Genomic DNA, 144,179 nt, shown 5'->3' on the forward strand with positions numbered 1-144,179 from the left:
TTTTCTGCCCACTCAAGCAATGCAAAGCATGAAAGTGCCTCCAAATGCTCCAGAACTTTTCAACCCTTAGGCACAGACTGCAAAATAATGTGTATTTTAGGAGGTAGCAGAACAGTTAGCCAACTGGGCAAGTTGCAGAATCCCCATGGAGCAGTCACTGGTGCTCACAGCCCCTTGCAATGTCTTTATTAAGGTTTGGATCAGAATCCACTATGGTTCAAGCTAACAGCGCATCCTTGCAGTGTGGGCTAGGAGAATGCCTGCACCTGAGCTGAGAGCACAGCATGCTGCCCAATGGCCGAAGCTGCCGCCAATCAGTCAAGTGGAATGGGGTGGAGGTGGGTGGGCTTTCGGACAGCCAATGAGCACACTACACACCGGCCATTCAAGTGGTGGCCAGCACTCTCCTGCATGCATGAAGGGGCCTTCAGACTTAATTAAGAGATGTTCTCAGGACACATATGCTAACATACGTGTCTCTCTCTCTCTCTCTTTGATCCTGCAGGAGGAGAACATCAGGATCATGGAGCCTGGTGATTTAGCGGTATGCATCATGGCTTACAGAGAGCAGAGAAGATGACAGTGGTGGAGGTGCCTGGCTTGGCAAAGGGAGGAGCACCTCCCTCAAGATGAAGGGGCTGCAGGGACTGCTGCGCACCTAGCTGAAGATCCACAGTGAGCTGTCACTTGAAGGTGCCCCGCTAGACGCAGGGTCTATAGATAGCTTTTGTCATTCCTGCAGATTACTGAGGAGCACATATGCCGCCTGCTGCAGGATTTGGCACCAAGGGGACATGGAGGGCATCCACTGCCAGTGACTGTGAAAGTGACCACAGTGCTCAATTTTTACGCCAGTTGTTCCTTCCAGGGCTCCACAGGTGACCAGTGTGAGATCTCGCAAGCCTCCAAACACAAGTGAGGAGGCCATGAGTGCCATCTCCACGAAGGCACAGAACTTTGTGCGTTTTGCCCAGGATCAGGAAAGCCAGGAAGCAAGAGCACTGGGATTTGCTCAGATCTCTGGTTTTCCACAGGTGCAGGGAGCCATCGACTGCACTCAGGTGGTGCTTAGATCTCCGTGCCAACATGCAGTCAACTACGTCAACTGCAAGGGCTTCCACTTGCTGAATGCTCAGCTGGTGTGCGACCACCACAAACGCAACCTTGAGGTCAGTACACAATTCCCAGGCACCGTCCATGACTCTTACATCCTTAGGAGGTCTCAGATCCCTGACGTCTTCCACAGTCCAGAGAGGCTGCAGGGTTGGCTCCTTGGGGACAAGGGCGTGGCTGATGATGCCTGTGCAGCAGCCTCAGAGTGCAGCAGAGCTTATGCCGCAACCCAGACTTTGGTGGAGCAAACGATAGGCATCTTGAAAATAAAGTTCCAGTGCCTCAAGAGGTCTGGTGGAGTACTGCAGTCCCAGGAGGGTGTCGCACCATCATCATCGCTTGCTGTGTACTTCACAACCTGGCGCTGCAACAGGGGGAGGACCTGTTTGAGGAGGAGATGGAGGAGCTGCACATATCCTCTGATGAGGAGGATGTCAAAGGGGATGACGGTGATGAGGTCCTTGCACTGGCCAGGTGAGGCAGGTGCACTCAGGAGGCCCAAATAGCCACAAGATTCATGGAAGATGATGATGAGATGCAGCAAGGACAGCCCTGACATCCTCCCCTTGCATTTGTTAACGTTTGACTCCTCTGTGGTTGATGGCAGTGTACAAACCCTCAGTGCTCAGGCTCATGTCATGGAGACACAGCAGAGGCTCTAATTGTCGCAATATTCCAGGAGGATGATGACAACATGCAGTGAGGATGCTTCATGGTTCTTCACATAGTCTCTGTGAATATCTGACTCCTGCCTGGCCGAGGGTAGCTCACTTGCACTCTGTGATCAGGGTCATATCATGGAGATGCACCCGTGAAACTTTAAATGTCAGTTTTCAGCACCTGACCCATTCAGGAGCACAGTGTCACTGGTCACAGATGCTGAAGAGATGGAGGGCCAGGCCCACCTTAAGGGTGCTGAGGGCACTCAGAGAGAATGACTGTACTCTGTGATGCCTGCCCACCACATTCTGGCAGCAATGATAAGCACCATTGAGGTACAGGCATCACTAATGTGCCCAGTGAGTGTTAAGCCAGACCATCACTTTAGTCTGAAGGTTACACACTGCACAGGGAGGAGGACCTGGACTGAGACACCTGCATTTATCTTGTGCAGAAACCAAGGTTTCACATCTGAGTGACACAAACATTGCTCATCAGAACAAGGAGCCATAGGCAAGGAGACACTGTTGGGAGTTTTACAATAGTGAACATTAAGCACAAATGATTAATTCCCGTGCCCAGGCTGAGCAACTATATCTTCTTAATGTTCCTAATTCTACCACTACGTCTTGGTGTTCCCCTGACATCCACAGTGGAAATGGTGGCAGCCTGCTGACTGCTATGCCCTGTCTGTGATGACCTTGACAGGAATCTTCTGGAGGGCCAAGACCTGGAGGGCCCAGCCTGCTTTTAGGGTCCTGCTATGTGGTAGTGGCTCCCTCCTTGGCCTGTGGAACTGGAGGTGCTGAGTCACAGGGAGAGAGGATTCAGATGGGCTGGACACTCCTGGAGTCACCTGGGTGAATGGCCCTGGGGTGTGCGCCTGCTGACCCTTGCCATCACCATCTTGCCAGTGTTGACCTCAGTGCATTGGCATGCTGGCGCTATTGCCTTGGACTGAAGGTGGATGGAATCCTCCATCATACTTTGCAATCTGAGGAGTGCAGCAGACATCCCTTCCTGATATTCCCTAGCTTGCCTTTGCAGCTCCAGCAACTGAGGTTTGACTGAATCCAGAGGCTCGTCATCTGACTCGGACTCAGCAGATTTTTGTCCTCTAGCAGTACCCTGATGCCGGAAACCTGGGAAGTGCCCGCCGCCGCCTGCTGTGGATCAGACAGTGTGATGTGCTCACCAGGTTGTGACCTTAAGACTACTCTAGAACTAGGTCCCACCACTGTGTGTGTCTCTGTGCTGGTGGAGGGTGTGGGTGAGCGCTGTGATGAGGGTGTCATCAAATTCTTCTTTTGGGGTATCTTCGGGGCTTGAGTCAAGGACCTGCTTCCTCTCGGCTGCTTCCCAGATATTCCTGCCAAAGCAAGAAGACATTATTAGTGCATGGCAGGGGTCTGTGAAACACAGGAACTGGTTCACAGCATGGCTGTTTAATGGATGTTGCACTGCTGAATCCTCACTTGGCTGAGCACAGCCGACCTCACTGTCAGGTCCAGATTGTCGCTGGCCAGCTGGATGACTCTACTTTCAAAGTCTGTGAGGATCTTGATATCAAGCATTCTCCACTGGTCTGTAACCTTTCCTTTTTGTTGTGTGCCATCTTGTCCCGCATGAAGACAGATGGAGAGAATGTTAGCAGGACACCTGCCAGGCCAGATGAGAAGGATGCCTGGCATATGTGGGTGGTGGGTGGTGCCACGGATGGGATGAGGAGACGATCTGCAGAGCAGATTGGGGTGTGTGTGAGAGAGTGAATGGTGATGTCCCTTGAACTGGCAACAAGTGAAATCCCTGTGGATGTTTGATGGGTTTGTGAGTGTGTGAGTTGAGAGTAATGAGAAGAGTGACTTATCCTGGCGGAACGGAGGAGATCATTCATCTTTATTCTGCACTGGGTGGCAGTCCTCTTTTGCAGGGTGTTGGCTCTGACCACTGACACCACCTCCCATGCTGGATTGGTTACCTTGCTTGCTGGCCTTCACCCAGAACGAGGGTAGAGGACTTCACGGTGGGCCCGCACAGTGTCCAGTAGGCACCTGAGGGAGGCGTCACTAAATTTTGGGCAGCATTGTTATGGCACAGCCAATGGTAAATGCTGAGCTGCTCAAATCCCAAAGGGGAACTTGAAACAACAGCCACAACCGTTTTGCAATTTGTATAAATTTTGAGGTGCATGCCTTGAATTCAGTAGAAATAAAACCACTGAGTCTTATAGGTGTCTTACAAAACTAAATTAAACCTTTATTAATAGAAGAAATTATTTTAAGTACACACAAAGATCTACAAATTACTACCATGATAATTTCTAAATCCTCGTATCAATCTAATTCCCAGTTACACTTTCACTAAGGCAACAGTAAGACATATAGATTTTAAAAGACCCAGGCAAAGAAACCCGATACCCTGAACAATCCAATTCAAAGTGAGTTTTCTTAACTTCAGATCTTTATAGACAGCAGATTGAGGCGTTGGTGCTGGAGGCTTTTTCATCCTTGTTTTAGATCTTAGACACAATCTTCACTCCTCTATACATATTTTCCCATTTGAATGCAAATTCCCATTGTTTCACTAAGTCTTTGGACTTTACCTCTCTAATAATAAAATCCATCAAAGTACCAAGTTTACCAGTAATCTTTGGGAAAAATAGACACACATTTTCTCAACTTCTCCTGGCTAGGTGAAATGTTTCACCCTCCTTTGAAATCAATCTAGTTTGGTTTATTTAAAAATGCAAATGTTCCCTTACATCTATGTTTACCAACTTAACATTTCAAACCTAGCTTATCTTCTGTTACATCAAAGCCTTCAGACCAGCTACCTTTATTTCAATTAAGTCACAAACATGCACACATGCATACACACACACACACACACACACACACATAGACACAGACCCCGCTATCACTCTACAATAAATTCCAATAACATTATGAAAATTATTATATCTTCCTGACAGGCATATTTCCTCCCTTTGACAGCCATGACTTTGCAGCAGCTTCTGATCCCTTTGAGAACGCTAGTTTTATGAAGGGGCGCCCTTTAAATATGGCACCCAAATTACAGAATGCCTGAGGTGATGGCAGGGCGGGCCAACTCAGAGGTTGCCCACCAGTCTTCCAGCGTGTTTCCTGAGAATGCATTGTTAATGAGGCCGGGAATTGGACGATATGACGCGAAAAGCTGCCATCATTGTGACTGGCGGGTAAAATGTCCTTTTTCCAGCCCACTACTGCACTTTGTGCAAAGCTGGGATGATTCCGCCCATAGACTGGAATTTTCTGGCCCCATTGGTGTCGGGCATCATGGCAGGTGCGGGGGGGAACAATATGGTGAGAAGGCCAAAAATTGGTTTCACATCAGCGTGAAAGCACAGCGCAATTACCTAATGGTGTCCACCATGGCGGAACGCCAATCCAGCTGGAGGCCAGCGCGAACCCGCATTGCATCCCGCTAAAGTGATGCAAAGTAAGGCCTCACTGGAATCGTACCCTCCCCACACTAGATTTTCTGTTACACTGGTGGGAAAACACATTGGCTCAGAACACATCTGGACAAGTGTGATGTGCAGATACTGGGACTTAAATAGGGCCTTGCTCAGATTGCGGACATCCGAGAAGCAGAAATTGCTGGAGCCCTACAGCTACTGGATCCTGAAGGAACACGTGCATCGAATGCTGGGATAGATTCTCACGGACATGGCTCCTCCACGAAGAAGCTCTCGGAAGGTGGGAGGACTCCATTGATGTCTTGGGTCTGCTTTGGAACATCACGGCCTTGGCGGTGGACTGCTATGGATGATTGGCGAGGGTTCGGGCAGTGGGGGGGGAGGTGAGGTGGCGGTGTTGGGGAGAGGAAGGTGTACATGTACCAGGGGTGGGGGGCGCTGGGGTGGAAAAAGAAGTTCTAAGTTTGACTGGGAGAGAAAGATGTACTAGGGGTGGGGGTGGTAGGGGTGAAATCGGGAAGGGGTCGACAAAGGTGTCAGGGGGCTGAGGTTGGGAGGGAGGGAATGAAGGTGTCAGGAGGGTTGAAGTTGTTAGGGGGGAGTAAGATGTCAGGAGGTGAGGTTGGGAGGGGAGAGGATGGAGTACGGAGGGTAGCAGTGTGTAACAGGTAGAATGAGGCAACTGGGAAGATAGGTGTAAAGGGGGTGGAAGATGTAAGGGAAGGAGTTTGGAAGGGGGGAGGAATTCGGAGGAGGGAAGAACTTTGTGGGGAGGAAGAAGTTCGAGGGGAGGAAGGAGTACGGGGGAAGAAAGAGTTTGGAGGGGGAAGCAGTTCAGAGGGGGGAGGAAGGAGTTCAAAGGGGGGAGGGAGTTCAGGGGGGAGGGAGTTCAGAGGGGGGGAGGAAGGGTTCAGAGGGGGAAAGGAGTTTGGGGAGAGGAAAGAGTTCAGAAGGGAGAAGGAGTTCAGAGGGGGAAGGAGTCCAAAGGGAGGAAGGAGTTCGGATGGGAGAAGGAGTAAGGGTGGAGGAGAGAGTAAGGGTGAAGGCAAGATTGAGGGCGGAGGAGAGAGTAAGTCGGGGGGGAAATGTCCAGGTGAATCTGCAAGGGAGGGGCCTGTGGAGTCAATTGTTGACTCCTGAGGAGCGAACAGAAGGTGGGCATGGTAGAAGGGAATGGTGAGTATGAGAGGGGGCAGAGTGTGCCGGAAGGGTAGTGGGGTAATGGTGCGTTGGCAGCCGGAGATGGAATGGCAAGAGTGGTTGGTGGGGACTTGGAGACAGACACAGACCCTGGGGGCGGGAAGGCGGAGGTTGGGGAGGTAAATGTGGATAAAGGTGGGATTCTCAGGAAGGTAGGGAACGTACACCTGGACATCCTGGAAAGAAAAGGCTTCGCATTGGTAGGTGACATTTGGGAGGTGGAAGGTATTGCCGGGGGCGGGGCGGGCAACACTCATGGGGGAAGGGACATGGGTGATGCGGGGAGGGGATAGGATGGGGGAGTTTACGAGAAACTTGACTACAACCATGTTTTTCAAATCAAAAGTGAGCGGAGCCTCATGTTGGAAGTGCACAAGTGCTCCATGGGAGTGTGATCAGTGGGTGGGCAGAGATGCAGGTCAACTCAGATGGACACCTGAAAAAGAACCCCAGCAGGCAGCATTGAAAACGCTCAGGACATTGAGATGAGTGTGAAGGAGGAGGGCTCCGTATGCGTGGGAGAATGCTTGCATGAGGCTCTAAAAGGCCCTGCCACACACACACACACGCATGCATGCACTTCTCCCTCCAGAATCATTCGTGATCTGGCTGCTTACAGCTGAACTGCAGGTGGGGGAGGATGCAGGAGGAGGACTCCTGAAGCCTGTAAATGAAACTGAAAGATATACACATTATTCAATGAAAGTTAATATATTTTTAGATTATAAAGTGACAAAATGTGTTTACCCGTGCAACTACTGTGATCAGAAATTCTTAACTTTTCTAGGCCCTCCACTTCTTCTTGGTGCTGCCCTGACATCTGCAGCAGGGATGGAGACAGCCTCTGCAATGATTGGCCCTGTTGCCTCTGAAGACTTCGGCATGCATCCTCTGGAGACTGAAGGCTTGAGGGCCCTGGCTTGCTATGGCTGTCCTCCTGTGGCCAGATTCTCCCTCTGTGGTGACAAACAATGAGACTGAGGGGTTCACAGGCAAAGAGGACCCTGCGGGAGAGGACAGCCTCTGAGATTCCCAAGTGGATGACCCAGGGGTGTGTAGCTGCTGCTCCTCCTCCCTTTGGGTTTATGAGGGCTCCAGCCTGACTCCTTGAGGGGAAGAAACATCCGGAGGGATGTTGAAGTGCCCTGTTTCCCTCCTGCGTTGCCACAGGAGGAACTCACCCATGGCTACCGCAATGCGCAGGTCTGTGCGCATTTCCGCTTTCTGCTGGACCAGGGTCGCCATGGCGTCCATCACACTTCCTATGGAGACCTCCGTACATATGTAGACACCACGTCATCAGACGGCGGGTGGACGCACTCCCCCAACTCACATGCCACTCTGTTGAGGGCTTCCAACAGCTCTGTGTGATGTCTCCCCATCTTCTGCTGTCTACCCACGATGAGTTGGAAGGCTGAATCCAGAGGCTTGTCATCTGACTCGGACCTCACAGATGCCTCTTCCCCAGCAGTCCTCCGAGTGCTGAGGAGCTCAGCTGAACTTGCCTCCTCCTGCTACAGACATGTGTCCATTCGGTGACCACCAGATTGTGAACTCGAGCCTGCTCTAGATCTAGGTTCCACTGACGTGTGTGTCTCTATGCTGGTAAAGGGTGTGGATAAGCGCTGTGACAGGCCTTCCAAGCTGCTTATTTCCAGCTATTCAATGGAGGAGGAGTCCTTTTGGCTGGAGGTGAGGACCTGGATGGAGCTGAGGGACTGGCTGACTGAGAGTGTCGGTCGCTTGTCAGAGCTCCCTGTGAACCAAAGTAGAGGTAATTAGTGCATGTCAGCAGAGTCAGGGGACAGAACACTCACAGTTGCGTTGCGAAAGAGATGATGTGGTGCAGGATCCCCATCTGGGTGTTCGCCGGCGACCTCACCATCGCTGCATGCACGGTCCACATCACCCTGCTGGTGTCAGCCAGCTTTTCCTGCATGACAGGAAGGAACTTATCCCCTTGGTGGAGGGATCAATAACCAGGGGGCATAGATTTAAGGTAGGGGGCAGAAGGTTTAGAGGGGATGTGAGGAAGAATTTTTTCACCCAGAGGGTGGTGGGAATCTGGAACTCACTGCCTGAAAGGCAGAAACACTCATAACATTTAAGAAGTATTTGGATGTGCATTTGCAATGCCATGGCATACAAGGCCATGGGACTAATGCTGGAAAATGGGATTAGAATAGCTAGGTACTTGTTTGACCAGCACAGACTCGATGGGCCGAAGGGCCTTTTTCTGTGCTGTAGACCTCTTTGACTCTATGAAAGCAGATGGAGACAGTGTGAGCAGAACACAAGGTACCGTGTGGAATGTTTGTGTGGTGAGCGGAGCCATGGGCAGGATGAGAATGCAGGCTCTGGAGGATATGAGCCTGAGGAAGATGTAAGGGTGTGTGTGAGAGTTAGTGGTGTTGTCCCTTGAGGTGTAAGATCCCTGTGGATGTGTGATGGGTTTGTGAGTGTGTGAGTTAAGGGTGATGAGGTGATTGACTCACTCTGGTGGAACGGATAAGAACATTCATCCTCTTTCTGCACTGAATGGCTGGCTCCTCTGTGCTCAGGTGGTGCTGACTGCCGCTGCCGCTTCCTCCCAGGCCGGATTGGTGGCCCTGGTGGGCCTCCTGCAGCCATATCAGGAGCAGAGGATATCGCGGTGGCCTTACATTGCATCCAGCAGGTGCCCCAGAGAGCCGTTACTAAATTTAAGGGCTGCCATCTTCTTTGCTTTCAGGGCCATCTGTCGCCTGGAGCAGTCCTGGTCTAAAGACATGAAGACATGAAGCTCTAGTGTGCTTTAAATATGGTGCCCGGAGTGAGGAAGCGCTGAGGCCATGGCGTGGCAGGAAAGTCCGAGACGGCCTGTCAGCGATCCAGCGTGTTCCCCATGAATGCATAATTAATGAGGCGGGACACGCTGGGAATGGCGTGAAAAACCGCTATTGCGGTCGGAGGGTAAAATATCCTTTATCCTGCCCACTACCGCGCTTTGTGTAAATCTGGGATGATTCCATTTAAGATAGAAAAGGGGTTGATAGAGAAGATAAAGCTCTTGTTCCAGCATAGTCCTTCATGGTCATGTGGGGTGTGAGGGGCCGAGAACCAGTACTCCAAGCACATTAAAATTTAAGTCTGCTGATAGTCTTATTCATTTCACTGTACTACTGCAATCATGAAAACAAATCTGTCTTGAGTATTATTACATGAGCTGCTCTTCAGAGTCCATGGGAGCAGCGCTGCAACAGCTCACTGGTCTCAGCTGCTAACAGCTGGGCATCACAGGTATAGTCATTTTTCTGCTGAAAAATGCTGTGGTTGAACAATACTTTCTTTGTGATAGGAAGTCTGTCATGGCCAGTAGACGTCTTCAGAGGCTCTTTGCGCAGCTATTGAGCTGAATATATATGCAGACATTGTTCCTCTTCCTTTCTCCTGATTCCTGCCACAGTGAAGTGCTCAAAAAAACTGCTGTAACACCTTTAATTTTGCTGCAGGAAGCACGTTCCATCTCAAATTTGGAGGAATAAACCTGCATATGAACAGACAGAGGAGTAAAGAGCTGCTGACAAGAACATAAGAAATAGGAGCAGGAGTAGACCATTTGGCCCCTCTAACCTGCTCCGCCATTCAATAAGATCATGGCTGATCTTCTTGTGTTTTGATTTCCACATTCCCATCTAGCTCCAATAACCTTTGATTCCCTTGCCTAACAAGAATCTAACTATCTCTGCCTTAAAAGTATTCAATGACCCCACCTCCACCACCTTCTGAGGCAGATGATTCCAAAGTCGCACAACCCTCAGAGAGAAAAAATTTCTCCCCCTCTCTGCCCTAAAAGGGTGACCCATAATTTTAAACCAGTGTACCCTAGTTCTGGACTCACCCACAAGAGGAAACATCCTTTCTATGTCCACAATGTCAAGGCCGTTCGGGATCTTGAATACTTCAATCAAATCACCCCTCAGTCTTCTAAACTCCAGAAACAAGCCCAGTCTGTCCACCTTTCCTCATAAGACAACCCACTCATTCTAGGTATCAATCTAGTAAACCTCCTTTGAACCGCCTCCAATGCATTTACATCCTTCCTTAAGTAAGGAGAAACTTAACTGCACACAGTAGTCAAGGTGTTGTCTCAACAATGCCCTGTATAACTGAAGCATAACATCCTTACTTTTATGTTCAATCCCTCACGTAATAAGGGATAGCATTCCATTAGCCTTCTTAATTACTTGCTGTACTTGCATTCTAACTTTTTGTGACTCATGTACCTCAGAATTATGCAGCTGTTTCTATTTAAGTAATATTATGCTTCTTGTTCTTCCTGCCAAAGTGAACAGCTTCACATTTTCTCACATTAAACTCCATTTGCCAGATCTTTGCCCACTCACCTAACCTATTTATATCCATCTGCAGCCTCATGTCCTCTTCACAACCTACTTTCCTACCTATCTTTGTGTCATCTGCAGACTTAGCTACCATGTCTTCACTCCCCTCATCTAAGTCAATGATGTAAATCGTAAAAAGTTGAGGCCCCAGTACAGATCCCTGTGGGACTCCACTCAGCGCATTCTGCCAATCAGAAAAAGACCCATTTACGCAAACTCTGCTTTCTGCCAGCCAGCCAATCTTGTATCTGACAAAAACAAAAAAACTGCGGATGCTGGAAATCCAAAACAAAAACAGAATTACCTGGAAAAACTCAGCAGGTCTGGCAGCATTGGTCTGAGGGCCCTTAGCTTCTTCCTCGAACAGAGGCCCGAACAATCCCCATCCACCACTACTCTCCTCCGTCTGGCTGAACTTGTTCTCACGCTGAACAATTTCTCCTTCAACTCCTCTCACTTCCTCCAAATAAAAGGTGTGGCTATGGGTACCCGCATGGGCCCCAGCTATGCCTGTCTCTTTATGGGGTATGTGGAACATTCCTTGTTGCAGTCCTACTCCGGCCCCCTTCCACAACTCTTTCTCCGGTACATCGATGATTACTTCGGTGCCGCTTCATGCTCTCGTCAGGACTTGGAAAAATTTATTAATTTTGCTTCCAATCTCCACCCCTCCATCATTTTCACGTGGTCCATCTCTGACACTTCCCTTCCCTTCCTTGACCTCTCTGTCTCAATCTCTGGTGATAGACTGTCCACCAATATCCATTACAAACCCACCGACTCCCACAGCTATCTCGACTACAGCTCCTCACACCCCGCTTCCTGTAAGGACTCCATCCCATTCTCTCAGTTCCTTCGCCTCCGTCGCATCTGTTCCGATGATGCTACATTCAAAAACAGTTCCTCTGACATGTCCTCCTTCTTCCTTAACCGACGTTTTCCACCCACGGTCGTTGACAGGGCCCTCAACCGTGTCCGGCCCATCTCCCGCGCATCCGCCCTCACGCCTTCTCCTCCCTCCCAGAAACATGATAGGGTCCCCCTTGTCCTCACTTATCACCCCACCAGCCTCCGCATTCAAAGGATCATCCTCCGCCATTTCCGCCAACTCCAGCATGATGCCACCACCAAACACATCTTCCCTTCACCCCCCTTATCGGCATTCCGTAGGGATCGCTCCCTCCGGGACACCCTGGTCCACTCCTCCATCACCCCCTGCTCTTCAACACCCTCCTATGGCACAACCCCATGCCCACGCAAAAGATGCAACACCTGCCCCTTCATTTCCTCTCTCCTCACCGGCCAAGGACCCAAACACTCCTTTCAAGTGAAGCAGCATTTCACTTGCATTTCCCCCAACTTAGTCTACTGCATTCGTTGCTCCCAATGTGGTCTCCTCTACATTGGAGAGACCAAACGTAAACACCTGCGGTCTGTCCGCAAGAATGACCCAAACCTCCCTGTCGCTTGCCATTTTAACACTCCACCCTGCTCTCTTGCCCACATGTCTGTCCTTGGTTTGCTGCATTGTTCCAGTGAAGCCCAACGCAAACTGGAGGAACAACACCTCATCTTCCGACTAGGCACTTTACAGCCTTCCGGACTGAATATTGAATTCAACAACTTTAGGTCGTGAGCTCCCTCCCCCATCCCCACCCCCTTTCTGTTTCCCCTTCCTTTTTTTTTTCTCCAATAAATTATAAAGATTTTCCTTTTCCCACCTATTTCCATTATAAAAAAACCCCACTAGAGCTATACCTTGAGTGCCCTACCATCCATTCTTAATTAGCACATTCGTTTAGATAATATCACCAACTTTAACTTTAACACCTATGTGTTCTATTGTACTATTGTCGTTGACATCTTTTGATGATCTGCTTCTATCACTGCTTGTTTGTCCCTACAACCACAGCACCCCCCTCCACCTCTCTGTCTCTCTATCTCTCCGCCCCCCACACACACACCTTAAACCAGCTTATATTTCAGCTCTTTCCTAGACTCGAACTCAAGTTCTGTCGAAGGGTCATGAGGACTCGAAACGTCAACTCTTTTCTTCTCCGCCGATGCTGCCAGACCTGCTGAGTTTTTCCAGGTAATTCTGTTCTTGTATCTGACAAGTCCAGTCATAGTGCAGCAAAATATTATGATTCGCAGTGGTCCAAGCCACGAGTGGTCATGTGACCTCTTGAACGAGGCAAAACATCAACAACTTATATTTTAATAAAATGTTTCCAAGGTGCATCACAGGAGCATTAAAATACGTAATATGACACCAAGCCACAAAAGTAACAGATGCCGTGGATAAAAGGAAGCTGGTGGGTGTGCTATACTTTTCAGAAGGCATTTGATAAGATGCATCATGAAAGATTATGAAAATAAAAGCTCATGGTGTAGGGGGTAACATATTGGCATGGATAGAAGATTGGCCAGCTAAGATGAAACAAAGAGTAAACATAAATGGCTCATTTTCTGTTTGGCAGAATGTGACAAGTAGTGTGCCACAGGGATCAGTGCTGTGGCCTCAGCTGTTTAAAATTTATGTGAATGCTTTGGATGAAGGGACCGATGGTATGGTTGCTAAATTTGCTAATGAGGCAAAGATAGATAGGAAAGTAAATTGTGAAGTGGACCTATGGAGGCTACAAAAGGATGCAGATAGCTTAGGTGAGTGTGCAAAGTTCTAGCAAATGGAGTATAATGTGAGGAAATGTGAAGTTCTTCATTTTGGCAGGACAAATAAAGAAGAGGCATATTATCTAAACAGTGAGATAGTGTAGAGCTCTGAGATGCAGAGGGATCTGGGTGTCCTAGTGCATGATTCGCAAAAGGTTAGTATGCAGGTGCAGCAAATAATTAGCAAAGCTAACAAAATGTTATTGTTTATTGTGAGGGGAATTGAATACAAGAGTAGGAAGATTATGCTTCAGTTATACAGGGCATTAGTGAGACTACATCTGGAGTACTGTATACAGTATTGGTCTCCTTATTTAAGGAAAAATGTAAATGCATTTGTAGCAGTTCAGAGAAGGGTTACTAGATTAATACTGGGAATAGGCAGGTTATCTTATAAGGAAAGACTGGACAGGCTAGGCTTCTTTTCGCTGGAGCTTAGGAGAGTAAGATGCCACTTGATTGAAACATATAAGATCCTGAGGGGTCTTGACAGGGTACTGTGGAGAAGATATTTCCTCTTGTGGGAGAATCTAGAACTCGGGGTCACTGTTTCAAATAAAGTGTTGCTCATTTAGGACAGAGATGAGGAAAACAAATTTCTCCCAGAGGGTTGTGAGACTTTCAAATTCTCTTCCTCAAAAGGTGCTTGAAGCAAAGTCCTTGAATGTCTTTAAGGCACAGGTAGATAGACTCTTAATAAGCAAAGTGAAAGGCTATTGGGGTAGGCAGGAATATGAGGTTAAAATCAGATCAGCCATGATCTTATTGAATGGCAAAGCAGGTTTGAGGGGCCGAGTGGCCTAATCCTGCTCCTAGTTCACATGTTCATATAAGCAGATATTAGGGAGAATTTTACTGATCTGCACAAGGCGGGAATAAGGCAGGGGGTTAGGGAGCAGTAAAATTGCAGTGAGCCATGGGGGACTAGTACTCCAACCATGTCCCACAATCAGGGAACCTTACGGATTCGGACAATTTAAATATGCAAAGTCCTTATTAATGGCCATTTTACCAGATCAAACCCCTGCCAGATGGGTACGTCACCTGCTGAATGGGAGCAGCCTTTCAGTGGCAGTCAGGGGGCATTGTTTTTATAATCAAAGAGGAGGTCACAGGCAGGAAAGGCAGCCCCCATGGCCCCAGTATTTTCCTAGGAGGGATAGTTGAATAAAGACAACTACAGAGGCATGAGGATGGAGCTGGCCAGAATTGACTGGGAGATGAGCCTAGCAGGAATGAAAGTGGAACAGCAATGGCAGGAGTTTCTGTGAGTAATTTGGGAGAAACAGCAAAAATTCATCCCTAGGAAGAAGAAGCATACTAAAGGGAGAACGAGGCAACCATGGCTGACAAGGGAAGTCAGGGACAGCTTAAAAGCTAAAGAGAAAGCATACAATGCAGTGAAGAGCAGTGGGAAACCAGGGGATTGGGAAGCCTACAAAGACCAACAGAGGACAACTAAAAAAGAAATTAGGAGGGAGAAGATTAAATATGAGGGTAAACTAGCCAGTAGTATAAAAGAAGATTGCAAGAGTTTTTTTTAGATATATTACGGGTAAGAGAGAGGCAAAAGTGGACATTGGCCGCTGGAAAATGACGCTGGAGAAGTAGTAGTGGGGAACAAAGAAATGGCGGAGGGACTGAATAGGTACTTTGCGTCAGTCTTCATGGTGGAAGACACGAGTAACATCCCCAAAGTTCAAGAGAGTCGGCGGGCAGAGATGAGTATGGTGGCCACTACCAAGGAGAAGGTGCTAGGAAAACTGAAAGGTCTGAAGGTGGATAAATCACCTGGACCAGATGGATTACACCCCAGAGTTCTGAAGGAGATAGCTGAAGAGATAGTGGAGGCGTTAGTGGTGATCTTTCAGGAATCACTCGAGTCAGGGAGGGTCCCAGAGGACTGGAAAATCGCTAATGTAACTCCCCTGTTTAAGAAGGGAGTGAGGCAAAAGACGTGATTAGCCTGACCTCGGTCATTGGTAAGATTTTAGAGTCCATTATTAAGGATGAGATTTCAGAATACTTGGAAGTGCATGGTAAAATAAGGCAAAGTCAACATGGTTTCATCAAGGGAAGGTCATGCCTGACAAATCTGTTAGAATTCTTTGAGGAGATAACGAGTAGGTTAGACAGAGGAGAACCAATGGATGTTATCTACTTGGAAATCCAGAAGGCCTTTGACAAGGTGGCGCACAGGAGGCTGCTCAGTAAGGTAAGAGCCCATTGTGTTAGAGGCAAGGTACTAGCATGGATAGAAGATTGGCTGCCTGGTAGGAGGCAGAGAGTGGGGATATGGGGGTCCTTCTCAGGATGGTGGCCGGTGACTAGTGGAGTTCCGCAGGGGTCAGTGTTGGGACCACAACTTTTTACTTTATGCATTAATGACCTAGATGAAGGAACTGAGGGCATCCTGGCTAAGCTTGCAGATGATACAATGATAGGTGGAGGGACAGGTAGTATTGAGGAGGTGGGGAGGCTGCAGAAGGATTTGGACAGGTTGGGAGAATGGGCAATAAGAGGCAGATGGAATACAATGTGGGGTAGTGTGAGATCATGCACTTTGGCAGGAAGCATAGAGGCATAGACTATTTTCTAAATGGGGAGAGAATTCAGAAATCTGGAGTGCAAAGGGACTTGGGAGTCCTAGTCCAGGATTCTCTTAAGGTTAACTTGCAGGTTGAGTCGGTAGTTAGGAAGGCAAATGCAATGTTGGCACTTATTTCGAGAGGACTAGAATATAAAAGCAGGGATGTGCTGCTGAGGCTTTATAAGGCTCTGGTCAGACCACATTTAGAATATTGTGAGCAATTTTGGGCCCCGTATCTCAGGAAGGAAGTGCTGGCCCTGGGGAGGGTCCAAAGGAGGTTCACAAGAATGATCCCAGGAATGAAAGGCTTAACATATGAGGAACATTTGAGGACTCTGGGTCTACACTCGATCGAGTTTAGAAGGATGAGGAGGGATCTGATTGAAACGTACAGAATACTGAAAGGCCTGGATAGAGTGGACGTGGGAAAGATGTTTCCATTAGTAGGAGAGACTAGGACCCGAGGGCACAGCCTCAGAGTAAAGGGAAGACCTTTTAGAACAGAGATGAGGAGAAAATTCTTTAGCCAGAGAGAGGTGAATCTATGGAATTCATTGCCACAGAAAGCAGAAAGGCCAGGTCATTGAGTGTATTTAAGACCGAGATAGATAGGTTCTTGATTGGTAAGGGGATCAAAGGTTACGGGGAGAAGGCGGGAGAATGGGGTTGAGAAACTTATCAGCCATGATTGAATGGTGGAGCAGACTCGATGGGCCAAATGGCCTAATTTCTGCTCCTATGTCTTATGGTCTTATGGAGGGGTTTTGGTTGAATTCAACTTTACGGAGGGCAGAATGTAGGAAACCAACCAGGTGTGTATTGGAATAATCAAGTGTCACGGTAACAAAGTCATGAATAAAGGCTTCAGCAGCAGAAGAGCTGAGAGCAGGGGAGAGGGTGGGCAATTTTATAGATGTGGGATTGGCAGTCTTAGAAATGGCATGAATTAATGGTTGAAAGTTCATCTTGGGGTCAAATATGACATCAAGGTTGTGAACAGTCTGGTTTAGTCTCAGACAGTTGAGAGAGTTGGAGTTGGTAGCTGGGGAACAGAATTTAGAGCAGGGTCTGAAAATCATGGCTTCAGTCTTCCCAATATTTAATTGGAGGAAAATTCTCGTCAAGTACAGAATATCAGGTATACAGTCTGATTATTTAGCAGCAGTGGAGGAGTTGAAAGTGGTGGTGGTGAGGTAGACCTGGGTGTCATCAGTCTACATGTGAAAACTAAAGCTGTGTTTTTAGATGATGTTGCCAAGGGGCAGCATGTAGTTGAGAAATAGGAGGGGGCAAGAATAGATCCTTGGGGAGCACCAGAGATAACAATGCAGCAGCAGGAAGAGAAGCCATTGCTAATGATTCTCTGGTCAACCATGGCAAAGGCTACAGAGAAGGTGGAAGAGGACAGGAGGAAAAGTTCAGCTTTGTCACAGTCACATAAGGATATTATCTGTGACTTTGATAAGAGCCATTTTGAATTGGTGGCAGGATCGAAAACCTGATTGGAGGGATTCAAAACATGGGGCTGAATTTCCTCCCCCGTTGGGGTGGAAGTTGATGGGTGGGTGCCCATCGGAAGTGTGGCGCCATTTTATGTGGGCGAGCCAATTAAGGCCCACCCAGCATGACGTCCACAGGGAAGCGCAATGCGCTTCCTGTGCAGGCCGGGGGGGAATTCCTAAAATCGAGAGTGCGCTCTTTCACGCATGCGCGTGAAAGAGCGCACTCATCTCCCTGAGACTAAGTGCTGCCTCAGGGAGATTGGCTCAAAATGTTAAGAAGTTAAAATTGATAATAAAATTTCCCTAACATGTCCCCTCATGTGACAATGTCACATGAGCTGGCACATGTTCATAATTTCCAAAAAAACTTTATTAACATTTTTAAAACCCTACATGAAACCTCATCCCGCCCATCGATGAGGTTTCATGCTTTTTCTAGTTCCCAGCAGGGCTCCTGGCCTGCCCGTCAGCCTTAAGGTTGGATGGGCAGGTCCACTAATTACTTTAATTGCTCTGTCAATGGCCTCAATTGGCCATTGACGGGTCGGCAGGCACACAGCTGATTTTGCTGTGCCCCTGCCTACCTGAAAATTTAAATGGGATGCGGTGACATCAGGAGTTCTGCCTGACATCACCGCATGTCATTTTATGCGTCGGCAAGTGGCCCCCCACCCCCCTCACCGACAGTAAAATCCAGCCCATGGATTTCCAGGAAAGATGGGAACGGATTTGGGAGGTGACAACACTTTCAAGGAATTTGGAGAGGAAAGAGAGGCTGGAGATTGGGTGGTAGTTTGCAAGGACAATGAGGGTCAAGGATGTTTTTTTGAGAAGATGGTGATAATGGCAGGCTTGAAGGAATGAGGGTCAACAGCTGACCATTAGCAAAACCAGATAATCCCAACTCGATTGAAAATCTGGGAAATTCCTCATCAACCCCTAAGCAAATCATTTCCCAATTAGCAGGAGGTCACAATGACAGTGAGGTACAAAATTTAGTCTCACCTACCTTCCATAGACATATTATTGAAATGACTGTAAATACTGCAGCCAGCAGGAAACGGATTTGCAGTGTCTGTTAAGTCTTTAATTGACATTAATGAGCAGTCAGTTTATATCTTCTGCTTCTATAAGCAGGAAAATTTGGAATAACATGAAATGACAGCAAGCACTTCAATCAATGGTTTTCCTATTTTCTGCTGCTTTTAATGCAAACCTCTATTGGAACTGGTATTAGAAACATGCCCACTCATGGCTAAAATACACCACTGCATTGACTCTATTTTTTTACAAGTTAATTTTTTTCATAATATAAGCTGTAGATTTGATAACCTTCCCTCCGTTAGCACTCGCTGTGCAACACCAAATTTTTGTTAAAAGAAAGCAGTATTAAAAACATTTAGATCAATTCAGATTTGGAATCCTGAATTCTGCAACCTCAAGTGAAGAAAAGTACGTGCAGGCAAATGCCTTGTCATTAGCTACGGGGCAATAGGAATCAAGCAGTTACCTGAAGAAAAATGGCCAATTGGAATATAAGGAGTGCTTTGAAGTGCTAAAACTGAATACATGAAAAAAGTTCAGCGCTATAGAGGGGAAGAAGGGAAGAGGTCACACTTAGCTGATGTTTAACTGAGTGCCTGAAACAATGGGAAATTTGGAAGATGGGATATCCTTGAACACATTGATCAGAACATCCTTAAATTCAGAATGGTTTATTCCCGCTGGAGAAAAAAAACAAATGAAATGAACGAATTTATAACCGTGTATGTGGCAGCCTAAACCTAAATGATTAAATTAACTGTAGGAAAACCATTACCTATTAAATGTTTTAAGCAAATAGGAAAGGAACTTAATCGTAAGTGCATAAAGTGATATCTAAAGACACATTTCAGAACATCATTGAGACGATAAGAAAGGATATAAAAGGAAAAGAAACGATTTTGTGCAACATTTTAGGGAAACTTTTTTCACAATAATTATGCTCTCAGCCCAGTAAGTAACGTGGAGGGGAAACAAGGGGCAATAATAAGTGAATGATTGCTAGATGGGAAAACACCAAAGTCCTTCCACCATCCTTATGGTTGCATGACTTAATGATAACTGAGCTGTAATCATAGCGATCAATCTCTATCAATTAGTTTACCAAGATATTATGCAAGGGAAATCCTACACAGACGTGCAATGTGCAACATTAGTACATTGTAGTATTTTATGTAAAACATCAATAATTTAAAAAAACAAACCAGTAAGATAGCAGAATTCAGCAACCCCCTTGTCTTGTGCTATATAGTCAGCCACAGGCTGTAAACTCTATTATTTCTACAATACAATGTGCCTATACCCATCTCAATCATTTATTTCTGCTCAAAACTTAAAAATATAGGACACAAGTATAGATTAATATAGCCAATGTTGAACAGTTTACAAATATTGGCCCAAGTGGGCAATGCCTTTTTGTACTGTACATTTATTTTAGTTATAAATATATTGTCTCTCTTCAAGTAATAGAAAGAATCACACACAGGGGATTGAAGAATTTATTTGGCGATGTGTAGCAACATGAGAAAAATGAAGATTTCCAGTCTAGAGGATTTCTCTCTTGATGGTGTAGACATCATTTCTCTAAGCTCATGTAATCATTTAGCAACATTTTCATTAGTTTTTTCCTATAATTGTACTGATGACAGAGAAAATCTAATCAGACAAAACTTAATTTAACTCAGTCCAAATGAGTTTTCGAGGCTTGGGCTTGCTTGGGTTGATTTAATCCTGATATTTACCTAAACTAATAAAGTTGACCACTGGGTGGTGGTAGTCCACCATTTAAATCAGTAAATGTACGAGCAAGCAAATTGCTTGAATTTCAAAACAGATGCTCTTATTCAATTGCAATATGTTTGAGGATCAGTAAAGCCCAGGGAGTTGATGGCCCTTAATTTGGAGCCATAAGGTTATAAAATATATGGCAACGTTCAAAATCATTGAGAATCAACTACAAAATTTAACAAAATTTGTCCACACAAATGCTACCAGTAATTTCTTAAACATTGAGAATCCGAGATGAAGGAAGGGCCAAAGCACATGGTGGACCTACCATAGTTGTAAAGATTTAAAGGAGACAACAGTCTAATATTTTTTCCAAAAATAAAGTTTAATAATAAAATTTATAAAGGCGCATTACGTAACAGTTCAAATTTTATATTACATAATGTGCAATACAGATTTGATTCTTTCAATACAGTACATGAAATACACTTGCAATTACAGGTTATATTTACAATGAACATTTATATTTCATATCAAATGTTTTCTGATGCTCGCAGACTGAGAAGTTTTACATCATTTCCAGTCCCTCTGTGTACTATAGCGGAAGAGTCTTAGACAGTAGCCTTTCCCCATAGAACCTTTTTGGGGGTTGGCCCAAGCTTTCATGCATCCCCCAGCACATAGCCCTGGGCATTGGAACGTGCCAATCTGCAACAACTCAATCATTGACAGCACTTCACACCTTCTGGAAGACCAGCATGCTTTGGGCAAACCAAAGATTGTCTTTGACCAAGCTGATGGTTCTCCAGCAGCAGTTGATGTTTAACTCAGTATACGTTCCTGGGAACAGCCCATAAAGCGCAAAGTCCTGAGTCATGGAGTTGCTCGAGATGAACCTCGACAAAAACCACTGCAACTTTTTCCAGGCCTTTTTTGAAAGGCACATTCCAGAAGGAGGTGGACAATAGTCTCTTCCCCATCACAGCTGCCTTGAGGGCAACATGTGGAGGTGGTGAGACTCCAGGTGTGTAGGAAGGATCTGATGGGGGAGCCTTTCTCACCACCAACCAAGCTACGCTCTGGTGCTAGTTTCAAAGTTCTGGCAATGAGGCATTCTGCCAATTGACTTTGACAGTCTGCTCAGTGAACCATCCTACAGGATTGAACATCACCTTTTCCCACAGGGCATCAAGGACATTACAATAAGTCAAATCAGGTGATAATTTTTCTTTAACTTTACACAGAGAGAAATATACCTTTAGGTGATGCTAGGCATGGGGTTTAAAAGACAAGTCATTCTAGAGGAAGGGAAAGGATGAGGGCAGTCTGGATGTTCACAATTCAAAGACATAAGAACAAATAATTGAGAATAGGAAATGAATAATGGTTCTTCATTTCGATGCAGTAAAGATTTCTGAAGGAGACAGGGCATGGAGGATAGTTAACAGGAAGAAAGAAGCAGCTAGGTTTTAGCCTTGTGATGTGCTGAAAATGGTGGGGTGTGGGAAGGGGTCCAGTAATGCATGGGAATCCTGGGAGTAAGTACAACACATCTGTCTGTGACATTTCAACCCACCCACTGCATTGTCATATCAATTCTGGGTTTCCCGACCTTAGTGTAAGCAGGTGAGATGACATTCCACATGAACCGATTTCAACTCCAGTATTTAAAGGGACAACACAAGAAATTGGTGGAATGGAGTCCAGACATTCAAAGGCTATGCCTGGTTTTAGTGGGTGCATGTGGTGTTGGGGGCTCTAAGGTACCACAGGGAGATAAACTACTGACAGGAGGAAGAAGCCTGCAGTTAAAATAAAGAAGGCATGAGGTCAGCAGCAGAAATGTGGTGCCACACTCATGATTCAATATTGAAAGGAGTTTAATGACCCAAACTGGACAGAAAAAATTAGAACATTGACATATTCACCTACACCTGATGCATGTTACATGGTAACCCCTCTCCCTTCTGAAGTCTACTCCGACACATCCACATAACTTGAAGATAAACCCATCCTGCTCTCTCTATGCACTTCCTCACATCCTCATTCACAACTGAAACTCACCCTTAGCTTAATGCAATGTTGCACCTCTTCCTCATAGTCACTTTTAACAAGTACACTTCATCCATCCATTTAACATATGCCATTACCCTCACTCATAGGTCTCTTCTTTCTCTTCTTGCAGGAGAAGAGATCACAGAACACCAGGGAGAGACAGAGAACTGGATGTGGTCCTCCGTCCGTCTCACTACCGACAGCTACAGAGGAGGACATCAGTGGAGTCTTGCCTTGCTAAGCCATCAGAGATGAGGAGATGGGGCTTTCCAGCTGCCTGGTGACAGGATCAAATATCAGACAATCACATCGCATAAAACACTCACTCATATTGACTTACTATCATCAACCAGTGAAATATGGTCATGAGCAAAATTGTCATTCAAAACATTATTATCATGACAGTTCTTCCACGGGGTCTTCAAATGTCATGTGGGAGTTTTTTTTTAATTAATTCACAGGATGTGGGCTTCGCGGGCTGGGCCAGCATTTATTGCCCACCCCTAGTTGCCCTTGAGAAGGTGGTGGTGAGCTGCCTCCTTGAACCGATGGAGTCCATGTGGTGTAGGTACACCCACAGTGCTGTTAGGAAGGGAGTTCCAGGATTTTGACCCAGCGGCAGTGAAGGAACGGCAAAATATTTCCAAGGACAATGAGTGACTTGGAGGGGAATTTCTAGGTGGTGGTGTTCCCATCTATCTGTTGCCCTCATCCTTCTAGGTGGTAGTGGCTGTGGGTTTGGAAGGTGCTGTCAAAGGAGCCTTGGTGAATTCCTGCAGTGCATCCTGTAGATGGTACACACTGCTGCTACTGTGCATCGGTGATGGAGAGTGAATGTTTGTGGGAGATGATGCAGGAGTTTGGTGTTTCCTCAGAGGTCACTCACTCTGAGGGTGCATTGTCACAGGACTCATGCAGACGTTGCATCAGCTCAGATACTCCCACTGTGATGAAATAGGGAAGGAAAATATTTGGGTTTTCGCCTGGTGACTCACACATCACAAATGAGTAAGAGCAGGTAGAGGAGACAGGAACATCAGTAGAGGATCTTGTTCAGAGGGTGCAGGATACTGCAAGCTCTAACTGCTTGATGCAGATGCTGAGCCTCAGGAGCCATTCTGGAATGGCAGCAGAGAATGTATAATATGACATTACATGTTCTAGCTGCAGTGTGTACGCTTGCTGAGATTGGAGGAGTTTGTCTCAAGCTGCAGGCCGTTATGATGATGGCTTTGTCCACAGAAAGAGAAACACCTGCATGCAGCATCAGATGAGGGAATCATATGATGGCATGCAGGCGTTCATCAATGGCTCACATACTATGAATGCCACCTTAAATAGGAATGATGAAACCTTAACCTTGACTGTTCATTGCCCGGTGGATCTTCAGCAAAGTTCTCTTCAGCTCATTGCTACCAGGGAACTGTGGGTGAGCCATAAGAGGGATGATGTGAAAGTTGACATGGAAGGGGGGGGGCTCTGTTCAAAGCGATTCCACTTCTAACCCATTGCTCACAGCCCCCCTGCCTCCCCTCACCCACCAGTCAGTACCCCACATGCTGCTTCGAATCTCAATGGCCGCATCTGTTCTTATACAGATGCAGGCGGAGCCTTTGGCCTATCCCGCACAAGCTCCAAAACCCACTGGTCAGGAACACCTCAGCAATCAGAGCAGGGATCTGAGCAGCCTGTGATTACCGCAGTAAAGCCACAGGGATTACACCATGTAGATTTCTAGAAAGAAAAAGAGTGAAGCTTTGTAGCTGCACAAGGATTTGCACTTAGGTGTGTTACACAATGTTAAATTGGTAACTTCCTGTTTTATCTTTTGAGCCAACTATCTGAAAACCGGCAATGACCGACATTTTAAGCCACCGAGTATGAATTTTAATTATTATTAGCTGTGTAAAAAATAACTTACTGGCTTGTTCAGCTAGGTACTGCATTGGTGCATCGACTAGTTATCGGCTTCATGCGCCTATCTTTCTTGCGATCCAAGTGACCCTTTACCCCACCAGACTCAGCTCAACCCGGTCCACCGACACAAAAACCGATAACATCCAAATTGCTGCATGGACTCAGTCCTGAGGTTGCCAGTTTTGAGACACCGTACCATTTCTTTCCACCAGTTTTCTGTGCTGCTCATTTTGGTTGTCGCCCGGCTGTTGAGGGGTGTTGGTTACATCTCAGTAGGTTTGATGATGTCTTCATAGTCTTTAGCAGGCTAACTGTTTATTAACTACTAGAACTATCTACAAAAATACAGTAAAGGTTACAAGCTAGGAGCTGTCTCCATGCTTAGGTCTGCACACAGCTCTGTCTAACACCACAATGACCCCTGGGTGCGGATCATGTGCTTTCTTACATCACAGTGAGAGCGATGCTATACTCGGACTCACATTAACCCTATATGTGCCAGACCCTTCTACTATATCTGATTTTTTTTCAGCTATAGTTAATGGTAATTTTTTTTTAATTCATTCACGGGATGTGGGGATTGCTAACTAGGTCAGCATTTATTGCCCGTGTCTAGTTGTCCTTGAGAAGGTGGTGTTGAGCTGCCTTACATACGAACATACGAAATGGGAGCAGAAGTAGGCCATTCAGTCCCTTGAGCCTGTTCTGTCATTGAATAAGATCATGGTTGATCCTTTTGTATTTCTAATTCCACATTTCCATCTACACCAACAACCTTGGATTCCCTTGCCTAACAATTACCTTCTTGAACTGCTGCAATCCATGTGGTGTAGGCACACCAACAGTGCTGTTAAACAGGGCGTTCCAGGATTTTGACCCAGCAACAGTGAAGGAATGGTAATATATTTCCAAGTCAGGATGGTGAGTGGCTTGGAGAGGAACTTGTGGTGTTCCCATGTGTCTGCTGCCCTTGTCTTTCTAGGTGATAGCAGTTGTGGGTTTGGAAGGTGCTTGGTGAATTCCTGCAGTGCATCTTTTAGACGCTACAGTGTGTAGGTGCGGAGAGAATGAATGTTTGTGGATGGGGTGCCAATCAAGTGGGCTGCTTTGTCCTGGATGTTGTCAAGCTTCTTGAGTGTTGTGGGAGCTGCACTTATCCAGGCAAGCGGGGAGTATGCCATCACACTCCTGACTTGTGTCTTGTAGATGCTGGACAGGCTTTGGGGAGTAAGGAGGTGAGTTATTCACCACAGGTTCCCTAGCGTCTGACCTGCTCTTGTAGCCACAGTATTTATATGGCTAGTCCAGTTCAGTTTTTGGTCAATGGTAACCCCCGGGATGTTGATAGTGGGGGATTCAACGATGATAATGCCACTTATTGCCAAAGAGAGATGGCTAGATTCTCTCTTGTTGGAGATGGCCATTGCCTGGCACTTATATGGCACAACTGTTACTTGTCAGCCCAAGCCTGGATATTATATAGGTTTTGCTGCATTTGGACATGGATTGCTTCAGTATTTGAGTAGTTGTGAATGGTGCTGAAAACTGTGCAATCATCAGCGAACATCCCCACTTCTGACCTTATGATGGAAGGAAGGTTATTGATGAAGCAGCTGAAGATGCTTGGGCCTAGGACATGAATTGACACCAAGTAATGCAAGCATCGTTTTTCTGTCATTGGTGTGTGGCTAGTGGCTTTTGATAGTTTGATGGGTAGCTAGGTGGAACTTAAGTAGGAACCTAAGAAAACCTCAAAATAATGTATGTATCTCGGCAGCAATGAGCACTGCTGCCTGTGCATTGGCTGCATCATGTTCTTCCTCATCATCTTCCCACTCCTCTTCGGAATCTGTTCTCCAAATTGTAAACACCCAAAATTGTAAAAAGTAACCCCTCATCGCAAGTGCTGTGGACAAAGTCTTTCACATAAGCAGGCAAAAAAGCAGCTGTGATGTTTCATTGATATATCTCCCTGTTATGCCTTCAGCTCCCTCAGTTGCTGCTGTGGTTCTTGTCTTGCTTTCACTGGTGAGTTCAGGAAGCCCAGGAAACCTGTGGACCCATAGCGAATTTGCAAAAACCATGTCAATATTGCTGTATATTGAGCAATTAATGTATTGAAAAGGACAACCATCTCGCTCACACACAGACTAACTCATTGGAGTTAAATCTGGAAGTCGGCGGGTTGGAACCAACTTCTCGCATTTCTCCGGGATTTCACCTTGTGCAGCTGCATCAAGCCTACACGTAAAAATTGCCTCCAAACATTCAAAAAAGCACTGTCCATAATTGTACAGATAAAATAGAAACAAAGGTTGCAACATAGGGAGAGGTTGGAGGCTAGTGGTAGGTAGGAATAGAGCCCAGGGCATGTATTTATATTTCAGCTGAACATCAGCATTTTCAGTTCAACGTTTGCATGCTCACAGATGAAGATCAGCATCATTCCAGCTCCCTTCCAACAGGCCTGCTCTTCATTCTTCTTTTCAGTGGTCAGTCTTGGATCTGTCTTTCAAAGCTGCTGCTGGCTATTTCCTCAGTGTCATTCGCAGCTAGTAGCAAGATCAGGAATTCCTAACCTCAGCATACAGCGGCATTCATCCTCAAGAGCAGTAGACAAATTGCAGGTATTGCTCCGAGGATGGTTGGAAGGAAGACAGTTCCTCACAATGACACTCTTTGAATGTCATTATTTCATATTCCTTGATATCCGTGCTCAAGGAAACATCTATCAATCTCAGCCTTGAGAATTTCAATCGACCTTTTTGGTGGAATATGTTCCAGTTTTCCAGATTTGTGTGAAAAATTGCTTCCTGATTTCACTTCCAAATGGCTTAACTCTTACTTTCTGATTAGACCATCTTGTTCTGGAATTCGCCACCAAAGGAGATCGTTTCTTTGTTTCTACCCCATCAAGTCTGGTGTCAGCTCTGGCTCATTTGAAAGAACTCTTGCCTCTAAGCTGGGAAATTGTGGGTCTTGCTCCAGGACATGAGTGCAAAAATCAATGCTGACACTCTAGTGCAGTACTGAGGGAATGCTGCACTGAGAGAGGTGCTGTCATTTGGATGAGACATGAAACCAAGGCCCGTCTGCCCTCTCAGGGGGACGTAAAGGATCCCATAGCTTGTTCATCCTTTGAGGCAAAGAAAAGCATGTCCATCATGTGTGGTGTTTCCTGTGGGCACATAAATCACTAGTAAGGCCAATCTGTGTTAGTCTTTGACAGATTTCGAACATCAGTCTGGGAATGAAGAGGAGTAAGTCTGCCTACCAGACTGAAAGTCTATAAAGTAATAGTCCTGTGCAGTCTGCTTTACGCATGTGAACTTGGACTGTGTACCAGTGTCAAGCCAAGAAACTCAACCGCTTTCACTTGAGCTGCCTTTGAAAGCTTCTGAAGATTAGACAGCAGGACAAAACACCAAACACTGAAGTGCTCACCTGAGCTGGCATGCCTAGATCCACACCAAATTGAGACAGTCACGACTGAGTTGGGCTGTCATGTAACCAGACACTCACTTACCAAAACTCACCTTCTATGGAGAGCTTGAGTTTGGGGTGAGCTCTCATGGTGGTCAAAGGAAGTGCTACAAGGACACTCTGAAGGCTTTACTTAGGAGTTTTGATATGACTTCGAGTCCTGGGAGAAACTCAACCAGGATCGCTGCACCTGGCGCAACCAAATACAAGAGATGTGGCCCCCTTCAAAATTAAGTGCATATCAAAGCAGAAAGAAAATTCAAGGAGAGGAAATCTCGAGCCAGTAGCTGGTCAAAAACTCAGTTATCTGCCGTATCCTGTCTTATTTGTAGCAGAACCTTCCATACACAGTGATCTACATTAAGGCTTTTTTGTTTCAAACATGGACTTGTCAATTAACCTGGATTCAGTGGTCCATCTGAAAATAGTGGCTCATTGAAGCGGCTATCTGCATACCAGGTATTGATGTGAAAGTTGTGTCAGTGCTGATTGGCACAGGTTGAGGCCTCAGTTTGTGTAGGTTGGGATGTTAGAGTGGGAAGTTTAAGGAGCCAACGTAATTTGTGCCAGGTGCCGGTATTAAAGCAAAGCATCACAGTTGCTGGAAATCTGAAATAAAAACAAAATGTCAAAGGCACTGCTATTATTATGGCCTGGTGCTGCTCAGTGGCCCTGTATTTGCTGCGCATACTGAGATAAACGTGGAATCAGGTCCTTCCATTTCTAAATAAAAACAAAAAACTGCGGATGCTGGAAATCCAAAACAAAAACAGAATTACCTGGAAAAACTCAGCAGGTCTGGCAGCATCGGCGGAGAAGAAAAGAGTTGACGTTTCGAGTCCTCATGACCCTTCAACAGAACTGATTTTTCTTTACAAGGAGAGGGAAATATAAGCTGGTTTAAGGTGGGGAGGGGTGGTGGAGAGAAGTGGAGTGGGAGTTATTGTTGTAGGGACAAGCAAGCAGTGATAGGAGCAAATCATCAAAAGATGTCACAGACAAAAGAACAAAAGAACGCAGAGGTGTTGAAGTTGGTAATATTATCTAAACGAATGTGCTAATTAAGAATGGATGGCAGGGCACTCAAGGTATAGCTCTAGTGGGGGTGGGGAGCATAAAAGATTTAAAAATAATGGAAATAGGTGGGAAAAGAAAAATCTATATAAATTATTGGAAAAAAAAGCAAAAGGAAAGGGGAAGAAACAGAAAGGGGGTGGGGATGGAGGAGGGAGCTCAAGACCTAAATTTGTTGAATTCAATATTCAATCCGGAAGGCTGTAAAGTGCCTAGTCGGAAGATGAGGTGCTGTTCCTCCAGTTTGCGTTGGGCTTCATTGGAACAATGCAGCAGGCCAAGGACAGACATGTGGGCAAGAGAGCAGGGTGGAGTGTTAAAATGGCAAGCAACAGGGAGGTTTGGGTCATTCTTGCGGACAGACCGCAGGTGTTCTGCAAAGCGGTCGCCCAGTTTACGTTTGGTCTCTCCAATGTAGAGGAGACCGCATTGGGAGCAACGAATACAGTAGACTAAGTTGGGGAAATGCAAGTAAAATGCTGCTTCACTTGAACGGAGTGTTTGGGCCCTTGGATGGTGAGGAGAGAGGAAGTGAAGGGGCAAGTGTTACATCTTTTGGGACTGCTGTTCCCATCACATTCTGAGATCCACACTCAGTGCCATGCGCCGCCATATGAACACACTCGACCTCTCCCTCCAGCAGCACCGCCGTACCCTTTTTCAAAGCTGCGCGTGCCCCCAGTTTCATTTTATTCTTCGTCTCATTCGACGCCTCAACAAGAAACTTTTTCTCTTTCTCTCAAGTGCTAAGGAGCGCAAGCTCCAGCAGCTCATCAACACCAACACCCATCTAGAACCCTCCAACCCTGCCTGTCCCTCCATCCCCACCCCGTCTTTGAATCCAAGGCCCAGCCATGTATTCATTATACCCCCTGACCTTTCCCTCTCCGATGCTGAACATTCAGTGCTTAGCAAAGGACTTAGTTTCATACCCTTACACCCTCATCTCAATGAATTTCGGGCTCGGCACGATGCTGAATTCTTCTTCTGCCGTCTTTGTCTCCGGGCTCACTTCTTTGGGCAGGAGTCCTCTCCCCGTTCAACGGCTCCTTTTACCCACCTCCAATATTCTCCCTCCACCTGGACCTCTCCTTCTGGATTCTTACCTTCTCTTGATCTTTTCATTGAGAACTGTCGGCGCGACATTAGTCGTCTCAATTTCTCTGCTCCTCTCACCCATTCTAATCTGTCTCTCTCTGAACTTACTGCATTCCGTTCTCTCAGGTTCAACCCCAACATTGTCATCAAACCCGCTGACAAGGGGGTGCTGTTGTTGTCTGGCGCACTGACCTCTATCTCGCGGAGGCTGAGCGTCAACTCGCAGACACTTCCTCCTTCCTCTCCCTGGACCATGACCCTACCACTGAACATCAAGCCATTGTTTCCAGGACTGTCACTGACCTCATCTCCGCTGGGGATCTTCCTCCCACAGCTTCCAACCTGATAGTCGCCCAACCTCGGATGGCCCGCTTCTACCTCCTACCCAAAATCCACAAACAGAACTGTCCTGGTAGACCGATTGTGTCAGCTTGCCCTGTCCAACGGAACTCATTTCTCGTTATCTTGACTCCCTTCTCTCTCCCCTTGTCCAGTCCCTTCCCACCTACATCCGTGATTCCTCTGACACCTTACGTCACATCAACAGTTTCCAGTTCCCTGGCCCCAACCGCTTCCTCTTCACCATGGACGTCCAATCCCTCTACACCTCCATCCCCCACCAGGATGGTCTGAGGGCCCTTAGCTTCTTCCTCGAACAGAGGCCCGAACAATCCCCATCCATCCACCACTACTCTCCTCCGTCTGACTGAACTTGTTCTCACACTGAACAATTTCTCCTTCAACTCCTTTCACTTCCTCCAAATAAAAGGTGTGGCTATGGGTACCCGCATGGGCCCCAGCTATGCCTGTCTCTTTATGGGGTATGTGGAAAATTCCTTGTTCCAGTCCTACTCTGGCCCCCTTCCACAACTCTTTCTCCGGTACATCGATGATTACTTCGGTGCTGCTTCATGCTCTCGTCGGGACTTGGAAAAATTTATTAATTTTGCTTCCAATCTCCACCCCTCCATCATTTTCATGTGGTCCATCTCTGACACTTCCCTTCCCTTCCTTGACCTCTCTGTCTCAATCTCTGGTGATAGACTGTCCACCAATATCCATTACAAGCCTACCGACTCCCACAGCTACCTCAACTACAGCTCCTCACACCCCGCTTTCTGTAAGGACTCCATCCCATTCTCTCAGTTCCTTCGCCTCTGTCGCAACTGTTCCGATGATGCTACCTTCAAAATCCGTTCCTCTGACATGTCCGCCTTCTTCCTTAACCGAGGTTTTCCAACCATGGTCGTTGACAGGGCCCTCAACCGTGTCCGGCCCATCTCCCACGCATCCGCCCTCATGCCTTCTCCTCCCTCCAAGAAACATGATAGGGTCCCCTTCTCCTCACTTATCACCACACCAGCCTCCGCATTGAAAGGATCATCCTCCGCCATTTCCGCCAACTCCAGCATGATGCCACCAGCAAACACATCTTCCCTTCACCCCCCCCCATCGGCATTCCGTAGGGATCATTCCCTCTGGGACACCCTGGTCCACTCCTCCATCACCCCCTACTCCTCAACCCCCACCTATGGCACCTCCCCATGCCCATGCAAAAGATGTAACACCTGCCCCTTCACTTCCTCTCTCCTCACCATCCAAGGGCCCAAACTCTCCTTTCAAGTGAAGCAACATTTTACTTGCATTTCCCCAACTTAGTCTACTGTATTCGTTGCTCCCAATGCGGTCTCCTCTACAATGGAGAGACCAAACGTAAACTGGGCGACCGCTTTGCAGAACACCTGCGGTCTGTCCACAAGAATGACCCAAACCTCCCTGTTGCTTGCCATTTTAACACTCCACTCTGCTCTCTTGCCCACATGTCTGTCCTTGGACTGCTGCATTGTTCCAATGAAGCCCAACGCAAACTGGAGGAACAGCACCTCATCTTCCGACTAGGTACTTTACAGCCTTCCGGGTTGAATACTGAATTCAACAAATTTAGGCCTTGAGCTCCCTCCTCCATCCCCACCCCCTTTCTGTTTCTTCCCCTTTCCTTTTGTTTTTTTTCCCAATAATTTATATAGATTTTTCTTTTCCCACCTATTTCCATTATTTTTAAATCTTTTATGCTCCCCCATTAGAGCTGTACCTTGAGTGCCCTACCATCCATTCTTAATTAGCACATTCGTTTAGATAATATTACCAACTTCAACACCTCTGCGTTCTTTTGTCTGTGACATCTTTTGATGATCTGCTCCTATCACTGCTTGCTTGTCCCTACAACCACACCACCCACTCCACTTCCCCATCCCCCCCCCCCCCTAAACCAGCTTATATTTCCCTCTCCTTGTAAAGAAAAATCAGTTCTGTTGAAGGGTCATGAGGACTCGAAACGTCAACTCTTTTCTTCTCCGCCGATGCTGCCAGACCTGCTGAGTTTTTCCAGGTAATTCTGTTTTTCCTTCCATTTCTATGTTGGAAATATCCTCATATCACTCGGCACACCCACTCTCCTGTGTTACGTTTCTGTTCAGGTGAATGGTAAGGACACCTGCAGGATCGCTGCCAGCTCTCTCCCTCTCGGGTCGCTTGGGGGCAGTGCAATGGTCCGATGGAGAGTGCGAATGTGCTGCCGCTACCTTACCAGGAGAGTGCGATCACACGGTTAGGAGCTCGGAGTCTGCACCGGCCAGATGCAGCTCGTTGACTGCACAATGTCCGAGTGATGGGCTGCGGGACAAGTAAAGTGCTGCCAGAGCCGCCGAGGAACTGCTACGTGGATTTTGTGAAGACGGTGGTGAAATGCAAGCCGAAGGTGTGCGATGAGGGCCCGCTGAAGCCGGGGTCCAAAGGGGCGGCGAACGGGCAAAGCGATGCGAGCTGCCCCGATGGACCAAGAAGAACCAGAGGACCCAAGTATAGAGCCAAGTTTGATCCGAAAGTGACAGCAAGGTAACTACCACAATGGGCAAACAATTCTGAATTCATTCCTAACTTAATTTTTGAGGAAAACTACAGACTTATAACAAGGTTATGACTTTAACTTTCCTCATTTTCTTTTGCTGAGCACCAATTACAATTGTGTCAAAAATAAAACTACACCAGATTTTCAATCGTTTTGCGTCGTTGGAGAGTAAAACGAGAGCCCGTCATTTAGAAGAAATTACCAAATTTGAATGGTATTTTAAAAGCGGTACTCTTATCGCTTTTAAAGGCTCGTTTACATTCACGTACCCCTGCTCAATATGTTCCCACCCTGAGCTCACGTCTGCGCTTTAATAAACGGAGGAGAATAAATCCGTTACGAAATTCAGAATAAACTCGCACAGATCTGTGCTGCACGGCTTTCAGTGAGTCTTTAAATTGGGAAAGGATTGAGATTTTAGTGGTGTAATTCAAGCTTGATTTGAATCTCTGATACGGGGCAGATTTTTCTAAGTCTAAACTGTAAACTCTTCTATAGGCTTAATGTGAAAACATTGCCCCATTCTCCAGATTTCTTAGAGGTTGCGAGTTAAAGCGGTATAGCCCACAGTGCAGGACACCACTAAGGGCGAGCCAATAACAATTAACTGCTTTGTGAGCCGCTGGCTAGGATAGTGACGGAAGGCATTTTGTAGAGAGAGAGAAACTTGGTGGGAGAGTCACTCGGCTTCGCTTTTATACATCTCAAGAGCAGAAGTGGTAGAACGCTGGCAGGAATATTTTTGCCCAATCACTCGACGACAGAATGATCAGTAGGCTAGACATGGGAGGAATTGGAAGAAGGTGACAAAGTAACTGAAAATATAAATGGGAAGTGCAAAGTTGCCATTTAAGTAATAAAATAAACCATAAGCATATGGAATATTTTCCTTTCCATGAAAGGAAGATGGCTGGGATTGTTGGAGACCAATTATCTCAGTCCCAGGACGCCACACCACTGGGTAGTGTCCTAGGCCCAACTATTTACAGCTGCTTCATCAATGATAAGGTCAGAGTTAAGTGGGGATGTTGGCTGATGATTGCATAATGTTCAATATCATTCGTGACTCCTCAGAGACCCTGCATACAGCAAGAACATTCAGGTGTAGCTAATAATAAGCAAGTAACATTCACACCACACACAAGTGCCAGGCAATGATTGTCTCCAACAAGAATCTAATCATCTCCCCTTGACATTCAATGACATTACCATCACTGAAACCTCACTATCAATATCTTTGGTTTAGCTTGGCCTAAATAGCCAAGTGGTTATGGTACTGGGTTTGTAACCCCAAGATCAAGAGTTCAAATCTCACAATGGCAAAACTATGAAACAATGTAACTTCATCTGAAATCAAGAGTTCAAATCTCACAATGGCAAACTATGAAACAATGTAACTTCATCTGAAACAGATGGAAACAGGTTTACTCAAAAAGAGTATCAATATCTTTGGTGGTTGCCATTAATCAGAAACTTTACTGGACCAGCCATATAAATACTATGAATACAAGAGCATGTCAGAAGCTGTCAATTCTGCAACAAATAACTCATCTCCTGATTCCCAAAGTCTGTCCACCATCTACAAGACACAAGTCAGGAGTGTGATGAAATACTCTCCACTTGCCTGGAAGAGTGCACCTCCAACAGAACTCCAGAAGGTCTACACCATTCAGGACAAAACACACACTTGATCGGAACCTCATTCACCATCTCAAACATTCACTCCCTCGATGACTGACAGACCGTGGCAGCAGTGTGTACCACCTGCAAGATTCACAGCACAACTCACCAAGGCTCCTTTGACAGCACCTTCCAAACCGCCAACTTCTACCACCCAGAAGGACAAGAACAACAAACACATGGGAACACCACCACTTGCAAATTCCCCTCCAAGGCACACATCATCCTGACTTGGAACTATTTTGCCGTTCATGGGTTAAAATTCAAGAATTCCCTCCCTAACAGCATAGTGAGTGTACTTACACTGGATGGACTGCAATAGTTCAAGGAAGTGGCTCGCTACCACCATCTCAAGTGCAATTAAGGATGGGCAACAAATTCTATCCGTGTCACCGGATGGTCACGTCCATGGAATGAATTAAAAAAAGGTAGTTAGGACTGCTGTAGATAGACCAGTTTTGCCTGAGTCGAATAATAAACAACTTTTTTGTTGGTCTTATTATTAAACTTATTTGTTCACAATTCTTCTTTATACCTGCCCCAATCACTTCAGAATTTTTAAGATTATATATCACAAATTAGTAGTTAGAGAGAGAAAGCTAGCTGAGTATCGACATTGGAAACAAAGACTCGACATTGTCCTGACAACAATTGAAGGAGAAATTGAGGGTACTAACAAGAGGAAGAAGAAAAATTAGATGGGTGGATAACACTGAGATATGGACTGAGGGGGGCCTGAAGAAAGCCAGAGAAGAAACAGGATGAGAGACAGGCAACAAAATTACATTTTACTTTGAATTTCTCAAGAAGCAAAATCAACACCTGTTTTTCTTTTACAAATGTGAACACGTTTGAGCAGAAATTATAACTCGAATGACCAGACTTCAGAAATATGTTTTGAATAATGAATTTAATTTTATAATTTCTGCATTCATATTTTCACATATGAATGTGCCCAGATCCAAATTCCATCTCATGCATACCTTTTAAAGTTATGAATCAATGGTGGTTTCTGAGAAGGAGAAAGAGGATTTCAGTCATTTCAATCTGAGAAAAACAATGCTGGTATCAAAAGCCAACATCCCAAGAAAAACATAAAGTCCAAAAGAAATGAAGGGAACAGGAGACAGGCAGGGCAGGTACTTCCATAAATTCACCCCTGAAAATGATGCAGGGCTCAATCTGTAAGACATCACTAGCAAAGTGGTCAGGAGTTGGAGCATTAACCCACCTATGCTCACATCAAAAAACAATGCAAGAGGCCAAGGGATATTCTGAAGGCATATATGAATGTGCAGCTTGTACAACACTATCTGAATATTAGAAATTATTTGTTTGCAACAAAGTTGACATCAGTAAACTGAGATCTTTGCCTGAATATTCAGTCTGCTGAGTACATTGGCAGAGGTGCTTTCAGCTGCCATGAGCCCCAAGGACTGGAATTTCCTTCCTAATCTTCTCTACCACTCCACCTCACCTTTTTCCTTTAAGACACATCATGAAAATATTATTTTCATAATATTGTAATTTATTGTAAAGGCAGGTTAATAGTGGGGTTTGGATTAGTTTCTGTGTATAGGTTTGTGTGTGGGGGTTTTAATTGAATTACAGACAGCTGATCTGGGTGCTTTGATGTATTAGAAGGGAAACTAGGTTTGAAATGCTAAATTGTAAACATGGCTATAGTTTTAGAATGTGAAGCGTGGAGAACATTTACATTCTTAGATTTGCCAGAGTTGTGAATTTCAAAGAGATGGTATGGTGTTACATCTAGCCAACAGAGGCTAAACTAAACTGTGTTTATTTATCCCAAAGTTTACTGATAATATGAGTACTATGAAAGATTTACATTGTGGAAAAAGTAAAGTTGCAAAGACATATAGAAACAATGGGAATTACATTAAAAAGGGAGAAGCATGTATAAAGGAGATGAGGTTATGTATAAGGAAGAAGGCATTCTAAGATCTAACATGTGTGAAAAGCCTCCAGCCTCTATGTGCCAAGCTGTTGCCTATTGGAACCAAAGTTAAGATAATTCATTTTAAATGCCATTGCCCAGGGTATTGTGTGATTTACCTGAGTCTTTTGAAATCTATGTTGTTTTACTATTGCTTTAACAGAGGTGCAACTGGGAGCTAGATGAATTGGGGGATTTAGGAGTTATCATTAGCAGTAATTTGTAGACCTATGTATGTGCTTAAAATCATTTATTAATAAATATAAAAACAAAAAAACTGCGGATGCTGGAAATCCAAAACAAAAACAGAATTACCTGGAAAAACTCAGCAGGTCTGGCAGCATCGGCGGAGAAGAAAAGAGTTGACGTTTCGAGTCCTCATGACCCTTCGACAGAACTACAGTTCTGTCGAAGGGTCATGAGGACTCGAAACGTCAACTCTTTTCTTCTCCGCCGATGCTGCCAGACCTGCTGAGTTTTTCCAGGTAATTCTGTTTTTGTTTTTTATTTATTAATAAATGTTTAATTTAGTTTTGGAAAAAAAACCTCTAGATTCTGTGATCTTATTACAACTAAATTCAAGACATGCATCTCAAAATAAAAGTATAATTTGCAAAACCGTTGTGGCAGCTGTTTCAGGGATTTGAGCAGCTCAGCATTTACCACCTGCTGTGCCATTACAACACTCCATAAAGCTCAGCTCTGTGTTCAAGCTTTTGGTCAGCTGTCCTGATATCTCCTTATCTGGCACAGTGTCAAATTTGGTTAATAACATTTGGTTAATAACAATGCAAGTTGCTGTTGTCAATGATACCTTGTTATAAAATGAGTCACACTTCTCAAGGAGTTCATAATGATAAACCCAGTCAGAACTCCTTGGCTGGATCTAATAGCCTGTCTGGCAGGATTCAAGAATCAGCACAGAGTGCCAATGTTGTTGATGTGCACTCCACTTTAAGGCCCACCTCACAATAAGTCATTCCATAGATTAAAAGTCAGGCATTCAGGGATAATTCTACCCATTTACAAGTCCCCAGTATGAGCTTTATTTGCTACATGTTGGGAATTGAAGTGCATGCATTCCACCTGATTTTCATCATCCAGAATTAATGGATGGAAAATTGTGCGGGCACATGCCAAATTCATTCAGTAAAGCTCCATGATGGGAGATTTTTTTGTCGTAATATATGTTTGATAATAAAGTCTGTTATTTACAATGTAATTGATTATAAGAAGTGAGAGCTAAAACTTTAGAGCAATGTCCTTTAATGGAATGAATAATCTTTCATCATCCCTAATCAATTTTATATTCTTATGAAAAATCATTTTCTTAACCTTGGTATAAATTATTTACTTTACATTGAAGATGTATGAAATAAAATGCTCTTCATCACCACTGCACTGCTATGCTTTCATTTTCTTCAATAAATAGTTATTTAAAGTAAAAATAATTCTGTTTGATGCCCCATGCAGGATGAATTTCATGATCCCTTGTCCTACAATTTATATTCAGGATGCTGCTGTGCCTGAGCTCTTTTATTCTCTGAATCAGATTCCTTAATATTTTCCTACTTATATTGCCTGCGGCCATAAAGTTTTCGATCTTACCTATATTGACTTAAAAGAAAAAAAAAATCAGAAATGTTAACAGATATATTGGCCTAGGAATCCAATCATGGCTCACCCATTTTACAGGTGTAAAACAGGAAGCTAGGGGTCCAATATGGCAGGCAGAAAGTGAATGGCTATTCCATGTTAGAAGTGCACCATCTGTCAAATTAGTTTGGATTCCTCTGTAGGCTCCAAGAGTCTCTGCCTGAAACTGGCATTAAGAACTTTGTAAGTGCAGATCAGGGGCCTAATGACTATCTAGTGTCACCTTTATGATGTTGATTTACTGCAATCAATTTCTTGTGGCACCGAGCAACCAAGCCAGTGGTCCTTAATTGAACCATTGTATGCTGCCACAGGGAGGCATGTTATTTATTTGCATTATTGTGGAGTTGGCAAGAGCAAGAGTGCAGCAGATAATTGCACGTTAAATCTGTGGGCTGCTATGAGCAAGCACTTACCCTGATTGACACCGCCCCGTGTCTGAACTGGCCAAACTGGCTTCTTCTCTAAGGCTTTGTGCAATGCAAGATAGGAACTTAAGGGAATAGAGTTGAAGAAATGAGGAACATCGGATGGCAGCTTCACACTGCACAGAGATGAGATAAATGCCACTTTGATCATTCTTGTCTTTCACCTGCAAAGTGTTGTTTGTTATATTAAAAATTAAATATTAATAAATAGGGTTATATCAGGACTTGAGATAATTTACAAAAAGGTTAATTTGCCAACAATACAAAAGTAGGTGGGAAAGCAAGTTTTGAGGAAGACTCAAAGGCCCTAATCTTGTCATCACATTTGCCTCGGAGTCAGAACATCTGGCCATACACAATCATGCAGCAGCCTGCCAATTATCTTTGCAAGAAATGAGGGGCCCGGCCAATCGTGCAGGAAGTCGCCGGCCCCGCCATTGCCTCATGAAGTCGAAGGTCTGGGCACCATATTTAAACAACACCCAGAGAGGCTTCCACTCCTTGCAATCCAGCAGCATCAGCCTGACTGCCATTCTGGAGGTTTCCCTTCCTGCAGATGTTGCTAACCCCCTTCTCAATTGAACCCCCTAAATCCCTGGCACTGCTATTATTCCACCAACCCCTCCTGCCTTGTTCCTGATCACCTGCAGTCACTCCACTCAATTAGTGAAGAATGTCCCAACATAGACAGCATGTGGCCCCAATGTTCAGCAATGCCTTCCTGGAAATTCTCCTCCAGGCTGTCCAGGAACAGTGGGAGGTTCTGTTTCTCTGTGATGGCAGCAGCGAGCCCACCCTCCTGACCAAGGCGGCCTGAACAGAGATCACAGCAGAGGTTAGCAGTTGTGGGGTGCAGAACCTAAACTGGGTGCAATGCCACCAAAGGAGGAACAACCTCCTGCACTCCGCAAGGGTAATTGGCATGGTGTATTCACTGCAAAGTTGTTGAGGGGGAGCAAATAGTTGTGGCACCTGGGAGAGAGTCAAAATGTAAGACTTAACAGAGCTCCCTGGGAAGCAAGCATGCACATGAAAGATTTACTTGTAATGGTCAAAGATCAGCTGCACGTTGAGAAAGTGAAAACCCTTTCAGTTTATGAAGGCTGCTGAATGATCCCAGGGAGCTCTTAGAGCCATGTATATGCAAGCAATTGGCCCTTGTACTCGCGGAAATCCAGCGATGGTTTTGAATCCCATAGCTCTGACTGTCTGGCTCTCCAAATCTCAGGTGAATCATGCAAAATCGTTGGCTCTTCTGAACAGAGCATTGGTAACCCCCTTGATACATTTGCCAGTGGTTGACTGAGAGTTGCCATACATGACCCCTGTGGAGTCCTGGAATGATCCGGTGGTGTGGAAATTCAATGCCACGGTGATTTTTAAAGCTACTGGCATGGATTGCCTCATTACACAGGAACGTAGGTCTTCCTGAAGAAGTTTACATCGGTGAGTGACAGAATCCTGTGACGTCCTTAGCTGTCTCTGACATTGGTAGGTGGTTGCACTGCCTGTGGTATAGTCGGTTACGTACCATTGCTTGGCATCTCACTGGCCTCTGGTTATCATCATCCTGAGCTGCCTCATTCTCTGCTGGCACCCCTTGTTCCAGTTCTGGCCACTGTTGTGCCTGACCCTGAGCCATCCTCTGCTATTTCCTCTCCAGCTGTGCCAGCAACATCACTGGGTATGCTTGACCCATCTGGTCTGCCTGAGGCGAACTATGAACAAAAGGCAGGCAAAGGTCAGGTCAGCACAGTCTTTATGGCCCTCCTTCCTAAACTGAACACTTTTGACCAATGGGGAATACTATACTTTACATTGGCCAGACCCTGGCCCACCCACCTTGCCGTGGACAACTCCAACCTTGACCTATATTCCGGAGACATCATTGTGTTTTTGCAGCTATGTCCCTGGATATTCCCACATTGACCCTTGATATGGAAGCCATCATCCTGCACCCACCCTTCCCTCCATCAGCCCTAATCCTCAGTCCATCACCCTTCCCCTGGCTTCGATGACTCTCAACTCACCCACCATCACCCTTGACCAACTGTCATTCACCCTAGAGCTGTCCCCCTCACTATCGAACAGCCTCTCTGGCACAATGGAAGGTAACCTCTGTTACCCTTGACTCTCAGGACCTCACAACCGGCCTGCCCTCTATAACCCTTTATCTCCCTACAATCATACTTGACTTCTTGTCTGCAGAGATTGACCTTCCATGTGCAGTCCAGCTTCTTCCCTCTGCCCCCCAAAAGCCTCCATAGGGCCACCACTACCACCCTCCCTCCCTCCCTCAGTCAGCCATGCCCCATTTCGTTTTCACAGCCGTCATCCGATCTCCATGCATCAATGCCTCCTCTCCCCTGCTTCAACAATGCTCCCCATATAAGAAAAGCAGCTCCTATTCAGTCCAAATCCACTAGGGAGGCTACCTCACCAGCTGTATGTCACCTTAAACCAGCCATGAATCTGAAGGCACACGTTTCTTATATGCTGCAGAGTTAATTGCAAAAGTACAATTTAATCTAGCAAACCTGTGTTTTAATGAGTATTCATGACATGCTAATACATTAAAAATAGGTTCCTGCCCCTTGTCATCGGGAAGCTTCATCTGCCTTCAATCCATTGCCACTTAAATTATCTATTTTGATCCCGCTGTCGGGGAGCTAACGTTTCGTCTCCCATAAATTTAAGATTCCCCCCGACCACCGCATCTTGTTTCCCGTTCCTGGGAGCTTTACAAGATTCTGGCCAAGATTCTGCAAAGGCATGTAGGTAGGTTAAGTGAGTGGGCAAAAATTTGGCAGATGGAGTAGAATGTGGGAAAATGTAAGGTTCGTCACTTTGGTAGGGCAAATGGAAAATATTATTTAAGCGAAGAGAAACTACAGAATGCTGAGGTACAGAAGGATCCGAGTGTCCTCATACATGAATCAAAACAGAAAATAACCCTGCAGGTAATAAAGCAATTATAAGGCAAATGGAATATTGGCCTTTATTGCAAGAGGGATAAAGTATAAAGGTAGGGAAGTCTTGTTACAGCCGTACAGGGCATTGTGAGAGAAGACCTGGAGTACTGTACACAGTTTTGTTTTCCTTAGCTAAGGATGGATATTTTTGCATTGGAGGCAGTTCAGAGAAAGTTCAATAGAGTGATTACTGAGATGAAGGCTTTGTCTTATGAGGAAAGGTTGAGCTGGTTGAGCCCATACTCATTGAATTTCAGAAAAGTGTGAAGTGATCTTATTGAAACATTCTGAGGGGGTGTTGACAAGGCGGATGCTGAGAGGATTGTTTTCCCTTGTGGGAGAATCTAGAACTAGAGGGCACAGTTTCAGAATAAGATTTAAGATGAAGATAAAGAAGAATTTCTTCTCTCAGAGGGCTGTGAATATTTGGAATTCTCTGCCTCAGAGAGCAGTGGAGGCTGGGTCATTGAATATATTCAAAGCTGAGTTAGACAGATTTTTGATCTACAAGGGAGTCAAGGGTTAAGGATGGGGGGAGGTGCAGGCAGCAACAGAACAGCAATCAGTGGCCTAATCCTGCTCCTATTTCTCATCCTCATATACTTACGCATCTGGTCCTGCTCACCCATCACTCTAGTCCTTCCTGACTTACTTTGACTCCTGGACTCCAATGCTTCTAAATTAAATTGTCATCGCTCTGTATAAATCGCTTTATGGCCTTGCATTTCACTATCTTTGTAATCTTCTGCAGCCCTACCACCACCCCTGAACTCCAAAATCCACCAGTTCCCTGATTCAAGCCTATTATGTATCCTCATCTTCTCTTTGTCACTTAATTGATGGTGATGCCTTCAGCCATGTAGACTCCATGTCCAGAGATTCATTTTGACTTCTCTACCTTCTCTTCCTTTAAAAGCCTCCTTAAAAACTCATCTCTTTGACCAAGATTTTGGTAATTTCTCTGGATATCTTCATTACTGGCCAATGTCTATTTTTGACTCATATCACTTCTGTGAAGCATTTTGGGATATATTGCAAAGTTTAAGGAGCTATGTTAATATAAGATGCTGTTCTTTATCAACACCAAAATCCTGGTGCAGGTAAACTTTGTGGTTTATAAGATGTATCTAAACCATTCTTTTCATAGCTAAGATCTCCCTGGCTTCCTTTGGCCTGTGCTGAATATCCAGGACCAAAACAAGCTGTATTTTTAGGAAAAATCATAAATGGTTGCGGAGAGGGAGGGGTCCAGCCTACTCTAATTTGCCATTGTGTACCCTGGCAGGGGAGTTAGCTTTACAAGTGGGCATAATTGGTAATTAAAACACACCATGTAAGAATCTGGATCAAGCAGCTGGTGGTGAATAAGTTAGAAGGCAATAGACTTGGATATCTTGAACATCAAAATGGCTGGCATATTGCTTGTAGGTTCTTCCACCATGCTGAAGCATCTGTTGTATCATTGAGATATAGTTGTGCAATGGACTTGAAACTTTGGGCTACAATTGCCCTAAGCTACCTGGAATCTAGATATGAGAGCACACTTTCATTTTTCCAAGGTTTGGCACCAACCATAATTGGGTTGCACAGAGGCAAGATGCTGATGGAGCTACCATTTGTTGGTGAAATTATGCTGTGGTTAAGAGGATGATGAAGAGGACAACTGAGGAAAAGAGTATTTCAGAAAGACAGACGAAATGGCAAAGGAGGAGGGGTAGCCCTGATAGTAAAGGATGACATGAAGACTTTAGAGAAAAGGGATCTGACCTCAGATCATGAAGTAGAATCAGTATGGGTAGAAATTAGAAATAGCAAGAATGAGAAAACACTGATGGGCGTAATTTATACACCCACTAACAATAGTTATACCATTGGACAGAGTATTAAACAAGAAATCATTGGAGCTTGTAACAAAGATAATGTAATAATTGTGGGGGATTTTAATCTGAATATAGACTGGGGGAATCAAATTGGCAAGAGTGGTCTAGAATATGAGTTTGTGGTATGTTTTCATGACAGTTCCCTGGACCAGTATGTTTTGGAACCAACCAGAGATGAAGCTATCTTAGATCTAGTATTGTGTAATGAAGGAAGGATAATTTAGTAATGTTGTAGTATAAGATCCACTGGAAAATAGTGATCATAATACCATTGAATTCCAGATTAAATTTGAAAGTGACATAATCCAATCACAAACAAGAATCTTAAACTAAAACACGGCCAATTACTTATGTATGAGGGGAGAACTGGCTAAGGTAAATTCGGTTAAAAGGCTAAAAAGTATGGCTGTAAATGAACAGTGAGAAACATTTAAAGAAGCAGTTCAAAATGTCCAACAAAAATACATTCCATTGAAAAACAAAAACTCAGCAAGAAAGACCCACCTGTGACTCACTCAGGAAATTAGGGATAGTATTAGATTAAAAGAACAGGTTTACAATATTGAAAGAAACACAATAATAAGTCTGAGGATTGGGAACGTTTTAGAAACCAGCAAAGAACAACCAAAAAGTTGGTAAAAAGAAAAAAGTAAAATAAAATATGGGAGTAAACTAGCCAGTAATATAAAAACATATTTTAAAGGCTTTTATAAGTATATAAAAAGGAAGATAGTAGCTAAAGTTAATGTTGGTCTGTTAGAATCAGAAACATGAGAAATTATCTTGGGGAATGAGGAAATGGCAGAGGCTTTGAACAAATACTTTGTGTCTCTCTTCACAAGAGAAGACACAAGTTTAATTCCAGAAATAGACAGTGAAATAAAGGCTAAGAAGAGTGAGGACATTAATATCAACAGAGAAAAAGTATTGGAGAAACTTAAGGAACTGAAAGGTGATAAATCCTCAGGGCCTGAAGGCCTGCACTTTAGGATTCTAAAGGAGATAGCTGCAGAGATAGTGGATGTGCAGGCTGTGATTTTCCAGGATTCATTAGATTTGGGAATGGTCTTATCAGATTGGAAGTTGGCCCATGTTACTCTGCTTTTCAAGAAAGGAGGAAGAGAGAAAACAGGGAAGCACAGGCCAGTTAGCCTAATAGCAGTTGTCGGGAAAATTCTAGAAACTATTATTAACGAAGTGTATTAAGGAAGCATAGTATTAAGGAAGTTGTTATGACCATAGCTGGTGTTAATTGCTGCCCAAACCAAATCCCAGAGGGAACTGGGGGTGGGGGGGGAATACCATTTTTTTATATTCTGAGAATGAGAAGTACCAATGATCTCAGCAGTAAAAGGCCAGTAACACTTTTGGGATTTTAAAAATTAAAAGTAAAAGTTTTATTAACAAGAATAAAAGAAAACTTAAGCACACAAGATTACAATTGCACAATTAAGGTTAGTCTTACAAAACATTTTCCCAAAAGGACACTCTGCTTAGTCAGACCCACAAGTAAACACCTTTCAGACAACACTCCCTTATAGGTGTTTAACTATAAAATCCAGTAACATTATACAAGATAAACTGCTGCAACTTCAATGAAGGCATACCTCTACCCTCTTCCACTCTACTGTGGAATCCAAACTTCAGAAGAAAACTGCTTGTTGTAGCTCAAGACTTTTCTGGCTTGACTGGATGGCTGGTTCAAACAGCACTTTCTCCCAGCCCAAAGCTCTATCCTAATCTCCCCACAGTAACTCTAAAATACGTTTTCTTCCCTTTCATCTCAGGTTCCTTTGTTCTCACACCTCTTTGAAACTTAAATCCTGCCAAATATAAAATCTTTTATGTCTCTATCTTATCTTTGCTTTCAGGTCAATAAAATATCATATCCTACTACTATTTACCCATGGACCTCCTGCAAGATGCAAACGTGTTTCTTGTCGCTTTGATTCCCCTTTGATAGTCAAACAAACTCTCAACTAACCTAAAAATGCAAATGTTAGATCTAACCTGTTCACTGGTACCTCAAAACTAACACCTTGATACTTCTCATGTTTAAACCCCCAGACAACCTGTCACCTATTAATCTCTGCCCAGTTTAGTTAAATCTCACACACACAAGCACACAAAGCCTTTTCCACAGAACAACACAATATTCCCCAAAAATATTTTTTAAAAAAAATCTATTTCTCACACAAGTCAATATGGTTTTACTAAAGAGCAATCCTTTTTTAAAAAAATATTGGTTTTTTTGAGGATGTAACTAGTAAGGTAGATAAAAGGGAACCAGTAGATATAGTATACCTGGATTTCCAAAAGACTTTTGATAAGGTGTCACACAAAAGGTAAATAGATAAGATAAGTGCACATGGAGTTGGAGGTAATATATTAGCATGGATGGAGGGTTGGTTAACAGATAGGAAGCAGAGGTGGGCATAAATGGGACTTTTTCAAGTTGGCAGGTAGTGAATAGTGGAGTACCACAAGGGTCAGTGCTGGGGCCTCCGCTATTTACAATTTATATAATAATTTAGATAAAGAAACAGAGACTAATGCATCTAAGTTTGCTGATGATACAAAGCTAGGTGGAAAGTTGATCTGTGGGGAGGACACAGAGATATAGACAGGTTAAGTGGGCAACAAGAGGGGGTACATTGGGTAGTGCTAATGTCACTGGACTAGTATTCCAGAGGCCCAGGTGAGTTCTTTCGGGACATGGGTTCAAATCCCGCCATGGCAGCTGGTGGAATTTGAATTCATAAATAAATCTGGAATTGAGAAACTATTGTTGTTTTAAAAAAAACCCATCTGGTTCATTAATGTCCTTTAGTGAAGGAAATCTGCTGACCTTACCTGGTCTGAACTACACATGACTCCAGATCCACAACAATATGGTTGGCTCTTAACTGCCCTCTGAAATGATTGAGCAAGCCACTCAGTTCAAGGGTAATTAGGGAAGGGCAACAAATGCTGGCCTTGCCAGTGACGCCCACACCCCATGAAAGAATAAAGGCTGATGGCAGTTGGATTAAAATGTAGGAAAGTGTGAAGTTATTCACTTTGCTCAAACGAATAGAAGAGCTGAATATTTTTTAAATGCAAAAAGTTAACATATGGGTATGGTAAGCAATTAGGAAGGCAAATGGCATGGTCGCATGTTGACCATTATTGCAAGGGGATTGGAGCACAGGAATAAAGAAGTCTTACTAGAGTTGTGAGGTGAGATCACACCTGGAATACGGTGCATATTTGATCTCCACATTTATGAAAAGATATAGTTGATTTGGAGGCAATACAGCGCAGGTTCACTAAATTGGTCCCTGGGATGAGGGGATTGCCTTATGATGAGAGGCTGAGCAAATTGGTTCTATTTTCTTTGGCGTTTAGAAGAATGAAAGGAAATCTCATTGAAACATTCTGATAGGGCTTGATAGGGTACACGTTGAGAGATTGCTTCTGCTGGTCAGAGAATCTAAAACACGGGCACAGTCGCAGAATAAGGGGCCTATCATTTAGCACTGAGATGAGAGGAAATTGCTTCACTCAAAGGGTTGTGAATCTTTGGAATTCTCTGCCCCATAGGGTTGTGGATGCTCCATCACTGAATACATTTAAGGCTGGAATAAACAGATTTTTGGTCTCTCAGGGAACCAAGGGGAACAGACAGGGAAGTGGAGTTGAAGGCCAAGATCAACCATAATTGTATTGAATGGAAGAACAAGCTCAAAGGGCCATATGGTCTACTGCTCCTATTTCTTGTGCTCATGTGTTCTTGTATTTGAGGACCAGGATCTCAAATCCAAGACTAAGGTCATAGTTTACAGGCAGTAGTGATCCCCGTACTCCTATATCCTTCAGAGACTTGGGCAACCTACAGTAGGCTCCTCAAAGTACTGGAGAAGGTAACAAGCAATGCCTTTTCAAGATCCTTCAAATCCAGTGGCATAAAAGATGGTACCATAGCAGCATCCTCTCCCAAGCCAACATGCCTAGCAGCGAGGTGCTAGTCACTCAAGAACCAGCTCCAATGGGCTGGGACATGCTTGACACCAAACTCCTGAAGCAAACTGCTCTACTCGAAACTCAGTTGTGGCATGAGCCAATGAGGAGGACAGAGGAAACATTTCAGGGAAGTCCTCAAAGCATCCCTGAAGAGATCAAACATCCTCACTGACTCATGGGAGCCCTTGGCTCATGACCAACCAAAATGAAGAAGGGTTATTCGGGAAGGCACCGAACACATTGAGAGATTTTGTTAGGAACATGCAGAGATGAAGTCAAAGCATCAGAAAGAGCAAACAAACCTTCAAACAACTCATCTACCCACAAGAACACAAAAAATAGGAGCAGGAGTAGATCATATAATCTGTCGAGTCTGCTCCACCATTCAATATGTTCATGGCTGATCTTGGACTTCAATTCCACTTTCCTGCCCGCTCCCCATATCTTGATTCCTTGAGAGGTCAAAAATCTGTCTGTCCCAGCTTTAAATGTATTTAATAATGGAGCCCTCTGGGATACTGAACTCCAAAAAGTCACAACCCTTTGAAGTAATTTCTCCTCATCTCAGTCCTAAATGATTTGTCCCTTATCCTGAAACTGTGCCTCTGTTTTTTGGATTCCCTGACCAGCGGAAACAATATCTCAGCACCTAACCTATCAAGCCTCTTCAGAATCCTGTATGTTTCAATGAGGTCACCTCTCATTCTTCTAACCTCCAGAGAATATAGGTCAAATTTACTCAGCCTCTCATTTTAGGACAACATCCTCATCCCAGGGAGCAATTTAGTTAACCTTCGCTGTGCGCCTCCAAAGCAAATATATCTTTCCTTATATATGGAGACCAAAATGGCTCACAGTATTCCAGATGTGCCCCATATAATTGTAGCAAGACATAGTTATTCCTATACATGAATCCCCTTGCAATCAAGGCCAACATGGCATTTGCCTTCCTGATTGCTTGCTGTACTTGTATTCTAACTTTGTGATATTTGTACATGCACTCTCTGAACATCAATATTGAAAAGTTTCACACCTTTTTAAAAAAATATTCTTCTTTAAGTACATCCCCAAAGCAGAATACCTGACCCTTCAAGCACCACCTGCCTGACATGTGGCAGAGTCTACAAATTTCTCATTGGCCTTATCAGCCATTTCAGAACCCATCAAACCAGAGTGGAAGCAAGTCATCCTCAATTCTCCTTCATATGCAGTCCCTCAGAAGAAGAGGGTTAAGATGATAATAGCAATTCACTTTTTTCTTTGGTGAATTGTGCTATTGGAGGTGAATTCCTGGCATCTGCAGTTTATCTAATGAGGATTCAGACTCATTTTTCAGTTGTCCAACTATCATTTGGACAAGCAAGAAGTGAATAGAGTCTATTGTGGTCAGGTTGACTCCAAGATGATATACCCGGTGTTTAATATTGGAACCAGATCAAAGTTTCATGGCAGGTTCATTTATTGAATGTCTGAGCTAGACAGATACACAGCACTTCAGGGTTATGTTTACTGTAGATCAGCCAATGAACAATTAAAATGATCATCTATGTTGAGACAGAAAACACCTCAAACTTTACAGAAGTAAATATGTGATCTGGCACTCCCAGTAATGCTGACAGTGAGTATATCTTGGAAAATAAAAAATCTTGTTTAACTCTATGCTGCTATTTATACACATAGCTGTAAATTAGTTTCCATATTTTCTTAGTAATGCAAAATGAGCTGCAGTATATATTGTAGGTTAACAAGCGCTCTCCAGTTGACATTTGAGATGCTTCCTTTAATGATTTATCTGCTGTTCTTTCAGTACTATGGACACTGATTAGATAGGTAAATGTAGTCAGTAGGGATTAAGTTTACGGATTAAAATAGTTACATTTATAATTACACAATCAGATTTCCTAACAAAAACCATCCAAAACATGCACCCTTGACCTCGTTTCTGTCGTTTTAACTATCACATGTAGTGGTCTAATACTATAAACATGGCTCAGCTGTGATGTTTGCATTAAAGTTTAACCTCAACAGTATCTTGCCACTTGGAATTCTAGAACCATTGCATTTTAAAGGCATTCTATCTATATTGGTGAACAATTTTGACAAATCTGTACTGTTCATCTTCATCAGGTATGAAATCAAGGCTCTTATTGGAAGAGGAAGCTTCAGCAGGGTGGTGAGAGTTGAACACAGAGCCACCAAACAGCCATTTGCCATCAAAATGATTGAAACCAAGGCTAAAGAAGGAAAGGAGGTGTGCGAGTCTGAACTTAATGTGCTTAGGAGAGTGAGCCACTGTAATATCATCCAACTGATCGAGGTCTTTGAGACACATGATCGTATCTACATGGTGATGGAACTGGCCACTGGTGGAGAACTTTTTGACCGTGTCATTGCCAAAGGATCATTTACAGAGAGAGATGCTACTAGGGTACTGCAGATGGTTTTAGATGGGGTCAAATACTTACACACCTTGGGGATTACGCACAGAGATTTGAAACCAGAAAACCTTCTTTACTATCACCCAGGATCAGACTCCAAGATCCTGGTCACTGATTTTGGACTTGCCAATTCTGGGAATAAAGGTGGAGACTGGTCCATGAGGACCACTTGTGGCACACCAGAGTACATTGCGCCTGAAATCCTGTTAAGAAAACCTTACACCAGTGCCGTAGATATGTGGGCTTTAGGTGTGATCTCCTATATATTGCTTAGTGGAGCTATGCCATTTGAGGATGAAAATCGGACAAGGCTTTACAGAATGATTCTCAAGTGCAAATACAGTTATGTAGGTGAGGTAGGTGAAAGTTCTGGAATAATTTGTTTAAAGCTGTAATTTTTACTTTTCAAGTTTTTTAATGCTTAAGGTAAAATTTCTCATAATTTATTTTGCAAATCAGTTTCATACTCCATATGCAGTCCTCTCTTGTAACATTCTGATTCATATGAATCTTTCATCAGTTGGTTTATTGTCAGTAGTGTGGTAGGAGGGGACTTCCAGGCTAGAGCTTAATTGCCAATACAACATTGACTCCCAGCATTATCTCCACTGTCCATTGGCAGTCTGACACTATGAGGGGGGAAACACTGGGCTGCCACACATTGCACTCACCACAGCAGCTGAAAGGGACAGACCAGCAACCTCATTAACCAGAAACGATGAGAGCCAAAATCCCTGGTGTGATAAGAAGAACAGAAGAGCTGAGTGTGTTTCTACTGAGATAAAGTGATGTGGTAGTGTGCCCTTGTAGAAATATAGGGCAGAATTTTGCCATCAGCATGCAGGGGCGGGCCCGACACATAAGATGATGTGCGATGACGTCAGGCGTGCGTCCCAACGACATGGTGTGCCATCGCGATATTTCAGAGGGCAGGCGCTATGAGTTCCAAGACATGCCCGCCATTAATTAACGGGCTGGTTAAGGCCCTTGAGGCAGTAATTGACAGCAATTTCTAGCGGCCTTTGCAATTTTCAGTGCGTTGCATGGGTGCAACGGGCAGGCGGGCAGAGCACAGTTTTAAAAACCTCACCCACAGGCAGGATAAGAGGGGTGAGTGGGCTCGTGAATGCAACTTGTTAGTACTTTAGTTTTTAAACTTACTGCTATTTGCTTGTGTGAACAGGACAACTTCAATTCTCTTCAGAGCAGCTTTGACAGAAAAAACAGGCTTCAGTTCAGGACTCTCGAGGAATCATAAAACTTGGAGCCTTGCAGGTTTCAGGCAACTTTCCCTTACCCTGGGAATGGGGATTGTGCTCTCCACTGGAGGTACCTCCTCCTCTGTGGAAGAGAGAACCAGAAGGGGGAGGAGGCCAGGAGTCCATATTCAGCCTTCAGGGGAGCCACTTTTGTGAAGACAGGCTCAGGCACAAGGGACGCAGGGCCAACAGGAAGTGCAAGGCAGAAGGGGCCGCAGAAGATGCCACTATACTGCTGCCAGGGTTTACAGGCGGCGATGCAACTACCTCAATATGCCTGAGGTGCAGTGCAGAAGGAGGCTTCGTCTCTTAAGGGAGACAGTCACCTCCATCTGTCAGATGATAGGGCCTGAGATCAGCTCCAACTGTGTGGGCGGACACCCCATGCCAGCGGCGCTGAAGGTCATAGTTGGCCTCAACTTCTTTCCAGGGGTCGGTGGGTGATCTTTGTGGAGTCTCCCAGTTAGCTGTCCACAGTGGCATCAAGCTGGTGACAGACGCTCCGTTCAGGCGTGCATTGACTTTCATTCACTACTGCTCGGACGAGGCCAGCCAGGCAGATCGAGCCAGAGGCTTTGCAGTGATTGCTGGGTTCCCTCGCGTCCAGAGTGCAATCAATTGCACAAATGTGGCCATCAAGGCGCCAGTGGGTGAGCTGGGAGCTTTCTTCAGTAGGAAAGGATTCCACTCCATGAACGTGCAGATGGTGTGTGATCACAAGTCTGTTCAAGGTACCCAGGCAGCTCCCAGCCTAAATCCTCAGACACTCCCAGGTGCCTTGGCTCTTCAGTGCTCTGGTCCGGCTGGATGGATGACTGCTGGGTGACAAGGGCTATCCCCTCAGAAGGTCGTTCATGACCCCGCTCCATCATCCAAGAACAGAGGCCAAGCAGCGGTACAACTGGAGCCACGCCTCCGCAAGGGTAGTGGTAGAGAGAACCATCAGTCTTCTCAAAATGCACTTCCAGTGCCTGGACCGTTCAGGGGGCGCACTTCAGTACCCCCCAGATCGTGTGTCACTGATAGTGGTTGCATGCTGCACTCTCCACAATTTGTCACTGGAAAGGGGGGATGTAGTGGAGGAAGAAGATGCTGATGCTCTGGCTGCAGACCAGTAGTGAGTCCGAGGATGAGCACGCTCAGGAGAACGCTGAGGGGATAGACGCTGACCCGGGCAGCTTCCAGGGAGGCAAGGACGCCCGGGAGACTTTGATCCAATGCTCCTTCAGCTAGCCTATCATGGATGGACCTCCAACGCATGCAAGGGCTGCAGGCTCCATACTCGATACCTGAGAGCAACATTTGCTTGGTTAGGAACATTAACTATGTGCCTTGTCAATGAAGTCCGATGATAAACAAGTCACTCATAACATCATGGATTCCCATCCATCTGAAGAACTAATGAAGCACCCAAAAACTTGTTAAGAACCAAAACATTTAATGATTGACAAATTGCATACAGAAATGAAAGTCCATTAAAAGGTGTTAAACAGCACACCCATTGAAAAACAACTGAAACAGGGGTGAAAAGAAAACCACCAGTAATAAGCCCGTGGTGTGCCTAGGGTGATTTACATTTCCATTTGCGGGTGCTACGTCTAGGTGCTCCCCCGTCATTTGAACCAGCATTGGAGACAGCCTGCTCATTGTGTTGTGCTGTCCTGATGACCTTGGCAGGCATGCTCTGGCCTGTGGAGGCGTGCTGGGAGGGAGCGACCAGTGGCATGGCTGGCATATCCCCAGTCACCACAGCCTCATCAGATGCCAGGGTCACTGGCAAAGGGGAGGAGGAGCTGCTGCCCTCATCCAGAGCACCCTGAGAGGAGCCCACTGAGACGACAGGCAGCTCATGCGCCAACATGAGGTCGTTTTGGACCTCCCTGCTCACCATTGATGGACGGGCACCTAGCTAGGACACTGGATGCCCAATTCATCTCCCATACTGACACTGACCACCTAAGGTCAATGCCGCTGTGAGGGCTTGCAGGCCCGAGCGCATCCTCAAGAAGCCATGATTGTTCTCCTGGAGGCGCCTCTCCATGAGAGTCGCCACTCTCTCCATGCAGGAGGCATTGCACTCGGCCATGAGGGTCATTGCATTGCTCAAGCTCTGCATGGACTCCTCCATCACGGAGACCATGGCACACATTCCCTCATGTATCTCCGCCAGATCCTCCCGCACACCCTGCTGGACTTCCAGCATCTGCTGCCTCAGGACGACTCTAGAGACACATCATCAGCCACCAACTGAGCATGTTCCTGTACCCCAACAGTCCTCCGACCGCTGGCACCCTAGGCACACTCTCTCTCCTCTTGCACCTCAAGCGAGTGTGAAGCACCCTCACCGCTGTGCACCAAGACACTAGCGGACGATCTTATCCCCACCAAGGTGCTAGTATCTGCGCTGGTGCCTGCCTGGTTGAGAGGGTATGACGCTGGTGCGTTTATATCTTCTGGGCCTCAGGGGTAAGCGGCAGTCCCTCTGCCTCCTGAGTGTGGGTGTGCTCCGGAGAGGCTGAAAGGAAGAACAAGGACATTTGCTTAGTAGAAGTCATTACACTGTTAATGTGCATGCCTAGCGCTTGGATCAATGGGCAACCCATGTTGATGCTGAAATCAATATACAGTCAACAGTAGAATGTTTGCACTGACAGACATTGTGACCTCGGTGCACAGCACTCTTACCTCCCAGTGGCACCCCAACCTCACCGCGGCTGGCTGACCTAGGCGCATGGTGCCTCTCCAGCTCCAGTGCCTCCTGCTCGTATCTGGTGATGATGAGAAGGTGGGGCTGCCCTCTGGCAGTCTGCAGCTGCTCTCCATTATTGTGTGCAGTCTTCTCCTGAAAGGAGAGAGAAACGTTGATTAGTCCACCCGTACCTGCATTGCCATTGCAGCCTTGCCACCCCCACCTGAGGGAAACATTGCAGGGCTCAGCCGATTCGTGACCCTGGAGCCGCGATACACTCACTCCAAGCAGCCAGGGCTGACCCCCTTGCCCAGATGCTGCCTCCATCACATTTGCCACTCACACTCCAAGACCTTCCAAACCCAAGAGCACTACCACCCAGAAGGACAACGGCAGCAGATGGATGGCTACACCACCTGGAAGTTCCCCTCCAAGTCAGTCAGCACCCTGACTTTGAAACATTTCTGCACTCCACCATTGCACCTAGGTCCAAATCTTGGAACTCACCCCCAAACACTATTGTGGGTGTACCTGGACCACAAGCAGTGGATATAGAAGGCAGCTCATCACCACCTTCTCAGGGGCAACTAGGGATGGGCAATAAACACTGGCCCACCCAGCAAAGGCCACATCCCATGAATGAATGAATGCAAAAACAAAATTGAGTTGGGAGGGTGCCGGGGGGGCCGACTTAAACACTATGCTAAGTGACTCATGCCGATGCAGTACTCACCCTCCCCCATCGCAAGAGGTCATTAAACCGCTTGTGGCATTGCACCCAGGTGCGTCTCACCACATTGTGGGACCTGACCCTTTCTGCCAACTCCTCCCAGGCATGTTTTGTCATGAGGGGCGGGGCTCCTCCTGTCCCTTGGCACAAGGATGTCATGGCGTGCTGCCATCTCTGAGGAGGGCAGCAAAGCACTCATCCAAAAATCTCGGGGCATACTGCCCCGCCGACCTGCCCTCCTGCCTGGACTGCTCTCCAAGAGCGCTGTTGGACATCCTCCTGTGCAACATCAGTGGCAGCTTTTGGAAGGCTGCCTGCGACGTCTTTGAATAGGCCGCTGGGTCGCCATTGGACCCGGCGGTCATTGGTCTCCCGCCGACGCCCACCCCTACCCTATGTTCCTGGGAGCCTCAATTCGCGCTGGGCAGGCCTTAATTGGCCCACCCACGTAAAATGGCAGCGCGGAGCCGATTGCAGGTTGTGATCGGCTCCACGCCCACTCCTGGCCAGCCCGCCCGCCAGAAGTAAAATCCTGGCCAAAGGAGCAGGAACAGGCCATTTAACCCCTCGGGTTTGCTTCACCATTCAATGAGATCAAGGCTGACCTGAGATCTAAATCGATATATACACCTTTGTCTTATGTCCCTTAAAACGTTTGGTTCACAAAAGTCTATCAATCTCAGAGTTAAAATGAACATGATCTAGCATCAATTGAAGTTTGCAGAAGAGGATTCCAAACTTCTACCACTCTATGCATAGAAGTGACTCCTAATTTCACTTCTAAAAGTCTGGTTCTAATTTTTGGATTATGTTCCGTCATCCTAGGTCCCCCAGCAGCAGAAACAGTTTCCCTCTCTCCACCCTATGTGTTCCTCTGAATAGCTTGAAAGCTTAGATCAAAGCACTGCTTCCAAATTCAGGGATTACAAATCTAATTTCTGCAATCTCTCCTCATAATTTAGCCCTTGGAGACCAGTATTGTTCTGATAAATTGATGCTGCACTGCTGGCTGCTCTATCTCCAAGTCCAATATATCCTTCCTAAGGTGTTGTGTCCAGAATTGCTCTCACTGCTCCAGGTGTGGTCTAACTGGGGCTTTGTATATCTGTGGCATAACTTCAACTCCTTGTATTTTAATCCTCCAGATACACAAGTCAGCATTCTATTAGCATTTTTGATTATTCCTGTATTGTTCATGAGATTTTAATGAACTATGTACCTAGACCCTCAAGTGTCTTTGAACTTCCAGCTTTTCATCATTTAGAAAGCAATATTCTATACTTTTTAGGTCCAAATTGGATGACCGTGCATTTGCCTACATTGAAATCCATTTGTCACAGTTTTTGCCAATCACTGCATCCATCAAAATCCCTTTGTAATTTTATGTTTCCATCCACTTATTTGTGATAGGAAATTAGTTGATAAGAGAAAGGTCGTGGTAGAAAATTGAAGAACGTGAAGGAGGGGAGGTAATTGTTAGCGGGGAAGGAGTGTTATGAAGCGCTACTGAGAAATGAAAAAGTGAAATTGAGCTTTGTTCTTAGGGAACTTCCAACATTGCAGAGGGTGACTTTGGTGGCAATGGCTCTGTCTACTATCTTTGTTCAGGCCTGGACCACTGTTGCCCTGAGGACACTCCTGCTGATATTGGGAAAAGGAACCACCTCCTTGAGGATTTCCTCAATTATAATTTTGGTCAGCATACCTGAAATACGCTTGACTTCAATGGAAATGAAAATTTGGACAGGTGTACAACAAGCGTGACATTGCTCATTTTACACCATCACACAAAGTCAAAATTACCCCCAAAGCATTCTTCAAAACAACTAGAAGTCAAATAAACTACTTCTCTATTATAAAGCACTCACTAAAGGACTAAATAAGGTGAAGCTTGTCTAGTTATTATATGGTGAATTGACCATATTAATGTTAGACAAGGTCAGGTTAACAAAGCTATTTGAAAAGAAGAGCTCGATTTATTTATAAAACAGCATGAAGTCACACAAAATGCTCCTAAAATGTTAAATTTTCTTGCTCTTTAAAACATGCCACATTTAATAAGCCCCATCTGTGTACAGATTTTATGCTCTTTGGTGTTCAGTACAATGGGAAAAAATTTCACAATAAAGTGCCACTTATTCCCACAAGCTACCTACTGAGGATGCTTGTAGAGAGGCTGTCATGATAAATGAAAAAAAAAAATGAGTTTGGTTAATAGGATCAGAAAAAGCCAACTGCAATGTATTCTTATTAGTTTCCCATAGTACTGTTCTGAAATGTATTAATCAGAGAATGAGCTATGCTTATTCCCTAAGGAGCTAATTGACCTTTTAGGTTCTGAAGAAGAATGACTGCATTTAAACAATGTATTTAAAGTCAGCAATCCTGACTTTGTAATAAGTGTGCAGGGTACTACAGGATTTTATAATTATACGGCATTTACAGACTTCAGAACCACTGAACAGCATTTCCTGAATACACTATTGGTCAGAACTAGTTCTCACTCAATTATCCCAGACTTAAGTAAGTTCTGAAAGGAAAATTGCATTGCTAACTTCAGCGTGTTATCAAGAGTAAGTTCTGACAGTGCATATATAACAAAATTCAAGTCCATTGAAACATAGAGCTATATGATAATTTTAGCCAAAAAACTAAACACGAGGAAAAAGATTATGCCAATGATTATTCGTGCATGTTTTTAAATTCATTCACGGGGTGTGGGCATCACTGGCTAGGCCAGCATTTATTGCCCATCCCTAATTGTCCTTGAGAAGGTGATAGTGAGCCGCCTTCTTGAACCGTTACAGTCCATTTAGTGTAGATGCATCCACAGTGCTATTAGAGAGGGAGTTCCAGGATTTTGACCCAGCGACAGTGAAGGAACGGTGTTATATTTCCAAGTCAGGATGGTAAGTGACTTGGAGGGGAACTTGCAGGTGATGGTGTTCCAATGCATCTGCTGCCCTATGTTGGGAGAATATTGGTTGCAGAACTCTTAAAGAAGTCTTTGTAGTCTTCAGTAAGTTAACAGCATTTCTTTATTAACTACATGTAACTATGTACATATATACAATAAAGGGTACAGACAAGGAGGTATCTCCATGTCTAGGCCTTTACACATCTCTGCTCAACACCACACTAACCCTACGTCTGGGTCATGCGTCTTCTTACATCACTTTGTGGGTGGTACTGTACTCAGTCCCACATTAATCCTTTATGTGCCAGACCTCCATACTACGCCTTCCTCCAAATCTTTATCCAATGCAGCTCACCATCTTCTCAAGGGTAACTAGGGATGTGCAATAACTGCTGGCCCAGCCAGCAAAGCCCACATCCCATGAATGAATTAAAAAAAAATTTCATGAGGAGGATTTTTCCCTTGCTGGGCGGGCTCAGCGGGGGTGGCCAGGAAGCCAACCATCACCCATGATTGGGGCTGCACTGCGATTTCACGCTGGCGGGCCACTTAAGGCCTGCATAGCATGAAACGTAAGCAGCAGCGCTCAATGCTGCCTGTGTGAGGTCGGTGGGGGATGCTGTCAGACCTGATGAGATTTTCCAGGTATTTTTGTTTTTGACCTTATTCCTCGCTTCTTTAATATTCTCCTTATATACAAAAGCACCGGCTGCCAGCCTTACCACTCTGATGGCAACAAATGTTCTATATGAATAAGTTTGTGTTATCTCACCCCATTTCAAACTGAAGCACAAAATAACTCAGGATTTGGAAAATGCTGCTGCTGCTTTATCAGCCTTATGGAAAAGCCACAAGGATACTTGTTGCAGGTAGGTTTTGCGTTCCAGATTATTGTTCTTTGAAAAAACAATTCAAGGGGTTAGAATCTGTTTTCTTCCCCTTTTGTAGTCTTTCCATTGCAATTCACCACCTATAGGCAGAAACTATTGCAGATAATGGGAATTTGAAATAAAAACAAAAATGCTGAAAAATCTCCGGTCTGGCAACATATATGGAGGGAGAAACAGAGTTAATGTTTTGAGTCCATATCACTCTCTTCTTTAGAAGAGTTTTCAGAGGAATCATATATAGGCATCTATAGGCAAGTGTGTAAGGAGGCAACCTCCTCCCAAATTTTATTCTTTGTCATTTTAGGCTGCCTGCCAGATAGTGTGCAAGAATGACCTGAAAATTAATACAATCCTACTTTCTCTCATTTCATCTTTATGGAGAAGCATCTCTGCTTGGTGCCTTTACATGGTAAAATCAAGAGCACAGCATGGAAGTGTACAAACATAAACCCATGCTCCAACATTGCGAACATCATGTGCTGCCATCTCTTTAATAACTTTATCCTCAGTAATAAAAACATTATATTCTTATCATACCATCAATGTAAACAAATTGTCAATTGTCACCATTCACTCCATGCACCACCGACGCACAGTAGCAGCAGTGTGCACAAGATACATCTGCAAGATGCACTGCAGGAATTCACCAAGGCTCCTTAGGCAGCATCTTCCAAATCCACAATCACTACCATCTAGAAAGGCAAGGGCAGCAGATGGATGGGAATACCATCACCTAGAAGTTCCCCTCCAAGTCACTCACCATCCTGACTTGGAAATATATCGCCATTCCTTCACTGTCATTGGATCAAAATCTTGGAACTCCCATCCTAACAGCACTGTGGGTGTACCTACACCACATGATTGCAGCAGTTCAAGAGGGCAGCTCACCACCACCTTCTCAAGGGCAAATAGGAATGGGCAATAAATACTGGCCTTGCCAGTGATGCTCCCATTCCAAGAACAAATATAAAAGAAATTCAAAAACAAAAACTGTTTAAGATTTGACATCAACTTTTTCTATTGTATGCAATTAAAGGTTGTGCATTGCATAAAATATTGCATTGAAGGTTGCACACATGCTAAACTTAGAAAAGCTGGCAAACAACTTCAAAAACTCTGTTAAAGCCCCAATAAAGTTTGACTATGGTCACTATTTCAAGGTGAATTTCTATTTAAGTTAATTTTCATTTATTAAATTTCAAGATTTTATATTATTTTTTATTTTGAGATCACATTAGAGCATCCAGTTATCATACTGTGAAAAGTAAAAATCAGTCGCTATATGGCATGTGAATATAGTTACAGGAGGAGTACAGGGGACATGAACTTAAAAGATAAAAGCAAAATACTGTGGATGCTGGAAATCTGAGACAAAAACAAAAATAGCTGGAAAAACTCAGCAGGTCTGACAGCATCTGTGGAGAGGAACACAGTTGACATTTTGAGTCCGACTGACTCTTCATCAGAACTGAAGAAATATAGAAATGTGGTGAAATATAAGCTGGTTGAGGAGGGTGGGACAGGTAGAGCTGGATAGAGGGCCAGTGATAGGTGGAGGCAAAGAAGAGATTGCCAAAGATGTCATAGACAAAAGGACAAAGGGGTGTTGATGATGGTGATATTATCTAAGTGCTGCACTGTCATAGTTCTGATATTTTAGCTGAGGCATTAAACCGGGGCCCAAACTGCCTTCTGCAGGACCTCTGCTCCCTGGTCCCTGATCCTGGGTAAAGGCCCTCTGGGATGGACAGAAAAGATCCCATGGCACTATTTTGACAAATGGCAGGGGAGTTACTCCTGGTGTCCTGACCAACATTTACCCCTAATCTACATCACTAAAGCAGATTATCTGAACTGTATCACCTTACTGTGTGTGGGAAATTGCTGTATGCAAATTGGTTGCTGAATTTTCTACACTACAACAGTAACTAGGGGCAGAATCTTCTGTTCTCTCTTGTGGGGTGTTTGGAGGAGGACTTCTCACCCTGCTGCCAATTGAGGCACTTAAGCAGACAATAAATGACCACTGAAGAGTCTCATACCACTGCTGCAAGTATTAAACCAGCTGTTGGTGGCTCTGCTGCCACACAGGGAGAGCAACAAGTAAAACTGTTTTGACTGCTAGTCATCTCCCAGGGAAGGGTTCCTCCTTTTTAAAGGTATTCAGTGCCTGAATGAGGGATCCAGCATTGGGAAGGGTGGGCCCACTGACAGCTGTGCCCCTGCCTTTGCTGCTGACACCCACTACCCTGCGACTGGCAAAACCACTCTCTCCATTACTTGCCTCTGGCCTGGATCCCTCCATGACCCTGGGCCTTGCCTGCAGCAGCCACCGCCTTCTCAGTGATTCTGCCAGCTTCTGATTGGTCAGCAGCTCTCAGCAGGTGGGACCCCTGCAGCCAGGGTCATGATCCTTGGGAAAGGCCTACTGGTGGCCTCTCAACTGCCTGATTGGCTCGTGGTTCAGCAGGCCTTCCCAAAGGTGGCAACGTGGGTCTCTCGTCAGCTCTCCAATTAGCAGGCCAGACTCCTGTTACCTCCACAAGATTCCATCCCTCACTTCAAAAGTACTCAATTTGCTGGAAAAGCACTTTAGGACATCCTGAGGTTGTGAAAGGCACTAAATGCAAGTCTCTTTTTTCATAAAGTTGTTGGAAGTGCAAACTGATAATGATATAGCAAGAGAAAAAGTGTGCCTGGGACCTTGGTGAATGACAGAATGAGCAGGTGTATTTTCCTTCACTAATGGGATTAAAGAATTGAAAAATAAACAAAGGACCGAGAAGGAGTGTATATTAAATGTCAAATCATGTACAGAAAGAGAAATAAAGAGAGGGATTGGATTAAGAGAGAAAGAAAAAAGACAATGGAAAAGTAAGGAAATCAATTTTTTAATTTAAAATTCAACATTTTAAAATCACCTAAAGCAGCTCAATGTGAAGGGATGAGACTCCAATTATTCACTTTCTGGAAAAGAGATGTTTTGCTGTAATTAGCAATTACCACATCATTGAATAGATACTTACTTGGTTAATTGCTAAACATAACTTTCTGTGGCATGATTAATGGTAAATTAATGTGCAAATGCAGCAACTTCATGAAAATCACAGGAAGTTAAGTGTGAGATGCCAATTTTGCAAAGCCAACAGTAGAGAGGTACAAATTGGACAGCAACCTGTGACAACCACAATTCACGGAGCATTTCTTCCTCGCCGAAGGCTGGAGACATTGCACCCTTTCACAGATATGCAACCTTTAACAACTCTTCCACTTCATATTGAAACTGCCCTTAGCAGTTCAACCTGTCACTCCTCTTTGCCTTTCCAATCTAGTTTCTACCACTCCCTACCCTGTCCAAGCAGATGATGTCTCCCCTATCAAGATCATGCTGGTACACTCTCTTCCTACATCCTCTCAGTTAATGCAGTCAGTAATCTTCCATTCCCATCCCAACTGCCTTGCCAGCCTCTTTGCTGCTGTCTCTGCCCTCCAAAGAAATACTTGCAGATTCTGATTTCCTCTCTTTTTTCCATCCCTCTCTTTCTATCTCCCTATTTGATGCTCCCCAGCTTAACTCTGTTTTCTCCTTGTACATCTTTCCCCTCTCTTTCTGGACATTTTTAGATCACCCTAGCAGTCCCGTAAGGTTGGACAAGGTGACCAATGGGACAATGTACTGCAGGAGGTTGGAACCCATGGATTTTCAAGGCAAACACAGCATGCCTGAAAAGCAAAATGTTTGCGTGACGTGTAAGAGGTTAGCATTCACTCGCTTCACTTCATTGCTTCAGGAGGCAGAGCAATTATCCAGGATTCTTCTGGAGTTGGCTGCAGTTCATGTCCCCAACTTCATTTTCTTCTTCTTCAGTTTGGGAAGCCAGAAAAATATATGGGCCAGAATTTTACATTCGGTGTACAGGCGCACGCCAGACACAGTGAAACATAAAATGACATCGGGCATGCGTCGTGACATCATTCTGAACTTGTGTGATATTTCATTCGGCAGGCACGCGCCAGAGCCGGCTGCACACCTGCCAATAATTGAAAGGCCTATTAAGGCCATTAACAAGGCAATTAAGTTGAATTTTACGCTGCCCATCCAACCTTAAGTTGGCAGGCAGACAAAAAGGCCAAGCAGCCTTTACATTTTTTAGAAAACCTCATCCACGAGTGGGATGAGGTTTCCTAAAGCTAATGCAAATTAAATAAAACTTTCTTTTGCCGTTAAAAACATGTCGCATCTCATGTGACACAGTTGCATGAAGGGATATGTTTCATTAAATTTTTAATGTCATTATTAACTTTTTTAAAAAGCGCTTCAATCCCCCTGAGGCAGCTCCATGCCTCAGAGAGATTGAAGCACTCTTTCACGCTGGACTGCAACTCTCCCTCCTCCCCCCACCCGCACTGCTGCTCCTGTTTCATGCTAGGCGGGCCTTAATTGGCCTGCCCGCATGAAATCGCGGTGCAGAGCCGCTCATGGGCGGCAGTCGGCTCCCCCCCTGCTCCCACAAGCGCACAGGCCGGATGTAAAATCCTGGCCATGAGGGAGAAGAAAAGATATGTTGGTGGGGTTAGATGAAGAAGAGTAGAAGGAGGCTCATGGAGAATGTCCGCCAAAGTGACCTCTTCAGCCAAATGGTGCATATTGTTGCATATGCTGCATTGTTCAGTTATAACATGCAAAGATGAGGTAAATATCCAAAATTGAGACAAAACCAGTGATCTGAGCTGCTGGGTGGACAGTAGCAATATGATTTAAGGCAAAGACTTGCAATATGCGGCCAGGATTTTCTGGCCTCATAGTAACGGGACATGCCGCAGGAGATTCGGTGGCCCAACCAAAAGTCCATTGACTTTCGGCAGGACTGGACGATCCTGGCGATCGGCGTGCCTGAAAATTCCACCCGAATGTTTGCTGCCAATCAGATGTTTGTGTATATATATTCACAGAAAAAAATTCTTTACATGATATGACAATGCCTGGTGCCAAATCACTCTGTGCTAGGCACACCAAAAATTAAAAGCAAAGTACTGTGGATGCTGGGAATTTTATAATACTCTTCTATTATAAATTAGCAGCAGATTTTTGTTGGACAGTTTATTATTAGATGAATCAGAAGGTGACGTTAAAAACCTGTGACATTCTAGTCAATAAGTGCCCATTTTCTTTAAAGGATAAACAGTTTATAATGCCTAATGAGAAAACAAATGAGGTTCCAGATTCTGTTTATCCATCTGTGCCCCGTGACCTGGTGTCCATATTTAAGCAAATATAAGTGCATTTGTTTTAAAAATTGTACTATTGTGTCACTGAACTCCTTTAACTTAATGTCTCGAGACAGACCAGGCTTTTCGTGGTTGGGGAAAGCATTACAGCTTTCGTCCCTCTCTCCTTTGGACCTGGAAACTGAGCATTCCCTGGCACTATGACAGGACTCTCAGTTTCCAAAGTACCTAAACATGTAATGGCAACATACTGCAAATCTGTATGGATGTATTCAGTTGCATTAGATTCAAAAGAGCTTACATCTTTTCACTGTTTAAGGAGTTTTAAAGAAGGGTTCGGCTTTATTGCTACAACAGATGGAAACACATCATCCTTGATGCAAATATTTTCAATTATTGTTTAATCAGAAAAACTTTAACAACAATATGCCTTTAAGTAGTGAGAATGGTACTACAACTGAGGGTATAAATCAAGACTTTCTATTATCTCAGTGGTTGAGCATTTATTGCTTCAGTTTATAAATGGTAATCTATATGGTTTACATATTACAGCTGCTTCATGAAATCTTCTAGTATTATCAAAATTATTATTCTCCCCAAGGCAACTTCCAGAAACTAGTTTGAGCCTTGTTGGTCGGCCAACTATAATTTACATTGCAAACTGAAATTCAGGTGCACTGATGAGTTCATGCAATGAAGAAATATAAAGGAGTGATGAAAACCAAAACCTTTTTAATTGCCATCTCTTTGCCCATGTCATGCCAGTAAAACTGTTACTGAAACAGGTACTGTAATGACATCATTGGCATGAGGTGCCACATCAAAGATTATTGTGGAATATAAAAGCTCATGGTGTAGGGTGTTACATGTTGGCGCGGATAGAAGATTGGCTGGCTGGCAGAAAACAGAGTGTGCATAAAAGGATATTTTTCAGATTGGCACTGTGACAAGTGAAGTCCTGCAGGGGTCTGTGCTGGGGGCTCAACTTTTTACAATTTATATCAATGACTTAGATGAGGGGAGTGAATACATGGTAGCTAAATTTGTAGATGACACAAAGATAGATAGGAAAGTGTGTTGTAAAGAGGACATGAGATTGCAGATGGATATAGATAGGTTGAGTGAGTGGGCAAAAAATCTGGCAGATGAAGTATAATGTAGGAAAGTATGAAGTTGTTCACATTGACAGGAAGAATAAAAAATCAGAGTATTAATTAAATGGAGAATGGCTGCAGAATTCCAAGGCACAGAGGGATCTCGGTATTCTGGTGCATGAGCAACAAAAAGTTAGTATACGGGTATAGAAAGTAATTAAGAAGGCTAATGGAATGTTATCCTTTATTACGAGAGGAATTGAACCAATAGGTGGGTTTAGCCATGCCTTTTTAACGCAGCCATGGCATTAGTATCCCAGCTCTGGATTGCCTATCTAATTAGGGAGGGCAGGAAGGACTATGCATCTATTCTGTCAAATGGAGGATTTCTAATTCAAGGGACCAAGGCATGGTTACAATGGCTCACCAGCACTTGTAGTTTTGAAGCTGCAGGATTCTGGAGGAGGCCTGGGAAGGCTGACATACCCTCACTGCCCACCCTCCACGCAACTACCCCCTGCGCCCCCACCCCACCTCACCCCGTATATCTTACTCTCTCACTCTTACCTGGAGGTCCAGCTGCAGGATCTGAGGGACTGTAGTGTGATGAGCTCTCCCAAGGATGGGAGAAAATGGACAACCTCTCCAACCAAGCAGGAATATTTGGAAATGGCCAAGGAAGTCAGCAGCAGGGGTGTGCTCCCTCCCACCTAGAGACAGTGCACAAGAACACCACAGCTTGCAAGTTCCCCACCAAACGAAGCACCATCCTGATTTGAAACTATGTTCAATCCATCTCTCTCTCGGGGTCAAAATCCTGGAGCTCCCTTCCTTCAGCATTGTACGTGTGCCTACACTAGATGGATTCCAATGGTTCAAGAAGGTGGTTCATCATCACCTTCTTAAGGGAAATTAGGAATGGGCAACAAATGCTGGCCTTGCTAGTGACCCTCACAACCCATTAAAGAATAAAATTAGATGATCTAGGAGCTCAGGAGGGCACTACAGGTGAATGTCTTTCTGGTGCAAGTCCCACATTCTGATTTGTCCAGCTTTCCCCTGTGTAGCACTTCTCAGAACACACATTACAGTTCCATTCATTGCTGTCTCCTGCCTCTCCAGGCACCTCACATCCTCATCTGAACAACCAACACTAACACTCACCCTCAGCCTATTGCTTTTTCGCACCCATGCCTCACAGTCACCGTCCACAAATGTTGCCCTTTCCTCCTCTGCACACAAGTCATTGCAAACACTCATACTTCTCTGCTTCCCCTCTTTGCACGAGGGAAGAATGCACGACTTGGTCAGAGGCAGAGACCCCTGGGGAGGGGGGGTGCTTGCGCAGGGGAGGAAGAAGCAGGGTGGTGGGGGTGGGGGGGTTGCTTGGGGCCTACAGTGGAAGTCACCTTGACAGCCATTGCCAATGCATGCTTAACTGCTCCATCGGAAAAGAGGCCTTATTCTAGGAGGCTGCACATGTCAGCAATGACCTGCCAGCAAAGATGAGCTTCCTGAGGCACTGGTGCTCAGACATGTTGAAAGAGTTGATCTTCTCCCTGTAGAGCCAGAGGTCTCACCTCCTTTCAGCTGGGTCTCAGAGTCCATTCCATCTGCTTCATGGAAGGACATGCAGCTGAGGAAAAGGCTGCTGGTGTTGGTGCTGGTGTTGCTCCTACTGCTGCTTTTGTTAGGGCTTTGGCTTCTGCTCTTTCTCCTCACCAGGTGCAGCTGCATAACCTGCTCCCATCCTGTAGCGAAGGCTGGCAGCAAGGAAATACAGCTGATGGTGAGTGAAGTGCAGGACAAGTAAAGTGACTTTTAACAAGTTGGCAAGTACCTGTCAAGTACTGAAAGCACTCTCTGCGAGAAGAAGTGCTTTCAACAGCAGTCTTTCAATGGCCATGAGTGGAGTTCTTCAGTGTAATTGATCAAAGCCTTCCCAGCTTGTCAGTTTCACTGAAGAATCTCTTCCCGCTGTTCACTCATTCTGGTCATCCTATTGAGTTGCTAACAGGTCAGGAAACAGGTACTGTGACTGAAAAATCTAGAAATTAACATACAAACATATGAACAAGGAGCAGGAGTAGGCCATTTGGCCTCTTGAGCCTGCCCCACCATTTAATAAGATGATAGCCGATCTGATAGTAACTTCAAATCTGCATCCCACCTTCCCCCAATAACTTGCTTACCAAGAGTCTATCCACCTCTGCCTTAAAAACATTCAAAGACTCTGCTTCCACCACCTTTTCAAAAGAGAGTTCCACGATCCTCAGAGAGAAAAAATTTTGCCTCATCTCTATTTTAAATGGGCGACCCCTTATTTTTAAACAATGACCCCTAGTTCTAGATTCTCCCACAAGAGGAAAAATCCTCTCCTCATCCACCCTGGCAGGACCCCTCAGGATCTTATATGTTTCAATCAAGTCACCTCTTACTCTTCTAAACTCCAGCGGATACAAGCCTAGTCTGTCCAGACTTTCCTGATAAGACAACCCGCCCATTCCAAGTATTAGTCTGGTAAACCTTCTCTGAATTACTTCCAATGCATTTATGTCCTTCCTTAAATAAGTTGACCAATACTGTACACAGTACTCCCGATGTGTTCTCACTAGTGCTCTCTATAACTGAAGCATAACCTCCCTACTTTTGTATTCAATTCCCGTCTCAGTAGATAATGCTCCTAATTACTTGCTGTACCTGCATACTAGCCTTTTGCGATTCATGCACTAAGACATCCAGATCCCTCTGCATTTCAGAGCTCTGAAATCTCTTACCATTTAGATAATATGCTTTTATTCTTCCTGCCAAACTGAATGATTTTATTTTGCCCACATTATACTCCATTTGCAAGATCTTTGCTCTTTCACTCAACCTATCTACATCTTTTTGTAGCCAGCCTCCCTATGTCCTCTTAACAACTTATTTTCCTACCTATGTTTATGTCATCAGCAAACATCCACCCCTTCATCCAAGTCATTTATATAAATTGTAAACATTTGAGGTGCCAGCACTGATCCCTGTGGCACACCACTCGTTACATCTTGCCAACCTGAAAAAGACCCATTTATGCCTACTCTCTGCTTCCCGTTAGCCAGTCAATCCTCTATCCATGCCAATATGTTACCCACTACACCATGAGTTTTTATTTTCCACAATGATCTCTTGATGTAGCACTTCATCAAGTGTCTTCTGGAAATTTAAGTATAGTACATCCACTGGTTCCCCTTTACCCCCAGCACATGTTACTTTCTCAAAGAACTCCAATAAGTTGGTCAAACATGATTTCGCTTTCATAAAACCATGCTGACTCTGCCCAATTACCTTAAACTTATCCAAGTGCCTTGCTATAGCTTCTCTAATAATAGCTTCTAACATTTCCCCTATGACAGATGTTAAGCTAACTGGCCTATAGTTTCCTGTGTTCTGTCTCCCTCCCTTTTTGAATAATGGAGTTACATTTGCTATCTTCCAATCTAATGAATCTACCTGAATCTTACCTGAATCTAGGGAGTTTTGGAAAATTAAAACCAATGCACCAACTCTCTCACTTCTTTTAAGACCCTAAGATGAAATTCATCAGGACCCAGGCATTTGTTAGCCCGCTGCTCCAACAATTTACTCAGTACCACTTCTCTGGTGATAGTAATTTTCCTGAATTCCTCCTTGCCGTTTCTTGATTTATAGCTGCTCCTGGGATGTTATTTATATCCTCTATAGTGAAGACTGATGCAAAATACCTGTTCAATTTATCTGCCATTTCCTTGTTTTCCATTATCAATTCTCCAGACTCACTTTCAATAGGACCAATGCTCACTTTGTTAACTCGTTTCTTTTTAAAATATTTATAGGAACTCTTACCATCTGTTTTTATATTTCTGGCTAGCTTTCTCTCGTACTCTAATTTTTCCCTCTTTATTAATCTTTTAGTCATCCTTTGTTCCTTATATTCTGTCTGATAACTTTACAAAATTATATGCTTTTTCTATAAGTTTGATACTGTCTTTAACCTTTCTAGTTAACCATGGATGGTGTGTCCATCCTTTGGATATTTTCTTACTCGTTGGAATGTATCTATTCTGTATTTTCAGAAATATCCCTTTAAATATTTGCCACTGCATCTCTGTTGACCTATCCCTTAACCTAATTTGCCAATTCACTTTAACTAGCTCTTCTTTCATGCTCTCATATTGCCCTTATTTAAGTTTAAAAACATTGTTGCGGACCCACTCCTCTCTCCCTCAAACTGAATGTAAAATTCAATCATATTATGGTCGTTGCTACCTAGAAATGTCTTCACTATGAGATCATTAATTAATCCCATCTCATTGCAAAATATGAGGTATAGTTATAGCCTGCTTTCTGGTTGGCTCCAGAACATGCTGTTATAAGAAACTATCCCACAAATATTCTATGTACTCCTCGTCTAGGCTACCTTTGCCCATCTGACTTTTCCAGTCTATATGTAGATTAAAATCTACCATGATCATCGCTGTGCATTTCTGGCAAGCTCCCATTATTACTTGCTTTATGCTCCAGTCTACCATGTGGTTACTATTAGAGGGCCTGTACAAGACTCCCACAAGTGATTTCTTGTCTTTATCATTTCTCATTTCTACCCAAACCATTTCCACATCCTGGTTTCCTGAAGTTAGTTCATCCCTGTCTATTGTGCTAATACCATCATTAACTAACAGAGCCACCTCTCCACCTTTTCCTCACTTCCTGTCCTTTCTAAATGTCCGATGCTCTTTAATATTCAGGTCCCAATCCATGTCCTCCTGCAGCCATGTCTCTGTAATGGTTATCAATTCGTACTTATTTATTTCTATGTTCGCTCTCAGTTCATTTGTTTTGCTTCAATGCTTCACGCCTTTAGTTTTATCCTTTTATTCTTTTTATAACTTCTACTTTCATCTGCTGATTTACTGTTAAATTTGTACTCTCAATCCCTTCTGTCATGGTCTGTTTTTCATTTCCCATAATGATACCTTTCTCTGCCTTGTCTCTATTCTTTGATTTACCACATCTTCCCAAATTTGATCCTTATCTCCCACTACTTAGTTTAAAACCCTCTCTACTTCCCTAGTTATATGGCTCGCAAGAACACCGGTCCCAGCACAGTTCAGGTGTAGACCGTCCCAACAGTACAGATCCTGCTTTACCCAATTCTGGTGCCAGTGCCCCGCGAATGAAACCCACTTCTCCCACACCAGACTTTAAGCCACGCATTCATCTCCTTAATCTGATTTGTCCTATGCCAATTTGCACATGGTTCGGGTAATAATCCAGAAATTATGACCTTTGAAGTTCTGCTTCTTAATTTGGTGCCAAGCTCCTCAGACTGACTAAGGAGGACCTCATTCTTTGTCCTGCCTATATCGTTGGTCTCAATGTTGATCATGACAACTGGGTCCTCCCTCTCCCACTGCAAGTTCCTCTCAGTCCAGAGCAAATGTCCCGAACCCTGGCATCGGGCAGGCAACACAGCTGTCCGGACTCCTGCTCTTTGCTGCAGAGAATGGTGTCAATCCCTCTGGCTATACTGTCCCCTGCTACCAATACATTCCTTATAACCCTTCCACTTGAATGGCTTCCTGTGCCATGGTGCAATGGCCATCCAACTCATTTACCCTGCAGCCCTCACTCTCATCCAAACAAGCTGAAAAAACCTCAAACCTATTGGACAATTGCAAGGGTCGAGGCTCCTGCACTCCTGCTGTCTGGGTCCCCTTACCTTACTCACTTGCAGTCTCACCCTCCTGACCACTGACCATATCAGAAGACCTTATCCTCAGGGGTGTGTCCACCTTCTGGAATAAACTTTCCCCCTCTCTGATATGCCGCAATGTCTGCAGCTTAACCTTCAGCTCAATAGCTTGGAGTTGAAGTTCCTGAAGCTGTGAACACTTACTACATATGTTTGCCTCGGATCACACCGGTACCCAGAAACTCCCACATTCTGCAATCGCAGCGCATCACCTGCCCTGACATCGTCAATATGTGTTAATTAATAATTGCTAATTAATTAATTATAATCAATAAAGCCTACACCCTCCAATAGGTTTTGGCACTGCAAATAAACTTTACAATACTGATAAAACTAATAATGGCAGTTACTGGTTTACCTAGTTTAAAAAGTTCTTAATTAGCTTTTAATTACCTCAATAACTTAACTGGCAGATCCAAGGGAGCTCCCCACTTGCTTTAAATCCCACACCACAGGAACCTGGAAGAGGACAGGATGATGTAAGGATCCCAACCGGACACCAATTTTAGGAGATTTAACTTCTTACTCGCACGCAAACCCGATTCCCCTTGCCTGGGGAAATGGTTTTCCAGGTTCTGAATCAGAGGCTTCTAGGTTCAAGTTCCACTCCAGAGACAAAAATCTAGGCTGCTGCTCCATTGCAGCACTGAGAGAATGCTGCACTGTTGGAGGTGATGAACCGTCAAATCATTTCTATATAGCCTGTTGTGGATACAAGAGATCCATGACATTAATTCAGTGAAGAGCAGGGGAATTCTCCAAAGTGTCCTGGCCAATATTTATTTGTCAACAAGCACCGCTCAGGCAGTTTATCTGATCATTATTCAAGGGGCTGAATGGCCTATTCCTGCTCCTAGTTCTTATGTTGGCATTATTACATTGCTGTCTTTGTGATATTGATGTGCACAAATTGGCTGCTGCATTTCTTGCAACAGTGACTATACTTAAAATATACATCATTGGTTTAAAAGTGCTTTGGGATACCCTGAGACTGTGAAAAGCAATGTAGAAATGCAAGGCTTCCAAGTTTTTGAAATCAAGAAGTAGCACTATCACTTCACTTCTGCAAATCATAATTTTTGCATAAAAAGTGATCCTTGAATGCATCTGGCACTGATCTGGATGCAGCCAAGAAAATCAGGTTTATATGCTGTCTAACCAGCAGTCCTTAAATGCCTCGCTACAGGCTGGCACTATAAAGGTAAGTTGGAAAAAAAAATACTCACCTGGAGCTAGGAAGTGCAGGAGAATTAGCCCAGCTCCACATTAAAACCATGGGCCTCTTTTCTGGCCACTTTTTGACCACCAACCTCCCCTCCCCACCCCCAACCACCATCTTCCTGATTGCTGTCTTAACCCTCATTTTGCCCCTTTACCGTCTGATCCCTTCTCCCAAGGCCTACCTGATCTACCATTGATACACCAGCCCCAAATACAAACTTTCTTCCTGAGTGAGCTCCTTGAGGATCATTTTCTGCTCCAGGGTTCACAATAGCTGGCTGTGCTATCCAGTTTCGAAGCCATTCTGTCTTCACTAATCTCTTTGCTTTCTCATTTGAAATGTTTGACTGTTTGTATGACAACATCTTCAAATTCTTTCACAATTACACTATTGCTTTGTTGTAATCCTACACGAAGGAGCTAGGAGTCTGTGTTTGTTCCCTTATGAAAAGGTATGACATCATAGTGCAGAAATGTCAATGAAACATGAGACAACTCAGAGCACTAAAGCACTGCAGAATTTTTTTTAAGTGCAGAGCTTTACTTTCAGCAATTGCTGCAATCTCTGTTTTTCACACAATTCATTGTTCTTATTTAAGAAATAATTCAACTAGTTCATGTCAGTACAGCAGATGTGGTGACCTGTGGAAACCCATTAAGTATCATGTTGCTGGATCAAAATTCTGAGTGATTCATGCTGAAGTAAGCCCAGATCTTCCATTTTCCGGCTGGTCGCACCCAGGAGGTATCCCAAAACATGCGTTGGGGGTCCTTTTGGATGCCCCAATGCAAGAACTCTGTGGAAATTGCCCAGGAAGTTTTAACTTCCGATGAGCAATTCCTCTGTGTCTGGAACCCTCCGGTAAAGTCCATAGCTCTGAACTAGAGTCAGAGACTTCAGAGGGTTCCGACTGAGCTACCCAGGAAATGTTACACAGAAAAACCATGTTTAATTCCTGGGTAACTATACAACTGTCACCTCTGACTCCCCACAGACCACCCCCCACCAACAACTACCTCCCTAGCCCATACTCTTCCCCTCTGACCCTCCAACTCCCCCCCAACCCCCATCCCAACCCTCTGATCACCCAACTCTCCAACTCCCCCAATCCTCTGACTCTCCCTAACCATCCAACTCCCCCTGACCATCCAACTCCCCCTGACCATCCAACTCCCCTCCTGACTGTCTGACTCCCCCTGACCTAACCTGACTTCACCACCCTACCTCCCTGCTACCCTACCCACCCTATCAGAAAAGCCCAACTAGTTCACTAATATATTTCAGGAAAGATAACCTGTTGCCTGACCTCCAAGCCATAAAATTAGAAGTATTCAGCACAGAAACGGGCCATTGAACCCGCAAGAGCTAATTAATCCTACTTCCCTGATCTTTCCCCAAAGCCCTGCAAATATTTCCTTTCTAAGTAGAGATCCAATTCCCTTTTACATGTTATTACTGAATGCCCTTCCACTGACTTTCAGGCAATGTATTACAAATAATAACTCTCCTCATCTCCACCCCAGTTTCTTTTTTGCCAGTTATCTTAAAGCTACAGACGCTTCTCCCACTGGAAACAATGTCTCCCTGTCTGCTTTATCAAAACCCTGCAACATTTTGAACACATTCTATTAAATCTCCCCTTAACCTTTGCTGCTCTAAAGAGAGAATAATCCCAGCTTCAACAGTCTTTCCACATGACTGAAATGCCTCTTCCCTGGTAGAGTCCAGCTCATTCTAGTAAACCTCCTTGAGAGCTTTGACATTCTTTCTAAGGCAAGAATTCAACACAATACTTCAGCTCAGTAGCTGAGAGAACCATTCTGACAAAGGATCTCTCACCTGAAACCTTGGGTAGAATTTTCCCAACTGGGCAGATAGGACCATAAGACGTAGGAGCAGAAGTAGGCCATTCAGCCCATTGAGTCTGCTGCACCAAACAATGAGATCATGGCTGATCTGATAATCTTCAACTCCACCTTCATGCCATTTTCCCCATAATCCTTGATTCTCTTACTGATTAAAAATCTGTCTACCTCCGCCTTGAATATATTCAACGACCCAACCTCTACAGCCCTCTGTGGTAAAGAATTCCGCAGATTGACTACCCTCTGAGAGAAGAAATTCCTCCTCATCTCTGTTTTAAATGAGCGACCCCTTACTCTGAGATTATGCCCACTGGTCCGAGACTCTCCCACAAGGGGAAACAGCCTCTCAGCATCTACCCTGTCAAGCCCCTAAGAATCTTATATGCTTCAATAAGGTCATCTCTCATTCTTCTAAACTCCAATGAGTATAGGCTCAACCAACAGAACCTCTCCTCATAAGAAAATCCCCCCATACCTGGAATCAACCTAGTGAACCTTCTTTAGACTGCCTCCAATATCTTTCCTTAGATAAGGGAATCAAAACTATTCACAGTAGTCTAGGGGTCTGGTCTAACTAGTGTCTTGTATAGTTATAGCAAGACTTCCCTATTTTCAAGCAGAGGTGATGGTGTGGTGCTATTGTCACTGGACTAGTAATCCAGAGACCCAGTGTAATCCTCTGGGGACCCAGGTTCAAATCCCACCATGGCAGATGATAATATTTGAATTCTACAAAAGTCTGATGATGATGACTATGACCATTGGTGCTTGTTGTAAAGACCCATCTGATTCACTAATGTCCTTTAGAGAAGGAAATTTGCTGTCCTTACCTGGTCTGGCCTATATGTGACTCCAGACCCACAGCCATGTGGCTGACTCTTAAATGCCCTCTGAACAAATGCAATTAGGCATGGGTAATAAATGCTGGCCTAGCCAGCGATGCCCACACCCCACAAACAAATTTAAATAAAAAAAACTGCATTCCCTTTGAAATAAAGGACAATATTCCATTTGCCTTCCCTATTACCTGTTGAACTTGTATGTTAGCATTTTGGGATTCATGCACAAGGACTTCCAACTCCTTCTGTACTGCTGCCTTCTGCAGTGTCTCTCCATTTAAATAATATTCAGCTCCTCTTTTCTTCCTGCCAAAGTGCAAAACCTCATTTTCCCACATTATATTCCATCTGCCACTTTTTTGCTCGCTCATTTAACCTGTCTGTATCCCTCTGTAGACTCCTTGTGTCATCCACACCTCTTGCCTTCCCACCTATTTTTGTATCATCCGTAAATTTGGCAATAGTACGTTCACTTCCCTCATCTAAGTCATTAATATACATTGTAAATAATTGAGGCCCCAGCTCTGATCCCTGTGGCACTCCACTAGTTACAGGTTTCCATCCTGAAAATGTCCCCCTTATCACAATTCTCTGGCTTCTATTAGTTAGCCAATCCTTTATCCATACTAATATACTACCCCCAACACTATGTGCTCTTATCTTATTAAGTAGCCTTACGTGCGGTACCTTATCGAACGCCTTTTGGAAATCCAAATATATTACATCTACTGGTTCCCCTTATCTATCCTGCTAGTTACCTCCTCAAAGAATTCTAATAAATTTGTCAGGCACCATTTCCCCTTCATGAAGCCATGCTGACTCTGCTTGATTAGATTATGTAATTCTAAATGCTCTGCTATTACATCCTTTTTATTGACTTTAACATTTTCGCAATGACAGATTTTAAACTAACTGGCCTATAATTGCCTGTTTTTTGTCTCCCTCCCTTTTTGAATAAGCATTGGCAGTTTTCCAATCCTCTGGGAATTTTCCAGAATCTAAGGGCTCTTGGAAGATTACTACCAGTGCATCCACTATCTCTGTAGCTACTTCCTTTAATATCCTAGGATGCAACCCATCAGATCCAGGGCACTTATCAGCCTTTAGCCCCATTAATTTCCCTAGTACTTTTTCTTTAGTGATGGTTATTGTATTATTTCCACCCCCTTTTTCACCCCTTGATTATTTAATATTGGAATGCTATTAGTGTCTTCTACCATGAAGACTGAAGCAAAGTATTCAACTCCTCTGCCATTTCCTGGTTCCCCATTATTATTTCCCCAGCCTCGTTCTGTAAGGGGCCTATATTCATTTTGTGTTCTCTTTTCCTTTTTATGTATTTAAAGAAGCTCTTACTGTCCATTTTTATATTACTTGCTAGTTTACTCTCAAAGTTTATGTTCTCCCTCTTCATCATTTTTTTGGTCATTTTTTGTTGGGTTTTAAAACTTTCCCAATCCTCTGGTTTACCACTAATCTTTGCCACATTGTCTGCCTTTTCTTTTAATTTGACACTATCCTTAACTTCCTTGGTTAACCATGGTTGGTTTATCTCCTTCCTTGAATCCTCCTTCCTCACTGGGATATATCTTTGTTGTAGTCATAAACTATTTTCTTAAATGACTGCCATTGTTCATCAACCATATTTTCTGCTAAAACTCTTTTCCCAGTGCACCCCAGCCAACACTGCCCTCATCCCTTTGTAATTACCCTTATTTAAGTTTAGCCCAGTTGTTTCTGACCCAAGTTTCTCACACTCAAACTGAATGCTAAATTCTACCATATTATGGTCACTGTTTCCTAGGGTATCTTTTACTCAGGTCATTTATTAAACTTCCCCCATTACACATTACCAGATCCAAAATAGCCTGATCCCTGGTTGGATCCACAACATGTTGTTCTAGGAAACAGTGCCCAAAACACTCTATGAATTCTTGCTTGTGACTACCTCTGCCAATTTGATTTTCCCAATCGACATGAAGATTAAAGTCACCCATGATTAATGTACTGCCTTTTTACATGCCCTCATTATCTCCTGGTTCACTCTCTGTCCTGCAGTATAGTCATTGTTTGGGGGCCTATAGTCTACTTCCCCTTGTTATTTCTTACCTCCACCCATATAGATTTTACATCTTCCAATCCAAGATCTTATCTTGCTATCATACTTATTTCATCTCGTATTAACAAAGCTACCCCACCACCCTTTCCATCCTGCTTGTCCTTTCAAAAAGTCACATACCCCTGAATATTTAGTTCCCAGCTTTGATCTCCTTGTAACCATGGCTCCGTATTGGCTGTAAGATCATACCCATTAACCTCTATTTGTGCCATTACTTTTATTTTGTTCTGAATACTATGTGCATTTAAGTAAAGGGCCATTAAATTTTGCCTTTTTACCATTTCTCCCCCTTTGGCCCAATTTGCTGCTTTTTTTTAATGTTTGTACACTCTGTCCCTTCATGTCACACTGTGGTATCATAACCTAAATAGCTGCCCTGAAAGGCTGCCATATCCTTTTGCTTTGTAAGCCTACGCAACCCCTTTCCAGAACCCTCTCCCTCTTAATTTAGTTTAAAGCCCTCTCTACAACCCTAGTTATTCAATTTGCCAAGACACTGGCCCCAGCACAGTTCAGGTGAAGCCCATCCCACTGGAACAGCTCCCTTCTACCCCAGTACTGGTGTCAGTGCGTCATGAACTGAAACCCATTCCTCCCACACCAATCTTTGAGCCACGCATTTAACTCCTTGAATTTAATTACCCTATGCCAGTTTGCCCTTGGAGGTTCTGCTTTATAATTTAACTCCTAACTGTTCAAATTCTTTCAGCAGAACCTCCTTTCTTGTTATTGTTATCAATGTGGACGATGATAACTGGATCCCTCTCCTCCCACTCCAAGTTCCTCTCCAGCCCTGAGGAATGTCCTTAAACCTAGCACTGGGCAGGCAACACAACCTTCAGGGAATCATTCTTACGACTGCAGAGAACAGTATTTATCCCCCAAATTATACTGTCCCCTACCACTACTACATTCCTATTTCTTCCCTCCACCTTGAATGGCTCCCTGAACCATGGTGCCGTGGTCAGTTCACTCATCCTCCCTGCAGTCCCCGCTGCCGTCCACACAGCTTGCAAAAACCTCATAACTGTTAGACAGTTGCAGAGGCCAAGTCTCCTTGAATGCTATCCCCTGGGCCCCCAAACCTGCCTCACCTGCAGTCACACCCTCCTGTCTCTGATCACAGACCAAATTTGAATTAGCTAATCTGAGGGGTGTGACCGCTTCCTGGACCGAAGTGTCCAGGTAACTCTCCCCCTCCCTGATGTGGTGCAATGTCTGCAGCTCGGTCTCCAACTCCTTGACTCAGATCTGAAGTTCCTCGAGCTGAAAACACCTGGTACAGATGTGTTTGGTCTGGATCACCTTGGTGTCCAGCAGATCCCACATGCTGCAGCAGCAACACACCACCCGACCTGCCATTGCTACCGTATTTTATTCAAATTATTGGTTAATTACTCTAGGAACCCCCCTCTTTACACATTTTAATAATTATTTTTTATACACACCAGTATTGATCTTATACTTAGCAAGCTATCTATAAGAAAAGGAGAAAAAAAGACTATAGATCTAAACACAAACTAAAGACTTTGGTTTTACTTTAAAGACTAGAAATACTCACCAATCCTACTCACCAAACAGCTGCTCTCCATGCTCTTTTCACTCTCGCGCTCTTTAATAATCTCTCACTCTTCTCGCGCTCTCTCACTGTTAAAGGTCATCCTCCTCTCGTGCACTCTTACTGTTAAAGGCCATTCTCCTCTCACACTCTCTGTGTTAAAGGCCACATTCCTCTCACACTCTCTCACTGTTAAAGGCCATACTCCTCTCGTATTCTCTCACTTTTAAAGGCCACACATCTCTCGTTTTCTCACTGTTAAAGGCCACACTCCTCTCGCACTCTCTCGCTGTTAAAGGCCACACACCTCTCATTCTCTCACTCTTAAAGGCCACACTCCTCTCACTCTCTCACTGTTAAAGGCCACACTCCTCTCGCACTCTCTCACTGTTAAAGGCCACACACCTCTCGCACTCTCTCATTTTTAAAGATCGCACTCTCTCGCACTCTCTCACTGTTAAAGGCCACACACCTCTCGCACTCTCTCACTGTTAAAGATCGCACTCTCTTGCACTCTCTCACTGTTAAAGGCCACACACCTCTCGCACTCTCTCACTTGTAAAGATCGCACTCTCTCTCACTCTCTCACTGTTAAAGGCCACACACCTCTCGCACTCTCTCACTGTTAAAGATTGCACTCTCTCGCACTCTCTCACTGTTAAAGGCCGCACTCCTCTCGCACTCTCTCACACTCTCTCAATGTTAAAGGCCACACTCCTCTCGCACTCTCTCACTGTTAAAGGCCACTCTCCTCTCTCTCTCTCTCACTGTTAAAAGCTACGTTGACTCTCTCTCACTCTCTCGCAGTAAATGGCCCTGCTACTTTTCACAAGCGCTCTCACTGTAAACGGCCCCACTGCTTTTCACAGGTGGCCCACCATTGAGGGGAAATGTATGTTGCTGGCACGCATGGGAAGTCAGTGGGACCTCCCTCTGAATTTTATGGGAAGCAACCAATTAAGTGACTGCTGCTGGGGTTGCAGTCCTGTTCAGGATGGCAGCCCGCCCCTGAGAGTTTTCGGCCCGACCGGAGAGCTGGCAACTCTGCAGCCTCAGCAGTGCCACCAGGAGCAGTGGCCACTGCTGGAGCAGGCATAGGCCCTGTAGCTCACAGCAAATAGGCAAAAATCTTTGAGAAAATTGAAGGGCCAGGTGCTGAGGGGGAACAACTGTACTTGTAACAGGTATGGAGTGAGTCAACTCAAATAGAACACTTAGAACTTGAATTAACCAATGGGGCACTATTAGCCCAAAATCACAGCTAAGAATCTGATGGGCGGCTTGAGAGGGTAGGCTGGATGAACAAATGGTTTTGTCCTGTCTAAAACATTACAGCTTTGCTGTGTTAATTTAAATGTCAGTTAAAACCCTGCTCTCCTAATTGACAACCCAAAGCTCTAATATTGGGGGAAGGATTGTCCAGTATTTATGTATTGTAACACTGGAAATGCATTTGTGAAGATGTACAATAAGGCTGTAAAAATGTTTTTTAAAAACTAGCTTAAAATTTCACTTGAAGTACTGACTGAAGGAAATTTTCAAAACACATATTTTGTGTGGAATATTCAATTTTGTTGGCAGGGACAGGTATTGGATTGGTTACCCACTTTCGATATAACTTTGTATTGGAAGTTCCAGCAATGGAGTCAATACAGCTAATGGTCAGATAGATTCTCAGCATTGTAACTGTAGATAATGGGTAAAGGAATTCTCACACGTTAGACAGAATTTCATTGTAGCAGACCCAGAAGTGGGCATTACTGTCAATCAGGAGCGAAGCAACCAGCTGAATGTACTCACGTAACTGCCAGCCAATTAGCAAGATGGAGGCACGTGGCCCATCCAATTGTGTGACATGGGCGGGCAAGATGGCAGCGATCTTGATGATCAGTTGGTCAGAAGACAGGTGCTGGGACTATTTTTTTAAGAACAGGATTCATCAACTTTCCCATGTATCCAGAGCAAGGGCGATCATCCTCCCTGTCTCCAGAGCAAGAGCCTTCACCCCACTGTCTCCAGACCTGTATCAAACCATCATCTAAGATAAGATTCAGATGGCATTCCCTAATGTAGAAACAACACTTCGACTATTTTTGAGTCGAATGGTAAAAACTGCACAGGGGAAAAGGTCATTTTCACCACTGCAAAACGTCAAGAATGAACTGTGGGCAATATGCTACAAGGAAAGTTATCTGCCCTAAGTATTATGTGCATCAAAAATGATAAACATCATAGCATCGATGACTTTGCTCTACAAAAATCACAAAATAAAATGTTTAAGATTTTTAACTGCTTGTGATGTGCAAACAGACACACTGAAACTTGTATTACTGCTTCCATTTAGTAAGCTGCTGATTGTGCAACAGCTTTTGTGTTGGTGTTGATAAAAGTTTTCATAATCAAGAAATCGTGAACATATTTTAATTTGAAAGCATTATATAATGCAAATGGTTATTTTGTAAGATGTATTTTAGTTGGATTATAATATTTTTCTTTGTGCTTTCGCCTTTTATTGTATGAGGCCTCTTAAGCTTGACATAGCTTAGGACCTCAGCATGCCGTTATTCAGTCCTGTTTCAGTGCCATTAGCATTGGGTGCTCACAATGGTTCACAACTCATTCTGCAGCATCAGCCATAGGTTGGTCATATCTTCCATTGACAGCTGCAGTGTTTGTGGTCTTGGAACTCTGACATTTGGAGCTAATTAAGACAAGTTCAGAAAATTCTGGGCCATGGTTGGCCTCATCTTAGGACACGTTCCTGCTACTAGTCCACCTGGTGCCCTTCTGTGGCTTGTCCAGCCAGAGGCTGCACCTCTTGCTGCTGCACTAGTGCTTCTGCCATCCAGTCCTCCCTCCCTCTGCACCATTCCTCCTCCACACAGGGCTCCAGGAGGAATGGGTGAATGAATCTCATGGCTGTTGATATGCCCCTTTAATGTGCACTGCCCATGCAGGAAATGTCTGATGGGTCGCTGGCCTTCCCACTCCACCTGCACCCTGTGGCCCTGCACCAATGTTTGCCCCACTTAGAAGCAATGAACACAATTGGTTACCCCTCAGTTCCTCAATATTTGCCCCACAGGCTATTGTGCCTCAGCTCCACAGAGTTGCTCCACAGGGTGACTGAAATAATGACCTTCTCACCCCTTTCCTCAAAAGTTTCCAATTGAAGGCAGCTCTAAAATGTGAACACGAGTCCTCGCCTGGGTGCCACCAGCTTTAATTGGTTGTGAATTTGATAGCCCGTGATTTCTGTGCACTGCTTAATTCCAAAGGCAACATAAAATCGCCGCCAGATGTATGTAGATGAGACTTAAGGCAAACAAGCTCAATTAGCATCTCGCCGCTTCCTAGCAGCATGACCTTCTCACCACCGGCATACTGCAGTCCTGGGATTCTACAACAGCACCTTCTGACACAATGCTCCTACACCCCCACCACTTTACATTTCACTCTCATTAAATGCCACCCATTGTGTGGAATAGTGTAGTTTTCCCCAAGTATATTGATTATAAATGTTTATAATGTAATAATCCTGAAGATCTGCAGGGTGATTTGACAGCCTAGGTATGTAGCATATCAAAATAGAATAACTACTTAATGAATAGAGCTTACAGTTAAACAAGAGAACACTGAAGTTATTGTTACAGTGTATTTTGCCAATACATGAGAACAGCTGGCTGACTTTAATTCGATGCCCCATACCCCCAGCCCTCCTCCAACTACCAACCACCCCCCACCACCACCCCCACAAAGAAAGTTCTTTATTAGCTGTCTTCGCACTGTTTGAGTTTCTCCAGCTTTTAAATCAACAAAGCTCTGTTTCTTATTCAGTGCATTGGAAAATCTAGCTGTGAAATCTGTCAGAGACTGTATCCTTTTGTGTTGTAACAGAGCTGATAAGGGCTATATCCTCCAGACAGGTATTGTTTTACCTGCTTGCTATCGGTATCATCTAGTATTGGTTTATGTCTTTGTTGTATGTCCTCTTTGTTCTGTTTGCATGAAGAAAAGGTGAAACCTGCACTTACCAGTCATTGAAAGCAATATGCCAGCATTTGTCAATTTCATGCCCTGATGGATTTTAATTATAAAATGTGAGACAAAGAGAAATATGATCTAAGCAAGTCCAGTGCAATAGATGACTGAAGTCACAGGGGAAAAGAATAATTTATAAAAGTGAATACAGCAACACTGAAGGCCACATCGTTACTAGTGAAATCCAAAGTAGTTTCCGAACCTTTTGCCTTCATAATAAATTAGTGTATGTTTCAAGCATGGTCAATGTCTTTGTATCTACTTAAAGCTCTTTGTGTTTGTACCTCTTCGTATTGTTTTCAGACTTTAAATCATCATCTTGAAATATTGTGATTTGTATCTTGGGAGTGTAAGAGATACAGAATTTAGGGTGTTAGTTACCCAAGAATTAAACCTGTTCTAAAATACACGCTAATTTCCAGTGGAACTGGGTGCTGTCAAAAGATGCATCCACCTCCAAAGTGGTGCATAAATGCAAATGAAACCAAAAGCTGCTGACCCAGAAATTCTAAACAAAAACAGAATTACCTGGAAAAACTCAGCAGATCTGGCAGCATCGGTGGAGAAGAAAAGAGTTGACGTTTCGAGTCCTCATGATGTTCTGTCGAAGGGTCATGAGGACTCGAAACATCAACTCTTTTCTTCTCCGCCGATGCTGCCAGACCTGCTGAGTTTTTCCAGGTAATTCTGTTTTTGTTTTGGATTTCCAGCATCCGCAGTTTTTTGGTTTTTGTTTTGACCCAGAAATTCTGCTATTTAAGCCAGAATTTCACCTGACTTACCTAAACCTAAAAGAGAGAGAATTTACCTCCATGACTTGTTAAACTAGGAGGTGGCTGGGTTTCCAGACTTTGTCCACAAACCTTGTTAGCAACATTAGCTTTGACTGAAATGAGTAGAATAATCTTTTTCTCAGCTGTGTTGCTAAGAAAGGAATTTGATAGCTGCCATTCAGCAGGTTCAGGTAGGGATTTTTTTTTCTTAGCACCTTTCTGTCATGAAACTGTAATGTAGGAGATAGCACACTGAACACATGAAGATCCCAGTTCAGTGACTCTTTATTCCACTGACACCAACATATTAAGTCAAAAAGTTACCTTAAGGAGACAAAAAAATCAATCAGTTGACAGCCCAGCTCCAAAGTCAAACAGTAGACAGCCTGCACTGTCAGCCCGCACCCACGGCACTAGCTCCGCCCTCTCATGAGCCTGCCAAAATTACTCTCAAAAATCCTGAGAGAAACCTGAGCACAGACAGGCCTACTCACACCAGACCCTCCCCTGCTACTGCCACCAGCCAGCGGTGCTACACCTGTCCCAGCCAACAGCGATCATGGCAACCACAGGGCCCAGCATCCAGGCCAATCTCCCCAATCCTACCCACGCAGCAAGCACACAGCACGACTCCCCTGCTACACACTTCCTTGCTTATGAGTTGCTGTCCCAGCAGCTATGCATATTGTGCACTTACTGTTTACTAAGCAATTGCATAATTAACAAGTTTGATTGAGCTATGATAGCAACATTCAAACTGACATTAGTGACAGCATTTTTGTCATTCACCACAAATCTGAACAAATAGTGAGGATCAGGGTGATGCCTCATTTGTTCGAGATGACCTTCTTAGTCCATCATATGTGCAGGTACTTTCAATAGATGTGGGAACATCCAAGACCCTAAACATTATCAACTTCTTGTCTTCCGACAGAACCTGGGCTAGGTAGTGGGTCAGCCATATTAGGGTCTATGTCATTCATGTCTTCAGGGGGAGGAACACTTGTTGCTTTGGCTGCTGTCTCACTTCGTGACATTTCTGCATCTTTAAGTACTGGAGCAGACCCCCTCACACTGGATGCACCCCTGAATTCATGACACACAGGTCATTCCGCGATTCAACATCACTCTTCAACTCTTCACTCAATCCACTGCCACCTGGCACTTCAGCCTGGCTACACCATTGAGTGCGCTGCTGGTTCCCACATCAATTACAAGGCTTTTGGCATCAAGTAGTTCCCCTCTGTGAACCGTCATCTGAGGTTACTCTCCAGTTACAGGTTCAACAACACAAGTGTGATCACCCATGTCAAAACGTTTGATGACTTTGTGGAGTTCGGGATCCCAGGCATCTTGTATTTTATTTTGACCCTTTATATTCCTATTCCTGAGAGACACTCTTGCACCGATCAAGAGATCAACATGGTCAGCCTTGTGGTCATGCAGTGCTTTTCTTCTCAGCGCTTCTTTCTCTGTCTCTTGGAAGCATCTGGTTTAGCCATATGATGCTCTGCTATCCAATCATCAACTTGGCCATCATTTTCAAAATGTGTGTTGAGCCCTAGTAATGTTACATTGGAAAAGCTAGGTCTCTTCCAAAGAAGAGATGGCACAGAAATAGTCTGTTGAGGAAAGAGGGGTACTTTGATGTGCATAAACCAGTTTTGGAAGGTACTCGGGTCACTTTTGTTTACTTTTGGGAGGTAGGGTGCACGACCTATCGTGAAGAGAATAGTTGAGTCATTCACATTGTCCATCACCCTCTAGATGGTAGGGGGTAGTGCAACTCTTGAGAATACCATGGACCTTGAAAGGCTCTTGCATGATCTTGCTCTTAAAGTTGCACCCTTGCTTACTGTGTATTCTGCATGGAACACCAAAACGAATGAACCAATCATGCACTGGAACTTGAGCTATAGTCGAGGCCCCCTGGTGGGAATTGCCTGTGTAAACTTAATGAAGACATCTAATAGACATCTGGGTGTTGAGTTACATGAATCAGGAAAGGTTAGTATGCAGGTATAGCAAGTGATGAGGAAGGCAAACGGAATGTCATCATTTATTGCAAGGGGAATGGAATGTAAAAATAAGAATGTTTTTTCTACAGTTGTATAGGGCATTGGAGTACTGTGTGCAGTTTTGGCCTTCTTATTTAAGAAAATATATAAATGCATTAGAATTAATTCAGAGAAGGTTCACTCAACTGATACCTGGGATCGGGGCGTTTATCTTATCAGGAAAAGTTGGTCAGGTTGGACCCGTGTCTATTGAAGTTGTTATGGCACAGCTGATGGCAAATGCCAAGCTGCCCAATCCCAAAGGGAAGCTTGCAACAGCTGTCAAAACAATTTTTGCATTTTGCGTAATATGAGGAGAGGTTTTAAAATCAGGAAATGATGTCCCTGACTACTTGTGATGATTTTATAGTAGAGTGGACATTTATTTTTAAAAAGCAAAAAAAAAACACAATTATACTTAAGCACAAGAAAGGCTTCACACAGCAAACAGTACTCTAAAACAGTTCCAGAAGATCTTAACTACCCTCAGAGCCAACCATCCCCTTTTAGGTTCAGCAACTATCCCTATAGATTTTAAAATCTATAGAATTCTGATAATTTTTACCATACAGTGCCTTTTTCTTTGGGATATCCTCTGAGGCTAACAGCAACTGGTTCTCCGGGTTTAGCATTGTTCACACGGTCTCCTGGGAGGGGAGGTCTGGCCAGTTATCCTGCTATCTTCTGGTAGATCTAGGCAGCTACCCCCTCAATAGGCTTCAGTATTTCCTTAAATGTGTTCCTTCCCTTTTATCTCTCTATTGTCTCAACCAGCCTCTTCAGAAATGCTTTCTTCCCAGAATTGAATAAATAAATTTCTTTACTCTAGCTCTTAGGCTTTTAAAAACATAAACTATCTTTGCCTTACTTAGACCATTTACAACCTGCATATATCCCCCTTTGAACTAAAACAACTCAACTCAAAACAATTCCTTTTATTGCTTCATGCAAAATTATGATTGAAGTTCCTCTTGGTTCATTAACATGTCAAAACCACTTACTGTGGGTTTTAGACTCTTGCCGTCACTCCATCTCTTATCCAATTACCATACTTACAACCCCCAAAGCCTGTCTTCCATAACATAAGAAATATGACAGTGACAGAGTGGATGCTGGGAGGACTTTCCCCTTGTAGGAAATATTAGAACTCGGGGACCGAGTTCAAAAATAAGGGGTCTCCGAAATAAGACTGAGATGAGGAGAAATTTTTTTATCTCTAAGGGTCATGATTCTTTGGAACTCTCTTCCCCAGGGAGTGCTGGAGGAAGGATCATTGGATATTTTTAAAGCAGAGATAGATAGATTCTTGACTAACAAATGAGTCAAAGTTATCAGGGGTATGTGGGAATGTGGAGTTGAGGCGACAATCAGATCAGCCATTATCTTATTGAATGGCAAAGCAGGCTCGATGGGCTGAATGACCTACTCCTGCTCCTAATTTGTATGTACATACGCTCATATGTAGTACGTGAATATGTTCACTCACATTGCTGCTGGGGATAAGGAACGTGAAATCCATAGTGAGTACGTCCAATGACCTATCAGCACTCAGGGATCCCATGCTGGGATGAAGCTGCATCTCTGCTTTGGCCAAAGCATTCCTTTCACAGGATCACAGTTCTGATGGTAGGTTGCCAACATCGGCAGCTATTCTTGGCCAATAACACTGCTTTCTTAGAAGCACAGTTGCCTTTTCCGATGCTTGGTGGTACTGATACTTCCAGGAAGGATGAGTTGCTTTACCGCCTTCCTTGACATGGACAAGTCGATACAGAACACCATCTTCATCCCTTGGGTCCTTTCCAACACCTCAACAGTTTACATGTCTCTTTGGATTCCTTCCATAAGATAGTGTCGGATGTTTTGACTTCCAGTGGAAGTGAATTCTACTGATGTCTTCATCAGCAAGTTGAAGCTGCCTGAGATCCTCCTTATAGATAGATGACAAAGGCGAGACTTGTGTGGCTATACCCTTCTGCAGATGGTTTGGAACTCATTCATAAGCACATGATGACACTTTAACAAATCCCTACCCAGGTTTCATGATAGACTGGGGTATGAATGCTGTCATTTGTTTGAGCATGGGCATAGCATCAATGGTGATCCCCATTAACTTGGCAGAGGTGAGATTCCTTCAATGGTCAGTTTTCCAGTTGAGGGCATCAGCATTTCCATTACTCTTGCCGCTGGACCTGCATTTTATCTTGTGAGAGAGTGCAGGATGTAGCTGCGCTTGATAGGTTTCCCTTCCTGCTGACTGAGGGGTTTGTGATTGCCAAGGGCAATCTTGTCTTAGGTACCCAATACCATTTCAATTCCATCTTCTCTTTGAGGTATCTCTTGAGCGTGATCAGCCTTGAGGCTTGCTTTAGAGGTAGGACAGCTAAGATTGGACTTGCGCTTGCCGTGTAGCAATCAGCTCCATATGTCTCTTCAGCATGATGCTTACAACTCTATCATTGCCGACAATCACCTCCGTGATGGTACCCTCCCTCCTGTCTTTTCCCATGATCTTGATAATGTGATCATGTGCATCAAAGCAGGACAGTTGGAACTTATCACTGATAAGTCTCTTCAGCTCCATCTGGACATTTTCATCCCTCACTGCTTCAGCTAAATGATTTTTCAAATCAGTTTCCATTACTGGTTTGAAGGAGGGATCCAGGAGTCAAAAAGTTTAAAAGCTCCAGGAATACTGAGACTACGTGATCTCCTTCAGACTGCTTATACCTGTAGAATTCCTGCTACAGCTGCAAAAGTAGACTACTGCTATTACCAAACACTTTAAAAATCAATTGTGGCCATTTTTGGACATCAATACATCTCTCTTTGGACTTTTCCAAACAGATGTTCTAAGAATGCCACCTGCTCACTTTCATTGATGCACCTGGATGCCATGACCATCTGCACCTTCAGCTGAGCGATCACTTGACTTTTCCGGTCTCCCTCCATATCTATCCAGCTTCCTTCTAGGTAGATGACAGAACACACATGAAGGTATACTCCTTCTTCTGCTGAGTTAAGGGAGGACACATTGGGAGCCTCTTTGTCTCTGTCTAGATGCTCAACTTCATCCTTCGAAGCCCATGCCTCTGCTAAAGCTAAAGCTGTTCAGCCCTCCTTCATTCACATAGTCAGTTTCAGTTCCTCAAATATATGTTCCATCTCTGCCAAGCACTTTTCCATCTTTTCAGACATGATTAAAAACACTGAGAGTTACACAAGATCATCACCTGTGATATCCACTGGATAGAAGCAGCTGCTCCAGATCTTGTCAGCCACAAAACACTTGCTAGGGTTAGGTCCCTTTATGGAATCCTGCCGACTATGCCAAAATGTAATGTGGGAGAAAGCACACAATGCATGAAGATTCCAGTTCAATGACTCTTTATTCCACTGATGCCAAACATTTCAAGTAAAAAAGTTACCTTAAGGAGACAAAATATTAAACAGTTGAGATCCCAGCTGCAAAGTCTGTTGGCAGAGAGCTGGCCTGCATCGCTCACCTGCACCCACGGCACAAGCTCCGTTCCTCTCAAGCCGCCAAAACCGCTCCCAAAAATCCCGAGAGAACTCCAGCGCAGAAAATTCTACTCATCCACGCCCTCCACAGCTACCACCACCAGCCGGCGGGGCTACACCTGACTTCGATGACTGTCACCATGGCATCCGCGGGGTCCAGCATCCAGGCTGACTTCCCCAATCTCACCCACGCAGCAAGCACACACAAGTCAGAGACAGCACAACTCCCCTGCTACAGAACCCTTGCCCTGGGTTTTACCCTGGCATTCCCATATGATATAATGGAAGCAGAACAAGAACAGGAGGAAGCGGAAAGATATGCAAGACAAGGCTACATGCAAGGGGAAAAGACTAACTAGGGAGTATCTTCCTCCAGAGCTCACAGACCACATTGCTCCCTTGAGACTGTATCAGAACAGGTCTGCTTAAGGAAGGAACACTTCAGTAAGGAAGAACATGAGCATGGATTTTTGTTGGGAAAATGGCATCCAAGCATTTTGCCAAACACAATAAAACAAAGAGGGTATAACTTGGAACACTAGATTTCATAAAATAGTTTTGCTGTGAACGTGTATATTTACTGCCATTGTTTCTCAGTACCACTGAGAAATCTCTGGTGCCTCTCTTTGTTAATCTTAAACCTTTTCTGGTTCTGTGCATAGGTAATAGCTCAGAGCTGGGTTGACAGTCGTAATTGGCTGTGCTGTGATACTGTCAGCTTCTTAGAACCAAGTTGGCTCTTGTAGGGCATCTGAATTACAAGAGAACACGTAAGCAGGCTGCATTGCCATTACAAGTGTTACGACCGGTCCCCGAGCGAGGTTCTCCCAATTTGTTATGATCCTGGACGAGGTACCCCAAATTATTATGCTGCCAGGTGAGGAGGGATGAACTGGCTCCCTTTCTTTATGCAACCTCCTCGGTTGGTCATAACAAGGTTAATTTAAAAAGGATCCCTCTCCTCGTGGATACCTTTTCCCAGTCCAAATGTATTTATGTTTTTAAGAAGAACCAATATAACCAGGCTGTTTTGAGTTTATTAGTTACTAAATGTGAGGAAAAAAATGCAACACACATATGCACAGAATAGAAATGAAAAATTGAGTCCATAAATAAAAGTTAAAAAGATTTATGAATCAGTCCTTTGGCTTCTCCGTGAGCAGTAGATGGTGAAACGTTGTGGCCATTAATTTGGGGTGATTCCAGTAGCGCTGACTTTGGCAGTTGAGCGGTTAGGTTAGAGATGCTTGGTTCCACAGGTTAGCTGAAAGGAGTTGTCCTGTTTCCTTTTCAACTGTGGCATTGCTGACTTGTGCCTTGCTTCCAGCAATCGGAGAGAAAGTGTTTTTTTTTTTACCTGCAAGCGCAGGGACACCCAGCTGGTGTTCTTCAGCTGTGATCTTCATAGCGTACACACACCCCCCACACCAGACTAGCATACCAAACTAGATTTGAAGTTGGCTTTTTTAAACCCATTTCCTTGTGTATTCCTGGAAGGGAAAAACAAACTTGTCTTTTGTCCAGACCTGTTTTCTTTTCAACTCAGTTCATGTTCACAGTCTGAGAGGTAGTTTTGGCTGAGATGGTAGTCATTTTCCGTTATCTCCACAACCGCAGGAGGTTACAGCTCAGTCTGTATTGTATCTTTTCCTTTGAAGTGCCTCAGTCTGAAGTAGGCCGTGTCACACCTTTTAGGTGCAACATTCCGTTCTCTCTGAACTAGTTGAAGTAATCCCTATAGAAATTTTCCAGCAAGTGGTTACTTTACAGTCTCAATGAGCTTTTGCTTGTATGTCCATTTTTTTTTTTTAAAAAATGCATGTCTTACTTAAAAGATGAATATGTCCATAATTCATTCATGGTCACGACACAAGTACACACACAGTCTAGTATCCTAACACCTACATGAGCAAGCATCTTATCTGGAAAGGTTGCATGAACTGTCAACAGGAGAGGGACAGCATCACAAAGATGAACTCTAGCCATGTCATTTTTATTGTCTCCAGATCTGAAAGCTCACTGATCAATGAAATCCTGATAATATCAGTTAGATGCTGCAGGCCCTGAGAGATGGTGAATCAAAGCTATTAAATGTCCCTTTCCATCTTTCTGTCCAAATGGTCCACTAAAGTCCTTCCTCAGTTTTTTTGCTGCCTATCAATAATGTATGTAAGGTGTTGCAGGCTAGAGTTGGTTGACCGGAATGCCTCTCTCTACGTAAATTAGCTAACCCCATTGATTATGGTGGAGTAAACGCCACAACCTTATGATAGGTGGTAATCTTGCCCTGCCTCAGTTACATTTCCATCCCTCAGAGTTTTGGGCCCAGTTTTTTTTTAATCAGTAACCTAGATTATGTCTTATGCATACTGATATGGACTGTGTTAATGACATTATGGATGCTTCATTGAGTAACTGTCAAAATATTATTTACTTACTGTATTTAATTACATATAACATTGAGCCATTTGTTCTAATTTATGTTTTCTTAACTGGTATTCTCAAGATGCAGACCCCTTGTGTTCTGTACAGCAACATGGGAAACACATCAAAAACATAAATTTTCCTCTATAAAAATTTCAATTCAGTCATCAAATGTTTGTCTTTGTCATCTCTGTTCTCTGTTGCAACCTGTTACACTTCTCATTCCCTTCTGGAAAACAGTGAGGCTGAAATTCCACAATCCTGCTCTGCTGTCATTACTGTGGCAGAGCAGGGTTCATAATCACCCAGAGTAACCCAGCCAAAGTATCTGAAAGTCGAGTCAAGTTATTATAATAAATCAGGCAAGTTGCTCAGATGAGAAACTGCTGGAACCAGCTGACAAGGCCTGACATAATTGGAACAGTTCCCCTTCATAATTGGAAAAAATCTACAGCACAGTAACAGGTCATTCGCTCAGCTGAGCTGTGTTGTTGTTTGTATTCCACATAAGCTTCCTCTCAAGCTATTGACCTCTTCCTATCCTCACCAGTTTCACTGTTATTGCCTGAAGGAAATGCAAATGCAATGTCACAGGTTGTAACAGGGAACAGAGGATGCAAACACAAATATTTTGTAGACTGACTTTGAGGTCTTTATGAAGAAAAATTTACTTTAGCAAGATAAGGAGACCAAGACCCAGGTCTGGACATCCCTGCATTCTATAGCTGTGCCTTTCTAGTATCTATCCAGCATTCAGCTTATTGTGCATTCAGTAGGCAGGCACTATGGGATAATGGATGGATATGTCACTCTGCTAGTGTTGCTCCCTTTTTTTTGGTCAGGGCATTTACAGGCAGATGAACCATCACCTCTATAACCCCTTGTAGAAATTCTCAGCTGACCTGTTAGATGCAAAGCCAAAAGCCCCAATATTTATAGGGAAGTGGGGAGGGAGCGGGGTGGGTGGGAGTGCAGTTTTGTGGGTGGGAAATCTGGAGAAATGATTTTATTGCAAGAACCTGATTACCATTTTTGAAATCCTTTTCTCAGCCCTAGCCAGCCAAATTGAGAAGCTGTGGGGCAAATAAACCTGCAGCACCAGGGCACAGTATGGGAAGTGTGGATGATGGAGGGAGAGATCAGAGGTCAGAAGGGGACATCAATTAAGCCTGGAGAGATCAGGGGAGGAATTGAGAAGTTTACGCAGTGAGCTATGGAGGAGATCGGATCATGCCAGTGGGAGGTTTGATCGCTGGGGAGGCTAACAGGTTTCCTTGGTGGACTGAGGAAGACACTCCCACTTTTCCGGGTCCACACGCAGTGCTGGAAAATAATTACCTGTTCAATGCAACAATTCCCGCCTCCCTTGAGCTGCTGGGTTTCCCAAGGCCCTGGAAACCTGGACATCCAACATTAAGGCTGAAATGGAAAAAAAATCTGAGGCATGGAATCTCATTCAAATATTTAAATGTAGTACCTGCCTCTTGGGACTAGGTTGGTCATCAATCCCAATCCCAACTCTGCTAAAATCAGAAGTGGTCAGGTTCAAGGCAATTTGGGTTCAGATTTGAAATTTATACTTTTACTTGCCACATGAACCAAAACTATTAATTTTAAGCATAATTATTTCCCCCAAAGTGTTTCCAACTTTAAGCAAATTTTTACCTCCATCAGTCCACCCACTTTAGTGCTAGATGCCATCCCAGGACCCAAGAAAGCTCAGAGCCACAATCCAAAGAAAGGACCACTTGCTTAGTATAAGGGTAAGGGACAAAGAAAACAGCATTGCATGGTGATGAGATTTTCACTTTGTGACTTTCATAACTAATTATTCATGGAAACTGCTTCAACTTCATATCATTGGGAAGTGTAACTTTATTACTGCTTGAGCATGGAACATTTGCAGAATTTAAATATATTTGATGTTAGTGGTGAAATGAAGTGTGAATGGAGTCACTATACACCCTGGTAAACAGCGAAGGCATTGTAGTCCTTCAGTAAAAGAAGAAGATTAAGATGCTAATTTAGGCGTCCAACAATGCATTGTGTTATACAGCAGTTTTCATAGTAGACCCATTGCATGAGCAGTACACTGTGTTATTTACACTGCAGCAATAGAGCAATGAAGTGAAAACTTGACCAGTTTAAATAAAAAGCAAAGTACTGCAGTTGCTGAAGTTGTAAAACAAAGACAGAACATACTGGAAACACATGGCAGGTCAATCAACATCTATGATGACAACAGACATGTTAACATCTCAAGTGAAAGGTTTCTTCAAAGCTGGAAAGTTAAAGGCAAGCAAGCATATTAAGACAAATGGAAAACAACAAAGCCAAAGGGAAATCATGGTTGGTATGTTCTACCCTTAGTCATAGAAGGACAAAAATGTTTTTTTTCATTCATTCATTCATTCATGGGATGTGGGCTTTGCTGGCTGGACCAGCATTTATTGCCCATCCCTAATTGTCTTTGAGAAGGTGGTGATGAGCTGCCTTCTTGAACCACTGCAATCCATTTTGTGTAGATACACCCACAGTGCTGTTAGGAAGGGGCTTCCAGGCTTTTGACCCATTAAAATTGGCAATAACATGATTTGTGATATTACAAATTCACCTTTAGTTTAACTATGCTGGTAATTTCTGAGCATTTAACTGGTAAATTTGCTCAATACAGTCAGCACAGCCTTTACTGCAAGTCCAACATTTCTAGATTTTTCTGGAATATGGATGACAAGAATGTGTATTGCAATAATGGAGACAGGTATTTTGTTTTACTAAAGAGCAATCACTGTTCCATTCCATTTTTCAGGAGTGGAGTTGACATCAGATAGCAAGTTGCATGCCCTTGGCTGTACACCATAGTGATCCTTTGTTCCAGAGTGAATTGTAAACTGCTTTTATACTGCTTTAGTACTGTACTAGAGCTATTGGCTCCACATATGCATGTGTTCAACAGTTGGAAGCAGCTCAAAGTAAATTTCAAACAGAAAATGTTGGAAACACTCAGTAGGTAGCCAAATCTCTGGAGAAAGAAACAAAGTGAATGGGCTGAATTTTACGATGGGAGTCAGGACCCTGAGGTCAGGGTTAAAAGTGGGTCCCGAGACTGCACTTGCCCGCAGCAGGCCTTGCTTGGCAATTTTACCAGAGACAGTCTCTAAATTGTCGATGAGCCGGCCATCCAATTAAGGATGGCGGGCAGGCTCATGATGCTGCCGTCCCAGTTAGAGGGTTGGTAGCTCTGAAGTTTCAGCATCACCACCAAGAGAAGTGGTCATTGATGAGGAATGCAGGAGACCTCAAGCCACAGCTAGTTAGGGAGGGGAAAATTTAAGGTCACGGGCCAGTGTCAGAGGAGAAATTCCTCCTGGGAAATTGGCGGGGCCATGGGGGCTGCCTTCCCTGTCTGTGATCCCCTTTTTGTTCCATTAAAACTTGCCCTTGCCAGGCTGCTGCCAAGAGGCATCCTCCATTTAGCAAGTGGCCTCCCCTTGAAGTGGGGTGGGGGTCACTCTGCCTTCAACAAAATGCCAACAGCGCTGTAAATTGGCCCCTAGTTGTGACTTTAATTATGGAAATTGGAAATTGCATCCAGACTCACCATCAGCATAATTGCCCCAACGCCGGGACCATGTCAGGGGGCTGATCAGACGAGATTCTTGCATTTTATCAGCTTCCTCCTGCCTCCAAACCCGGCTCCCGGATGTTCTGGTGTAATTTTTTTTTCATTCATTCTTGGGAAGTGGTATTGAGCTGCCTTCTTGAACTGCTGCAGTCCATGTGGTGTAGGTACACCCACAGTGCTGTCAGGGAGGAAGTACCAGGATTTTGATCCAGTGACAGTAAAAGAATGATGATATATTTCCAAGTCAGGATGGTGAGTGGCTTGGAGGGTAACTTCCAGGTGGTGGTGTTCCTGTGTTTCTGCTGCCCTTGTCCTTCTAGATGTTAGCGGTCATGAATTTGGAATTTGCTGTCTAAGGAGCCCTGGTGAGTTCCTACATATCATCTTGCAGATGGTACACATTGCTGTCACCATGTGTCAGTGGTGGAGGGAATGAATGTTTGTGGATGGGATGCCAGTCAAGCGGGCTGCTTTGTCATGGATGATGCCAATCTCCTTGAGTGTTGTTGGAGCTGCACTCATCCAGGCAAGTGGAGAGTATTTCATCACACTCCTGACTTGTGCCTTGTAGATTATGGACAGGGTTTGGGGAGTCAGGAGGTGAGTTACTTGCCACAGGATTCCTAGCCTCTGACCTGCTCTTGTAGCCACAGTATTTATATGGCTAGTCCAGTTCAGTTGCTGGTCAATGGTTAACCCCCAGGATGTTGATAGTGGGGTTTCAGTGATGGTGATGCCATTGAATGTCAAGGGCTGATGGTTAGATTCTTTCTTGCTGGAGATGGTGTTATAATCCCAGTTGATGTTACTACTGGACAAGTCAAATCCCAGGGTGGAACCTGGCTTGATAGATCTTAACTTTTATTTTTTGTTTAGAAACATGGAGGGTGGTTACTGAACAGAGTCACAGGAGTCAGCTGATGAACTTGAAACAAAAGCATATAACAGTTCTTAAACAGGAAAACATGAACTATATTACTGAAAAAAGATACATGTCTAAGCTTTGCGTCTTGCACTCATCAGGACACTCACAAGAATATCAATATAAGGGGGAAAACAACAATTTATACTGTATGTAAAGAGAGTGCAGACTGGTTGGCAAATGACGTTGCCATGGAGAATATTCTGATGGTGACTGACAGTTAACTGTCAAGCATTGTTTGAAATTTAAACCAGGCAGCTTGACCTTGATTGGTCAAGGCATTGCCCTGAGGAATGACTGTCACTTATTTTGTTTAGCTGAAACAGGCACAATGTGTGTACATGTTCTTTCTGCCTGCAAAGAATAGGGCTCTGGATATTAATATATGTAGTTTACAGTACATGCAAATGCCCCACATTGCAAGCCCGACTGACAATCTTAAATTGGTTGTCAGTGTAACTTGTAGCACATTGTGGATTATTTATCAAATGTTGTCCAATTGCAGAATCACTTTTAATTTTGGACACTGTGTTTTGAATTTTGCAAGCATGGACTAGAAGGATACGGGGTTTGTACCCTGCCCGTTGTTAGCAGTGGCTGGGTCATGCTGTTTGATACAATCCGTCGGTCTTTGGGACATACAGCCTACACTGGCACTGAAATTCATATGCCACAGTACTTATTTGTGTGATAGGCAAAACATCTTTTTGGCTTGACAGCAGCATCCCTTTAGTGGCAAATACCACTTGTGTTGCTACTGCATAGTAGCAGTGTGAAACAGCTTTTTCACCTTTGCTGAAATTTTTGAGATACATTGCCCTTCCAGGGTAATCTGAGGGATACTGTGTACTTTTCAGGGCCAAAAGTGATGGCTTTTTTAGGCCCATTCATGAGTTTGCATGATATACAGTGCAAAATGATCTGATCAGGGTAGCCATTATCTTGCAAGATGCCTTTGATGCACCCTATTTCAGCATCAATCTTGCATGGTGAACAAATGGCTTGGGCCCTATTTACTAGGTTGCCACTAAGACCAATCTTATAGCGTGTGGAACTGTAAGAATCTTAACGCATATATTGACCAGTGTAGGTAGGCATGCGGTACACCATGGTAGAGAATCCCCTGGCAGATTTCTCAACTAGTACATCAAGAAAGGGGCGTTCATTTGATTGCTCCAATTCAAAAGTGAATTTGAGCGCAAGATGGAGCCCTTTAATACATGTAAGGAAATAATTACATGCAGCTGCGGATTTAAATATAGCAAACATATCATTCACATATCGGAAATATGCGAGGGGCAGGAGATTAGGTGTCATTCCACCTAAGACACATTTCTCATGGGACCCAACAAAGGTGTTTACGAGGGCTGAGCCTAGAGGGGATTTCATGGCAACGCCATCTATTTGGGCATACATAATGATGTCATTAAAACTGAATTCAACTCTGCGAGCTTACCGAGTTTATAAGTTCAACGAGCACTGATTCAAGCAATGGTGGCGGGTCTAGATTACAAATATCTATGATTTCCTTAGATGGAACATTAGTGAATAGACTAGTAATGTCAAGTGAGCACATGGACACATCTATATGCAGGTCCTGAATGGCCTTCACAAATGTGAAGGAGTCATTCACCATATATTTGGAAAACTTGGTCAAAATTGGTTGTAACAATTCACCAAACCACATAGCTAATTGATGTTGCGCAGAACCAATCATAGATAAAATGGGGCGTAGAGGGAGATCACTTTTGTCTGTCTTGGGCAGCCCATAAGTACGCAGTTGTAGCGAACTGTGAGGCCGAACTGTCATATATCACGCGGTAGTTCATCACTCTTACACTGGTGCGTTCTCCATGGCAATGCCACTTGCCAACCAATTAGCACTTTCTTCACATACAGTATAAATTGTTGTTTTCCCCCTTATATTCTTGTATTCTTGCCAGTGTGTTGATGAGTGCAAGATGAAAAGCTTAGTCATGTCTCTTTTTTCAGCAGTGTTCAAGGTATGTTCCACCAAACGACCATAACTATATTACTGTTATAACCGGTCCCTGGGCAAGGCTCCCCAATGTTTTAACTTCATGAACAGGAACCCAATTTTGTTATGCTCCCGGGTGAGGAGGAATGAGCTGGCTCCCCTTCTTTATTCAACCCCCTCAGTTGGTCACAACAAGATTAACTTAAAAAGGGATCCCTTCCACCATGGACACCTGTTCCTAGTCAATTTAACCAGGCTTCATTGAGTCAAAGAAAGAGTAAGTTTATTAGTTAGTAAAAACCCAAGAAAAAGAATCAAAATGCAACACAAATACAAACAGATCAGAAATAAGAAGTTAAGAGCCCAAATAAAAGTTTAAAAAGATATATGAATCAGTCTTTGGCTTGTTCTTGAGGCATGGATGACAAAAGTTTGCGACCATTAAGTTGGGTGATTCCAGTAGACCTGACTTTGGCAATTTCACAGTTGGTTTGGAGACACTTGGTTCTGCAGGATAACTGAAAAAGCTGTCCTATTTCCTTTTAGCTTGTGGCTCCCACTGAGCCTTGCCTTCAGCAACAGAGAGAGAGAGAGAGAGAGAGATGGAGAGACTTTGCCTGCAATTAAGGGTGATGAGCTGGTCTTCTTTTTGGTCTTCTTTTCGGGTGCTACATTCGATGTTCTCTCAGGACAGATCTGTCAGTATAATCCACATTATCAGCCATCTTTTGCTCAGTGTCCTTGCTTGTATTTCTTTAAAAACACACAAGTCTTCCTTAGAAAGTTCAATATGCCCATAAGTGATTCATGGCTGTAATCAGCTTTTCATGACCATTACAATACCCTTTCACCCACAACTATACCTTTACAAAGATATACAGATTCATAAGGATAGTAGAAGTTACAAAAGCTATCTCATACTCTAATGCTCATCGTAAGTATACAGTCCATGTAAACCAATAGGCAACCCCTGGTCGGACACACAACACCAAGTGTCAGATGCCACACCAAAAAGATGTTATGGATCTCTCATTAGCTCCCCCAGATGCTTGTCATGCCACGAGCCAACCGATCTCACTGAACTCCGTCTTTCACACGAGGGTTTCCAATCCCCACTTTCAAAGAGCTTGCTTCTCCAAAACAATGCTTTCTCTTGGATGCCTTCCACAAGGGTCCACCTCTAGCCTTCGTTCTCTCCTTCTGATGTTCCTCTGCCCTGGATCACTACATGCATTCAAGCTTCAATTTCCACATACTCTCTCTCAGATACTCAGCCAAGCCAACAGATTATCAGTGCTTTACATGCCCATAGGAAGGGTCAACAACCTTTGGCTGTCTCCTCGGATCTTCTGGTTTCTTGGAAGCCCACTTTGCCTTGAGTCTGCTTCCTGCAGCTTTCTCTCTTTAATTCAGAACCTTTCCCTCTGTTCTTTGCGTTCACTTCACTGAACAGGACTTGTTCCCAAATCCTGCTTTTTGTATACAGGTCATAGGCGGGCAATTTTTCACATAGCCAGGTAAATGCCAGTGCTGTAGTTGTACTGAAACAGCTTGGCTAGGGGCACTGCAAGTTCTGGAGCACAAGGCTTCAGTATTATTGCTGGAATATTGTCAGGGCCAATAGCCTTTGCAATATCCAGTGCCTTCAGCCATTTCTTGATATCACGTGGAATGAATCCAAATGGCTGAAGACTGGCATCTGTGATGCTGGGGACCTCCGGAAGAAGCAGAGATGGATCATTCACTCAGCACTTTTGCTGAAGATTATTGCAAATGGTTCAGCCTTATCTTTTGCACTGATGTGCTGCACTCCCCCATCATTGAGGATGGGGATATTTGTGGAGCCGCCTCCTCCAATGAGTTGTTTAATTGTCCTCCACCATTCACGACTGGATGTGGCAGGACTGCAGAGCTTAGATCTAATCCATTGATTGTGGAATCGCTTAGCTCTGCCTATCACTTGCTGCTTATACTGTTTGGCATGCATGTAGTCCTGTGTTATAACTTCAGGTCGATACTGCATTATTAGGTATGCCTGGTGCTGCTCTTGGCATGCCCTCCTGTACTCTTCATTGAACCAGGATTGATCCCCTGGCTGGGTAGTAATTATAGAGTGAGGGATATGCCTGGCCATGAGGTTGCAGATAGTGGTTGTGTATAATTCTGCTGCTGATGGCTCACAGCACCTCATGGTTTCCCAATCTTGAGTTGCTAGATCTGTTCAAAATCTATCCAATTTAACATGGTGGTAGTGCCACACAACGTGAAGGAGGGTATCCTCAATGTGAAGATTGGACTTCATCTCCACAAGGACTGTGCGGGGGTCACTCCTACTGATACTGTCATAGACAGATGCATCTGCAGCAGGCAGATTGGTGAGGATGAGGTCAAGTATGTTTTTCCCTCTTGTAGGTTCCCTCACCACCTGCCACAGACCCAGTCTAGCATCTATGTCCTTTAAGACTTGGCCAGCTCAGTCATTAGTGGTGCTACCGAGCCAGTCTTGGTGATGGACATTGAAGTCCCCACCCAGAGTACATTCTGTGCCCTTGCCACCCTCAGTGCTTCCTCTAAGTGGTGTTCAACATGGAGGAGTACTGATTCATCAGCTTGAAGGGGGTGCAGTATGTGGTAATCAGTAGGAGGTTACCTTGCCTATGTTTGGACCTGGTGCCATGAGACTTCATGAGGCCTGAAGTTGATGTTGATGACTCCCAGGGCAACTCACTCTTGACTGTGCTGGGTCTGTCTTATTGGTGAGATAGGACATGCCCAGGGATGGTGATGGTGTCTGGGACATTATCTGTAAGGTATGATTCCGTCAGTATAACTCCACGAATATGACTATGCCTGACTAGTCTGTGAGACAGCTCTCTCTGAATTTAGGCACAAGCCCCCAGATGTTAGTAAGGAGGACTTTGCAGGATCAACTGGGCCGAGTTTGCCTTTGTTGTTTCTGGTTTTCCATTGTCATTCCTGGTGCCTGGGTCAATGCCGGGTAGTCCGCCGGTTTCATTCCTTATTGACTTTCTAGCGGTTTGATACAACTTGCCAAGCCGTTTCAGAAGGCAGTTAAGAGTCAACCATATTGCTGTGGATCTGGAGTCACATGTAGGCTCTTAAAGGACATTAGTAAACCAGATGGGTTTTTACGACAATGGCTTCATGGTCACCATTCAACATATAATTCTAATTTTTTATTGATTGAATTCAAATTCCACATCTGCTGAGGTGGGATTCAAATCCAGCTCCCCAGAGCATTACCCTCATCTCTGGATTACTAGTCGAGTGACAATACCCAAAGCTCTAAAGAAGAGTCATACAGACTCAAAATGTTAACTCTGTTTCTCTCTCCACAGATGCTGCCAGACCTGCTGAGTTTTTCCAGCATTTTCTGTTTTTATTACAAAGGATACATGTTGACTTAGATACTCCTGCAAAATCATCATATGATCTTGAAACAATTGCATTGTTTCTAGCACAAACAAAATTTCAAATTCAACTCCTTGGCAAGGAAGTCATCTTGCGAGCATTCTTTTGTTTAGAACTTTTATTGGCAATGTCATGTAATTTTAGTTTTTTTCTAGAAACATTGGGCAGAACCTTCTTCCCATGTTGAGTGTCCCAACAATGAGACCAGAAGTATCCGGCACTTCTGCTAAGAGGTGCAATGGCAGGCCACTTGCAATCATGTGCTGGCCAGCTCATTATCTATGCAGAGACAAGGACCCCAGGCAGCCATGTGGCAGGGACAGGCAGGAAATTGCTGGACCCAGCAATACCTTGCGGGGTCAAAGATGTGGACGCCATGTTTAAATGGTTTCTGGACAGGCATGCATTCCCTCCCATCCAGCAGTATCAATCTGTCTGTTTGTAAGGAGTTTGTAATTCTCAGAAATGCTGCAAACACCCCCTCCCCTTTGGAATCTATCACCACCGCCCCAGATCCCTGGAACTGCTCCCACCACACACACCTCCCCCCCACCTACCTGTTGATCATGATCACCTGCTATATCCCAGCATAGACAGTGAGTGGCCCCACTGTTCAGCAATATTGCCCTGGTCTCTTCCAGGCAGTCAGAGAAGGGCAGGAGATCCTGTTTCCTAGTGATGGCAGGAGGAGGCATTCCTGCCTGACCAAAGCCTGGATGGAAGTGGCAACAGAGGTTTAGCAGCCTTGGGGTCCGCACGTGAGACTGGGTCCAGTGTCGCAAAAGGGTGAGTGACCTCCTGCACTGCACCAGATTAAGTGGCATGGTGCAGTCACTGAGTGGTACTCATTAGGGCATCAAGCAATGTAAATGCGTGAGTGGAGAGGTATGCCAGGCAGGAGTTTGGATTCTAGACCTCAGCATCAGATGGAACATATGGGCTGAATGTGTGGGAGCCAGTTCAAGCTGTGAAAATTATATCAGTTGCAGGAGAGCATGTGTGTGGAACACTTACTAGGGAGGACACAGGAGCTGTCATTGGTATGCATGCCTATAAAGGGTCTAGGTGCCCACTGAGATAACACTTCATCTTTCTGTTTGCGTGCAAGAGAAAAGATTGCATAACACCAGGAAGCGGTGAAAGACTGGTGACAGAGTACCTGATCTCTACATATTGATCTCTGCTAAAGAGGAGGCTGCCAAATTGGCAGGTGAGCAAGCCGGACGATCCTGTGCAGATGGAGGAGACGGAGTCTGAAGACATCAGAATGAGACGGCCTCCAGTCTGGTATTGAGAACTGGGCATACAGGAGATATACATGATACATTATAGGAAAAGAGATTGTGCACAACTGTCAGCTAACTCTTTGCATTCTCCGCTGCAGGTCCTCACAACAGGTGAAGCGCCCAAACCAGTCTGCAGAAAACCCATCCTCCACCTCTGAGGATGACACTGACCACTCAGAGGATGCACCATCACATCATTCCCCCACACCCTCCACCAGCACAGAGAAGCTCACCTTGCTGGGTATGTGTTCACAGTTAGGCTTGAGGTCACAATCTGATGAGCACATCACAGACGCATCGCAGCAGCTAATATGGCAGCTAAGATCCCTGACAGTTGGAGAACTGTTAAGGACCAGGCCCATGCTGAGCTCCATGCTGATGACGTGCTTCTTGAATCAGCCGTAAGAAACCTGATGGAGATGAAGAGACAGGCAGGGGAACATCTGGCAGAGATGTCCAAGGCCATGCACAGACTTGACCGAAAGTCCTGAGTCTTGTCATGGATTTGGCATGCGAGCCAGATGACTGCCAGGTGCCCCTTCCCCTCCTAGATTCAGGGAGGTGTCGCTGAGCACTGAGGGGGAGAAGGAGTACCAGCAAGCTGCCCCAGGGGCATCATCTTAGGGCACTCAGACTCCCCTCTGCCAGTGACCCCAGTGTCTCCAGCAGGTGAGACCAACGAATGTGCATCTGTGCATGACACTGTCAGCAGGCCAGAGCAGGCCACAGACCACTAGAGGACAGCTGCCAATTTCATCTCACACAATATGGCTTGACACTTGGCAGGCTGCCTCCACGTCAGCTGCAGATGGCAGGGTAGCACCAAAGCCTAGTGAAAGAAAGAGTAAGCTTAAAAAAATAATAGCACAAAGGTGGCATAGCTGTCCAATCATTACATGAATGTGTTCAGTTATGTTTAAATATATAGTTTGAATCACTTTATTCATGTTTCTTGACTGTTCATGATTTTTGAAGCTTTGCTAACTGATGGGGCTTTTAAGGGTGTGGCACTTGAGTAACTATCATTGATGGGTGATGTGGGGCTAAGGAAACACCATTTATTGTGGGGCCTTGAAAGAAGTGGCATTTCAGAGTCTCCTCATATGTGCAATTTCCTCTGTTTGTCATCCCTTATTGATATAGGGGTTTCAAACCTGACTGGTAAGCTCACCCCCTTATCATCCATCAGTGGCTGTTGTCTCATCATCACCTGCAGTTAATGCATTCTATATATTGCAGGTGCACATACACAGGTCTTAATGAACAAGGCCTTGGAGCGAATGTCACTGAGTCATGGGTGACCTCCTTACAATTCAGAAGTGTGTGTGGATTTGATCAATCCATGCAGATGGTCTTGCTCACGCCACAGGCCTGCAGTACTTTTCCTTCTTGGCTGCAGAGGTTGCAGGCCTGTACGTTGGTCTGAAGGGAGTGTACCGGATCTGCTAACACTTAGACAGTGACATTTTGTGAGGAGATCAATAAACCTTGCAGGGGCCTCATTCTCCTAGAACGAGGGTGTCACGGGCCTACCTGGTGCATCACTTCATCTGCAGCTGGAGCTGCATCACCCACTCCCTCATGAACATCAGCTTCTTCCCCTTCTTCCTCATCTGAGGGGGCATACAGCTCCTCCATCTTCCTGTCTGCAAATTCCTCACCCCTTTGCTGTACAAGGCTATGTATGGTGCAGCAGGCCACAATGATACTCAAGACTCTCTGTGGTGGCTACTGAAGTGCTCCACCTGAGCAGTCCAGGCAGCAGAACCTCATCTTCAGCAGGCCGATGGTCTGTTCTATTGTTGCCTGGCAGCATGTGCATCTCCCCTGCTGAGCTTTTTGGGTTCCAAGCAAGTGTCATGAGCCAAGTCTTCTATGGATGTCCCCTGTCACCCATGAGCCACCCCTGCACTTGCTGAAGGGGAGCAAACAGTTGTGGCACCTGACATTGACTGAGCATGTTAGAGTCATGAGAGTTCTCTGGGGCATGAGCACAGACCTGAGGGCTAGTGGTGGTCACAAATTCAGTTTATGAAGGCTTCTAGATGATCCTAGGGAGCTTTTAGTGCCACATGTGTGCAATAAATTGCCCCTTGTATTTGTGGAAATCCAGCAATGGCAGCAAATCCTACAGCTCTGATTGCCTGGCTTTCCGGGTCTGTGGTGAATCGTGCAAAACCTTTGGCTCTGCTGATGCATTTGTGAGTGGTTGACTGTGAGACGCCACACATGTCCCCCGTGGAGACCTAGAACAATCCAGTGATGGGGAAATTCAATGCTGCAGTGATTTTTAAAGCTACTGGCATTGGATTGCCTCCCAATGCACAAGAATGTAGGTCTTCCTGAAGGAGGTGGCATAGGTGACATCCTCAGCCGTCTCTGAAATTGGCCTGATATTTGCAGCAGTTACTCCACCTGCTGTATATTCTATTATGTGCCAATGCTTGGCATCTCACTAGCTTCTGGTTGCCAGCATACTGAGCAGCCTAACCCTCTGCTGGCGCCCCTTTTCGGTGTTCTAATCATTGTTGAGCCTGGCCCTGGGCCACACCTTGCCAGTTCCTCTCCAGCTGCGTCAGAGCTAGCAGAAGCACTTGAACCATCTTGTCTGCCTGAGGTAAACTGCGAATAAAAGGCAGGCAAAATTCTGGCCCGCACAATCTTTAAGGCCCTCTCTCCTGTCTGAGAAATTTTGACCAATGAACAGCACTATACTTTCAATCAGCCATGCCATGTTCAACCCATCCCACCATGGACATCTCCATCCTCACCTGTACTCCTGAAACCTCTTTGTGTTGTTGCAGCTATGTACCTACACACTCGCACAGTGACCGTGGAACTGGAAGCTATCACCCTGCACCCTTTTTCAGTAACCTTTGACCTTCCCTTCATCACCCTCAGCCCTCACCCCATCACCCTTGCCCTGCCTTCGGTGACCCTTGACAAACCCACCATCGCCCTTGACCAACTAACATTCACCCCCAAGTTTTCCCCATCACTATTGTTCAGCCCCTGCTACAAAGGAACTGCCGCCCCACCCCTTTACCCTTGACCTGCCATTCATCATCCTCGACCCTCCCTCTATCATCCTTGACCTGCCCTCTTTTACCCTCAACTCTCAGGACCTCACCATAGAGTTGTTCTCTGTAACCCTTGATCACCGCACAATCATGCTTGACCTACCACCTGTAGACATTGACCTTCCCTGTGTAGTCCAGATTCCCCCCCTGCCCCCAACGTGCCTTTGTAGGATTGCCACCTCCCTCCCTCCCTTGGTTAGCCACGCCCTATTCCCCTTTCACCACCCAAACTCAGTGCATCAATGCCTCCTCTCCCTGGTTCAACAAAGCTCCCATACAAGAAAAAGCAGCTCCTACTCAGTCCAAATCTACCAAGGAAGACTACCTTGCCTGCTACGTACCAGCTTTAACTAGACATGAATCTGAAAGCATGTATTTCTCGTTTGCTGCATTCTTAAATCCAAAGGTACAATTTAATTAGGCAAAGTTGTGCTTTAATGAGCATGCATGGCATGCTAATGTATTAAAATAGGCTCCCGCCCCTTGCCATCGGAACTGACAATCCAACATCAATCCACCGCCAACGTAACACCCAACTTTCATCCTGCCGTTGGGAAGCTAACTTTTCACCTCCCGCTCAATTAAGTGTGCCCTACCTCCAGCTCGTTTTCTGCTTCCGGGAGCTGCACAAGGTTCTGCCCATCCTGTGCAATACAAAGAAGAGTGCACCATCCTGTTCCCTTTTCTCTACTCCTTGTTTAATATTATTTCCACTCAGCAAAACATTGGGAGCATTTAAAAAAGGCCATTATCATTACTAAAATGGTTACCATGTGTAAGCCATGACAGTGTCAGCAATGTAACCATGATGGCTCTCAAACATACAAAGCTCAGGCTTATCCATTCAGCATTCCTCCACAACACCACACCAACCCCCCCACCCCTTCCCCAACCTCCCACTACTCCCTTCACATTAAAGAATGTAACAAAGGATATGATAGTGAGGAACTGGAGCCCTGCCTAAACCACCCCATGTAGCCTGGGAACACATCACTTGTTTTCTCCTCATCTTTGTTTATCTAAAGTAATCTCCTGACTATACTTCATATCCTGTTTCAGATAAAGCACTTGCTTCTGACATTGCAACATTACAACACCTACATGGTGTTATTTTACCAGGGCTTTATATTAAAACTGCAACAGAAGATTTCCTTTGTGTGTTGTCCTAATATGTAAAACGGTTTATAAAGAATGGGTTTAGAATTTCTTTACACATAATAGCCAGAGGAAGTTACAAAAGAAGTCACCAATGTAGCCATTTCTTTCTTCTTTCTCAACAGTGAATCAATGATGGGTTCACTATATTTAATTCACTTATGGACTATATTCTTCATTATGTTCAACTATTACTCTAATTCTTCTTGTTTTAAACTGATTAAGATCAAACAATGCTACTAACTTAGAGCTCAAATCTAATTTATTGTTATATTTTAAGTCTATATATAAAAGGGCACATCATTTTTTTTAAAATTCCTGTAATTAGAACTTCTCATACAGGAAATCATGGGTGATGACTCACATTCTACCATTCGTTGCATCATTGCACCATCCAAAATAAATGTGCACTTTAGTCATTAAGAGTAACTATTATCTAAACAATGTATCATTCAGTGTTATTAAAATCGGTTATTGTTACTAGAGACCTATTAACTAATGCAAATATGTTGAAATTAAGCAACAAGTAGTATTTTTCTGAACAATTTTGAAATCCTGCCATGCCAAATTACTAAATTAATTAAATAAGGACTAAAATGCACAGCCAATCATTCAACATCAGAAAGAGAGAAGGTAGAATAGCATTTTGGGACAGGTCCTACATTAGAGTTCTGGTTAAATGTCCCACTCAAAATGTTAGCCTAAATTTTTTCCCTACAAAACTCATTGGCATTTCTAGCATTTCTGTTTTTATTTCAGTTTCTGACATTCACAGTAGTAATACCAAGAGCTTGCACAAATATTGTCTTTAAGGTAGATAAAACTTCCTATTGTACTTCACAGAAGCATACTCAAAAGAATGAAAAAAAGCAGACATTACGAAGGGTAAACAAAACTTAGTCGAAAAGGAGGGTTTTAAAGAGATTCTTTAAGGATGAGAGGGAGGTGGACACAGCGGCACCTAAATGGCTGCCAATGGGGGTAAGAGGTGTTGGATTAAAACAAAGACGTATAAGAAATTAGGACCAAGATAATGGAGAGTTTGGGAGTGGGTGGATTTTAAGGTCACAGAGGGAAGTAAAAGTAAGGTCTTGGAGGGATTTAAAACAATTATCAACATTTTGGTTTTGTGGGAGATCACAAACCAACAACAGAGATGATGGACGATTAGGACCTAGTTTGGATAAGATTTTGCTACTGGGTAGCAAAATTGTGGATGTACTGAAGTCTACAGAGTATGGGAATCCAATCCAGGAGAGTATTTGAATAGCTGATTCTGAACGTGACAAAGTCATTGATGAAGGTGTCATGTTTTTATAATGATATGAAAGCACCAATCACTTATGAGGGATTGGGTAAATACATTGTGAGCTCATTTATTGAGACTAGGCACTTAAGAATAGATACACATGGGTATAAATCTTGAAGATACCAGCAGCATAGCTATCTGTGTGTGCTCTGCATAAAAGCAAAGATGAAACCAAAGCTGGGTCGCATGACACACTTCCTTTCCAGTGATGTCATGCTGCAATCCCTTAAAGGCATGTTACAATATTCCCCCCCCCCTTTCTTTTTAAAGATACTTTGCCCACTTCCAAGGAAGCATAACTATTTACAGTACATGTTCGTATTATTTACCATTACATAAGTGCATAGAAATGATGAATTTAAGAGTCTCTAAAGCGTAGAAGCAATCTGTTGGTACACCCAGATCTTATAATGCTAACCTTGTCTGGAGGTTTCTTTAATTGCTCACAGTGGCTGTGGGATTGTCATTCCTGGATGTTGCTTCTGGTTGCGATTAGCATCTTGTCCTAGATAAAATAGGGCTATACTGTGGTTGAGGAGCTGGAATGGATCTGATTTCTCCTCATTTACACCTCACAGTTGCACTCTCGTATGCAATGATTTCGTAGGACCTTGGTTCCAAAAAAGCTCTTGTCATGTTGGCTGGTTGCCAAGTAATTTCAGTGGGGCCCTGGATGTGAACCTGTTGTCCCAATTTGCTATCTGTTTCTGAGAGGGTAGAATGGGCAAGAGTAGGTAAATTCATATGTACTGGTTGCCGAACATGAGCTTTGGCAGTGATGGAATAGTTGCACTTAAGAAGTATCACTCTCAGATGTAACAATGCAATGTGTAGAATCTGCTTGGTCTGTCTACGTTTGAAAATTAGGGATTTCACCATGTGAATCATTTGTTCAGTTAGGCTGTTAGATCTAGAGTAATAGGAGCAGAAATAGTGTGAATGTTATTCCGTTTCTCTCACATATCTTGGAATGTCTTACCAATAAATTGTAGACCATTATCCATAATGACCTCTCTAAGCACACGCAATAAACTGAAAATAGCACATAGAGTGTGCGCGACAGTTGTGCTTGACGTATTGTGCACTTGTCGAGTAATGGGGTGCTTGGTAAAATAGCCGATGATGGTGAAGAAGTCAGTGCCATGGACACGAAAGAGGTTGGATGCGATTTTGGGCCAACAATGGATAGGAACTTCATGTGGAAACAATGGTTCTTTGTGCTGACTTGGCATGTGCTCTTTTCATGCCTAGCGCTTTTTGACAACAACATCAATGTCATTGTTTTTTAAATCCAGTTCATATCCATATCCATAGAATGTCACCCTTGCAATTCTTCTTGTCTAATCTATGCTCACATGTGAGTGATGGAGTTGTTGAAGAATATCAGGCCGCAAAGATTCCAGTTTGATTACATGCCTGCCTTTAAAAATGATTCCCCAGGAGATGCCTAGATTGTCCTGATAAGACCAAAATGGTCACATGTATTTGTGGACAAGCTGAATTGAATCAGGCCATCCTTCAATGATGGTTTTCTACAGTTTCTATAGTATAGAATCTTTCAGCTTTCTTCTTGTACCTGCTGGCATGTGTATTACACAAAATGTACCAGATTAATTTGAAGAATATCTTCAAGTTCAATGTCAATGAAATCAACTTGTAGATGAAAGGACACATCTTCTCTGTTCACTGGGTTAGGCAATCTCCTAAGTGTATCCGATGTGACCATCAACTAACCTGACTCATACCTAATCTCAAAGTCGTAATCTCGAATCTTTATCAAGAGATGCTGCAGTCTTGGTGGTGCACTGGACAATGGTTTTCACCAAATCATCTCCAATGGCTTGTGATCAGTCTCTACCAGTAATCTTTTGCCAAATAGATAGGTATGAAAATACATAATTCCAAACATTAAAGCTAATGTTTTGCACATGATGTTGGAGTAGTTGGATTCTGTTACAGACAGAGGTTTTGAAGCAAATGCAATCGCTTTGCCTTTTTGTAGTATGCATGCTCTCAGACCTTTCTGTAAGGCCTCTATCTCCAGGGTGGCTGTCTCCCTGGGATCATAAAATTGCAATCTCGATGCTTCTGATAATGATTGTTTCAGTGCTTCAAAGAAGAATTGGTGGTCTTCATGCCACGGGACATGCACATCTTTTCTTAAACTGTCTCCTAGCGATGAAGGTTTTTGAGTGAAATTGGGAATGTACAGATATAATATATAAAACTGTGAAGATCATCCTTATCTTGAAGAGTTGGCATGGCTTTAATATCCTCTATTTCACTTAGATCAGGACATATGCCAGCACTGGAATAAATAGAACCGAAGAAATTGACCTGTTGTTCATTAATGGCACATTTCAGACTGTTGAGCACCAATCCATCATTTCATGCCGCTTGCATCAATAAGTACAGATTCTGGTTATGCTCTTGCTTTGTTCTTCCCATAACAGTAATCTCATCAGTGATACAGATGCAGCCTGGCACAGCGTATATAATGCGGACCATGTGAGCTGGAAAGAGATCCTGACTAACAGCCCAAAAGGAAGGCATTGAAAGCAGTATTGTCCAAATGGGATACTAAATGTAGGAAGTTCTTGAGAATTCTCTGCAAGATGTATGAACTAGTAGCCATGCTTGGCATCAAGATTCAAGAAGAACTTTGCACCAGCAAATCTCAGATTTTACTCTTTTAATGTGGGTATTTTGTAAGGACAATGTTTCAAAGCTGCATTTAAATGTCATGGATCAAGGCATACTCTCAATGATCCATCCTTCTTTATGATGCACATAATTGAGCTGCACAAGTTTGTATGCTCTTGTACTCTTCTAACGATTACACCTTTCTCCATTTTGTCTAGTTCAACCCTCAATTTGTCTTGTAAGTGGATACTGCACTTATGTGGTGGATCAATGGATGGACATGCATCCTCCTGCAAGTGTTATGTTGCAGCTGTCTTGAAACTGTCAATTTCGTCAAAACATTGTGTATATTTCGATATCAGATTGTGAGTGGAGGTGATAGGAGTAGTTTCTGAGATTCATCTATGTTGTGATGTCTGCCTAATTCCATTGTTTGTTACTAGTGTGAGGTCATGGCATGCCAGTAGACCTACGATTTCTGGGTCTTTAGTCTCCCCAGTGTAGTACATCGATGACACCCAGGAGGATTGATTGTACTTGCACTCCAGGATTATGAAATCTGCACATAGAATTAGTGAACCGTTGTACACTGAAAGTTTTACAGCAGTAGGTTTCATCATGGCCTTCCATGTCTGTGAATACATGTCTTTTAGAATTCATAGGGGTAGTATGTTGGCACTTTCCCTGTGCCAATCTTGGCCAATAATGAGTAGCTATCAACTTTCTTAGGACAGGTAGCTTTAATCTAGGCAAACACCTCGGATGGTGTGATAGCATATATGTTCTTCATGTGATTGAAGGTTTGAAACATGTGTCCACCACTCTTTGTCTTGTCATGCAAATCAGCATCATTATGTTGTTTATCAATCGCCTCATGTGTATGTTTCTGATGGGATACCAGACAATCATTCTTATTACTTGAAGGTAGCCATTGGGTCCGGTCTGTTTGGGTCAGTGCAAGGCTCTTTGTAGCAGCATCAGTGTTTGCTCTAGTGCACTACTGCTGCCAATGGCCCTTTCTGCCACATGCCTTGCAAAAATGCTGGAAAGCTGGGCATTTCCTTGATGCATGGAGAAGGCCACACCTTCCACATGTCTTGCTAGGTTTGGGTGTTCTAGTAAGCACATCAACACTTGGAGTTGTACTTAGTAAGCTTCATTGATCTGCGAAGATTGTTTCATACTTACATCCATCCTTTAGTTCTTTGACACCATATGTTTTGGGCTTGTCCAGCAGATCTTTCTGGAATGCTTCCAAGGGATTGGATGCAGTCACCAACTCAACAATTCATCTGCTACCTCTGCGTTTGAAAAATCACAGTATGAACCCTTTTCTCTGCATCTGCTGACGAAGTGGTTTATGGATTCTGTAGGCCATTGTCAAAATGACATGAACTCTAGTCAATGAAGCTTAACCTGATTCTGAACCAGTCTTCCAATGTAGTCCATATCTATTGGGGATTCTTTAGCTCTTCTGCTGTTAACCCTGACATGTTCAGCCTGTGTAAACCTTCATTCCCAAATGCTAAGCAAATCTTTATGGCTTGCTTGTTTGGGTCAGATACACCTGAATCAAGAAACCATAGCTCTGTAAGCTGTTTAAACATTTTGAATTTGGTTAGTAGGTCAGCTGCATCACAATTCAAACTGGCGGATTTTGTGGACATCTTGACAGTATCCCTTTGATCATCCTATTTGTTTTATTCAATTTATTGTCCACCCATTATAATCGCAACCTCTTTGGGCCTGATTTTTACAATGGCTTCGTTTATTTTTTTTGTTTGACTCTCTCTCGATTGCTGTTGATCTAGTCCACACCCTGGTCACTCACCTTTCCCAACTGGGCTAATCCAGTGCAGGTCCTATTGACACGCTATCCCACTTACAGAACTGACAGGCCATGCATTCACCACGAGGGATCCATCTGCTTACCAACTCTTTACTTGAGCACTATCCTGGCCACTTTCTTCAAAGCTTTTCTGCACAGTCAGCACACTGCATTCGCAACACCCTCACAATGCTGTAAACTCATTGTGGTCTGACCAAAATGTTGAGGGTCATCTCATGTCATGTAGCACGATATAAGACTGTTCATCATGTCGTACCTGTACTTAATCTTGCTGCCAGGCTTGGAACCATATCATTTAGAAGGAACCATTGCTGCACATCATGTGTTTTTATAATGGCATATCAGCACTAATCATAGTGGATTCTGTAGGCCATTGTCAAAATGACATGAACTCTAGTCAATGAAGCTTAACCTGATTCTGAGCCAGTCTTCCAATGTAGGGATTGGGTAACACCTTGTGGATTCATTTATTGAGACTAGGCACATGAGAACAGATATGGATGGGAAGAAAGCTTGAAGACACCAGCAGCAGATCTGTCTTTGTTTGCTCTGCTTAAAAGCAAAAGTGAAACTAAAGCTGGATTGCATGACACACTTCCTTTCTGGTGATGTCATGCTGCAATCCCTTAAAGATATATTATAACATTTCAGTAGCAGATAGACTGATGTTAGGGCAGGGATTGCAGAGGTGGAAATAGATGGTCTTTGTGATAAAGAAAACATGGGGGTTAAAAGCTGAGCCCAAAAGTTGAAAAGGGGGATGGAGTCAGTGATGAGGGTCAATGGTTTCCGTTTTTTCCATGTTTAGCTGGAGGAATTCCAGCTCACCAGAGGCTTGATGTTAGGCAAGCAGTCTGACATAACAGAAGCAGAGGAGGAGTGAAAAGGTATAAAAAGAACAAAAGAAAGGTTTGCATTTGTATGAGTGGAGGTAGATTTGGGTGTCATTAGTGTACATGTCTGCAATGATGTTGCCAAAGGGCAACATGCAGGTAGGAAGAGGAGGAGGCCAAGGATTGATTATTGGCAGAGTCGCAGGGTGACATGCAAGGGTAGGCAGAGATGCCATTGATATAGATGTTCAGGCTATTTTTTATATTTAATGAATTAATTGTTATTGTCCATCACATTCTGCATTAATATTGATCTTTCCTTACATTCTACTTTCCTTACAGCCATGGCCAAATGTTTCTAACCTTGCCAAGGACTTCATTGATAGGTTAATCACCATAGACCCTAATGAGAGAATGGCAGCTGCACAAGCTTTGAAACATCCATGGGTTGTGACAATGGCAGCTTCGTCCTCTATGAGAAACCTCCATCGGTCAATCTCTCAGAACTTGATGAGGAGAACATCTTCCCGCTGTCAAAGCTCTAAGTCAGCGCAGTCTACCAAGTCGAGCCGTTCCAGCAAGTCACGTCGTTTACATGAGAAGGAAATCCGGGAGTTTAACCTATGGTACCAGCACCATATTGAGCATTAGTAATCAATGGATTGTCAATCAAGACTCTTACAGCTAATTAAACTGTTCTTCATGCAAAGAAATGATTGAATCATCTGGCTTTTCATTGGTTGGTTCACCATTTAAAGTAGCCTAAATAATGTTCAAATAATTCATATGCACAGTCATAACACTGCAGCTAAAATTCACAATTGAACAATTGTTGTATCAAATTAAATAGGTTTATCAGTATTTTAGCAACTCTGTTTAATCAGTGTCATCTTAAAGACTGGTGTACACGTTTATGCCATGAGATGTAAAATTCAAAACCATTTTTTATCTTTTCTGACATTCAGTTAACTGTAAGAATTACAGGTGCCAATTTTAATACAAGCTTTTTTATCAGACAGGAAGCAGGCAAAGCAAGCCAATTAGCCACATAATGACAGCAGTCAGAGACCTGAACCATTCTTATGGTCGGCTAATTTCCAGAGTTTCATGAGTGCCCGGGCATCCCACATTTGGGAAAACTGTTGGCTTATCTCCAGAGTTAATTTAATGGAGGCAGAGGGCTCCAGAGAGTTGGACATCAGATGGGGCCATTTTTGTGGGGCCGAAAGGAGCATTAATGCCATTAAAACCTACCTCCTCATTTCTAGAATGGTCTCATGCAGTCCCTTTAAGGCCCACTTGTTGTGCCACTCTATATCCTGTATCACTAAACAGAGCACATGAAGGCCAAGCTCCACCAAATGGTACTTGAAACTTCACAGTCCCATTGACATCTTAGGACCCTGAAATGTATTTTATAATGATGTTTCCTATTGTCTCTGGAGGGATCTTTGGCTGCCTACCTGCAGGCCTCAATCAAAATGGCAGTGAGCAGAATGACAATGAGACCTTAACTTTGAGTGCATCACTGCACCATTCCTGCCCGAAAACATGACGAAAATCAGGACCAATTTTCCTACAATGAAAGCACCTCAAAAAGTCTGATTTATAAATTATTTCTTGTTCATTGGCATAAACACTGATATTTCCTTTTTGTAATATTTTTCAGCTTTTTATGTTGAATGTATTTAAATACATCACCTGCAAAATGTACGTGATAAAAATTATCCTGCACCTGCTGAGTTAAAACTTTGCATCAAATAGGAAAATATAACCTAAATATTCAACTAAGTGACTACAGACACAGTTTAGTGTTATTGTTTAATCATTACTAGTTTACATTTGTTGCAATCACTACCTGTTCTTTAATTATTATTATTCACATTAATTATAATCTGGATGGCATAAATTAAATTGCTTGAAAATATTACTGCCCTCATTACGCAACAGTATAATCTTTTGAGTATATGAAGACCTAAGTATCTCTGAGCATGCAAGGTAAGACAGGCGAGCCATAAACTCTACCACTCTGAGATTTACACACTAATTGAATTCATGAAAATGAAAAATGTGAACACAGTTGACGTGGATACCTTTTTGTTAAATTAGAGCCTGGCAGCCAATAATATCAAATGACTGTCAAATATTTTAATCATGTTGAAATATTGAACTACTCCATCAGAGATTTTTTGGGGTCTTTTTCAACTGAGAAAAGCTTTGCACATGATTTGTGCCAAATATTCCAAATTAAACAAAGAATCAATAAGCCGTGCGGATCTCAGAATATATCTCATCTTGAGTGCAACAATCAGCCAATATTTTTCTCATAGAGCACAGAGGGAGAAATATGCAAAATTATTTTCTTTACATTAATCTAGGGTGAAATTTTTAGCTTGGCAGCTGGGCACACACCTGAACCGCTCGAGCATAAAATGATGCGCGTTGACGTCGGGCGAGCGTTCTGACGTCAACGTGCAGTCGTGTGATATTTCATTCGGCGGGCAGGCGTGCTCCTGAGTCGGCAGCGCACTCACTGACGATTAAAGGCCTGTTAAGGCCAGTAAATTATCATCACCATGTGCGGAATGAGGTTACCTAAAGCAAATAATTTTAAAACTTAATTAATAACATGTCCCTGCTCATGTGACAGAGTCACATGAGGGAACATGTTGCATTACATTTTTATTTTCTTTATTATTTTTTTCAATAACACTTCATCTCCCTGAGGTAGCTCTATGCCTCGGAGATTATGAAGCGTGCACTCACGCACGTGAGCGAAGTTCGCGCTCACCCAGCTCGCACTCCCCCACCTCCCCACCTGCACTGGCAGTGCGGCTGCTCTCGTTTCACGCTAGGCGGGCCTTAATTGGCCAGCATGAAATCGTAGTCTAGCCCCAAGCATGGTTTCCTGACCACCCCCAGCCGAGACCACCCAACATGGGTGAAATTCTGCCCCTAGTGTATTTTGCCAAACAGTGGCTTCTGCTGTGCTTTCGGTCAAACAGTCATGCAATACCAGATATTTAAACAACAAAAATAATATTCGAACCACACCAGTTCGAAGTGATTAAAGATTTTGTAGATTTTGATCAAAATCTTTATAATACAAATTACTCCTCGAAATTCACTATGCCTGTCAATTTTTCATGCCTCTTAAAACAACTTTGCACTGCAAGACAGTGAATAACACACTGTTACCTCAGCATTTGTTTGCAGTACAGGCTAGTTGCTAGTTAAGATTTAAGTATCAGTGTTAACCCAGTCAGCCTGGCATTAACAAGACACATAGGTTACTAAAGTTGAGGTGAGGTGGGGTTAGTTGCACTACCTAGTGAAATTCTGTGGCCAGAATTTTATCTTCAGTGTGCGGGCGAGCACCCGACATTACGCCCAAACGTAATATGATGCGCGATGACATCGGGCATTTGTCCCGATGTAATTGCACTGTCACACGATATTTTGAATTGAAAGGCCCATGAAGGCCATTAATGAACTAATTAACTTCAAATTTACACTACCCATCCAACCTAACAGTTGGCGGGCAGGCAAAAAGGCCAAGCAGCCTTTACATTTTTTAGGAAACCTCATTCACAAGCGGGATGAGGTTTCCTAAAGTTAATACAAATTAAATTAAAAACTTTCTTATGGGATATGTTTCATTAAATTTTCATCATGTGACACAGCCAAATATGGGGACGTTTCATTAAATTTTTAATGTCTTTATTTATTTTTTTAAAAAGTGCTTCAATCTCTCTGAGGCAGCTCCGTGCCTCAAAGAGATTGAAGTGCTCTTAAATGCGCATGCGCAAACTGCACACCAGGCCCACTGTCTGTCTCTCCCGCCGCCTGCACAGGTAGCACAAATCAAGGTGCGGAGCCGAATGCGGGTGGCGGGTGGCTCCTGCCGAGCCCGCCCCACGAGGGAAAAATTCAGGCCTGTGTGTATTTCTTGTGGGCTAGGAAAAGCAGGAAAATTGACCTAGCTTCGCACTCTAGGGATCAGAGGATTACAACCCACTTCACCCTCTGCACATCTGATTCCTGCTCAGAGATAAACTCTGGGCTTTAGCTTTTAAAGTACCATTACTATGAGTTAGCAATCATATAGATAAATCAAGGATGTGGTTGTCTCTTGTAACAAATGCTCAAGGTAAATATAAAATCTACTCTATCAAATTAAAATCTGAGGAATTCAGTAATATGATAGAGCCTGTAAAAATAAAACAGAATTTGGGGTTATTAAGTGAGATCTAAATTTGATCTCTAGCCTGTGATTGAGGTAACTGGTGTCAGCCAAGCCAATTATAGGGAGATCAAAATCAGCCCAATTTCCCAGTTCTTGTTAGAAAGTGCCGTATGGATTTAGATGTAGCGCTCAGTCAAATACCTTGCTAAAATTGTTGTATCTGTAGTACATAAATAATTGTCAGTTTAGTGAGGTCCTGGAGTCCAGCTGACAATCACAGATCTGGTTTTGAAAATAAATTATCACCTTCAGGAGAGAAATGGGGAAACAAATTGGATGACCGACAGAAATGTTCGTTTTTTTTTTAGCTTGACGGTTAAATGACCAAGACTACTCTCATTTTTCTGATATACTGATATATTGCTTCTGTACAGCAGCTTGTCATAAACAAAATGGAGAAACTTTGACTGGTGATCACTTAAATCAGTGTCACTCGCAAAATTGCAACTGTTCCTTAAGCTGTTACAAGGTAATTGCACTGATGTTGCTTTGTTTCACCTCTGGTATAACACTGGGTTATTTTTCATTTTCAGATAATACATAGGTTTGAATGTCTTTCACAACTTTAAAATAAAATCACCAAAAAGTTTTTTTGAAGAAACAATCTCCAGGTAACAATTTTGGCTAGTTGGTGTGGAGGAGACAGGCAAGCCGGAGGAGCTTTCTTATTGGTCTGCTTCTGGACCTGGCCAATGTTGCCAGAAGTGATGCAGCTCATGAGGGTGTCACATTGATTGCCTGTCTCCCTTCTGAAGTTTTGTCAATGCCCAGGTGACCCTAGAGAAGGAACGTGCAGTGTCCACTGGCACTCTTGAGACTTTCTGCGACTGGTGGAGTGTATCATTTAGTTTTAGAAGTTTCCCTTTGCTTTGTTAAACATTTATTTTATGATTAAGTTCTTTTATTAGTTATGAAATTTTTTTACAGAAAAGGGGGCACAGTCAGAATTGGTCACATATTAATAAGTCTGGGGTGCCCAGAGGAATCCTATAAGTTTTCAAAAAGGGCAACCAAAGTCCTGTTCTCGACAACCAAGAAACTGGTCAGCAACTGATCTCTTTATACACCTTGAGAATGGAGGGGTGGGGTGGGGGGAGCCTGTGGAACAATATCAGGCTTTGTACAGATCTACATTGCTGGATGGTCTGCCCTTATATTTCTGAGCTTTAGTTGAAGATATGTAAATTTTTGGATTTATCACTAGTACGTCTGATTTCAATTGATTTATGCTAATTAAAAGGTGACTATTTCTGAATATATACTATGTGGAACTAGTTGCACCTCTGCAGTTTTGCTTGACATCTGTTCTGCAATGAGGGCGAGGGGGTGGGTGGGTGTGGGTTTGATAATCCTAAGGAAAACCAGTAGGTCTATCCAATTTATTTGTTTGAGAGTCTTGTAAAGTTTCAAACATGCCACAGCTTCAGGTTTCAGTAGCTGAGAAATCACGCTATGTGGTATTAGTATGTAAACAGTGTTTCTTTCCTATCAATTAAGTTCATGTACTGTGCTATCTTGTAATACTTGAATCTGTGCACTACTTCTAACCAGGAATTCACTTGTTTATTTTAAAAATAGCACATACATGAATGTAGCTTGAATGTGTTTTCCATCTGTACTTGAAATCCACCAGTGGAAAATATACTCCTTAAACGTTTCTTTGTTATTTTAATGGTGATTTATCCCATTTATTATTAAAACATTAATGCATCCATTAAGTAGCAGTGTCAGACAAACAGAATAAACATTTGTACAAGAACATTGAATTGTGTAATTTCTAAACCTATTATCCATTAGACCATATTCATTTCAATTTGTGTAATAGACAGAAATCTAATAATTTTAGAATTGGACTTGATTTGCTTTGTGTTAAAGGAGCAGCAATCTTTATGTAAAATCATTTAACAAACCTCCTTATGTGTTGTGAGAACCAGAAGATGTCAATGGTTTCAACTTAATGACATTGCACACAAGTAATGTAATTATGTTTTTCAACACAATTGGTGCCATATGTACATTGGCAGACTCTTTTTTGGCAAAGAATACTTCTAAATGAAAACAATACACTTTAACTTTGATTTTCATTGTTTCAAAATTCCATCACTTCAGAACAGTTCAAAAACATGATCATTTCATTAAGGTTACAAAGAGAATGAAGGCTGATTAATACTGTCTAAACAATTTACGAATGTATGGAAAAGAGAATGTACATGTCCAGTTTTCATTCTTTTTTGCTATGTTATTTCCGAATTTACCTTATCTCCCGTAGCCTAAATGTGATAAATTTGTATGTTTTTTTTTCAGTTTTGTTGTGTAGATATGACCTAAATAGTCCTTATACTGCTGTCAATAACTTATTATCCAAGTAAAAAGAAACTTCGTTGTGTTGAATGTGGAACTTCGCATGACTCGATAATAACTTTTAGCTTGGCTCTTAGATGATAGGTTTCGGCAGCATATTTTTGTATTGAATATGGAACTTTTTGTTTCAATAAATTAATCCCTTAGTGGGTGTATACATAATGAATCAGTTTTCATTCTGTGCATGATTAACCTACACCCCATACTCGACATTCCTGCTATGGTTGATGTTAAAATTAATGAGTGTGATTATATTTCAACTGAGAATAGAATGTACTAATATCATTGCTAATGTCAAAATAATGAAATACCATAGATTTTTTTTCTCATACTATGGCACTTGTTAATAAAGAACATAAGGCAGATGAAAGAAAAATGAGACCATCTCACTTGCCACTGATATTTAGCTTTCAGTCCAGGAGTCAGACGGACCATTTTTGTATTCATTTTGGTACTGAGACTGTCACTAGTATCTGCACTTTAGATCAATGCTCCCACATAATGGTTCTTTTGAAGACTGGATCCAAAGGGTCTGGGTCCCTCATTTCAACAGTACTCTACCTTATCCACTCCCAGGTGTTCCTCCTCACTAGTATTCGGTGACAACTCTTATGACTAAAAATATTTCTTTTCAAGTTGGCTCCTTATGCTGATGTTGGCAGAGATAAGAAGCCAGGACAGAGTTTTTGAGTTCATGACAGTAATTGTGGATCTGGAAGTACCTGATGCCATAGAACAGTGACTGTCATGGATTCTCTTTTCCTTCTTCTTAGGCAGTCGTTTGGGAATGAGGATGACTTGCTTCCACTCTGGTTTGTTGGGCTCTGAAATGGCTGATCATCCAATGCACGATCTGCAGATTCTGCCACATGCAGGGCAGAGTTAGCTATATGGGTTTGGATGTTAGTGTGCTCCTACTGATGCCTCAATTTTACCTCTGCACTTTCCCGATGAAGTCTCTTGAGTTGTTCAAAGCCTTTCCAAATGAACTTTCTCCATTTCGGTCAGTCACAAGCTAGGAACTCCTAATTGGTGATTATGTTTAACCTCTTCAGGGATGCTTTGAGGAAATCCCTAAAGCATTTCTGCTGTCCCCCTGCGGCTCTCCTACCATGTATGAGTTCTGAGTAGAGCAGTTTCTTCAGGAGTCTGGTGTCAGGCATACGAATGACATGTCCTGCACAGCTGAGCTGAATTTGAGTGAATAGTGTCTCGATGCTGGGCAATTTGGCTTGGCAGAGAAAACTGCTGTTGGACCGCCTTCCTTGCCACCAGACTTGTATCTTATGAAGACACTGCTAATGGGACATCTCTGGTGCTTTGAAGTGCCTGCTGTAGGTCATCCAAGTCTCCAGAGCATTTAGGAGTGTGAGCATCACTGCAGCCCAGTAAATCATGACCTTAGTCTTAGATGATGAGATGTGAAGATACCTTGGCCACTCTGTGAGCATGCATGAAGGCAGCAGAAACCTTTGTGGTAGGCAAAGTGAGACAGGGAATGCAAATGAGAGTTTGGAGAGGTTACCCAATGCTGAAGTGAGTTTCTCAGCATACTGATGCTGGGTGAAAAATAGCATGATAGATAAAGGGGTGAGTGAAGCTGTCTGAGTGGTAGCCAATGTATAATGGCACCAGAGCCTGACATACTTTGGCCACCCTTATGAGGTTATTGAACCCTTTTCTGCACTGTTTGGCAGTTCTTGGTATGGTGGAGGTTACACTTTTGCCTCTGTCTTGTCCCACCAGAGAACCTGCATTACCCAACTTATGGGTTCTCAGTGCCCATTAAAAAGTCCTTCCTAGCCCTCAATCCTACCAGCAGTACCTTCACAGGCACATCTGGGGGTCCTTCCAACTACAAACACCCCCGGGCTGCTGCTCCTTCTATCTTGCTGATAAGTGATGTTGTCCTTTAATTAGCTGCAGCTATTTGAAGGATGCACTCCAATTGTATTTCCCTCTTTTCAGAGGTGGTAAACCAATGAGGTTCAGTTTTTGTTCACCACACTTCATGGTTAATAATGGTGTAATTTGTGGCATATCATTGGCAGTTTCACATCAACAGGTGTGATGACCAACATGCTGCTAACCCACCAATGGGAGGAGAATTAGGCCAATTGTTCCATCCTAGTCTTTACCATGGAGGTCTTGTGGCGCTTTGCGTCCCTGCCTCTGAGACAGAAGCTCCGGGATCAAGTCCCACTCCTGATGGCCAATGAAGGTGTGTTCACAATGCCTCCAAACAGGTTGAGCATCAACTTGTAAATCGTTCCAACATACGTCAATGGCAGGCAGTAAGAGTGGGAGAGATTCCTGGTCAGCCATGTGATGAAAAGAAATTGGAGCCTTTACTATCACTATCCAAAGTTCCAGGCTATAACATGCAGGTAAATGTATATGTGACCACAGCAACTCCGACTTCTTGGGGGGGCGATTTGACTGGACAGCCGGTGTGGATCAGATTGGTGCCAACAGTAAATGGTTCGATTTCATAGACTCGTAGATGTCTATAGCACAGAAGGAGGCCATTCAGCCCATTGTGCCCGCGCCAGTCAAAAAAGCGATCTGACTACACTAATCCCATTTTCCAGCACTTGACCCATAGCCCTGGAGACTATGGCAATGCAAGCGAATATCTAAATACTTCTTAAATGTTATGAGAGTTTCTGACTCAACCATCTTTTCAGGCAGAGAGTTCCAGACTCCCACCACCCTCTGAGTGAAAACATTTCTCTTAAATCTATGCCCCCTGGTTATTGACCCCTCTACTAATGGAAAAAGTGCTGTCCTTTCCAGCCTATCTATGTCCCTCAAAATCTTATACATTTCTATCAGGTCCCCTCTCAGCTTCCGCTGCTCCAAGGAAAACAACCCCAACCCCAATCTTTCCTCATAGCTCAGACCCTCCAGCCCAAGCAGCATCCTGGTAAATCTCCTCTGCACCCTCTCCAGTGTAATCACATCCTTCCTATAATGTGGCGACCAGAACTGCATGCAGTACTCCAGCTGTGGCCTAACCAGCATTTTATACAATTCCAACATAACCTCCCTGCTTTTGTATTCTATGTCTTGACTAATAAAGGCAAGTATGCTATATGTCTTTTTAACCACCTTATCTACCTGCCCTGCTACCTTCAGGGATTTGTGGATATGCACACCAACGTCTCTCTGATCTTCAGTGCTTTCTAGGGTCCTACCATTCATAGTGTAATCCTTTGCCTTGTTAGCCTTCCCCAAGTGCATTACCTCTCACTTTTCCAGGTTGAATTCCATTTACCACTGCTCTGCCCACATGACCAGTCTATTGATCTCCTCCTGCAGTTTGTGGCTATCCTCCTCACTATTTACCACCCGACCAATTTTTGTGTCATCCATGAGCATCTTGATCATATGCCCTACATTTAAATCCACAGCATTTATGTACACCACAAACAGAAAGGGCCCCAGCATGGGGTCCTGCAGTACCCCACTGGAAACAGACTTCCAATCATAGAAACATCCCTCTACCATTACCCTCTGCTTCTTGCCTCTCAGCCAATTTTGGATCTAACATGCCACTTTCCTTGGATCCCACAAGCTCTTACTTTCTTTCCCAGTCTGCCATAAGGGACCTTATCAAAAGCCTTGCTAAAGACCACATCAAATGCATTAGCCTCATCAAGATTCCTGATTACCTCCTCAAAAAATTCAATCAAATTTGTCAAACACAACCTTCCCTTAACAAATCCATGCTGACTGTCCCTGATTAATCCATGTCTCTCCAAGTGCAGTTACATTCTGTTCCTCAGAATTCTTTCTAGTAACTTCCCCACCACCGAGGTTAGACTGACTGGCCTGTAATCTCCTGGTCTATCCCTCCCTCTCTTTTTTAATAATGGGACAACATTAGCAGTCCTCCAGTCCTCTGGCTAGAAAATTTGAAAATTACTGCCAGGGCTCCTGATATCTCTTCTCTTGCCTCCCTCAACAGCCTGGGATACATCTCATCCGGGCCAGCAGATTTATCCACTTTTAAGGCTGCTAAACCCACTAGTACTTCTTCTCTCTCTGAGTTAATTTCCTCTAATATTTCACAGTCCTCCAACCTGATGCCAATACCTGCATTGTCTTTTTCCATTGTGAAGCAAAGTGTTCATTGCGGACTGTACCCACGTCTTCTGGGTCCACGCACAGATCGCCTCTATGGTCCCTAATTAGCCCCACTTTTTCCCTAGTTATTCTCCTGGCCTTTATATATTTTTAAAAAAACTTTTGAGTTTTCCTTTATTCTACCCACCAATGCTTTCTCATGCACTCTCTTAGCTTTCCTAATTTCCCTTTTTAAGACTCCCCCATACTTTTTATACTCCTCTAGGGACTCTGCCGTGTTGAGTCCTTCATATCTGCCATAAGCTTCTCTTTTTTCCTTAATCCTAACCTTTATTTCCCTTGACACCCAGGGTTCTCTGGATTCCCCCCTTTGTCTTTATGGGAACATATTTGCCCTGTACTCTTGCTATTTCCTCCTTGAATGCTTCCCACTGCTCTGACACAGTTTTATCTGCAAGTAGCTGCTCCCAGTCCCCTTGGGACAAATCGCATTTCATCTTATTAAAATTAGCCTTTTCCCAGTTTAGAACTTTTATTCCCAGCCCAACCTTATCCTTTTCTATAACTATCCTAAATCTAACTGAGTTATGGTCATTATCTCCAAAATGCTCCCCTACTGAAACGCCTTCCACCTGCCCAGGCTCATTTATGAATATTAGGTCCAGAACTGCCCCCTCCCTTGTTGGGCTTTCTGAGTACAAGCTAAAAAGGTTCTCCTGAATGCAACTTTAGGACTTTGCTCCTTCCCTACCTTGCACACTAAACTATCCCAGTTAATATTTGAGTAGTTAAAATCCCCAACTATTACTGCCTTATTATTCTTACACTTCTCTGAAATTTCATTAGATATTTGAGCCTCTATCTCTCCCTGACTGTTTGGAGGCCTATAGCACACACCCAACAGCATATTTGCCTCTTTTGTGCTTTTTACTTCTACCTATATGGCCTCATTTGATGATCCTTCCAAGATATCATCCCTCCTCACTGCTATAATTAATTCCTTGATCAATATTGCGACCACTCCTCGTCTTCTCCCCCCTCTCTATCTCATCTGAATACCCTCCAACCAGGAATGTTGAACTGCCAATCCTGCCCTTTTAGCCAAGTTTCAGTCATAGCTATGATATCATACTCCCATATGCCTATGTGTGCCCTCAAGCTCCTTGCATTAACAGACATTCCATTTAGTCTTCATAAACTCACTTCTTTCTCATCTAGCCCATGTTTCCTCTGCCTTCCAGACTCACTTACGAGCGTTTTAACTTCTAATTCCATCTCAGATTCTCTCCCCTCTGAACTACTTTTCAGGATCCCACCCCACTACCAATTTAGTTTAAATCCGCCCCATCAGCATTAGCAAGCCTCCCTGTGAGGGTGTTGGTCCCGTTCCTATTCAAATGTAACTCGTCCAACCTGTACAGGTCCATGAGGGAGATTTCTGCGCTTTCTCATGTGCTCGCGCGAAAGAGCACAGGCTCCAACTCTCCCTCTTTCCCTCACCTACACAGGTAGCTCTGAATACTATTGGCCGTACGAGATGCTGGGCGGGCCTTAATTAGCCTGCCCATGTAAAATGGCAGTGCGGACCCGATCGCAGAGAGCAATCGGCTCCTTGCCTGCTCCCGACTGGCCCGCCCGACATGGGGAAAATTCTCCCCAAAAGACCCAGGCAAAGTAACACACAATAACCTGAACAGTCACATTCAAAGGGATTTTTTTTTTCAACTTCAGTTCCTTGTGGACAGCAGCTTGAGACTTAGATGCTAGAGGCTTTTCACACTTGTGTTAGATCTTAGAATGCCTTCCCTTACACTCAACCTTCACTCCTATATACATATTTTCCCCTTTGAATGCAAATTCCCATTGTTTCACTATATCTTTTGACTTTAACTCTCTAATGATAAAACCTATGATAGTATCAATTTTACTATTAATCTTTGGGAAAAATAAACACACTGTTTCTTAAATTCTTCTGGCTAACATTTCACCTCCTCATTTGAATTCAAGCTAGTCTGGTTTAATAAAAATGCAAATATCCCCTTTACACCTATGTTTACCTACTTAACATTTCAAACCTAGCTTATCTTCTGATACATCAAAACCTTCAGACCAGCTGCCTTTAATTCAATTAAGTCTCTCATACACACCCACACACACACACACACACACACACACACAGACCCCACTATTACTCTACAATAAGTTGCAATAACATTATGAAAATTATTATATTTTCCTGACAATGACTCCTCATGTCCAATGTAGTGCTAATGGTTCTACAGTTACCTGCTCAAAACATAATGGGTTTTAACAAGGGGCCTCATTAGCTGAATAGCTCAACCTAAAACCACTCTGTCACATGACTGAAACTTGAGCAGTTTGAATTGCTTTAATTATACAGTTTTCGAATTCCATCTTCAGTCCACTGTTTAACATCTGACCGGCAGGCCACGCAGAAGCAAGCTCTGACCAGATTGGACAACTGGCCCTCACTTAACCTGACTCTGCTGAGAAAATTTTATGGGCAGGATTTTTTCATCGGCGTGCAAGGATGGGTCCAACATGCCGATGCGTAAAATGACGTGCAATGACGGGTGCACATCCTAATGTCATTGCACTGAGTAGCGATGTTTCAGTCAGCGGGCATGTGCTGGAGTTGGCTGCGTGGCTGCCGATATGTAAACAGCCTACTAAGGCCATTAGGGATTTAATTATGGTTATTATAAATGCTGCCCGTCCAACCGGGCAGGCGAAAAAGCCAAGCAGCCTTCGCATTTTTTAGAAAACCTCATCCATGAACGGGTTGAGGTTTCCTCAAACTTGTATTAAATAAATAAGTACATTTTCATTAATATAAAAACATGTCCCAACTCATGTGACAAAGCCACGTGAGGGAACATGTTTAAATCAACTTATGACCTTTTATTTAATTTTTTGAACATCGATTCAGTCTCTCTGAGGCAGCTCCATGCCTCAGGGAGAATGAAGCACTCTTTTGCGCGAAAGCGTGAAAGAGTGCTGGCCCTGGCTCGCCCTCCTCCCCCCGCCAGCACAGGTAGCGTTGAGCACTACTGGCCACATGTTACGCTGGGCGGGCCTTAATTGGCCCGCCCACATAAAATGGTGGCATGGAGCCGATTGCGGGCGGCATTTGGCTCCGCAACCGCACCCCCCGTCCACTCCTGCCGAGCCCACCTGCCCACCATATCAAAAATCCTGCCCTATGTCATCGCCTACAGAACTAACTTATGCCTACTTCATCTTGGGGCATCAACACCATCAGAAAAGTGAATCTTACAGCACCGGTCTTCAGCCAGCCAAACTCTGCGAAAGAATTCCTCTTTGGGCTTTGATTTTGGAATCACGTGAAACCATAATTCTTATTGTTATTGTGCCTTCTGCCCTGAACTCCTTTCTTTTCCTTTTCCCTCTTTTATTGCCTGAATTAAAAAAGGGGTGGACATTGCGAAATTCCTATCCTGTGTTTAGTGTGTGTGTGTAAAGTAAACCAATCCTCTTATTTTACCTTATATCAAGTTTGCTGTGGGATTATTAACAGAGCATTGGATCACTCCAAACCAAAGGGTTGAGGAAAGCACACCATCACTTAAGTCAAAAACACCTTTCTGTTTACGGATGGGTAGTGGATGGAGAAATCAGGGCTGTATTAAATTAAGACCCTCCTGTCCATAACAGTCATGAGTCTTTGAAACTCTCTTTCTCAAAAGGCAATGGAAGCAGAGTCTTTGAATACTTTTAAGGGAAAGCTAAATAGATTCTTGATTATTAAGGGGGTGAAAGTTTACCGGGAGTAGGCAGGAATGTGGAGTGGAGGTTACAATCAGATCAGCCATGCTTTTATTGAATGGCTGGGCCTGCTTGAGAAGCCAATGGCCTTCTCCTGCTCCTAATTTGTATGTTTGTATGTTCAACACTCTGGGATACAGATAATCAGGTCCAGGGGATTTATCAACTTTCAGTCTTATCAATTTCTCCAGTAATTTTTCGAACTAATACTAATTTCTTTCAGTACCTCACTATAGCTGATACTTGATTCTCTATTTTTCCTGGGAGATTTTTTTGTATCTTCCTTGGTGAAGACAGGCACAAAGTACTTTAGTTTCTCTGCCATTTCCTTATTCCCCATTAAATTCTCCTGTTTCTGCCTGTAGTGGGCCCACATTTGTCTTTGCAAATCTTTTCCTCTTTACATACCTATAGAAGCTTTTACAGTCCGTTTTTTATGTTTCTTGCTAGGGTACTTTCATATTCTATTTTCTCTTTCTTTATCAGTTTCTGAGTCTTTAGGACTCAGGTAAGGAGAACTTACTTCACTCAAAGGTTTATGAATCTTTGGAATTCTCTACCTCAGAGGACTGTGAATGCTTCATTGTTGAATACATTTAAGTTTGGAGTAGGCAGATTTTTGGTCTCCCAAGGAATTGAGGGATATAGGGAGTGGGTAGAAAAACAATGTTGATGCCCAAGATCAGCCATGATCGTATTGAATGGTGCGCCAGGCTATATGGTCTACTCCTGCTCCTGTTTTTTGTGTTCTTGTGTTCCTTCTCTGCTGATTTCTAAAATGTTCCCAATCCTCAGGCTCATTCCTTTTTTTGTCAACTTTATAAGCCTCTTCTTTTGATCTATTACAATCTTTAACTTCTCTGCTTAGCCATGATTGTATCAACTTTTCTGTGGGAGTTTGCACCTCAAAGAAACCATATATTCATTCCTTAAATGACAGCCATTGCCTGTCCACCATCAAACTTTTTGATGTAGTTTCCCAATCTACCACAGCAAATTCGCTCCTCGTACCTTCATAGTTCCTTTGTTTAGATTTAAGACCCTAGTTTCGGATTGAGGTACATCACTTTCAAACTTAATATAAAATTCTATCTTTTTGTGGTCACTCTTCCCTAGAGGTTCCCTTACAGTTAGATTATTAATTAGCCCTTTCTCATTGCACAATACTGGACCTAAAATAGCCCTTTCTCTAGTTGGTTCCTCAACATGTGATTCAAGAAAACCATTTTGTATATAATCCAGGAAGTTGTCCTCCACAGCATTAGTACTAATTAGTTTGAAGTCCCCCATGATAATTGTATTACCCTTGTTACATGCACCTCTAATTGTCTGATTTATATCCTACCTTATGGGCATAATCTCCCTGTTGGGCAGGCCAGACAGGAGCGGGCGCAGGTAGGTGAGGAGCCAATTGCAGCCTGCGATCAGCTGCACGCTGTCATTTTACATGGTTAGACCAATTAAGGCCCACCCAGCGTGACACGCAACCAGTAGCACTCAGCGCTACCTGTGCAGGCAGGGGGAGGAGGGGCCTGCGCTCTTTCGCGCATGCACACGAATGAGCGCAGAAATCTCCCTGAGGCACGGAGTTGCCACAGGGAGATTAAGTTCAGATTTAAAGTGTGAAAAAATGGAAGATTAAAATTACTCAGACATGTGACAATGTCACATGAGCTGGGACATGTTTATGAATTGTCAAAGATTTTTTTATTCATTTAATAAAACCTTCATGAAACCTCATCCATCTATGGAGATTATGAGTAGCTAGGGGCCAAGCACACAAACTTAATAGTGCACCTGCAAATAAGGCAAGAAATTGCAAAAAAAAGGTCAGAATTAAAGGCACTCTATCATGCATATAGCATTTTCAACAAAATAAAAGAATTGACAGCACAATTAGAAGTAAAGAGGCATTATCTAATTGCCGTTACAGAGACATGGCGGCAGGGTGTCCAAGGCTGGAAGCTGAATGTTCAAGGGTATTGGATATTTAGGAAGGATAAGCAAAAAGGAAAGGTTGGTGGGGTAGCTATTAATATTTTATTGGTGGTGCACTATTAAGTTTGTACACTTGGCCCCTAGCTACTCATAATCTCTAAATAGAACCTCTTTCTATTAATGTTGTTGGTAGCTTTGTGGACCATGACAAATGGATCCTCCCCCTTCCACTGCATGTTCCCCTCTCACCAAGAGCAGATGTCTCAAACCCTGACACCAAGCAGGCAACACAACTTTCTGGACTCTCAATCTCAGCTGCAGAAAACTGTATCTATCCTTCTGACAATACTACCCCCTACTACCACTATATTCCTATTAACTCTTCCCACTTGAGTGGCTTCCTGTGCCTCTGTGCCAGATTCAGTTTGCTCATCTGCCTTGCAGCACCTGCTTTCGTCCATACAAATCTGTTGAACAATTGCAAGGACTGAGGGGCCTCCACTTCTACCTTCTTGATCCCCATCCCTGCTTCACTGGTAGTCACATCCTCCTGTCTCTGAACATGAATCAAATCAGATGACCCTATCTTAAGGGTTGTGTCCCCTCCTGGAACTAAGTGTCCAGGTAACTTTCCCCTTCCCTGATGTGTCGCAGTGTCTGCAACTTGGCCTCCAGCTCAATGACCCTGAGCTGAAGTTCCTTGAGTCATAGACACTTATTACAGATGCTTTTGCCTTGGATCACACAGGTGTCCATGAGCTCCAACATTCTGCAGCTACCAAACATCACCGTCCCTGCCATCTTTATAGTATTTAATTAGTTAATTATTTTACTGATGACATTTTAATTTATGTTTCTAGTCCTGTCTGTGCTTACATTCTTATTATATAAACACAGAGATAAAAGCAAAAAACTGCAGATGCTGGAAATCCAAAACAAAAACATAAACAGAAATACCTGGAAAAACTCAGCAGGTCTGGCAGCATCGGCGGAGAAGAGCTCTTCGCTGTCGATGCTACCAGACCTGCTGAGTTTTTCCAGGTATTTCTGTTTCTGTTTTTGTCTTATATTCTTATTATTTCATTAAACTTTCTACTACTCCAATTGGGAGTCCCTAGCTAAGACAAATAGGAAATACTCACCAACCAATCTAATAAGCTGCACCATAATTAGTAAAGCTTAATACTACCAATAATACCTTACAATTACTAAACTTACCCCCAAGTTTTGGAAGATAAGTGAGAAAAATACTCACCAGCGAATCAACTACCTGTTTTCCCGTAAAGTCACACTTTGGCTTTCCTCAGAACGTTGTCAGTCTGCTCTGGGGCCACAGATCGCATAGCTCTTTTAGGTGCTGTTGACTTTCTCTGGATCCTCCCCTCTCCCACTCTTTTAGGTGCTGCTGTCTCCTTTCTCCTGCACCTTTTATTCTTAGACATGTTACTGAAAACGCAATTCGATCTCATGGTAATAATGGGTAGCCTTGAAGGTATTCAGAATTTGGATTCATTTCTGAGCATAAACTAAGGTACAATAAGCAAAACAATTTAGGGCAATAAGGATAGGAAAGGTTAGGAGGGATTATCAAACTATGAATGGAGAGATTAGGGGTGGTAACTGAAAGCTTCCTTGAAAATGTAAGTTTTGAGAAGATTTTAAAAAGTGGAGAGAGAGAAACAGATGCAGAGTTTTCTGGAGGTTACACCTAGAAAGTATTCTCATGCCATTATACCACAAGGTAAATTTAGGACAGAATTTAATGTTGGTGAAGGGGTTTCACTCATCAGTTGGAGAACTGGTTGGAGCCCTACGTCACCACTATTGGAGAAAGCCTGTTGGAATTGAATACCCATCAGGCACTTAACTAGCCAGCGACAAACCATTCCCAAGATTTAAGACCCTAAAGTTGGAAGTACCACCCCCGAGAGCTGCTGGACAGTCAGAGGCCAATAGCTCTCTGTTGCTCATCAGCGTTACTGGGAGCAGTGGCGGCTGCCAGTAATGTACCCACCTGAGGCCTAAGATCACTGAAGGACCCAGGCCACAAGTAAGTGAGCTTGGATGGGAGTCATGGGGAGAGGGTTACTAGCTACGGTGGGGGAGGAGATTTAGAAGAAAGGGTGTAGGCGTGGATCTCAGCAACACCCCTCCCCACCCTTTCCTGATCCCAGGTCCCTCAATCAGGCACTTTGAATGAGTGCCTTTGAACAAGGGACTGTGGGTGTACCTACGCCATATTGACTGCAGCAGTTCAAGAAGGCAGCTCACCATCACCTTCTGAAGGGCAATTAGGGTTGGGCAATAAATTCTGGCCCAGCCAGCAAAGCCCACAACCTGTGAATGAATTTTTTTAAAAGTCCTGTGAGTTTGCAAGCAAACACAACAGGATTTCCTTTTCAGGCATCCCATGTGGTGACTCGCTACCTAACACTCGTTGAAAAGCACCAGCCGTGAGCTGAGGCCCTTAAACGGGCATTAATTGCCCATGTAAGGACTTCAATTAGCCTCCAGGCAGGATGGCTGTCCACAAGCCTTAACGCCCCATCCTTAATCAAGCAGAGGCAGGAAGGCAACGGATTTGCTACCCCACACCCTCCCATCCAATTAACTGTGCTCCCTGCCCTCAAACTCACCACCAGGGGGGCATTGAATTCCACCCTTAGTGTCTGTCTGTAAACTGGAAATTTCTCAGCTTTCACCAGATTTTACTTAAGAATGTTAATATTCAATATTGGGCACCCAGATTGTTAAATATGTTGAGGTAACGTGTATTTTATCGTGAAGTTAGTTTTCACATGTACACTGGTGACATCCAGCACTACCTCACCACCACCTCTCTCCACTTCTCCACTATCGGTAAATTACCAGACTGCTTACTCGACATCCACTACTGGATGAGCAGAAATTTCCTCCAATCAATATTGGGAAGGCTGAAATTATTTTTTTCAGTCCCTGCTCCATACTCTGTTCCCTAGCTACGGATCACATCCCTCTCCCTGGCAATAGTCTGAGGTTAAGTCAGCCTGTTCGCAACCTTGGGTTATCTTTGTTGCTGAGATGTGCCACTATTAAGAGGGCACTATAAGCTCCAAGAGAGCCTATTTCCACCTCCATAACTTCACTCGACTTCATCCCTCCCTTAGCTCATCTACTGCTGAAACCTTCATTCATGCCTTCCTCACCTCTAGACTCAACTATTCCAATGCACTCCTGGCTGGTATTCCAAATTTTACCCTCTGTAAACTTGAGTCCATCCAAAAATGTGTTTTAACTTGCAGCAAATTTCCATTCCCCTACTGTCCTTGCAGACCTACATTGGCTCCTGGTCATGCAATGTCTTGATTTTAAAATTCTCTCCCTTGTTTTCAAATCCCTTCATGGCCTTGCCTCTCCCTACCTCTATAATCTCCTCCTGCCCCACAACCCGCCATGATATCTGTGCTCCTCTAATTCTGTCCTGCCATGATATTTGTGCTCCCCTAACTCTGGCTCCTTGAGCAATCCCAGTTTTATTTGCTCCACCACTGGTGGCCGTGCTTTCAGTTGCCTAGGTCCCAAGCTCTAGAATTTCTTCCCTAAACTCCTCTGCCTCACTTTCCTCCTTTAAGTCATGCCTTAAAACTTATCACTTTGACCAAGCTTTTGGTCATCTGGCCTAATGTCTCCTTATGTGATTCAGTGTCATGCTTTGTTTTAAAATTATATTATAATGCTCCTGTAAAGTGCCTTTGGATGTTTCATTATGTTAAAGGCACTATATAAATATAAGTTGTTGTTTTTGTTGTTGTAAGGACCAAAGATGTTCAGATCTCAATTTGAGTTATTAGATGGTATTGGTTGTTACGATATTACAAATGTTATGTGTACACTTACTAACTGTAATCCATCTTCCATGATAATATAAATGTAACTTCTGATAACAAAATAATTTGTCAATATCAGATGAGTTTGCTTAAATGTTTGAGCAAAGTGATCCAGTAACCTGTTGCAAATGCAGCACAAATGGATGGTAATAAAGATGACTAGCACAGCATGATTGAAAAGGAATGACTAGAATGGTGTAATTGAGATAGATTGAAAACTGATAACAGATTACAACATACAGCTAACAAGTACAATAGTCAGTCAGTTCTCACAAACTTTTTGAATGAAGAAAAACGTGCAATTATATAGTATTTTTTACAACTTCAGGATATCCCAAAACACTTTAAAGTCAATTGAGTACTTTTTTGAAGTGCAGTCACATATAATGTGGAAAACGTGGCAGCCAATCTGCACACAACACCAATTAGTTAATGACTAGATCATCTTTTAATGATAGAAAATGCTGGAAAATCTTAGCAGGTCTAGCAGCATCTGTGGAGAGAGAAACAGAGTTAATGTTTCAAGTCCATATGACCCTTCTTCAGGGCTCTGAAAAAGGGTCATACGGACTCGCAACATTAACTCTGTTTCTCTCTCCACAGATCCTGCTAGACCCGTTGAGTTTTACCAGCATTTTCTGTTTTTATTTCCAGCATCCTTAGTATTTCGCTTTTATCTTTCAATGATGTTGGTTAAGGGGTAAATATTGACCAGGATAGCAGGGAGAACTTCTCTGCTCTTCTTCAAAATAGTGTCACGGGATCTTTTATGTTCATTTGAAAGGACAGACCGAACCTGGGTTTAGCTTCTTATTTTGTAAGCAAGATACTGTACATTCAGGTAAGCCCTATATAAAGCCATAAAACTGAACTGATGTTGAAAATACACAGCACAGAATATATGTTAATTCAAGCACCTTTATCTTCTTAAAGGAAAAAGCCTTCAATCGAATGGCTGTATGTACACAAAAACAGCTGAATTACCCTTTCCAATCTATCCTGGTCTGCTCCAGCCAACTCGCTCCAATACCTTAATCACTTTTATAATTGACGTAATTAGTGCTAGATGCAAACATGTAAATTTTCAAGTTAGCCTTTCATTGGTTATTAACAAGTTATTAGTAAGTTGATAGAAATTAATAGTGTATCCAAGTATTAACATCAACCTGTTCAAACTGCTTCAGTTCTGGCCATAATTTTAGAAGCATGAGTAAAAATATGCTAATGTTCCTTTAATGCTATTGCAACAGAGGTAATACAGACCTGCAACTTGTATTACTTCTTTTGCATAGAATAATTTCACTCCCAAAGTAGATATTAAAGTTGAGTACAAAGGTGAAGATGGTAAATGGATAGTATGATGGTAAAATAAACTTGAGTTGCAGATGTGAAACTACAAATAATGAACAAATTGCTTAGCTAAATTTTAAAAAATACTTATTTTGAAAGCACTATAATTGATGTTCCTCATAGTGAAGGGTACTGTGATATATCTGGGAGAGAGGTGAAAAAAAGTGATGCATCATGAGCTGCAGTGGTTTCCTGAAGTTCATTTGATTGCCTTATGAAATGGGAAGGCACTTTTCAGATATTTTTCTGAAATTGGAACTTTTTTGCCTTCTCCATTACTGGATTTTAGGAGGAAGATACATGACGATATGCCATCTAGTGGATAAAGTGAACACTAATTTACGATCAACCTGTAACATGCAACACTTAGCTAACTTTCAACTTGTTGCATGAGTACTTTATTCAAAATTATACCCATGTCAATCAATTAGCAAAGCTGACATTTTCAATATTAGAAGAACATTTGTACTATCAAATGGTTTAAAAAAGTGAATGAAGACGTGAGACTGTGGTGAGTATTTTCATTTGATGAAATAGGTGGATTTCTGTGTGAGCAGCAGTTTAAAACTACTGACACTGCCAGTCAGGAAACCTGCAGGAACCCGTCCACACTCTAATTTAACTCGTATACATTTGTTAGCTGGATTCTAACTTTAACTCTGAGCACAAGGGTTTTCTGGGCTTCCTGTAGGTTAAACAAGACAAGCGGACAGCCAGAAATGATGGGGCTAAGCAATTGACAGGCAAGGAAGCTTTTAAATCCTGAGCTACTTCAGCTACACCAGCTACTTCCTTGCCTAAATGACTCATGTTTGCTCCCAGGAATTAAAATTAATCAATTATATAAAAGGTGATGATTGAAAAAGAAAATTGAAAAGGAAATGGCATACATTAAGGCTGAGCATCCTATTGCAAATTAGTATGTCTTTGCAAATTTCTGCCATGATTAATGTTTTTAACTTTTAATAGAAACAAAGAAACAAGGAGCAGGAATAGGCCATTTGGCCCTTCGAGCTTGCTCCGCCATTCAATATGATCATGGCTGATCCTCTATCAATTCTCCTCTATTCCCACTTTCTCTCCATATCCCCTGATGCCCCTAATATCCAAAAATTATCAATTTCTTTCTTGAAAAACTCATTGACCCGGCCTCCACCATCTTCCCTAGTAGAGAATTCCACAGGTTGACAACACTCTGAGTGAAGAAATGTTTCCTCATCTCGGCCTGCCCCTTATCCTGAGACTGTGGCCTCTGCTTCTAGACTCCCCAGCCAGGGGAAACATCCTACCTACATCTAGTCTGTCTAGCCTTGTTAGGAGTTTATATGTTCAATCAGATCCCCTCTCATTCTTCTAAACACTAGTGAATACAGGCCCAGTCGAACCAACCTCTCCTCATACGACAGTCCTGCCATCCCCGGTATCAGCCTAGTGAACCTTCACTACACTCCCTCTATGGCAAGTATATCCTTTTGTAGATAGGGAGACCAAAACTGCATGCATTACTCCAGGTGTAGTCTCACCAAAGCCTTGGATAACTGCAGTAAGACATCCCTACTTCTGAACTCAGATCCTATTGCAATGAAGGCCAACATAATATTTGCCTCGAACAAAAACAAAAATAGCTGGAAAAACTCAGCAGGTCTGACAGCATCTGTGGAGAGGAATACAGTTAACGTTTTGAGTCTATATGACTCTTCATCAGAACTAAGAAAAAATAGAAAAGAGGTGAAATATAAGCTGGTTGAGGGGTGTGGGACAGGTAGAGCTGGATAGAGGGCCAGTGATAGGTGGAAGCAAAGAAGAGATTGCCAAAGATGTCATAGGCAAAAGGACAAAAGGGTATTGACGGTGGTGATATTAGCTAAGGAATGTGCTAATGGTGGCATAAGGGTAGAAAGCAGGACGGGCAAGTGACAGATACTATTTGTTATCACTATTTGCCTTCTTAATTGCTTGCTGCACCTGCCTGTTTACTTTTATTGGCTGGTGCACAAGGACACCCAGATCCCTTTGTACATCCACATTTCCCAATATATCACCATTTAAATAACACTCTGCCTTTCTGTTTTTACACCAAAGCATATAACTTCACATTTATCCACGTTATAATGCATCTGCCATGTGTTTTCCCACTCACACAACTTGTCTAAATTGCCCTGAAGCCTCCTTGCATCCCCTTTACAACTCACAATCCTGCCCAGTTTTGTGTCATCAGCAATGTTTTTATTCATTCATGGGATGTGAGTGTCGCTGGCAAGGCCATCAATTATTGCCCATCCTTAATTGCCTTTGAGAAGGTGATGGTGAGCTGCCTTCTTGAAACGCTGCAGTCCATGTGGTGTAGGTACTGTTTGTGCTATCTGGGGTGGGGTGCTCCAGGATTTTGACCTAGCAACAGTGAAGGAACAGCGATATAGTTCAGTTGACGCTGGACTTCTTGCTGCATTAGTTTTACCTGTTTGAATTCCACAGACCTTGAGGCTGGTGGGTTGTTAACCAAAAAAGGAATGAAACCAGGTGGACCACCCAGCATCGACCTAGGCACCAGAAACGACAACAGCAATTGCAGCCCTGTCGACCCTGCAAAGTCCTCCTTACTAACATCAGGGGGCTGGTGCCAAAATTGGGAGAGCTGTCCCACAGACTAGTCAAGCAACAGCCTGACATAGTCATCTTCACAGAATCATACCACACAGATAATGTTCCAGACTCCACCATCACTATCCCTGGGTATGTCCTGCCCCACCAGCAGGACAAGGCCCAGCAGAGGTGGCGGCACAGTGGTATACAGTCAGGAGGGAGTTGCCCTGGGAGTCCTCAACATCGACTCTGGACCCCATGAAGTCTCATGGCATCAGGTCAAACATGGGCAAGGAAACCTCCTGCTGATTACCATGTGCCGCCCTACCTCAGCTGATGAATCAGTGCTCCTCCATGTTGAACATCATTTGGGGGAAGCACTGAGGGTGACAAGGGCGCAGAATGCACTCTGGGTGGGGGACTTCAATGTCCATCACCAAGAGTAGCTCAGTAGCACCACTACTGACCAAGCTAGCCAAGTCCTAAATGACATAGCTACGAGATTGGGTCTGCGGCAAGTGGTGAGGGAACCAACAAGAGGGCAAAACATACTTGACCTCATCCTCAGCAACCCGCCTGCCCCAGATGCATCTGTCCATGGCAGTATCGGTAGGAGTACCCACTGCACAGTCATTGTGGAAACAAAGTCCCGCCTTCACATTAAGGATACCCTCCATCATGTTGTATGGCACTATTTGAACAGATCTAGCAACTCAAGGTTGGGCACCCATGGGATGCTGTGGGCCATCAGCAGCAGCAGAATTGTACTCGAATGCAATCTGTAACCTTATGGCCCAGCATATCCCCCACTCTACCATTACCATCAAGCCAGGGGATCAACCCTGGTTCGATGAAGTGTGCAGGAGGGCATGCCAGGAGCAGCACCAGGCATACCTAAAAATTAGGTGTCAACCTGGTGAAGTTATAACACAGGACTACATGCAAGCCAGACAGCATAAGCAGCAAGTGATAGACAGAGCTAAGTGATCCCACAACCAACGGATCAGATCTAAGCCCTGCATTCCTCCCACATCCAGCGGTGAATGGTGGTGGACAATTAAACAGCTCACTGGAGGAGGAGGCTCCACAAATATCCCCGTCCTCAATAATGGAGCAGCCCAGCAGAGCAGTGCAAAAGATGAGGCTGAAGCATTCGCAACAAGCTTCAGCCAGGAGTGCCAAATGGATGATCCTCCGGTGGTCCCCAGCATCACAGATGCTAATCTTCAGGAAATTCAATTCACTCCAAGTGATATCAATAAACAGCTGAAGGCACTGGATACTGCAAGATTATGGACCCTGACAACATTCCGGTAATAGTACTGAAGACTTGTGATCCAGAACTTGCTGCGCTCCCAGCCAAGCTGTTGCAGTACATTTACAACACTGGCACCTACCTGGCTATGTGGAAAATTGCCCAGGTCTGTCCTGTACACAAAAAGCAGGACAAATCCAACCTGGCCAATTATCGGCCCACCAGTCTACTCTCGATCATCAGTAAAGTAATGGAAGGGGTCATCAACAGTGCCTAGCAATAACCTGCTCACTGATGCCCAGTTTGGGTTCCACCAGGGCCACTCAGCTCCTGACCTCATTGTAGCCTTAGTTCAAACATGGACAAAAGAGCTGAGCTCCCGAGGTGAGGTGAGAGTGACTGCTCTTGACATCAAGGCAGCATTTGACAGAGTGTGGCATCAAGGAGCCCTAGAAAAACTGGAGTCAATGGGAATCAGGGGGAAAACTCTCCGCTGGTTGGAATCATACCTAGCACAAAGGAAGATGGGTATGGTTGTTGGAGGTCAATCATCTCAGCTCCAGGATATCACTATAGGAGTTCTTCAGGGTCGTGTCCTAGGCCCAACCATCTTCAGCTGCTTCATCAACGACCTTCCTCCCATCATAAGGTCAGAAATGGGCATGTTCGCTGATGATTGTACAACGTTCAGCACCATTCACAACTCCTCAGATACTGAAGCAGTCCATGTTCAAATGCAGCAAGACCTGGACAATGTCCAGGCTTGAGCTGACAAGTGGCAAGTTACATTTGCGCCACACAAATGTCCGGCAATGACCATCTCCAGCAAGACAATCTAACCATCGCCCCTTGATGTTCAATGGCATTACCATCACTGAATCCCACCCCCGCCACTATCAAAGTCCTGGGGGTTACCATTGATCAGAAACTGAACTGGACAAGCCATATAAATATAAATGTGGCTACAAGAGCAGGTCAGAGGCTAGGAATTGTGTGATGAGTAACTCACTATCTGACGCCCAAAGCCTGTCCACCATCTACAAGGCACAAGTCAGGAGTGTGATGGAATACTCCCCACTTGCTTGGATGAGTGCAGCTCCAACAACACTGAAGAAGCTGGACACCGTCAACCATATCCACAAACATTCACCACCGACGCACAGTGGCAGCAGTGTGTACCATCTATAAGATTCACTGCAGGAATTCACCAAGGCTCCTTAGATAGCAGCTTCTAAACCCATGACCACTACCACATAGAAGGACATGGGCAGCAGTTAGATGGGAACACCACCACCTGGAGGTTACCCTCCAAGTTACTCACTGTCCTGACTTGGAAATATATCTCCGTTCCTGCACTGTCACTGGGTCAGAATCCTGGAACTCCCTTAACAGCACTGTGGGTGTACCTACATCACATGGACTGCAGTGATTCAAGAAGGCAGCTCACCATCACCTTCTCAAGGGCAATTAGGGATGGAAAATAAATGCTCACCCAGCCAGCGAAGCCCACATGCCATGAATTAATTAAAAAATTGCTGCATATGATGGAAGTTTGGATTTAACTACTCCACTTCAAGTCCTACTCACAATTTACTCTCCATCCAGCAGGTGGGCACCCTAGATTGTCCCTAGTGGCATGAGCATCAACCATTGATATGTAACTTAAAAGGCCTTTCCCAATCCCATGAAATTTGTCATTTACACCTGATGGTCCCCTCCCCTGTACATTTCCAACCCTACTATCTATTTGCACATTGTTTATGCTTTGAATATGCTGATGTCAGATATGAGCAGATATTTGATATACTGGGACTTTTCAATAAAGGAAAGAAGACTAGGAGATATAAAAGATGTTTTAAGGACATGGATAGAATAAATAAGATAAGACTAATTCCTCCATTGGGGAGGTAATGGTGAGAGGTCATTAATTTAAAATTGTTTCTAACAGGGCAAGGTCAGAGCTGAGGGAAAATTTCTTTACAGAGAGGACTTTTTGAAAATCTTTAGCACAGACTTTTGTTGAGGAAAGGACCGTTGCATTTTTAAAAGAAAATTTAAGAAGCCTTTAAAGCAAACAATGACATGAAGCAGACATTCATGTTCTAAACCCTTATTAAGAAGAGGCAGTGGAGGTACCAGGGACAAACAAAATTGATTGACTCTTTGGATTAAATAAGATATATAGCTCAGAAGCAAATTGTAAGAATTTGACTTCGGACATTTAAGTCCATTTGCCCACCTTAAGAATGTGCTACATAATTTTCTGAATGCTTTCATTAATTCTTTTTGTCAGTTAATAGTAATATCCCTCCCACACTTCAAATGAAATAACAAAGTCCTGATGTAAATCCCAGCAAAATAAAATGCTGTAGTTGTAACTTCATGAATCAGTGGGCATTAGACCAATTTACTAAGTAACAGCAATTATATAAAGATTATTATTTATATATTTCCATGGTAACCATAAACTCCATAATTCACAACTCTGAACTCAGTCCTTGTGTGTAGTTAATGATCTTGGCAATATGACAAAACATCAGGTCCAGAGGCACCAGTTAATAGAAGGACGAAAAAGGATTCACTCTATTAATTTTGCAAAATAAATCAAATTCACCTCTGTCAAAGCCATCATGATGGCTTATTTATTAAACGTGACATGACTACAGTTGACAACAATCATTATCAAATAACTAAGCAATATGTTCTCCCTGGTAATAATGAGCATGTGCTCCAAGTTTTCTACAGATGTAAAATTTTGAGATAAAGCCAGTTCCATTTTCAGTCCTTTCTTTGGTCAGGCCAAAATAGAAATTTTTCTCAACCAGTGACAATACAGAACATAAGAACATAAGAAATAAGAACAGGTATAGGCCCGACAGTGCCTTAAGTCTGTTTCACCATTCAGTTAGAGTGAGGCTAATCTTCTGTCTCAACTCCACCTCAACCCAATTTTCTTGCCCAATCCCCAGATCACTTGATTAACTTAGAGTACAAAAATCTATATCTTTTGGCCTTGAATATGTACGGTGACTAAGTAACCACAGCCCTTTGGAGTACAGAATTCTGAAGATTCACAGCTTCTAACTGAAGAAATTTCTCCTTATCTCAGTCCCAAATTATCAAAACTTATCCTGAGACTATTCCCCTTAGATCTAGCTTCTCCAGCCAGGTGAAGCAGCCTCTGAACATTTATTTATAATTCTCTCTTGGGATGTAAGCATCGTTATCAAGGCCTGCATATGTTAACCATCCATAATAGCCCTTGAGAAGGTGGTGATGAGCTGTCTTCCTGAACTGTTACAGTTTGTGTTAGAGGTACACCCACTGTGCTGTAGGGCAGTTCCAGAATTTTGACCCTGCAATGATGACGGAGTTGCGAAGTAGTTCCAAGGTAGTATGGTGTGTGGCTTGAAGGGAAACTTATAAATAGTGGTGTACCCATGCATCTGCTGTCCTTTATCCTTCCAGTTGGCAGAGCTTATGGAGTTGGAATGTGCTGCCGAAGGAAGCTTGGTGAATTGCTGCAGTGCATCATGTAGACAGTACTCATTGTATCTACTTTGTCAGGCTCGCTAAGGATTTTTAAAAATTCATTCATGGCTGTCTCTAATTGTCCTTGAGAAGATGATAGTAAGCCGCCTTCATGAATGCAATTGAATGTTTTGCTAGGCCATTTCAGAAGGCAGTTAAGAACTAACAGCAATTGCTGTGGGTCTGGAGTCACACATTGGCCAGACTGCTTAAGGAGGTTAGATTTCCTTTCCTAAAGTGCATTATGGACAGAATCATACAAACTTAGTCCCTGGCACAACAGTGAAAACATTTTCGGGTTGGTGAGCTACAAACACAAATAGCTCAATGGGAATGTGATGTAGTGGTAATAACAGAAATGTGACTTAAAAAAGATGAGGACTGGATGGATTCTGAAGGAGAGAATAAAATTCTGAAGGAGACAATCTATCTCCACTTGGAGAGGCAAGGTTTGATCAAGGATAGTCAGCATAGCTTTGTCAGAGGGAGGTCATGCCTAACAAATTTGATTGCATTTTTTGAGGAGGTGACCAGGCGTGTAGATGAGGGTAATGTAGTTGATGTAGTTTATATGGATTTCAGCAAAGCCTTTGACAAGGTCCCACGTGGGAGACTTATAAAGAAGGCAAATGCACATGGGATACAGGGTAATTTGATAAAATGGATTCAAAATTGGCTTAGTTGTAGGAGACAGAGGATGATGACAGAAGGATGCTTTAGTGACTGGAAGCCAGTGTCCAGTGATGTACCACAGGGATCTGTGCTCGGTCCCCTATTATTTGTCATTTATATAAACAACAAAGATGACTATGTGGGGGGTAGGATTAGTAAGTTTGCGGATGACACAAAGATTGGCCAGGTGATTAACAGTGAGGTTGAGTGTCTTGGGCTACAGGAAGATATAGACAGGATGGTCAAATGGGCAGATAAGTGGCAGATGGAATTTAACTCTAAAAAGTGTGAGGTGATACACTTTGAAAGGAATAATTTAACAAGGAAGTATTCAATGAAAGGCATGACACCAGGAAGTTCTGAGGGACAAAGGTACCTTGGTGTGTGTGTTCATAGATCTCTGAAGACAGAGGGGCATGTTAGTGGGGTGGTGAAAAAGGCATATGGGCACTTGCCTTTATCAATTGAGGCATAGCTTACAAAAGTATGGAGGTCATGTTGGATTTATATAGAACCTTGGTGAGGCCACAACTGGAGTACTGTGTGCTGTTCTGGTCGCCACATTATAGGAAGGATGTGATTGCACTGGAGGGGGTGCAGAGGAGATTCACCAGGATGTTGCCTGGGATGAAACATTTAAGCTATGGAGAGAGGTTGGATAGACTTGGGTTGTTTTTGTTGGAGCAGAGAAGACTGAGGGGCATCCTGATCGAGGTGTACAAGATTATGAGGGGCATGGACAGGATGGATAGGGAGCAGCTGTTCCCCTTAGTTGAAAGGTCAGTCAAAGGGGAGATAAGCTCAAGGTGAGGGGCAAGAGGTTTAGGGGGGATGTGAGGAAAAGCTTTTTTACCCAGAGGGTAGTGATGATCTGGAATGCGCTGCCTGGGAGGACGGTGCAGGTGGGTTGCCTCACATCCTTTAAAAAGTCCCTGGATGAGCACTTGGCAGGTCATAAAAATTCAAGGACAAGTGCTGGTAAATGGGATTAGATAGGTAGGTCAGGTGTTTCTCAAGAGTCGGTTCAGTCTTGATGGACCGAAGAGCCTCTTCTACACTTTGTAATTTTGTGATTCTGTGATTCTGGATGCTTAATATTCAAGGTGTTATGATTGCCATCGGGATCCATAAACCAAAATAAGCAAATTTACCAAACAACTGACTAAATGATGAAATTATTGGATATAATTTCACCTTATGCAACTTTTACTTTAACACAAGACAGAGTTAACGTAAATTAAATATAAACATAAATTAACAAAGGCAAAGCATGGTCGGTACAAACTATAAATTATACCTGGAATAAGAGATACAACAAAGACTATCTCACTGAGTTCATACAGTCCACTCACATGTGTGGTCCTTATTTCAGTTACACAATTCTTCCAAACAGATTTCCCTTTCCTTCAAGGACTTAACCAATTCTCCTCAGGCAGCAGCTTCCACGTTAACAGGGTGCCACCTGTGCAATCTG

At 43.6% G+C, this 144,179-nt stretch overlaps 1 protein-coding gene across 1 annotated transcript; it reads left to right on the forward strand.

The window, feature by feature from the left end:
* Window positions 1-32,644: 32,644 nt before the first annotated feature.
* LOC121278826 (serine/threonine-protein kinase H1-like) lies at window positions 32,645-120,356 on the forward strand. Its single transcript, XM_041189280.1, has 4 exons — window positions 32,645-32,871; window positions 49,587-50,253; window positions 113,350-113,657; window positions 120,251-120,356. The coding sequence occupies exons 1-4, from the start codon at window positions 32,645-32,647 to the stop codon at window positions 120,354-120,356; spliced, it is 1,308 nt and encodes a 435-aa protein (XP_041045214.1).
* Window positions 120,357-144,179: the final 23,823 nt, after the last annotated feature.

This window comes from Carcharodon carcharias, chromosome 6 (genome assembly GCF_017639515.1).
Source record: "Carcharodon carcharias isolate sCarCar2 chromosome 6, sCarCar2.pri, whole genome shotgun sequence".
Lineage (NCBI taxonomy): Eukaryota > Metazoa > Chordata > Chondrichthyes > Lamniformes > Lamnidae > Carcharodon > Carcharodon carcharias.

What these genes read in the sequence shown, in the direction of transcription:
- LOC121278826 (XM_041189280.1), top strand. Translation starts at nt 32,645, where the DNA reads ATGGGCTGCGGGACAAGTAAAGTGCTGCCAGAGCCGCCGAGGAACTGC. An exon ending in GATCCGAAAGTGACAGCAAG is followed by an intron (nt 32,872 to 49,586) that starts GTAACTACCACA and finishes CATCTTCATCAG; the next exon opens with GTATGAAATCAAGGCTCTTA. An exon ending in CAGCACCATATTGAGCATTA is followed by an intron (nt 113,658 to 120,250) that starts GTAATCAATGGA and finishes TTTCTTTTCAAG; the next exon opens with TTGGCTCCTTATGCTGATGT.